Source organism: Jaculus jaculus, chromosome 1 (genome assembly GCF_020740685.1).
Source record: "Jaculus jaculus isolate mJacJac1 chromosome 1, mJacJac1.mat.Y.cur, whole genome shotgun sequence".
Lineage (NCBI taxonomy): Eukaryota > Metazoa > Chordata > Mammalia > Rodentia > Dipodidae > Jaculus > Jaculus jaculus.
The window spans coordinates 215,050,577-215,194,755 of NC_059102.1; the positions used below are offsets into that span (position 1 = coordinate 215,050,577).

A 144,179-nucleotide genomic window follows, 5' to 3' on the forward strand; every position below is an offset into this window, starting at 1 on the left:
TGGGGGGCATCAGGGATCTCTCTTGCCAACAACTCACTGGAAAGTATCCCATCCTTGGCACTGAAAATTTTCTAGCAACAATCTACAGCTCCTGGGTGTTCCATTTTCCAAAAAAGTAGGATTACATATGTTTTACTCATATCCTCTTAGATATTGATTAGCTCTCCCTCCACCTTTCCTCTACTCAATCTCTTCCCCAGACCTCAATTTAGGCCTTTTCACCCCCATTAATCTATTCTTCTACATCATATATATATACATATATATATATATGAACAATACCATCCTATTAAGTGTCCCCCTCCCTTCCTTTCTCTTCCCTTTCTATCTATTTTCTAGCTTATTGGACTCTGCTATTGAGTTTTTCCATTCTCACACAGAAGCCCAGTCATTTGTAGCTAGGATCCCGTTATGAGAGAGAACATGTGATGCTTGGCTTTCTGGGCCTGGGTTACCTCATTTAGTATAATCCTTTCCAGATGCATCCATTTTTCTGAAAAGTTTATAACTTAATTTTTCTTTACTGCTGAGTAGAACTCCATTGTATAAATGTGCCATATCTTCATTATCCATTTATCACTTCAGGGACATCTAGGCTGGTTCCACTTCCCAGCTATTGTGAATTGAGCAGCAATAAACATGGTAGAGCATGTACTTCTAAGGAAATGAGATGAGTCCTTAGGATATATGCCTAGGAGTGCTATAGCTGGGTCATATCGTAGATCAATTTTTAGCTGTCTTAGGAACCACCACACTGATTTCCACAATGGCTGGGCCAGATTACATTCCCACCAACAGTGTAGAAGAGTTCCTCTTTTTCCACATCCTCACCAGCATTTATGGTCATTTGTTTTCATGATGGTAGCCAATCTGATAGGAGTGAGATGGAATCTTAATGTAGTTTTAATCTGCATTTCCCTGATGACTAGGGATGCAGAACATTTTTTAGATGCTTATATGACATTTGTATTTCTTCTTTTGAGAACTCTCTATTTAGTTCCATAGCCCATTTTTAATTGGCTTGCTTGATTTCTTATTATTTAATTTTTTAAGTTCTTTGTATATCCTAGATGTTAATCCTCTATCAGATGTATAGCTGGCAAAGATTTTTTTCCCATTCTATAGGTTGCCTCTTTGCTTTATTCACAGTGTCCTTTGCTGTACAAAATCTTTCTAATTTCATGAGGTTCCAGCAGTCAATCTGTGGCTCTATTGCCTGAGCAATTGGGGTCGTATTCAGAAAGTCTTTGCCAAGACCAATATGTTGAAGGGTTTCCTCTACTTTTTCCTCTAGCAGTTTCAGAGTTTCAGGCCTGATGTTAAGGTCTTTAATCCATTTGGACTTAATTCTTATGCATGGAGAGAGAGAAGAATCTACTTTAATCTTTCTACAGATAAATATCCAGTTTTCCCAGGACCATTTGCTAAAGAGTTTGTCTTTTCTCCAATAAGTATTTTTGGCATTTTTTATAGAATATCAGTTGGCTGTAGCTAGTTGGACTTGCATCTGGGTCCTCTATTCTATTCCATTGATCTACGTGTCTGCTTTTGTGCCAATACCATGCTGTTTTTATTAGTATGGCTCTGTAGTATAGGTTAAAATCAGATATAGTGGTACCACCAGCCTCAGTTTTATTGCTCAGTATTATTTTAAATATTCGAAGTTTTTTGTGATTCCAAATGAATATTTGTATTTTTTTTTCTACTTCCTTGAAGAATGCCTTTGGAATTTTGATGGGAATTGCATTAAATGTGTAGATTGCTTTTGGTAAAGTTGCCATTTTCACAATATTGATTCTTCCAATCCAGCAACAAGGGATGTTTTTCCTCTTCCTAGTGTCTTCTGCAATTTCTCGCTTGAGTGTTTTACAGTTTTCATTATAGAGATCCTTTACTTCCTTGGTTAGGTTTACTCCAAGCTACTTTATATTCTTTGATGCAATTGTGAATGGAAGTGATTCTTTGATTTCATCCTCTGTATGTTTGTTGTTAGCATATTTGAAGGCTACTGATTTCTGTGTATTTATTTTGTATCCTGCTACATGGCTATAGGTAATTATCAGCTATGACAGTTTGCTGGCAGAGTCTTTAGGGTAATTTATATAGAGAGTCATGTCACCTGAAAATAATGGTAACTTGATCTCTTCCTTTCTAATTTGTACCCCTTTTATGTGCTTCTCTTGCCTTATTACTATGTCTAAGACCTCCAGTACTATATTAAATAAAAGTAGGGACAGTGGACACACTTGTCTTGTTCCAGATTTTAATGGAAAAGATTCCAATTTTTCCAAACTTAGTAATATGTTGGCTGTAGGCTTGTCATAAATAGCCTTTATTATATTGAGATATGATCCTTCCATTCCTAGTCTCTGTAGGACTTTTATCATGAAGGGATGTTGGACATTGTCAAATGCTTTTTCTGTGTCTAAGGAGATGATCATATGATTTTTGTCCTTCACTCCATTGATATAATGTATTACATTGATTGATTTGCATATGTTGAGCCATCCCTTCATCTCTGGTATAAAGCCTACTTGGTCAGGGTGAATGATCTTTCTGATATATTCTTGTATTCTGTTTGCCAATATGTTGTTGAGAAATTTTACATCTATGTTTATGAGGAAGATTGGTCTGTAAGTTTCTTTTTTTGTTCTATCTTTGCCTGGTTTTGGTATCAGGGTGATGCTGGCTTTGTAGAAGGAGTTTGGTAGAATTCCTTCTTTTTCTATTTAATAGAAAAGATTAAGAAGCAATGGTGTTAGTTCTTCCCTGATGGTCTGGAAAATTCAGCAGTGAATCCATCTGGGTCTGGATTTTTATTTATTTAGGAGGTTTTTGATAACTGCATGGATCTCAATAATTGTTATAGGTCTATTTAAGTTATTAATCTCATCTTTATTTAATATAGGTAGGTCATATAAATCAAGGAAATCATCCATTTCTTTCAGATTTTCATACTTAGTGAACTATAGGTTTTTATAGTATGCCCCGATGATTTTTTTAATTTCTGTCGTCTGTTGTGATGTTACCTTTTCATCTCTAATTTTATTAATTTGTGTCTCTTCTCTCTTTCTTTTGATCAGATTTGCTCAGGGTTTATCAATCTTGTTTATCCTTTCAAAGAACCAATTCTTTGTTTCATTGATTCTTTGAATTTTTTTTGTTTCTATTTCATTAATTTCTGCCCTAATCTTTATTATTTCTTCCCTCCTACTGATTTTTGGTTTGCCTTATTCTTCTTTTTCCGAGGCTTTAAGGTGAGGCATTAGATAATTTACTTGCGACCTTCCTAATTTCTTAATATAGGCACTTAGAACTACCTACATTGTGTCCCAGAGATTTTGGTATGTTGTGTTCTCATTATCATTTGACTATGAATTTTTTGATTTCCTTCTTGATTTCTTCATTGACTCATTCTTCATTTAGTAATGCACTGTTTAGTTTCCATGATTTTATGTATGCTCTATAGCTTTTCTTGCTATTGATTTGTAGTTTGATTCCATTGTGGTCAGATAGAATTCAAGGAATTATTTCAGGTTTCCTGTATTTGTTAAGATTTGCTTTGTGTCCTAATATATGGTCTATTTTAGAGAATGGTCCATGTGCTGCTGAAAAGAATGTATATTCTGCAGCATTTAGATGAAATGTACTGTATGTATCAGTTGGGTCCATTCCTTCTATGATTTCATTTAGTCCAGATGCCTCTCTGTTTATTTTTTCTCAGTATGACCTGTCAATTGATGAAAGTGTGGTGTTGAACTCCCCCACTACCACTGTGTTTGGTGTTATCTGTGACCTTAGTTCTAATAGTGTTTGTTAAATGAATTTGGGAGCCCCCATGTTAGGTGCATATATGTTTAAGATTGTAATGTCCTCCTGTTGGAGTGTGCCCTTAATCAATATAAAGTGACCTTCCTTATCTTTCTTGACTAACATTGGACTGAAGTCTACCTTGTCAGATATTAGGATAGCAACCCTTGCTTGTTTTCTTGGCCCATTTGCTTGAAACACCATTTTCCAACCTTTCACCTTAAAATAATGTCCATCCTTTGTAGGAAGGTGAGTTTCTTGGAGACAATAAATTGTAGGATTCTGCTTTTTAACCCAGTCTGCAAACTTATGTCTTTTGGTTGGGGCACTGAGGTCATTGATATTAAGAGATATTATTGAAAGGTGTTTATTTATGTTTGCCTTTTTGTTATTTGCTCTCTTGTGTTAACTAGTATTTGAGTATTGTTTGCTTTTTTTCCAGGGTCCTTATATGTGTTTTTTCTTCTCTTTAACATGGGGGAGTCTTTCAAGTATTTTCTGTAGAACTGGTTTTGTCTTCAAATACTCCTTTAGCCTGCTTTTGTCATTGAATGTCCTTATTTCTCCATATATTTGAATGGATAGCTTTTCAGGATAAAGTAACCTTGGTTGACAGTTGTTATCTTTCAGAACTTGGAATACATCACTCCAAGCCCTTCTGGCTTTTAAAGTTTGTGTTGAGTAATCTGCTGTAATCCTGATGGGCTTGCCTTTGTAAGTAATTTGATTTTTCTCTCTAACTGCTTTCAATATTTTTTCTTTGGATTGTGTGTTTGGTAGATTGATTATAATATGGCGAGAAGAATTTCTTTCCAGGTTTTGTCTGGCTGGGGTTCTAAAGGCTTCCTGTATCTGCATTAGCACCTCTTTCCCAATTTGGAGAAAGTTTTCTTCTATGATTTTGTTCAAGATGCCTACTATGGCTTTGGAGTGAAATTCTTCTCCTTCTACTATGCCCTGAATTCTTATGTTTGATTTTTTCATTGTGCTCTGAATATCTTGAATTTCCCATTCATACTTTTCTATCAGTTTGTCTTTCTTTTTGTTGGACTGTATTAGATCTGCCACCTGGTCTTCTAGCTTAGATATTCTGTCCTCTCCTTCATCCATTCTACTGGTGAGATTTTCTACACAGCTTTTTATTTCATTAACTGTGTTCTTCATTGCTAGTAATTCTGACTGGTTTTTCTTTATTATTTCTATTTCCTTATTTATGTCTTGTATTGACTTCTTTACTTCATTAAATTGGTGTCCTGTGTATTCATTGATTCCTTTGATTTCTTCTTTGAGTTCTTTGAACATATTTACAATCATTCTTTTGAAATCTTTCTCAGGCATTTCCTTAAGTCGTTCTCACTGGAGGTCATTTCTGATGCATTAATACTTTTTGGTGGATTTATATTGTCTTGGTTTTTAGTGTTTCTTGTGTTAAAATGTGTATGTTTTTGCATCTTGTATTAAGTTAATGCTTGGATTTTCTAGCTAGCTGGGTATTCTTAGCTGTATTAATTGATCTGATGTCATATATCTTCAGAGTAGGAGCTTAAGGTGTTATGTGTGGTTCTTAAGACTCTCAGATTATCTACAAGGGTGTTCCTAGGGGTTGGGTTTGCCTGCTATGAGAGTATTCATGTAGGCTGAGTGGAACAAAATACAGATAGATTCTAAAATATAACTAAATAATGTACACTTTCAATGAAAAACAGCAGCGAGTATTTGTGCAAGAATAGGTATTATAACAACAAGATCTTCTATCAACAAAAAGCTTAAGATTTCCAAGTCAGCTTGTGAGCAAGTGAGACCCTTCCCTGGTTCAATCCCAGTTACCTTTTTGGATGATTTTGGTCTCAGTTATGCTTCTCTCTTTGGTGCATTGTGGGTTCAAGTAGGCTGGCTGGACTGCTGTTCTGTTTTCTGGAGCTGGGCACTGGCTTTTTCTGTGGGGCAAGCCAAGCTTGGCAGCTGTGGCCCCACAGACCTGGCACTGCCACACTGGAGCTACCACTGCTGGATCTGCCGCTGCTGGATCTGCTGCTGCCAGAGCCGCTGCTTCTGCTAACAGAGCTGCCACTTCCACTGCTGCTGCCAGAGCAGCCACTGCCAGAGCCAAAGCCACCACTGTCAGGGCTGCTTAGGACTGCATATGTGGGCTCTGGTTGCCCTGGATCTCTCCTACTTCTCTGCTGCCATTTTCATTTCTTATATACCTCACTTTTTAGTAAAAGTGTGTATTTTTCTGGGTATCCTTTAGTTTTTTGTCCCCTAGGCTGCTTTGGTGTGGTTCCTAAGCCACCAACTTAACTGAAAGTCTCAAACATTTTTTTTTAAACTAACACCACTTGTGAGACAGCTGAGCTTGTAAAGAAATCAACATTGTTCAATTGACTGTGGTAGTAAATAGTGTACCAATGCAACAATCTACTATCTGGAGAGATTTCTAAAGCTAAGTCATTGGAGTCTAATGACATGAGTGGTGTTTGCTGATTCTCAGATAGCCCTGGGAAAGCTCACTCCTTGCTAGTAGCAGAGAAACATGATCTGGTGTCTCTTCTTGGTTAATGTATTTTTCAGTGAGGGACTTCATGACCAGTATGCTTTATGGGCTGCTACTAGATCTTCTGTATACTGTGTGGTCATTTCCACATCATTGAACCATTCTCACCTGGAGGAAGGTAGGTGGCTCCTGAGCCTTAGGAAGTAAATAAGCCACAAGTCCCAGCAATATCCTGGAATTAACAAGATTTATAAACATCTTCCCAGGTTATATATTGATGGAGAGGAGGCACAGTGACCATTAGAGCTTCCTGTGGGACAGCTGTCCTGAGTCATTACCTCAGCTGATGTGCACTTTCTGCTGATGGAGCTGCCTTTGAGACATCTGAGTTCCTGTAAGTGACCCCTCACCAATGCTCTGTAAGTGACCCCATTGGCTCACCACAATGGACACGGGTGTAATATTGCTTTATTCTGTCATTCTGTGACCAATTTGGGGTGAATAGACATTTTTTGCATCTCCTCTGAAAAAGTAAACACACCTGTCACTGATAATTTCAATTTGTAATTGTTTGTTCTTTTATTACACATTATGAATCATTGGCTCCTGGGTCAGTCTTTAAATTTTATCTGTATTTCAAGCAGAAATAAATTATTGGAATAAAGTTAACACTTACATCTAAACTTATTTGATTTCCTGAGATATCTCTATAACAGTATGATAAATAATGGAGACATTGAAAGATATTGATAATTTCTTATTTAGTAATCAGGATCTGTCATTTCAAAAAGGCAATTATAACTTATTGTCTTAATTCTAACTCTAATGCAGTTTAAATGAATTATAAATTAAAATGTAAGTAGCAAATTATCCTAAAACAAACTAAACACCTTGGGTCAAAAAAATTAAAAATGAGGGGGGGCTGGAGAAATGGCTTAGTGATTAAGGCATTTACCTGCAAATTCAAAGGATCTGGTTTGATTCTCCATGTCCCACATAAGCCAGATGCACATGGTGGTACAGGTATCTGGAGTTTTTTGCAGTGGCTACAAGCCCTGGTGTGCCCATTCTCTCTCTCCCCACCCCCTCTCTGTCTCTAATAAATAAATAAAAATTTAAAAAATCTTTTTAAAAAATTAAGAAATGGTCCATTTAAGCTTAGCTATATATGTAGTTTCACTAATGATTTAAAAAGAGAAGTGTTGGGGCTGGGGAGATTGCTCAGCAGTTGAAGCCACTCAATTGCAAAGCCTGCTGGTCTGAGTTCAATTCTGCAGTATCCATGTAAAGCCAGATGCAATGTGGTGCATGCATATGGAGTTGATTTGCAGAGGCAATAGTCTCTAGTGCAACTCATTCTTTCTCTCTCTCTCTTTCACTCTCTCTTGCACACACACACACAATAATTAATTAATTAATATTTAAAAAGACATGGATTAAATGTGTGGCAAAAATTGAGACAAAACGGATTTCCATAAGTGCAACTTTAATTAACTACCCCAAAATTATATTTGTAATGATATTTTCTACTTATTTTCTAGATAAGAAGGTTGGCCATTTGGGGGAAATCTTTCCCTAGTGTATATCTACCTCCTTTATTTCTCTTTTGTATTTTTATCTTGTCAGTTTAGGAGTTGGGACTCTTCTGAGAGTTAGGCAGATCTATTTGGCAATAATGCCCTAAATGCTCTAGACTCAACTATAGTTTTTTTATAATGTCTTCCTTTGATACTTATGACGACATAGTTTACTTTCATTCACGGCTTCTAGGCCATGGAAAATTGAAAACAAATCAAACAACCAATCTTGTTAAGACTATTTATTAAAAGCAGTTTCTAAAACTCACTGAACCAGGAAATATGCATCAAATTATTTATTATGCATCAAATTAAAATCCATAGACTATGTATCAATTACCAGCTCAATTGGTATCCTCACCAGGCTGAATTAAGTAGATTTTTTAACCATAAGCCAAACGTTATATCACTAAATATAGATGAACAACTTTCCCCCAATAAGTGTAGAATTCTTAGAATTTCTAAGAAAAATTCTTGTACCAGAAGCAGAAGTCTTGAGTTGGAATCCATGCAGTCATAGTCCTGAGTTCTATACAGCCAACGCATATTGTAGGAGAAAGTACATCAGAACTGGAGTAGAATAGTTTTTCATATAGACCTCTATCTATTCCTAGCCTTTCCCTAACTATTAATAGGATTTAGGACAGAAATATACTTTCTCCTTGTTTCCATTTCCCTGATTCTAATAGAAGAGTGCATAAGTAGTTAAGTTGTAAGGCTACAAAAATTCCAAAAGCCATCAATTAGGAGGCACTGGAAGCAGTTGCGATTACCAAGAGAAATCTCTTGCAGTAACGTATAATGTACAAAGGCAACTGTGACTCTATGGAGAATGAAAAGAAGATTCTAAGTGCATAGTCAAAAAGGGCTATGGAATAGAACTTGTGTTAAACATGTAAATGATCCACTTTTGTGATACAATCTGAATCATGATATTATAATTATTCTTCTAATAATTGATGCCATTGATGATGCTTTTTAAACCACAGGTCCCTTGCATCAAAAAGCTTATCATTTTCACATATATATATCTCAGAATCAAAAACAATACTTTTGAAAAATCCCAAGATTTTAACTAATTATAACCTTTGAGTCTATTAAATGGAATTGAATAGACCTGTAGGTCCTGGTGTTGAGAACCTTGTTATTCTAATGCAGCTACAGGTACCTTTGAAACCAAAAGCAGGCATCATCACATCATGCCTACGATGATAATGAACATACAAAAACATCACATCACAGACTGGATCCCAACCACAGTGGGGAAAAGACAAACATTAAGTTTGAGGGTTCAGAACATCAAATTCATGATCTACAAACTCTAAACCCCACAAGCTGATAGAACAACTATTTTGCTGCTCAGGCCCAGCCTGAGAGTACAGTCAGGATTCTTTCATGTGTCTCCTCTTCACCTTTATCCAGATGCCCTTATTTGGCCGAAGAATCAAATCTCCTGACAGGCCAAGGTCTTCCCTTTTCTGGGTGCATTCTACCCAAAACTGCCTCAGGACACAGGCAAGAATGACCTTTTCTTCCATGATAGCGAACTTCTGACCTTCAAATAAATGTGAATTCTGTTACTATAAGTATGCATGCAACTCAAATGTGCAAAGTAAGAAGCTATACTGCAAAAGGAAGCTATTTCATATTCTCACATAGGCCCCAGGGGAATCAGAATCACACAGAATACTTGCTGACATTGAAGAATTTTCAATGCTTTTTCTGCTCTCACAAGTGAATGTGGAGGGCCTAGGCATTGTCTATGATAGTACCACATTGGGCACTCTGGAACTACAGGTTCCATGTGAATGGATTGCAAGCATTTTTTAAAAATTACAACTGTACTGAACACGTACAGACTTTTTTCTAGTCATTATTCACTAGGCAATACGGTACAACTGCTGTCATAATATCTGCATTGTTATTAGTTATTATAATGACCAGAGGTGATTTTAGTACACTGGAGCATATGTGTATGCTACATGCAAATGCTATATCATTTTATAAAGTGAGCTTGCACGGCTGCAGATCTTGTTGACTGTGAGAGATCCTATCACCAATTCAAGGGTAGGAATGGTTATCAGAGGCCACCAACAGATAACTGGCTCCCAGATAAGTTCGGGGCTCCTTTAAGCTGGAGATCAGTACACTTGATTGCTTTTTATTTATGAGCTCTTTAACTTAACTTATTGTAATGTCACCAAATAAGCTGCAGATTGCCATATTTAAATATGGTCTCATTTTTCCAATGTTTCCATTTGTATGAGTGATAAAATACCAGTGATACCAAAGCCTATTATAATACACAATAAGTGCACTCATTTTACTCCAGCACTTAACTAGTGGTAGAGCAAATGTCCTTTGTTTTGGTTTTGCGAAATTCAATTCTTAAAACAATAAGTACAAAAATTAACTAGGTCTTACCTTGATTTTTATCTACTATAATAGTAATACACAATTTATAATATTTTAAAACTCTACTATGAAACAGAATACTTCATATTATGGGCAGAATTATTTCTCAGTAAAAATTGACATGTGGAAGTCCTGACTCCCAATATTCCATTTTATGAATATACTTAGAGATAATGCCCTTAAATAAAGAATTAAACAGTGTACGGCTAAACTTATTTAAACTAAGTGAGATTATTAAGGTAGGCTCCAACACAACCCTTGTGAAGACAACAGATAGGCACACACAGGGTAAAGACCTAGAAAATGGAACCCCACTGATACTTCAGCCTGCAAAACTGTGAAAAATATTAAGTGACTTTATCCACAGAAATTTGTTATGGTAATCAAACGATCACAGTTTTTGTCAGTAATATTTGAAAACAAGAAGCTGGAAGAAAAAGGCTACTTTTATTTTTATTTTTGTTTTTCAAAGCTGTTGCCTATGAGTAACAGCACATGACATATCAAATAAATCCTTGTGAGAAATCTACAATCATATAGTCATGAAAGGCTGAACCTATCTGCACAAACCTATGCAGTTTCTGGGTCCTGCAGAGAAGGGCACATAGGAGTATGGATGGCGTCCTTGAGCATTTTCTGGAAAGAACCTCTCTGGTTGGAATTCCTCAGGATCTGGGAAATGTTTGGGGTCTCTGTGCAAAGCATATGGAATGATGACCACTTCAGTGTCCTTTGAAATTCTGTATCCCGCTGTCAAGAAATGAAAGCTATATTATATGTCTGAGGGAAGACAGATAGGAGAAATAAAATTCTGGGACTGGAGGAATGGCTTAGCATTAAGGTACTTGCCGGTGAAGCCTAAGGAATCTAGTTCTATTCCCTAGAACACACGTAAGCCAGATGCACATGGTGGTGCATGTGTCTGGAGTTCATTTGCAGTGGCTACAGGCCCTGGCACACTCTCCCTTTCTCTCTATCTCTCCCATAAATAAATAAAAATATTTTTAATTCCCTCTCTGTAATATTCTTATTACAGAGTACTCACCCACTTCACAGTCCTCATTAAGATTCCTGGCAAATAAAGGAACAGAGGGGAAAAGGCGAAGCGTCTCCTTAATGACACATTCCAGATATTTCAATTTCTTTAGGTCTTCCAAGGTAGGGAGGAGGTTGGATTTTCCTGATTAAAGTAAAAGTACACAGTAAAAATGAAAGAAATACCACAGGTGGGCATGCTGGTGCATACCTTTAATCCAAGATCTTGGGAGGAAGAGGTAGGAGGATCTCTCCGAGTTTGAGACCAGCCTGAGATTACATAGTGAATTCCAGGTAAGTCTGGGCTAGAGCAAGACCCTACTACAAAGAGAAAGAAAGAAAGAAAGAAAGAAAGAAAGAAAGAAAGAAAGAAAGAAGGAAGGAAGGAAGGAAGGAAGGAAGGAAGGAAGGAAGGAAGGAAGGAAGGAAGGAAGGAAGGAAGGAAGGAAGGAAGGAAGGAAGGAAGGAAAGAAAGAGGGAGGGAGGAAGGAAGGAAGGGAGGAAGGGAAAGAGAGGAAGGAAAAAAGAAAGAGAGGAAGGAAAAAAGAAAAGAAGAAAATATTAGTGAGGAAAGCATGATAAAAACAAGCAATGTTAAATATCCACAATGGCAGGACATTTTCTGATACTATAGACAATCAGAATAAAATGAGACAATATGCTAAGAAAAAGAAACCAGAAGCAAAAGAGTGCATAGCCTTTGATTCTATTTATAGAAACAGTAAGGAAAATGGTGGTCACCAGAGGTAATAGGAAGAAATGAGCAACTGCTTAATAGTAGTGTTTGAGGGCACTGAAGATATTTTGGAAAGATAGATATGATAATTGTACAATATTTATGAGTGAACTAAAGGACAATGAATTGTACATTTTTAAATGTATGATTTTATGTTATGTGATGTTTGCCATTGCAAGTATTGTCATATCGAATCTATTCTCCCCACCCCAACACACCACAAACAGAGGAGGCAATGTGAAGAGAGAGAGGGGTTTGAGTGATATGCTCCACAACCAAGAAATGCTGGCAGCTATTAGATGTTTAAGAGACAAAGGGTGGAATTTTCCAATAATGTAGCCCAGCTACCATGTTGACTTAGACTCCGATACTGATTTGGGCTTTTAGTTTCCAGAACTGTGAAAGAATACATTCCTGTTGCTAACCACCTAGTTTGTGGAAGTTTTGAGAGCTGCCACAGGAAATACACACAATCTTCAAACCCTCATCTCCCCTTTCCTCTTGCCTTGAACATCAGTCTGATGAGACAAGCCCCAAGTTGGTAATGATAAAAAAGAAAGAAGAGTGAGTCTCAGGTTTACTCATATCAGCTTAGAACCAGACCTTATGGAGCACTATGGGTGCACTATGGGTGCTTCCTGTAATCCCCATCCATATTCCACTTGTTTTCTCTCATCTCTGGTCAGATGTGGTATATGTAAGCTTTCCTTATATCCCACCTGCTCCTCTGTGCTCGCACCTAGCATTTTATGTCCCTCAGTGGCACAGCCTCCACTTAAAGCTTAAGGTAGATGTTTCTGTTTTACCTACTAAGCATTTGGACCCTTGAAGACAACCACATTAACCTGTGTATCCTCAGAATCTGTTCCAGAGTAGCCACATGTCAGGAGACTGGCACATGCCGATAAGAGAATGCATGAGTCATGACACGGAGACTGGCACAGGAAGGGGTTTTATTCGGGGGGCTTCCTGCTTTTGACAGTGGCTTTATATCAGATCCTTCTGTATATCTCTAATTAGAAAAACGACATGTGTTTGGTTGGGTCTTTGGATTCCATTAGAGAGTTTCAGCTCAACAAGAGACTGCCCTGGTTTTGTTTGAGGGATGAAACATACATACCGAACACTTCATCTAACTCATTGTGCACTTTTTTCTGGACTTCTGGATAAGAACCCAGTAGATATAACGACCAGTTTATGGCAGCTGCAGTAGTGTCATGACCCTATAATACAAGAAAAGAGGTGTTCGAGACAGCATAGAGTTAAAGTGCTTGCCTGCAAAGCCTAGTGACCTATGTTCGACTCTCCAGGTCCTGTGTAAGCCAGATGCCCAGGGTGACACAAGTGCAAGGGGGCACACGCATCTGGAGTTTGATTGCAGTGGCTGGAGGCCCTGGCACGCCAATTCCCTCCCTCTCTCTCTCATGCTCTCTGTCATAAAAAATTACAAAAAAATAAATAAAGAGGGCTGGAGGGATGGCTTAGCGGTTCAGGCACCTGCCTGCAAAGCCTAGGCGCCCAAGTTTGATTCCCCAGGACCATGTGAGCCAGATACACAAGGTAGCGCATATTTCTTGAATTTGTGGCAGTGGCTGAAGGCCCTGGAACGCCCTCTCTCTCCCTTTCCCTCTTTGACTCCCTCAAATAAACAAAATTTTAAAAAATTTAAAAAGAAAAGTAAAAGCTAACAGGCAGATTTCCATTGAGAAGACAGTGCTCTGTTGAATAATCTCTGCATTCCAGAGCTCCAGTCTGACTGTAGAACAGAAATTACTTCTGTCCAGTAGCTCAACTTGATGAGAAACAAACATATTTGGCAATCCTTTAGCTGGATGTGATGGCACACTCTTATATTCCCAGAACTCAGGAGGCTGAGGCAGAAGGATTTGTGTAAATTTGATGCCAGTTGGGCCTCATAATGAAACCATTTCATAAAACAAAAATAAAACAAGCAATGTTACCTCACAATCCTTTAAAAGTAGAGGTCATATTTACAGGTGACATTTCAATGCATCATAGTGTTGTTGCACACCTTGGGGCAAGTTTCCATGCTATAGTTACAACAGGGCAGTCCCGTGGTGAGCTGAACCTCTCCAATGAGAACAACTGCCTCACTTTCCAATCCAGCTAGGTCAGAACAGTGTTTCTCTGCCCCCCTCTCTTGTAAGGCATGTTTTGCTATGCTAAACATCTGTCAGTCTCCTTGTCTCAAGCTTGGTAAATAGACTAACACTTGGTGAGAGTTAGGCAAAATACAAAGTATTTTGCAGAAACTAATCTTCCCATCTTCAGGAAATACTTCTCAGTACTGTTTTTATATGTTTGTTATTGTTATTGTTGTGTTCACAAAAAAATTGACTTCCTCAAAGAGGTAAAACTCAGAAATGACCTGCAGATGACCCAGATGACAACCCACATGGTTCCCCTTGAACACAGTGGGGCTAGAGTAAGGAGACTCCACCTGTCAAGTAAACATCTACCGAGCGCCGTTCTCCACCCTCTCAATGTCTTTGGTATTGCTGTTTGTCTCCTACTTTCATATCACTCTGACGTTTTCATACACAAAAATGTTGAGTGCTTCAGGAAAAAGAAATTATGGAGAAATAAGTAATGACAATTTATCTAGAGCAAGAAGATGTTCTATGAAAGAATTCATTTTTCCATGTTTCCTTCTCAACATAAATGCTCATTGTAATATTTCATTCTCTGGGCAAGAATCCTTAAAGTACTAGTTTTATAAAATCCTGGATAAAATGAGTTTTTAAATATTTTATTTTTATTTATTTATTTGAAAGAGACATAATGGGAGGGCCAGGGCCTCCAGCTGCTGCAAATGAACTCCAGATGTTTGCACCACCTTCTGCATCTGGCTTACATGGGTCCTGGGGAATCATGGGTCCATGGGTCATTTGGTTTTGCAGGCATCTCCTTGCATGTTCTCACATGCAGTTCCTTTACAGAAACTACTCACAACTGCCGACAAGAGCCAGGCCATTTTCTCTGATGTCTTCTATGTCATGTGCAGAAGTATTCTTGGTAAATAACTGTTAGTAGCTTTTCTTGAGTTTATGAATAGAGCATGTAGAGCTTCCCATGACAGAGGGAATGAAACCAGACATAAAGCACAGCATTTGTGGAAGCACACTGGTAAAGAGGGGACGAGACCTTGATTCTAGTGTCTGCAGCCTGGGCATGAAGGTATGGAGTTAACAGCCTATATCTAGCAAATGCAGAAACCACAATATTATAGTTTCACATGGTAGGGCTTCCTTATAGATACAAAGAAAAGCAGCATTAAAAGTACAAAGAATATTACAACTACAAGGAAGGAATTAGCCTGGTTTTTTTCATGAGGGGAAAAAAATGGTTATTGGTGGGGATGTGCATGTATATATCAGTGAGTTTATGCATTGGGGTGCAAGTGTGTATGTGTGTGGCTGTGTAAGAACATAGGAAAAATAGAGATTAAATATCTATCTACTTTAACTTAATATCATAATATCCCATATCTGATGCATGCCTCTTATATGCCTAGCATGATTTTATATGACTTTCTTTTTTGAGGCAGGTTCTTATATAGTACAGGCTGGTTTCCAACTTGCCATGTAGGTGAGGATGGCCTTAAACTGTTGATCCTCTTGCCTCCAACTCTCAAGTGCTGCAATGACAAGTGTGTCCCACCACAACCAATTTATATGGGTCTGGGATCAAACCCAGAGATTTGTGCATATTAGGCAAGTACTCTCCCAACTGAATAACAATCTTAACCCTTGATAAACTTCTTAAAAATCTGATCATCACAGCTACTTCATGAGGCCCATGATAGTAAAATAAGAATGCAGGGCTGGGTGTTTCTCAGTGCGGACCACTCATCTAGCATGAATAAAGCCATGGGTTCAATCCATAACACTGAGATGGGAAAAGAAAGGCAAGGCCACTGAGACCCAAAGGCTGAGAAAGGCTAGGTAAAGTACTTGGTCCCACACTTCCTCTATACACTAGAGCTATGATATGCCCCCAGAACCCACATACTTAACATATCTCTACTTTTTTTTAGTCAAATTTATTCATTCAATCTATGACTACTAAACATATAACAACTGTGACATGAGAATAAATAACATATTCTTGATGCTAAAAAGGTTCTTCTGCTGAACAAATTCCAAGAGTCATTTCTACCCATCTTTCCTTCTGGTTTGAGGCTGATGGATTTAGCTGACTACCCCAGGGTACTAAAGGAGATTTCAGAATTACAGCTCCTAATGTGACTATTGCTTAACCATACATAACGTTCATAATTTATTTTGCTTTTTTTGGATGTACTTTTTTCTTTTTTTATTAATTAGTTTTGTACATCTCTCTACTTTTCCACTTACTCTAATGTCCAGTTTTTGTTTAGTATTTCTTCTCAAAAGTGGTCTCTTTGAAAGGACATTTACTTGTTTTGCTGGGGATTGAACCAGAGGTTCACACACTCAGCCCCAGGCCCCAAAAGGTAGTTGGAAACCACTGATTTAGTACATGCCTTTTTTAGCATAAAGAGAAATTGGTTGAGAGCAGGAATGACAGGAGCCAGTTAAATATTCTGTTTATTTCAATATAAATTTCTAGTGTACTTTAAAATAAAGTAATGTGTCACCTACCACTTTGTTCTTTCATTTTTACTTAAGATTGTTTGGTCCTTACAATGCCTTCTATTTAGGGTTTTAGGATTGTTTTATCTACTCTCTGAAAACATGTTATTAGAATTTTGATGAGAATTATGCTGACTCTTTAGATGCACAACCATCAGTAAGTGATTAGATTTTTAAAATGTGGTATACACACAATGGAAAATTATCTACCTTTATAAAACTAGGAAATTCTATTGTGAGAACATGGATGATTCTCAATGATATTATTAGATGTGTAATTATTCAAGACAGAAGGAAAAATACTGCATGATGTCACCAATACGTGGAACCTGAAAAGCTGAGACCCTAGATGTAGAGAGTAGGAAGCAGCTGAGGAGCTAAACTTGAGTGGTGCAGTGGTTAGCAGAGGTGGGAGGTGGTGAGAACACAAAGTACTGGTTAGACAGAGTGGTTCAGAAGAAGCTAGTTCTAGATCTACAGCACAGATTCGCGACTCTGGCTAATTATAATATATAGTTCAAAATTGCTAAAACTGGACTTTGAATGTTCTCGCCACCAAAAATTTCATTTAGTATGTCAAAGTGCTAGGTAAATTAGTTTACCTGATTTTTTCATTCCACATGTGTATATGTATCAAGCATCACATTGTACACCATAACTATAAAAAATGAGTATTTACCAATTAAAAATTTATAGATATGGGGAGCTGGAGTGATGGCTTAGCAGTTAAGCAATGACCTGTGAAGCCTAAGGACCCCCGTTCAAGGCTTGATTCCCCAGGACCCATGTAGGCCAGATGCACAAGGTGACCCATGCATCATCTGGAGTTTGTTTGCAGTTGCTAGAGGCCCTGGAGTGCCCATTCTCTCCCTCACTCCCTCTCTCTCTCTCTCTCTTTCCCTCTCTGCCTGTCACTCTTGGATAAATAAATAAAAATAAACAAAAAATAAATTAACAAATATGAAAGGAATGCATGCACACTGGCCTCAAATCAGCAGCATGCAGTGAGTGAGCCACTGGAAACCTGCATGGAGGATGTTGTTACAATGGGATTTTTAAAACCATCTCTTTATTTTGAAATCTATATATAAAGTGCTTCACACCTTGTAATATTTAATATAGTAACTAAACTATTATAGTAAACTCTGTTTGTAAGAAGCACTTTCAAAGCATTTGAAGATCTGAAATCACATTCAAATCACAAATAGATGTCTATTATACTCTTTGACTAAGGATTTATTTGCTAGATTTTACAAGGAGAGTATGAAATGTACTGTTGGCTATAGTAGGAGCTAAGAGAAACATGAACAATAGAGGGAACAGAAAGCCATTTCTGGCTGCATGTCTTCTTGGAAAGAGTTTGGTAAAGCTTTGGTTTTCTTGAGAAAACCAGTGTTTACTATTGTCTCTGCCATGAGTCACAATCTGTTCCTGAGGGAAGTAGTCTAGTCATCAGCTTCTTAATTTTGCAATTGTTGATACTATAAGATTTTTTTTTTTGTTATACTAGACTACTTTGGCATTAATTCTTTTACATTTATAATACAAATTATAAAATAACAGGAATTTGGGTAGAGGTTGTTTTACTTGATTGCTTTTGTATTTCTGGGGATGGAGCCCTGTTCATCATAAATGCTGCAAAGGTGCTCTACCACTGAGCTATTTCTGAGCCATAGAATTTTAAAGTGATACCCGAAAACACCTGGTAACAAAATACCTCAAACATGAAGGTGTCAACTTCTTCTCGAATATCTTCATGACTTAGTTTGTTCCCTTCCTCATCTGTCACACTTAAAAGCAAGTCAAGAAAAGCTTTGCGTTTGTTTGTGGTGGGGACATGGCCCTTGTGAGTATAGGTGCATTCTTCATTTGCCTTAATTTCATTGGCCCGTTTAGCAATGACCTGAAGGGTATAAATGATAGTCACTTGGATAAGGCGTAATGACACATTTTACTGTGAGACTATGCTAGTTTTTTAACTCTTCCCCCAAATCTTTCCTGCTCAACAATAACTTAAGTCCTTATGAAAATAAATTAATGTCTTGTGTTAAAATCAAAGGCATCATTTAGTAAAAGGCGAAAGATTTATGCGGTCTGAAGAGAAACCAGAGTATTAAAGGCATCATTTAGGATCATTATTTAAAAAAATTAATTCCAGACAGATTTAATTTTCAAGTATTATTTTTTAATCTTCCTAAAATGGGAATAGAGTTCTAGTCTACCAAAATAGTATCCTAGAGATTTCAATGAACTAATGAAGAAAAGCTTAAGTGGTAGAGAGAATGCAATCATTACATAATAGCTTAATTATAGATCACTCTCAATAATCATATCTTGTTTTGGCCTAGAATCTCTGTCTGTGGATGTTTGCATAACTGGTTCTCTTCTTTCATCCTCTACTGACCTTCATGCTTTTAGAGAGATCTGACCTGCTCCCTCCCCCATCTTCACAACACTCACTATGTTGTTAACCTTCTTTCATTTCCCTCCATTTCACTTACCACCGGATACCATCTTATATTTACAATTCAATGTCTTTCTCCTGTAACTCAAAAGTTACCCTCCACATGGCAATCAATTTGTTTATGTGTGTTGATACATTCCCACAATAAAAAACAAAGTAATCATTTAAAAAATCCCCACTAAATATTTGTTGAATGAACAAAATTATAACAATCTATAAACTTGATTTGGATACACATGTTTTCTTTTGTATATCAGGCAATTGATCAAACCTTCTACTAAGGGATTTGACTTACTACAGACTAAAATCTTATTTTTTGTGGAAGTCTTAGTGATTCTGTCTCAGTGTGTAATTTACAATATTTATAAAATGAATAACATTGTCTATCCAGTCTGAAATTAATGATTGATATTAATGCATGATTTTTAAGGACAAATATAAATATAAAACCAACTGTAGTAGCCTGAATGTATGTCCCCCATTGACTAATATATTAAAATTATTGAGAGTGGATCTTAATTCTAGCCCAAAGATATGCAGAGAAGTCTGAGCTGAGTCCCTGCTGTTTGCTGCTGATTTGTGCTTGCTGCTTTTGGTGTTTGCTGGCTGTTTGGTGTGTCTCCCTGCCTGGATGGATGGAAGCAGGTTCTTTCACCATTCATAGAATTTCCCCCTGGATCTGTAAGCTTGAAATACACCCCTTCCTCATATAAACTGTGTCTGGTTTAAATGTATATCCCAGCAACATGAAGCTATCTACCTCACCAACTTCTGATTTTCTTGCTGTCAAGTGATTATACCATGACCAATTCAAACCAACTTTTCATTCAACATATACAAACCTATTAATCATGTGGTATGTTGTTTGCAGTTTTCCTTAACTTGGGGAAGCAATCCCAATATATTTTAACCAAAAAATTCACAAATAAATAATATATTTAAGTTAGCATGTTTCTAGCATAGTTTATAATTTGATGTATATATTTAATTTACTTTTTTCCTTTTCATAAACATGTCTTTAACCCAAAGATTAGTATTCTAAATGCCTTTGAACCAAAGATTATCATTCTGAGTTCAACAGTATTCCCTATGTCCTATTTATTTTTTAGCTAGAAAATAAAACAGTAGTATTTGGTTAATTTTCTCAAAATTAAGGTAGGTACTGCTTTAGATGCTCTTTTTTCTATTTTTTGAAAATTACTCCTGAATCCAAACATCTTCCAGAGCACTCTTATACCAAGATCTTGTCTTTTCCTTTTGCTTATAAGTGCTCAAAGCCCATTTAACATGTTATAGATTACTGCCCCTAGACTTCTCCCTGTTGGGAGTACAGAACATTGTCTTATTCATTATTTCCAACATTGAACATAGTGCTTGGCACATAGCAAGGGCCTGCTTAATTAATACTAGTTATATACATAATTTATATGTAATATTTAGTTTTTCCATTATCCAATTGAACTTTTATGAGACACAGATTTTATTTTGGGTGTTAAGCATAAAAATTATGGACTTATAAAACTCTCCAAGTGGATAGTATTAATGGCTACAAAAGATTATGAATGCACTTAATGGTACTAAATTCTGTTTGTATATTTTACCTCAATAAGAAAGACTTACACCATTAGTAAAAGTATGTAAGATTGTGAGTCCTCTTCTGTGTTCCCTTCCTTCTTTAAACATAAGGTACCAAAGATCAAGCCAAAGCCAGGGCATCTTCATTCTTCGATGTATCATGTCACTCATCCTAGAAATAGGATAAAGTCATCATCTGCTACATCAACAATGCTGGTTTTTATGGAAACTACTCAGTGCCTGGCCTGGGTGAAGGTAATGCATTGGAATGATGCTGATGATTCCTCAGTGTCACTGGAGCACCATGCCTCATGCTAAGTGATGTAGGAGGGCTACTGCACACATTCTATGGAGCTTCAATAAATACTCGATCCATCAAAGAAAATGGAAAAGAGGACTGGAGAGATGGCTTAGCAGTTAAGGCACTTGCCTGTGAAGCCAAAGTACTCAGGTTCTATACCCTAGGACCCATGTGAGCCATGCACAAGGTGGTGCATGCATCTGGAGTTCATTTGCAGCAGCTGGAGGCTCTGGCAAATCCATTCTCTTTCACTTTTTCTATCTGGATCTTTCTCTCTTCCTTTCCTTCTTCCTTTCTTTCTCTCTCTCAGATAAACAAATAAATAATATTTTTAAAAGAGAAAATGGAAAAGAGAATATACAACATATATATGGCTTCTGGTCAGTGCTTTTGTTTCTCCAGGGTGTGTTCTCAACCTTCCAAGGCTTTCTGAGGCATTTGTATCAAAACTTAAGGTAAAATCTGCCTGTTTTTAAGGTCCACACATTTACTTGATAATTCCTTTGGAAACATAAAAAAAATAGCAACTGGAAATTTTCTTCAGCAAGATAGTTAACATCAAATAACTGTTTGCCACAGTGCTATTTTCAGCACCTCCTTCTTGCGCTGGCAAGACAGCTGATGGACCTCGGCTCCTGCTCTATGAGAACAGCTGAATATCGTCAGTTCTTCAAATAGGTCATTTCTGGCCATTCAATCTGTAGTACATATGTTCTTGTCTTCCAGACTCATAGCAACTTGAATTTTCCTAGCTGTTATAATTCTGAAATTTATATTTGTTTGGATCGATGCCTATCTCCCATGGACCAACTCAAAACTACTTAGAACTTATGGACTGCCTAGAAGGCCACAGATGTTTGATAACTATTCATCAAAATGAAATTAAATGAATAGTGGACATAAATATAGAATATATTAAAACAAATATTGGCCCTGACTCATAATAACTGAATAAGTACAAGCAATTTAAAGTAACAAAGATTGCTTTACTATAAAAGCAGTAACCACACAGTGCAGAAAATTTAGGAAGGGAAAACAAATAATAGCAATCACAAAATTCAGAAGAAAAGAGATGCACATGTCCAGAAGAGTGATAAGCATCAGGAAAACTTTTCTTTCTTAATGTGTGTGTGTGTGTGTGTGTGTGTGTGTGTGTGTGTGCATAAGAATGCTTGTACATGTGCATGCCAGGGTTTCTTTCTGCTGCAAATGGACACTAGATGCTTATGCCACTTTTTATTCCCCTGGCTTTACATAGGTGCTGGGAAATTGAACCTGGGCTGGCAGACTTTGCATGAAAGCACCTTTAACCACTGAACCATTTCTTACCACTGATTTTTTTTCTTATGCTTAGCCTGTATGTGGTAGTGGCATCATAATACATAATTGATCATATCTTTGTTATTAGCATCATAATGAAATTTCAAACTACTATAAAATAATCATTTAAAATAGAATATACTTGCATAACCAACCATCCATCTATTGCTAAAATATATGCCTATGCTATGAGGTTAAATTTTAGGCTAATGTTTCATTTTAAACAATTAAATGATACTAAATATAAGTGATAAGTGCTAATTTTAAATGATCAAAACAATATCAATTTTAAGAATAATGAAATGACCTCTACTTACCTATAAACTGCACGAACATACTCAGAATCACCATTGCTTTGAGCACCAATATTCTCCCCCATGGCTGTTTCTATAAAATATAGGAAAGAAGAGGCCATCCAGTTTCATCCTCATCCTATGCTCACTGCACAGTGGCAGACACTCAGAAGCTATCAGTCCAGTTCTGCTCCCTTTATTTGCTCTTTGTTTGCCTCATGCTTCTACTTCCTGCCCTGTTCTTCCTTACCTTTGACCTGCCTGAGATTGCTCTGCTCCTTCCGTTAGGAGTGCTTCCTCTGCTCAGGGATCTAATTTATGAGTAGCATTACCCTGAAGATTTCCTGTGTCCATTATGATTTCCCCATTTGTCTTCTCAATGGTATATTTTCTAGTTAGGCTGCTTTATTTTTACAGCATAACTTTAGATAAAAACCAATCAGACTTACCACATATTATATCTAAGGCACAAAGAGTGATGTAAAAAAAGCAGTTAAATGCTTCTTGGTCAACATGTTTTTCAAGCTTATTAACCAATATATTTGCTTGCTCATTCATGACATCTAAGAAGTCTTCCAGAATTGTAAAATGGAAAGCAGGTGTTAGCATTTTTCTCCTGGAGCGCCACTTGTTTCCTGTACTAGAAGTACAAAACATGGTACAAAGAAAAGAGGAGTAAAATCCAAAACGAATCAACCATGAGTACAGCTCAGTCATAAAGCTCTGAGCAGCTTCATCTACAGACTCTCAACATTTTGACTAGAGTTTCAAAGGAAAGACATACATAAGCATACATACTCCAAAAATATAGATATTCTTGATAGTAATACTTAAGGTAGCATTTATAAAATAGAAAAAGTTAAGAATGTTTGTCCATTTCTAAGGTGAGTTTCTAAACATCAGAATTTGCCCCAACATACACCAGTAACTTAATCTTCAGATGCCCACAGGCTCCCTGACTCTAACTTCTACTGTCTAAATTCTTCAAGGTCCCTTACAGAGGTCCTGCCTTTTGCTGGCTGTGCTTCCCTCTGAGGATGCAGGGCTGAGTCTGGGCGCAAGGGCTAAATTGAGGTTCAGTGTGCTTATCTGGAACTGACTGAATTTTCCACTGACTTTCAAAAGTTTTCCAAATACAACATTGCTTTATTGCACTGGTACTTGAGGGTCTCCTTTTTCTTTGTTTATTTCTTTTTTTTTTTTTAACACTGGAGATGTTCACTGTTGAACTGTATTATTTTTATATTTTTATTATTGTATTATTGGCTGGCTATTACTGTATTGCTCTAGATTACTCTAGAATCATTCAAACAAAGGTAATTGTTAGCTGGAACTTTCTGTTCAAATTCTCCTCCATCCTGAGAACAGCTTTGTGATTAAAAATAAAAGGCTGCCTTTTATCAATTTCTGAGACAACAATTTGTGCTTAGAAGTAAGCTTTACAAATTGACACTCTACCTTGTAAGAAGACCTAGTCCAAGCCATGGCTCTAAAAACTTGTACATTGATGATTTATCAATTTGTTTTGAACTTGTTAAAATTACCTTAAGGAGAGGAAAAAAAAAAACATTTTGAGAGATACAGTATGAAAATGACTTCAATTAAAGAAGCATTTGACTAAGACATGCCTTCTTCACAAGACATTTCATAACATGTATTTTCTGAGTGATTCATTTCATACCTGTGCCTCCAATAAACCCAAATAGAGTTTTGAACATATAGTTGTCACACAAGCTTAGAGACTAAATGAAGTTGAGCAAAGTAAAAAGATTACCCCTTGATTCTTTCCATGAACTAACAACGAAATGGAGATGCTTAGTGAGCATAAGGAATGAGGAAAACAACAACAACAACAAAAAAAACATAAAATGGATCAAGAGGATGACCACATCATGATGAATTCTTATCCAGATGCTATTATCTGAAATCAGGCATGAAGCTCACGATAAAGGTGTAAGTTACAGATACATGTGTCTCTAACATACAGCTAACATTGGGCTCCATGAGTGTATATGGATTAGCTAGAGGATGAATTTCAATAGCACGGGGCAATAACATCTATTCTATACATGTCAAATTCACCAAACCAAAAGAGACATGGCTATTCAGCTCAGTGCTAGAGAGTACTTGTCTAGCATGTATTGGGCCCTAGGTTTAATTCTCAATCCAAAAATTTCTCAGCCTGAAGACTTTCTTACAAAGGAAAATAAATATACTGAGACCCAAGAACAAATATACATGGATACACAGGAATCTCTCCCAGGAATACAGCTATATTCAGAAAGCATTAAATGCCACCTATATAGCCTAACATAGTGAATGAAATGCTCTTTGGACTGAGTTAAATGAAATTCAAGAATGCATTTATTACATTTGACCTCATATAATCCTCACACTATAACATAGTGAATTATCTATTGTATTATTGGCACACCCACCTCCACATTTTCTGCATTATAAACAGTCACCATGGGCACTGGTCCAATCCATAGCTTTAGAAGTGGCAGGTGTCTGAATTCTTCCGTGTACTGAATTAACTGCTGAAAAAAATCTGGTGATGGAAAAAATTAATTTTAAATTTAACCAAGACAGAAATGTGTAAATTAGGTTGTACAAATGTTGATTAACTCATTTGAACAAATACACAAGGTAAGTGATATGTTATCATTAAAAGAAGCTGGTGAAAGAGGGCATGAGATTCTCTGAATTTCTCAACATTCCCATAGTTCTAAAATTACTGCAAAATAACATTTGTCACATCACATAACTACAACACAATGATGATAGCTATGACAGGATAGCTATAGGCCAAAATGTGCATTTTTAACAAATCATTGTCCAATGCCACAAAGCTAAGAAGGCTTTGTATTGAGACAGCAGACCACAACATCTTAAGTATTATATGACACTTGGAAAAGAGATATCAGTTGTCTCTTGGACACAGTGGTTATCAGAAGTGAAGCAAAAGCATTGTGTCAAACCAGCAGTGTGAAAATATGCTACTTCATGTTAGCATTCTGCCTGCCATGGTCTAGTGTGACAGAACAAGGGAAAGAGAAGTGCGACTTTTTGGTTGGAGGAAGGGCAGTCCCAAAACTGAGTCCCACAGAGGAAGTCAGGCATTGAGATAAGAGACTTAAAAGTGCAAGCACAAGCGTATAGAAGCCAAGCGGAAGGCAAAGGTTGTGCTCATGGTGAGATCCTTGAGATGTGAGCACAGAGATCAGCCACAGAATGAGACATGGCCAGTGCAACTTGGGACAGATAGTATATTCTTTTTTTTCTTTTGCTTTATCTCTCAGTTTTCTCCAATTACTTTCTCTTATTTCTCTTCTCCATATATCTCATAATACTCTTGTATCCCCAACTTGGCTGAGTTCATTTCAGGATACAAAGCTGGACCTCAGGAAACACTTCATGGGTAATTAAAGGTCTTTCTGAAAAAAAAAAAAAAGTTCTAGATGGTTTTCTACAAATCTGGTCTGGATTAAATCTAATCCTTAAAAAAACTAATACAGTTACTTTTGCATGTGGAAAGAACAAAAAACAAAATCCTATTTTGGAGAATTTTAAATAAACTTCTCAAATAAGTCAGTTATGTAGCTGAAAATCAAGCGACCATTTTCTTATCTCATACTTGCTGATAAAATTGTCTCTTTGACAATGCAGTATTTGTCATTCTCCTCACTTTAAGGATTAAAGAGTCCAATCAGTTTAATTTTTTTCTAAACTGGTCTTATTCATCACAGATTTTAATTCTTAGAATCTTACAAAAGATATCATGAGACTTTCTAAGGGTAAAGACTTTCTAGGGTCATGATACCAAACTTTATAATTCCAGGTGGGAAATTCTGAAAGACCAAAATATCTAAAATCTAAACTCCTAAACAACTATGATCCTGAAAAGATAATTGGGGAAAGTGTTTTTTTTTTTTTTTTTAATTCCTGAAAAGACATTTTCCTACATTTTTAAAAGGAGAATTATTTGAGATGCTATGCAAACATGTTAGAGCACTACAGACGCCACTTTACACAATAAAATAATGACATATTTTTGCAGTCATTAAGCCATGTATATTTAAGATAAATATAAGTAGACAAGCTGCTCATAAAGAAATGGGTCAACAGAAGAGTGTTCAGCACTGATACATCTCTATCACACCTTTCAAGGCTCAGGGTACATTGTGGAATAGGTGGCAGAAAGAATGTAACAGCCAAAGGAAAGATAGGACTCCTTACAATGCATTCTTCCAGACACAAAATGGTCTGGATATCCAAGACCTCATAGTGCCAGGCACTACCTACCCAAGTTCTTTGTAATAGGAGGAAAAGACGATGACATCAAAATAAAAGAGAGTGATTGACATGGGGAGGGGAAATGATGGAGAGTAGAGTTGTGAAGGGAAAAGTGAGGGGAAGGAAGTATCATGGTTCATGTTCTATAATTATGGAAGTTGTCAATAATAATTTTTATTTAAAAAATGAACCAAAATAGCAAAATATATAAACACATCATGATTTATATGATGTAAAAGCATAATCATTATCATCATAATTGCTTCCTACTGGCTGGCATCTGAAGTACCGTGACAGATAGATAAAGTTTCATGATGAGATGGAGCAAATCTACAATGGTAGTAAGTTACCACTACATGCCCAAAGAGCTGAGATCTCAAGAGACTTTGCTTTCATGGAGGTATAGTTCTCTTCATTCATTGAAGATACTTCAGTGTTTGCATATACATGCACAATGCTTATACAATGAATCAGCATTATGTAAATGTGCTTCTGCAAAAGTACATAAAACAAATTAGAACTCCTGCAGAATCTTCATGTAGCTTATCCCTCCATTATCAGAAATGAGGCAACAATGAAATGCATAACAATAAATTGGAAAGGTAGCAGCCGGTCTAAGTCCTAAAACCCAAAGACAACCAAGCCTGCAGTTCTGATGCCCAAGGCAACTGGAGAAAATTCTGCCCCAACTTCTCAGAAAGACTGAGTTACCTCTGTGTTGTTCCTTCTGAGCCCAGGATAATTGAATGGATGGGCAAAATCAGGCCATATTGAATCAGTGTTCCCCACCTAGCCTACTCATAATCACATGTAACCTCCACTGGAAAACCTTTCACAAACACATCCAAAACAATGCTTTACTGGGCATGTAGATATTCATTCTAACATGATGTGATTTTCCTGTAGATAACAAAAAGACACACTAATCCTCTCCTACGAATCTGGCTTTCCTTATACCTCTCAATATGAGCCATTTTTTTTTTTCTTTCATTGGGATGTTTAGGTTTTGGATTTGGTCTGTCACAGTTTTAACACCAGAATTTTAATCTTCCAGCATTGCAATTTTAAGGACTTAAATTTTAGAGATATGATTTCTTTTTTTGAATTCTAACATTTGGGATCATGGTGACCTGTGTCTTTCAACACTGTCAATAGCGTAAAGTAATCTACACTTCTACACATTTTTTTCTGAGGAAAAAAATATTGGAATGTCTTAGGGTGGAACGGGAGGTTATCACTGGTTTGAGTATTAAACAAAATAATTTTTACTGACATGATTTTCACATATTTAAATGTGTTGCTTGATATTACAGATATTTGCCTGATAAAAGGTTTGCTTGGATTCCTTTTGCTTGGAGATGAATATCTTGATAAATACCTCCCCATGAGGCCTCATCTTATTCCTGGGAAGTTGAAATGGCAATATAATTTTTGTTTGGGAAAACAAGAGAAAATGAAAGACCGTACACAGTTTGAAATTAATGCTGAGCTTGTAAAGCAATTTTAATAATGAATGTGAAAAGGAACTGGGTTCTTGTTCAGATTCTTTAAAAGTATGAGAGTTGGCTTAGCAGTTAAAGCTCTTGCCTGTGAAGCCTAAGGACCCATGCTCAGCTCTCCAGATCCCACATAAGTCAGATGCACAAAGGTGAGGCCAGTGCAAAGTCACATATGTCCACTAGTTGGGCAAGCTCCTGGAGTTCAATTTCAGTAGCTGAGGCCCTCGTGAGCCAATTCTCTCTGTCTCTGTCTTTCTCTCTCTATAATAATAATAAAAAAATAGTCATTCATTCTTCTCAGCTCTTGGTACCCCAACTGACAGAAGTGGAAATAAAGTGCTAAATCTCTGTAACAGGGAACTGCAAATGCAGCCACATTTGAGTTTTCAAACTTAAAGGAATTAATTCCTCCCTTCCCTCATCAACAGAACATAGGTTTTGCATGAAGCATCTTTTTAAAAGATGATTTCAATTTTAAAATAATTTCTTAATAAATAAGACTTTTAAAAACTATCATGTAAATTTGCTCAAAGCCGGGACAAGCGTTTACTAAACACTCTTGTGCAACTTCCTTGGAAGAGCTAAAATATAAAGGTAAAAAGAGAATTAGTGCACATGGTGGTCAAGTCATGTGGTATCCAGGGAGTGGCTGGAGGGCCTCAGGAGAACCTCTGGTCTCTGATTTTTCAAAGTAGGAGTGAAAGAGCTTAGCTGTTTCACAGAGGGAAAAGAAAAACAACAACAAAAACAAACAAACAAATAAACAAAAAGCCTTTTACGATCTGAGCAGTTACCAGTGGGAAAGGGGAAAAAAGAGAAGACAAAACTAGAGGAGTCTAGATCTGTGGTCATCATATATGGTCTCGAAAGTTCATTGTGGAGTAAGGGAAGGAAGCACAGAACGATTTGTCAGGTGCCAGGGTGGACAGTGAACAAACCCAGTATCTTCAGTTCTCCGAAGGAGTGGCAGAGGTCCATTTTCCTAGCAGCCAGTGCCTTAGTGCTCGGTTACAGGGCAAGGAGAAAGTGTGTCTATAGGATGTGTGGACCTCAGCTTGTGGCTCAGGGGAGAAATTCTCCTGTAATGCCGCCAGCCCTTCCCTTGCAGGACCCCTTACCGGCGCTATTCGGCTTCATCAACAGCGCGTGTCCCACCAAGGGGTAGGCAGGGCCGAAGGACGGGATGGGCCTCATCTGCTGCCACTTCCGCGCGTAGCTCGCCACCATCTGCGTGACGGTGAGGAGTAGGGCGGCGCCGGCCAGGGACAGGGCGCTCGCCGTCCCCCAGAGCAGCAGCTTCTGTCCGAGGAGCCACAGCCACAGCGCGATCATCTCTGCAGTGGTCCTCTGGGCCCGGGGCTGGCGATGGGGCTGACAGATCGGGGGCGGGGACAGCGTCGGTGGGGAGGTCGGCTGTCTGTTGGAGGGCGTGGGTCGCGGGAGGAGTTTCGGGACTGGGGATGCCGGCGCACCCCGGACTGCGCCGAGGGCTCCGGAGCAGGCTCGGGTCTCGGGCCCTGGCTCTGGGGACAAAGTTTCCAGCCCGCCAAGGGTGGTCGTAGTGAGCAGCGGAAACCTACGTCACGCACTCCCGCCTCTTTGGTGCAGGGTGAAAGCGAAAGTCCGGAACAGTTTCTCGGAGCGCTGAGCCAGCTGGCCCTGGCGGCCGAATGTGGTCAACAGAGGTCATTTGCAGGCCCACTTGGGGATGGAGAAGAAGCTAGAGCCTGTATCACCAGCCTAGGGCGCACTGAAGTCATCCAGAGTGGGCCGTTTAGCATTACGGAAGCAACCGCTAATTTTTGTTCAAGGGAGCCATCTGGTATAAAACTGAATTTAAACGGCAGCTTGGTTGGAACTCGGCCTTCTGAGATGGAAATGTACTCTTCCTTGCGCAACCTGTAGCATTGCTGTGCTTCTTAGGGACTGGCTGACCAGGGAGGTGGGGCGCACCCTGGCTTCTGCCTGCTTCATGGTCATGCCCCAAAGCTACCTTTTTGACCTGGAGGAGCAGGAGGGAAGCAGCCTTTGGAAAGCAGGCCTCAGCGTGTGTCAGCTGACCAGTTGAGACACTGGGGAGATAAAGGGGGAAGCGATCCAGACATTTCCCCCCAAATGTCTGCTGGCCAAGGGAAGGCAGAACCCAAGAGAACAAGAGTTCTGGGGATGGGAGGAAAGGGTTCCAGAGTTAAAAGGGAGCTGGGAGGGCATTCATGGGGTGGAGAAGTTGCTAAGGAAATAGCAGCAGCAACAGAGGGCAGTCAAAAAGTAAGAGCAACTGGTAAGCCTGCAGAATGAAAAGGGCTGCCCAGGGCCTACGCCCCCTACTACCCACAGAGGTGCCAGCCTGAGCCTTCTTTACAACTGAGACTTTGGTTGAACTAGTAGTGGCCGTTCGCTAGTGAAAAGTTTCCACACACTCGGTGGAGTGCCAAGGTACAGGAAAGCTGGAAAATGCCATGGATTCCAACTAGCCTTAGTTGTGTTTGTTTTCTAGAAGCTACTGCCTAGGGTGCCTGCAGCCACATGCAGGACCTCTCTGATGTGAAGATACCATGTCTGGAGATTTTCTCTAGTTCCATTTTTTATAGATCATCTGTATGCACTGGCGTGAAAAGAGGTTCGTGAGATAATAAAAGACTGAAACAGATGTGTTAGAAATGAGTCTAGCTATAACCTGGGCATGGTGGTGTGTGACTTGAACCCCAGCACTATGGAGGTAGTTGTAGGAGGATCACTGTGAGTTCGAATCAGCCTGAGAAGTGAATTCCAGGTCACCCTGGGCTGGAGTGAAACCCTACCTCAAAAAACAAAAGGAGGAGAGGGAAAGGGGAGGAAAGGAGAAGGAGGAAGGAGAAAAACAAAGAAGGAGAAATAATGAATCTAGAGACTGAGAAGGACCAGACAATCCTAATATTGGCAAGGCAGTATTTACATCTGCAGGAGTATAGCGTAAAGAGTTTAAGGGGAGGGGTCTGCTGGTGTCATAACACAGGCAGGGATCTGGATGTTATTCTAAGTCAGAGTTTGACTTCACAAACTCACAAGATTGGATGAAATATAAAAATGACAGTCTTGAGGTAAAACTAAAGGAATATTTAGGGACCCATTACCAGATGCAGAAATATAAGCTTTGCTTTCAAAGATGGCTGACTTTTGGTCTCAGAGACTTTTAAATCCCCCATCTCAGGGTCTACTGATTCTTTTTGTCTCACTGATGTCTGACTCAAGAAGGAAGGCTTCTCACAGAATGATATCCTTCTGGAATTGTTTCTCTATCTTTTGACCCTTTGACAGAAAGGACAACATGTCTTTCTGTTTCTCACAAGTGGCAAAGTATATGATAATATATATGATTACACCACCCTTATATATTATATGAATACATATGATTAGGACTGTGTTGAATAGTACATGTATTGATGTATAACATTAATATTATTGCATCACTTATAAGTATGTGGATGTTTTCTGTGTTATGAATAACTACATATGCTCACTCTTTTAGAAGTCTTTTGGTAAAATTAAGTACGTATTTCTATTGAGAATATTTCTAGAAATTGCTAAGTGAAATGATATAATATTTAGCTTTATTGTTAACTACCTGTTTCTAAAGTACTACCAATTTACTGTGTTTATTACATAATATGCATACACCAATGTTTACTTTTACATTAATGTAAAAATATAATGGGAGAAAAAATCACTATAGCTAGATTAATGACTAATAAGAAAAATACTGGAGTGGCATTGGAGATGGGGAAATTACACATTTCATCTTACTGTCTTCTACATTGTTGAATTACTTTATGGCTTCTTTTAAAAACATCTATGTAGTTTTGTGAAATATGTTTCTGGCCTTTAATTTCTTTGTCTCTAAAGGATTGAAGATGTATTACAAAGTCAATGTATATCCATAAATGGTAGCAGAACTTTTCCATCAAAGTTTGGATCACAAAGTCTTTGAAGAAACAAAGTATATAACACTCCCATATACAGTCTTAATAAAGTGTACAATACTCAGGCATACAGTTTTTTAAAATATTTACTTATTGAGAGAGAACAAGAATGGTGAACCATCCCTGCATCTCTGGGATAAACCCTACTTGATCTTTCTGATATATTCTTTTATTCTGTTTTATTCTTTTATTCTTTTATTCTGTTTGCCAATATTTTGTTGAGAATTTTTGCATCTATGTTCACAAGGGAGACTGGTCTGTAATTTTCTTTTTTGTTCTATCTTTGCCTGGTTTTGGTATCAGGGTGATGCTGGCTTCATAGAAGGAGTTTGGTAGGATTCCTTCTTTCTCTATTTTATAGAAAAGTTTGAGAAGTAGTGGTATTAGTTCTTCTATGAAGGTCTGATAAAATTCACCAGTGAATCCATCTGGGTCTGGACTTTTTTTAGATGGGAGATTTTTGATAACTGCTTGGATCTCAATAATTGTTATAGGTCTATTTAAATGGTTAATCTCATCTTGATTTAATTTAGGTAAGTTATATAAATCAAGGAAATCATCCATTTCTTTCAGATTTTCTACCTTAGTGGGGGACATGTTCTTATAGTATATCCCTATGTTTGTTTGTTTTTTTTTTAAATTTCTCTGGTATCTGTTCTGATGGTAACTTTTCATCTCTAATTTTTTTTAATTGTGTCCCTACTCTCTTTCTTTTGGTCAGATTTGCTAAGGGTTTATCAATATTGTTTATCCTTTCAAAGAATCAACTCTGTTTCATTGATTCTTTGGATTTTATTTTATTTTTTGATGGGGTTTCTATTTCATTAATTTCTGCTTTAATCTTTATTATTTCTTCCCATCTACTGATTTTCAGTTTGTCTTGTTCTTCTTTTCCCAAGGATTTAAGGTGAAGCATCATGTTGTTTACTTGTGACCTTTCTAATTTCTTAATATAGGCACTTAAGATTATAAATTTCCCTCTTAGGACTGCCCTCATTGTGTCCCAAAGGTTTTGGTATGTTGTGCTCTCATTATCATTTGACTCTATGAATTTTTAACTTTTCTTCTTGATATCTTCATTGACCCATTCATCATTGAGTAGTGTATTGTTTAGTTTCCATGATTTTGTGTATGCTCTATAGCTTTTCTTGCTATTTATTTGCAGTTTGATCCAATTGGGATCAGATAGAGTGCAAGGAATTATTTCAATTTTCATGTATTTGTTACAATTTGTTTTGTGTCCTAATATATGGTCTATTTTAGAGACTGTTCCATGTGCTGCTGAAAAGAATATATATTCTGCAGTATTTGGATGAAATGTCCTGTATATATCTGTTAGGTCCATTATTTCTATGACCTCATTTAGTCCAGATGCCTCTCTGCTTATTTTTTCCAGAGATGACCTGTCAATTAATGAGAGTGGGGTGTTGACATCACCCACTACAACTGTGTTTGGTGTTATCTGTGACCTTAGTTCTAATAGCCTTTGTTTGATTGTGTTGAGAGCACCCATGTTAGGTGCATATGTTTAGGACTGTAATGTCCTCCTGTTGGAGTATGTCCTTAATAAAGTGACCATCCTTATCTTTCCTAACTAATGCTGGACTGAAGTCTACCTTGTCAAATATTAGGATAGTAACCCATGCTTGTTTCCTAGGCCCATTTGCTTGAAACGCCGTTTTCCAACCTTTCACCCCAAGCTTGTAAGCCTACTCTAGATACATGTACCATTATGTGCATCTGGCTTTATATGGGTACTGGGAAATTGAGCCCAGGTCATCCAGCTTTGTACGTAAGTGTCTTTAACCACTGAGTCATTTCTCTAGCACTCAGATGTACAATTTAATGGATAATAATCATCCCTTCCATGTAACCATACAATCAATCATATACTTTATTATTTTTTATCTGGCTTCTTCTTCTATTTTTATTTTTTGAGATAGACTTTCACTCTAGCCCAGGCTGGCTGGGAATTCACTTTGTAGTTTCAGGGTTGCCTTGAACTCCTCCTACATCTGCCTCCTGAGTGCTGGGATTAAAGGCATGTGCCTCCACATCTGGCTATAACTGGCTTTGTAAGCTCAATATTATGTTTATAAAATTAATATATACTATGGATTATAGTATTTTATTTTATTTTCCCAGCTGCATGCCATTCATTTTGAAATATAGCAATATTAGTTATTCATTTTATTGATAATGGACATTTCAAGTATTTGCAACTATCCTATGCCATGAATAATTATGTGTGCTCACTCTTTTAAATAGCTTTGGATGTAATGATGTACATATTGCTTTTTAGTGGATGCCCAGGGGTATAATTTCTGGGTGCTGGTGGTGGTTTGATTCAGGTGTTCCCCATAAATTTAGGTGTTCTGAATACTAGGTCCCCAGTTGATAGAGATTTGGGAATGAACGCCCCCTGGAGGTAGTGTATTTTTGTGTGCAGGCTTATGGGTTTACAGCCAGTTTCCCCTTAGACACACTCTCCTGTTCCTGTTGTCCACCTGATGTTGGCCAAGAGGTGATGACCACAGAGTTAGCCAAAATAATAGTTTTTTAACCTCAAGCTGCTCTTGATCCAGTGGTTTTTTTTTTGTTTGTTTGTTTGTTTTTTTGCCAACAATGTGAACCTGACTACAACAGTACTATAATATGTATGCATTTAGTCTTTAATAACAACTTCCTGTTTTCCAATGTTGTATAAGATTGTATCAGTGATCTATGATAGTTCAAGTTGTTCCATGTCCTTGCCTACTTAGAAATCTTTGTTTATCGAAAGGAAAAAAAAAGCACATGTTAATTTGTAGAAGTATTATAACTACACCTTTTGTACTTATATCCAGTAACTTCATATAGCAGATTTGTGTGTCCAGATGTTTGGTCAAATACTAGTCTAAATGTTGATGTAAAAGGTGCATTTCAGAGGAGATTAATATTTTAGTAAGTAGATCTCAACATTAGTTATTTTTGAAAAATTAATATCCAGTTTTCGATGTACTTTAGTTAAAAGATTATCCTTTCATCAATAGCATGACAGTGATACCTTTTTTCAATCAATTGACTATAAGCATGTATAGCATCCATATTGCTTATTGTAATTTATTGCTACAATATTGTTCATTCATGTGTTAATAACACTTTTAATAATACCTTTTTATTTTTATTTGCTTGAGAGCGACAGACAGAGAAGGAAGCAGAGAGAGGGAGAGAGATTATGGGCTCACCAGAGCCTCCATCCACTGCAAACAAACTCCAGATGTATGTGCCACCTTGTGTATCTGCCTTATGTGGGTCCTGGGGAATTGGGATCCTTAGGCTTCACAGGCAAGCACTTAACCACTAAGCCATCTCTCCAGCCCAATAACACTTTTAATTTTATAACTTTATGTTTTTATATTTCTTAGTATGTTTCCTAACTTGCTTCTTTTAACTTTATTTTGGTTCTTCTATATGCCTATACAAGTATTAATATGCGTACTTATATATACAACACATATCCTCACAAAATTTCTTGGTGATATTTTGATGGTAATTGAATGAAAATGAATAAATTAATTTTGACATGATTGAATTTATTTGAGACTTATTTAAAAATATTTATTATTATTGAGCCAGGCATGGTAGCTCATGCCTTTAATCCCAGCACTCGGGAGGCAGAGGTAGGAGGATCACTGTGAGTTCAAGGACACCCTGACACTACATAGTGAATTCCAGGTCAGCCTAGACTAGAGTGAGACCCTACCTCGAAAATACAATATATATATATATATATATATATATATATATATAAAATTTATTTGTGTGTGTGGCAGGGGTTGGGAAGTACAGACACAGATATGCCATGATGCATGTGGAGGTCAGATAACTACTTTCAGGTTGGTCTTTGCCTGTCTACCTCATTTGAAACAGGGTTTCTCAAAGTGGATTCCAGTTCTGCTGTTATATTCTGGAATTTCCTTTATCTTCTGAGCAAGTTCTCCTGTCTCTGCCTCCCACCCCACCATCAGTGTCAGTGTGCTAAGATTACAGAACTCTTCTATGACATTTGGCTTCTCACATGATATCTGGGGATTGAACTCCTGTACTCCTGCTTGAGTGGCTAACACTTTACCTAATGAACCATCTCTCTAATCCTTGTTTGATATTTCATTTCCTCTCAGAATTGTTTTGTTATTTTCAGTGAGGAGGTCTTGCTCATTGTCATGGCCTACTTATATGTCAGCTTGGTTATTGGTGTCCAGATATTTGATCAAATGCTAGTCTAGCTGTTGTCAATGTATATTTTAAAAAAATTGTTCATTTTTATTTATTTATTTAGAGCGACAGACAGAGAAAAAAAGAGGCAGACAGAGAGATAGAGAGAGAGAGGGTACACCAGGGCCTCCAGCCACTGCAAACGAGCTCCAGGTGCATCTACTCCCTTGTGCATCTGGCTAAGGTGGGTCCTCAAACCGGGGTCCTTAGGCTTCACAGGCAAGTGCTTAACCACTAAGCCATTTCTACAGCCCATCAATGTATATTTTAGAGGAGATTAATATTTTAGAAGGTAGGCTTTGAGTGCAAAATATGGTCCTATGTAGTGTGGATCATTCTTACACTGAAAGCCTCAAGAACAAAGAATGTAGCTTATAGAGGAAGATGTGGCCTCCGGACTGCAGCACAGAAATTCTGCCACTGTTTCCCACCTTACTCAACCTGTCCTGTGGACTTCATGCTCAGTGTTACAATCTCTACACTTACTTGAATCCCCAAGTTACCACCTTGCTGTCCAGATTCCAAACTTGACAGCTTGCTTTGCCAAAGTTGTTTTGTAGCTCTCTATATTTATGTATATAAATCACATTGTGTTTTTCCTAGAAATCTCTAATGTAATCATTGTTAGGTATTTGATTTTTAGAAAACCATGATATAGCTTTCTGATTTTCATATTGTTTTATTATTTCTAAAGTGTGCAATTATGACTATACTCCACAACAGAGTTTTGGTCAATGACACTGCATTTACAACAGAGGTCCCATAGGATGGTACAACCTAGTACTGTGGTTTGAATGTGAGTGACTTTTGAGGTTTTATACGTTGATATTTAATCCCCACTGTGAGATGTTAAGGAGGTGGAGACTCAATCCAACTGTGATGCTTAAGAGATGGGACCTTCAGATAATTACTAGGATTAGGCAGCTCATTAGAGTGGAGGGACCATGAGTACATTCAGATTCTGGTTTCAGAAGAGAGAGAACATAGATATACACATAGACCCACATGCACCTATCTCTTGTCAGGTGATGCTCTCCTGCATTCTAGGACTTTGCCTTACTGGCCAGGAGGTATACCTTAGGTATAAACTTAGACCTCTAGAACCACAAGCTGAAAGAACTCTGTTTTCTTTATAATGTACCAAGTCTAGAATTGTTATTAGCAGCAGACCATGAATGAATATGCTTAATAGTAGCCATCCTAGTCTGTATAAATATCCTAGGGTGTTCCCATGAATACAAAACTCCCCTCAGGATACACATTTCACTTAATGATGCCTGGTTTTCATTTTTATCCATTTTGTATTCTTGATCTGCTATTCTGTCTGCTTTGAGTTTGTGAAAATTCTGCTTCCTATTCTTTATTTCTCTTGTGTGGCATCAGACTCACTTCTCTAGGTACCTAATGTCAGTGGAATTATTTGCCTACTTGGAGAAATAATCCCTATTATATGCCAGTAGTAAAATCACATTTTTGTTTGTTTTCTTTTAAAGGTAGGGTCTTACTCTGACCCAGGCTGACTTGGAATTCACTATGTAGTCTCAGACTGGCCTTGGACCCACAGTGATCCTCCAACCTCAGCCTTCCAGATGCTGGGATTAAAGGCATGTGCCACCATGTCCAGCTCCAACTTCCTTTCATTTAGGATTTGAATGTATATTTTTTCTCTATCCATTCTCTATCCTTTTGTACTCAGCCTTTCTTATACTTATGTTCAACATGTGTCTCATAGCCAAATTTTTTAAATTCTGAATAATTTGTTCCTTTATCAGATTATTTGTTCCATTTCAATCACATATTTTATACCATTTTTTATTTGTTTTCACCTTTACCAATCATTATTTCCTTTTAGATCAAATAAATTATGTTATATTTTTGTTTGTTTCAACTATTAAGTAATTAAGTAATTACTTATTAAGTAATCATTTTGTTACTATTCTAATGATTAACTGAGTGGTTATACCACATGTGTTTCTTTATAAAACATGCCTTAAAATACTACTCATGGATAACTTAATGGCTTTGTAATACTTTAACAGCAGTCAAATTCTTCTGAGCCAAGTGTGGTGGTCCATGCTTGAAAATAGCACTTGGAAGTTGAAGCAGTAGGATCAAGAGCCAAAGGTCACTTTCAGCTTCACAGGAATTCAAGGCTAGCCATAGCTAAATGAGACTCTGCTTCTGACAAATCCCTACATGAATTCTTGCTTTTCTTAGTGGATTTTAATCCCACGTGTATATCAAACATCGTGACTTTATCATTTTATACAATAAATTTCATCTTCCACTTCTCATATATTTATCCATTCTGATGTTTATTATTTCTACCTGCATCATCATGCTTTCTTCTTGGATAAATTTCCTTCTCTGTAGCATTTCATTTAGTGCATATTTGTGGGTGATTAAATTCTTAGTTTTGGTTTATCTGATGCCTCTTCACTGTGTGTGTATTAGGGAAGTATACCCAGGGCTGTCAGCATGCTAGGCTAGCATTCTACCACTGAGCTAGAGCCACACATTGAATTTATTAATTAATACTATGTATCAACTTCTGACCTGTCAATATTTCAGCACTTTAAAGATGGCTTTCTATTAGCTTCTCAACTTCTTAATTTCCATTGAAAATTTAGATGTCAGTCTTATCTTCTTTGAAGGGCATAAGGCTTATCTTTTTCTCAGTTTGTCTCAGAATTTTTTTATTTGAGATTATCAGTTTTATTGTGATGTAACAAAGTATGATATTATTCATTTTTATCATGTTTCTTATGGCTTTTTAAATCAGATTAATCTCTTTCAATTTTATAAAATCTTTGATACTATACCTTCAACTATTGTTTTATTCTGCATTTTATTTCTCTTTTCATATGAGTACAATTAAATGTATGTTAGATTTTTCTAGATGGTTTCACAATGTCTTCTATGATAGGGTTTGTTCTGTATTTCAGACTGATTATGGTCTCTTGACTTACTTTTAGCTTTCAGTCACACCAACTTTTGTCTGGCATCAAATCTACTATTAAATATAATTGTTGAATTTTAAATTTAGTCATTTCTTATTCTATTCTAACCTTTCAAATTGCTTATTTTTCAGATTCCAGCTCTTTATTAACATTATTTTATTAATTTGTTTGACCGTAAGAAACAAACTGTTTGATAGTTTGCCCTGATAATGATAACTCTAAAATTTTAACTAGCATGTATCAATTAAACATACTGATGGGGTTTAGTGTGTGTGATGATTTGATTCAGGTGTCCCCCATAAACAGGTGTTCTGAAGGCTAGGTCCCCAACTGATGGCAGTTTGGGAATTATATCCTCCTGGGGGGGGGGGCATGTATTGTTGGGGGCAGGCTTATGGGTGTTATAGCCAGCTTCCTCTTGCAAGTTTTTGGCACACTCTCCTATTGCTATTGTCCAGCTGATGTTGGCCAGGAGGTGATGTTCACCCTCTTCTCATACCATTGTTTCCTCCTGCCATTATGGAGCCTCCCCTCGAGCCTGTAAGCCAAAATAAGCCCTTTTTCCCACAAGCCACTCTTGGTCGGGTATTTTCTGCTAGCAATGTGAACCTGACTGCAACAGTGTAATATTTCAATACAGCATGTGCTACTGGAAGTCAGTCTTTCTTCATCTACTCCACACTCTACTTTCCATCCTCTAATAATCACTATTCCATGTTCAGCCAGACATTTTCTTTAAACTTAAACTTGAGAGAGAGAGAAAGAATACTTGTTCTGTGTCTGGCTACTTTTTCATTTAATATGTCCCATTCCTGATAACGTTTAATCATCTGTGGTTTTATTCTAATTCTATTTAATCTTCTGAAATTATCTATTGGGCTCCACTTTCTGGACTATGAATTTTGGATTAAACACTGTACATTGTATATAAAATCAGAATTTTCTGGAAGGCAGATATAATGCAGGCATATACAAGTTGTGTGGCTGCTTTGGTGATTCAAAGACTTTCTTGTGCTGAATTTGTCCTCACATACAGAGTATAGTGCTTCAAGATTGTCAGTTCAAAGCCTGAGGCATTCCTAAACTTTGAAAGACCATTGAGTGAGCAACAAATTTGGGGATGCCATGTTTTCTCTTGATATTTATGCTCCATCCTGTTAAATTGAGATGGCTTTATATGGGGAAACAGTGTCAAATATGAAATTCACCTCAATATCTTCTTTCAATATAACACATTGCTTTTTTAAATTGTCCTTATGGAGCTGGAGAGATAGCTTAGCAGTTAAGGTGCTTACCTGAAAAGCCTAAGAATTCATGTTCAAATCTCTAGGTCCCATGTAGACAGTTGCACAGTGATGCAAGCATGTAATGTCTCACATTCACACAAGGGCAAATATGCATCTTGAGTTTGTTCACAGGGGCTGAAGGTCCTGGCACGCTCATTCTCTCTCTCCCTCTCCCTCTCCCTCTCCCTCTCCCTCTCCCTCTCCCTCTACCTCTCCCTCTCTCTCTCTCTCTCTCTTTCTCTCTCCCTCCCTCTTTCCATCTCTCTCAAGGTAAATTTTAAAAAAGAGATTTAAATTCTCCTTATGTTTGGATTCTAATAGCTGCTCCCTCTTCACTGACAGCTCATATAGTTCTCAGAGGAAGGATCAGTTTTCTTGAAAGACATGGCTTCTACAGTTAGCTCTCTCTTATTTTCTCCTGCACACACTGACATCAGGATTCTGCCTTGTCTGGTTCATTGCCTTAAGTCCATATGGGTAATTTAAAAAGTGTAGAGGCTTATGCCATTCATGGTTTTGGACGCTAAGGAGTCCAAGACTGAAAGGGCTGACTTTCAAAAATATTGCCTACAGACTCCTGAAGAGGCACAGGGCTCCACATGGCAAAACAATGCACATATACTAACTTAACTCTCTCTTCTTATAAGGCCACTAATTGCCTCATAGGGGCTCAGACATTGTGACTTAATTTTAATTACCTTTCTAAAATTCTAGATTCAAATTCCATTAATATTTGACTCTAGGGACTAAGCTTCCAAGGTGAAAATTTGTGGAGCACATTCAAACCAGTCCCTCCCATGCGTCCTGACCATTAGGTCCATTCTCAGTCTCCTAAGTAGACTTATTGACACATATCTTTGTCCCTCGTCTCTTGAAATGATTTTTCTGCTATTTCACTTTTAGTCTTCCACATTATCTTGATTTCTAGTCTCTCTTATCAGCTACTCTTTCTCAGTGTGCTTTGAAGATTTTCCTTCAGATCCCAGATTTAAACAAGGTCAAAACTGTCAGGCATGGAGGTGCACTCCTTCAACGCCAGCACACAGGAGGCAGCGGTAGAAGAGTCACTGTGAGTTTGAGGCGCTCCACTGCCCTATGCTCATCCTCTCAGTTGTGCATCCATTTCACATTTTAATACACCTCCACACAGCCCCTGCCTTATCTTGTTAAAGTTTTCATTTACTTATTTATTTACTGGAGAGAGAGGTTGAAAGAGTCAGAGAGAAAGAGAGAGAGAGAGGGAGAAAGAGAGAATGGGCACGCCAGAGCCTCCAGCCACTATAAACAAACTCCTGACACATGAGTCCCCTTGTGTATCTGGCTTACATTGGGTCCTGGGGAATCGAACTGGGGTCCTGTGGCTTTGCAAGCAAAGGCCTTAACCACTAAGCCATCTCTCCAGGCCAGTCCCTGCCTTATGACAGCTCATATTACGATTTTTCAAGTTTACAATGATGGTAAAACAAAATAAATGTGGCCAAAATTTAACTTGGGGTTTTATATTTTGGTCTTTTCCTGGGCCAGTGATACACTATGTGACATTCTTGTGATACTGGACAGACCACAGGTTCTATAGCAACCACGAGTTGCTACATCCAGTCAGTCATGTGATTGTGATACTAAACAGTATCTATAGTGTACTGTATTGCCAGCCTTTTATGAATACAGATACTTAATGTATGTGAGGCTCAATACCATATTATAAAATAAGATTTGCTTTAGATGATTTTGTCCATCTATAAGCTAATGTAAGTGTTCTAAGAATACTAAGGGTAGGCTACACTAGCAAGGTTATGATATAAAATGTGATAATATATTTAACTTGGTATACACACACACACACACACACACATATTTAACTTACCAAGTTAAATATATTATCACATTTTTTAGTTATAATACTGCAGATTTATAGTGGGTTGGTCAGAATGTAAGCTTACAGTAAGTCTAGAAACAGTTGTACGTGCTGACAACTTCTGCATTTATGCCTCCCATGTACTTCTCTCCAAACTTCAGTGGCTGATGCCCAGACACTTTGACACTTCCTTAACTGTTTAATAGGTATTAGTGGGCTCCAACATGCTCCCAAGTGTGTTCCTCTTGTACTCTTCAATTTCAGCAACTATCTATACCATGCTTCCCAGTGACAAGCCAAGTGGGTTAGGATCATTCTTAATTTTTTTTTTTTTTTTTTTTGTGGTCACACTTCACATCAAATCTCATAGGCTCAAATTTAAAAAAATGTATCTAAAATTTTGCAACTTTACATCAATTAATTAGAAACACAATCATTTCTTGCCAGGTAATAGCCCTGCTGTCCCAAGTTCTGTGGCTTCATATTTCAGCATAATGACCAGAAAGGGTCTTACTTTCTCAGTCCCTGCAGCACACACGATGCCTGATGGTAACACTGACCCCGTGCTTCTTTGTCCTTCCTCACACACTTAAGTACTGATCCTGTTTGAGCCATGTATGTTTTTTCCTCACGACAGAATTCTCTTTTCTAGATATTTGCCTGGTTTCTTCTCTCATCTTTGAGTCTTTTACACATTATTACCTCTGCTATTGGTGTAGAGTCTTACCCGAATGTAAGTGCCCAAACTTACGTTCTGTCACCTTGTCTTGTAAATATCTTCACAGCATTTTTTGCTAACTGACTTTACATTATGCTTTACTTATTATTCCATGCTTTTCTCTTTCACTAGAACCTAACATTTTTTTTTTTTTTGTTTTGTTTTTGTTTTGAGGTAGGTCTCATTCTAGCCCAGGCTGACCTGGAATTCACTATGTAGTCTTAGGGTGGCCTTGAATTCATAGCAATCCTCCTACCTATGCCTCCCAAGTGCTGGGATTATAGGCGTGTGGCACCATGCCTGGCAAACCTGACATTTTTGAAGCAACAACTTTGTCTTATTCAGTCCAAAGCTCAGAACATTTCACACAAAGTGCTTAATATTTGAGGAAATAATTAATGCATGATGATTAAAACATAGAAGGGTCAGGCTGGAGAGATGGCTTAGTGGTTAAGGCACTTTCCTGTGAAGCCTAAGGAATCATGTTTGACTCTCTGAATCCCACATTAGCCAGACACACAAAGGTAAGGCAAACACAAAGTCACACATGCCCCACTAGATGGCAAAAGCATCTCGAGTTTGATTTCAGTGGCTCAGTCCCTGGTGTGCCAATTCTCTCATTCTCTCTCTCTCTCTCTCTCTCTCTCTCTCTCTCTCTCTCTCTCTCTCTCTCTCTCATGCTCTCTCTAAAATAAAAACATAACACAGGAGTGACACCTTCTGAAACAAAGGTTACATTGGGGAATTCATAGATGGAGTAAACCATCACCAAAAATATATCTGTATGTATATGTCACTGGGGAAAGAATTGAATAAACCAGTGTAAAGGGCACATGCTTATAATCCTAGCATTGTAAGGAGGAGACAGGAAGTCCAGGAGTTCAAAGGATCTGGCTATATGGCAAGTTGGAGGTCAGCCTGTGATACATGAGACTCTGTCTCAAAAAAGTAAAACCCAATGAAAGTATTAAATAAATTCCTATATATTAGGAACTACAAAGTAAGAAGTAGTTGTACAAATCATACAAAAATTTATAATGTAAAGATGCTTTTATAAATTGCAATTCTGAAAAAATCAATACTTTCATGTTTTATTTGAAATTAAATAATTAAAATCTTAAACAACCATCCATAGTTATAAAACAATTACAATAAAAGTATACTGAAATGATTTATGATATTATGAAATGAATCTTTCAGTTAGTAAACAATGTTCATTGTAGTTCAGAATAAAATGACATGCATACTCCCTTTCTATTAAAGTTATAAATACAGCAGTTTTCCATCATATTTTATATTTTATTGGGCTTTTAAAATTTTCCTCATGTCTTCAATTTGGATAAATATATTCTACTTTATGTATAATCACTACATGCCTTTCAAAACTGATCCCCGAGTTAATTAAATTTGCCTGTTTAATTTTTTTTTACCAGAGAAATTCTAACTTATTTATGAAAGTAGAATATTGTAAAAATATTTCCCTATTTTTTTCCATTTCAGCTTAAAAAGCACAATCCCTATATAAGCATTATTTATTGACTAAAAATAAAGATTTTTAACACAGGTATAAAAATAAGTGCCTAGAAAGTCACTTTTACAATCAATAAGACCTCCAACCCCTTACATAATCTTATGCAGTAATATTTTGTCCAATAAAATGCCTAGAAGACAAAAATTCAAAATCATCATACCTGGCTCTACTTTTGAAGTATTATTTTACTGATATAAATGAAAGGTTCCCTGCGACAAGCCTCAGAAGCCAAACCTGTTGATGCTACTGCTGAATAGATGAAGTGGTGTTCTAGGAAAATAGCATTTACCTGGGACATACAATCTTAATGTTGACCTAGATGGACAACCAGCCATCTCCGTTTTCTGAAATTTGGGCTGAACAAAGAATCAGTCAGCAGTCAGTCACCACATAGAAGGTGCCATTGACATGAAGTGGGCAGAATGACCGTTGTAAGAGTGTGGAGTGCAGAAGACAACTTTCAGGTTGATCCTTGCCTGTCCATCTCTGAGTGAACAGTTTTCACTCAATTCTCATTTTGTTGTTTGCAGTACTTTTTATGAGCTTCTGTGGAAATTCTAATGAGTATGCCTCCAGTCTCATCATCAGCATCAACATGCTGGGATTACAGAAGCCTCCAAGACTTCAAGCTTTTCACATGGGGTCTGAGGATCAAACTTGGGTGTTCTAGTTTTAATGGCGAGCATTTTATCCACTGAAACATCTCCCCTGCCTGGATACTATTTTGGAAAGAAGGAAGTATTACCTCTCAGTGACTAGAGTGTTCTTTGCATGTTTGCATGTGTATATACACACACTGGTATGCATGTGGTATGTGTCCAAGTATGTCCATGTGTGTAGAGACAACAGGTTGACTGTGGGTGTCTTACTTCATTGTTCTCCTTATAATTGAGAAGGGTTTCCCACTAAATATAGATCTCACTGCTAGGCTAGACTAGTTATGAGCTGCAGGGATCCTGTCTGTCTCCCCAGTGCTAGAACTATAGGCATCTGCCACTACAACTAACCTTTGAAGTGTGTTCTAGAGATCCAAACTCAGGTCATGCTTGCTTGACAAATGCAAAATGTTCAAATCAAGTTTGTTTTCATTTTCCTCAAGTAGTCTAACATCTCAGGAAGTCAGAGAAATAAAAATATATAGGGTAATACTAGTCCTTCAACTTTTCAAGTGCTAGTATACAGAGTCTTAATGTGCCAAATCTTCAAATTCTCCAGGAGGTCCTTAATTCTGGTGCAGTAATGTCAAGATGCCACTTGGAACCTCTTTTTTGAAGTTAAAGTTGTCCTTTGAAAAGATTTAGGCAGACATTGTGAACCTAAAACATGAACCAAGTACAAATTTGCATTAAAATATGAAAACTTCAACATCAGAAAAGAATTGTTCTGTATATCCCATGCAGATGACATTTTGGAAGTAAAAGGTACTTTATTTAATGACACATTTACACAAACTAGGAAGTAGTCATATGCAAATTAAGCTATATATAAAAGGATGCCCCCCACCCTTGTCAAGGTTGGGCTCTGGAACGCATTCTCCCTCAGTGGTGGGTGTACCAGAGCCTTCTCTGCAGAGGTGTATCTGCAGACAATGATTGAGGGGGGGAAGTAGTGCTACACAGACCAGCTACTGGAGAATTTAGAGAACAAGCTGAAAGCCCCTGGTACTTCTTGATCTGGATGCAGAGTTAACCAGGAAGCCACATATGTACTTGTCAGAGAAAAAGAAAACAAACCCTTTGAAACAAAGGAATATGACCCTTAGGTGGCTCCTATCACATTTATACAAAATGAAAAAGATTTCTGACCATCAAAGATAATAATTATCTCAAAGTGATTGACAAAAGAATCTGCTAGGGCTGGAGAGATGGCTTAGCAGTTAAGAGCTTGCCTGTGAAGCCTAAGGACCCCAGTCTGAGGCTCGATTCCTCAGGACCCATGTTAGCCAGATACACAAGGGGGCGCATCCAGACCTTAATCTCAGAGATTGAGCACATCTTTGGTACCTTGTTTATGATTAATAAAAGAACATCAGGACCTACTTTCTCCATCTACAATTATCTTAAAAGCAGTAACTGATAGTGCACTTATACATAAAGTACTTTCTCATTAGAAATGGCAGCTACTCACTAGGGAACATTAAAAGCAACAAAAGTCAGTATAGCCTAGAGCTATTAACACAGGCAAAAATATTTAAGGGTCTCAAGAATCTCTGAGCAGTGTGGTGGTACACACTTATAGTCTAGCAGTAGACAGGATGTCTGGGCCACATAAGGAGACTTTCTTAAAACACAAGTACTGGAGATATAAACCAACATTGGACCTACTTTTCCAGCATGTATGACGTCTTGGATTTGTTCCTCCCACCCCACAGAAACAGAAAATAATCTATGATGTCACCTAGGTAAAGAAGAGCTGAGGGCTTGAGAGATGGCTTAGCAGTTAAGCGATTGCCTGTGAAGCCTAAGGACCCCAGTTTGAGGCTTGATTCCTCAGGACCCATGTTAGCCAGATGCACAAGGGGGCACATGCATCTGGAATTCATTTGCAGTGGCTGGAGGCCCTGGCTTGCCCATTCGCTCTCTCTCTTTCTCTCTCTGTCTGTCGTTTTCAAATAAATAAAAATAAACAAAAAAAATTTTAAAGAAGAGCTGATACAATCTGTAATAACTGTATGCCACACACTGTTCCCCTAATTTTATTTTAGAATTATATTAAAACTTTCCCTTAATATATTATCCTTGATATTCCAGAAGACTGTTAAAATATAGTAAGGCATGTAACTATTCCCTTTACAAACATTTTCCAATAATGATTTCATTCATGTGGTTTGAAGTAAGAATCTGAACTTTGCAGAGGCCAGCACATTTGTACAGTTGCACAGTTCATAGGAGGTAGAATCAAAATGGACTCCAACACTTCCACATCAACATGCTGCAGGATGATGTCCTTTTATCTTCACGGAAAAAAAAAAAAATCACCATGACAGTTCAAATATCAAAACCTCAGGGGCTGGAGAGATTGCTTAGTAATTAAGGTGCTAGCCTGTGAAGCCTAAGGACCCAGGTTCAATTCTCCAGGTCCCATGTAAGCCAGATGCACAAGGTGGCACATGTGTCTAGAGTTTGTTTGCAATGGCTAGAGGCCCTGGTGCGCCCATTCTCTGTCTCTGCCTCTAATAAATAAATAAAAATAAATCTTTATAAAAAAATCAAACCCTCATTGGCCTCTACACAAACTACAGCCACATTCTTCCACTGGCATACTGGACCAAGAAGTACTTGTATGTAGAACTCTATATTTAGATATACTTAGCAATAAGCAATGTATTTAGAAGAAAGCCATGGAAACTCTATAGGGAGAGTCACTTCTCCTAAGGCAGCTTTCCCTTGTTTGATGAGAAGGAGGCTCCTGGTTAAATAAGAGCATTTGAACATTCCCCCTTTAGAACAAGTAAGTACTTGTTCATAGGTTGTTCTTGATAGTGTCTGAAGCCAGGCCATAGGCCACAGAGACCTTGCTTTTTTCTCCATTGTGGTCAAAATAAATGTACTGAGGTAGATAATCTTCAATCTCATCTTCTATCTTTTTCTTTGTTTCTTTTTCAGATAGGCTCTCACTTTATAGTCAAGACTGGCCTCAAATTGTGATCTTCCTAATCTGCCTCCAGAGTGCTATGATCACAGAAATATGTCACTACCCCCAGCTCAACTAACTGTAATTCATGAGAAACAAACTGACCTGTCGAAATACTTTGACCTGTCCATGTGTGAGCAGAAAATTCAATCGGTGTCAATGAACTTCTCTGAGGCATATCCAACGGTTAAATCCAAAGAGTGATAAGCTTTATTCTCTTGAAATATTTTTTTAATCAAAGGTATAGATAACAAATAACCTGCCTGGAATGTATGAATCGTGCTGGGACTTGAAAGCTGTTCCAGAGTAATGGTTGTTTCTTGAAGAGATGATCGTTCCATGCTGTGGGGCACTGCACTCAAGACAGGGTTCTGCAGGTGTCTTCCTCTGTACTGCATGCAGGACAATATGTTCTTGTTTAACATAAATGCAATACTTAGAAAGGAAAACCTACATATGCTTCCATTATTCCCTCATCGATTCATTCACTCACTCATTGCAAATTTTTATTTACATATAGCTAAGTACAAGGTCCACTATGAAAATATCTAAATATGTATTATATAATTCTACCACTTAATTCAACAAAATTGTAAGGCAATAGTAGGTAAACATGGTTTCAAATCTTTTATTACATAAAATTCTTCATATTAAAACATACTAGAAATGTAATTCTGCATTTCTTTTTTATTTTTTACAGAGAGAGAGAGAATTGGTGTGCAGGTGCCTCCGCCACTGCAATCAAACTCCAGGTGTTTATGACACCTAGTGGGCATGTGTGACCTTGTACTTGCCTCACCTTTGTGCATCTGGCTAAAGAGGTATCTGGAGAGTCAAACATGGGTCCTTAGTCATCACAGGCAAAAGCGCCTTAACTGCTAAGCCACCTCTTCAGCACTAATTCTGCATTTCTAAGCACCAGGCTTGTTTATTTGAGATTTATCTTCCTCTACTGCTTCATTCTAAGGTGAAGCTTTCAAGTTTTGCAGCTCTTGCTTTCTGGGAATAGGTTCTACTTACAGCTGAAAGAATGCAGAAGAAACCTTCAGCTGTTTCTTTCTTTGCTTTCTTTCATAAAAAAACACAAGTTACTTGTATAAGAGTAAAGGGAAAGGGTCATTGTAAGTCAGGGATAGGCCTAGTTATACACATTATACCCTATGCAGCAGCATACTTTCCCTAGACCTATCACAACCACACAGAGGAACTGAGCTTGGGTGAAAACATTGCCTCTGCATTGCACAGCATGGTAAATGTCAGCTATCATAATGGGAGTAGATAAGAAGGATGAGGGCCATAATATACTGAGCTCTTAAATTATGCTAGGCATTTAAAATATATGAATGCATCCAATTCTTGTAACAATTTCTTGATATAGAAATCCTTAACCTTTCATAGCAGAGTACTATAGATTGAGGAATAATAAAGTAACATACAAAGTCATACAGTCTATGTGGCAGGATTGAAAAACAGCTGTGCTTGCCTCTTGTCTGAACTCCTCTCTTCACTATGCCAGCTGAACCTAGGACATTTCTTTGTCATTTGGACTTTCTGATTTAGTTCAAGTCAAGACTTTATTTCATCAACTGGTGAATTAGTTTTCACATCTCTTATAAATATTCATAAACCACTCACTTAGAAAGAGGTTATGATGACATTTTTTTTAATCCTGCAAACCAGATGGTTCTCCAGTTTGACTCACTTCTCTTGGAAATGCCAAGATTGTGTTTGCTTTTATAACAGAGATTATCTAAGTAATCATAATGATAGCTATCTTACAGAAACAGGGTATGATCCAGAAACTGTTGTGTGCTGCTCCCCAGCCTCTGAACGTATTGGAGGTAACCTGCTTCGGGCAGTTTGAAGGACTGGGGAAGAAACATGGTCGATGCCAGTTTGCCTGTAAACACAACAGCATACAACTTAACACCCAAGTACAGAGAGAAAACAGGACAATTTGAGCTACTGATCACAACTGTTTCCAAAACATCTATCATGCACAGCAAGCAAAAATTTCTAAAAATAAATAGGTAGTCAGGACTCTCAGCTCCACTCACATTGACCTTGTCTAGCAATGACTTCAATCAGCATTTACTGAGTGAGCAGCCACTCTATGGAATAGGTAGAACACAGAAGAAATTAAAGACATGGTACCTGGGAAGTTATTCAAAACAAATGTTTAGATAGCAATGCCCTACAGTATATAATAAATGCTTTGGTATAGGATCTTAAATATAAATAATACAAATATTTAGGAAATGGATGAATCAATGAAGGATACAACTTAAATAAAAATAAAACATAAAACACAAAAGATAAAAGTACAGAACCTAAATAAGGAAAATGACAAAACTTTATGTAAGTTCACAAAAATGTGATGTGGAATTAGAAGCCAGAAAACAGTCTTTGATGAGAAGCTACCAGTATCATGAAGATTTCCTGTATATATATTTTTTTCTTCTTTCTCTCTACATATATATTATATGCATATATTATATATGTAGAGAGAGAGAGAAGAAAAAATATATATTTACAGAGTGCAGGAAATATATATATATATGTTTGTTTGTTTGTTTGTTTGTTTTGTTTGTTTTTTAGGTAGGGTCTCATTCTAGCCCAGGCTGACCTTGAGCTCACTTTGTGGTCCTAGGCTGGCCTCAAACTCAGAGCAAGCTGATTACCTCTGCTACTTGAGTGCTGGGACTAAAGACATGCACCAGCATGCCTGGATATTTCTTGCATTTTTTAAAAAAGAATTTAATGCCATGATGGGCAATGTAATACTTTTTAAGTTTGACATTGACACACTGATTGTGAAGTTTATGTGTCGTGGAAGGGGGTAAAAGAAAATCATAAGTAAAGAGTAATAATGGCAGGAGAGTGTTTTTTCTGACAATAATATTCAAAAATAAAAATTTCTGGGTTTTGCATAATAATATATATCATAGAAATATTTTGATTTCATTTATTTATTAGTAGTAAAGTTATGAAATTTTGAACAAATTCAATTTTTGACCTATAAACCTGTCAGTTTTTAAAACAGTATGTATAGTACTCAAAGTTGGAGGCTACAGGGGAAGAAATAGTTTCCTGTTCTGGTAGTGGGGGTATAAATTGTCACAGCCATCCTGGGAAGCACTATGGCAAAATATTTCAAGAATCTTAAAAATATTTATATCCTTTGGTTTGGTAGTTTTCTTTCAAGTTAAATACAACTAAGAAACAATTTATAGACATCCTTAAGATTAATTCAAAACAAGGTTCATAGTTCATCTCAAAGTGAAAATACAAAAAAGTGAAAAGGTTCACTAATAGGAAGTAATTAATAAATTATTTTAACCACACCCTTTTGCTGATTATTAAAACCATGCTTTCAAAATTAAAATATCTAAGCCGGGCATGGTGGTGCACACCTTTAATCCCAGCATTCGGGAGGCAGAGGTAGGAGGATTGCCATGAGTTCTAGGCCACCCTGAGACTCCATAGTGAATTCCAGGTCAGCCTGGGCTTGAGTGAGACCATACCTCGAAAAAACAAACAAACAAAAATATGATAATTTTGAAATACACTTATTATAATGTTAAATGAAAAAGTATTCCATTATACAGTGGAAAAATAATTGTAGTGTTAGGGAAAAACACAATAGGATGAAAACAAAAATTTAATCCAATAAAATTAATACAAATTTCACCAATGGTTGTGATTTAAGTGATGCTTGATTTCTACTTTTTAATTTTTTTCTATTTTTCAAAATATTGCATTTATTTATTTTGAAGAAGAGAGACAGAGAAGACAGAGACAAAGAGAAAGAGAAAGGGTGCACCAGGACCTCTAGCCATTCCCAATCAACTCCACATGCTTGCACCACTTTGTGCATCTGGCCTTATGCGGATACTAGTAAACAGAACCTGGGTCATTAGGCACTGGAGGCAAGTACCTTAACTACTGATCCTTCTTCTCCAGCCCCTTGATTTCCGTTTTTGATGTCACATTCTATAATCAACTTTTATTGTTGTGACAATTAGGAGAGAAATGTTAGCTCAGTAGTAAGGCTTTTTACCAATGTTTTGCATGTTTCCTAGTATGGCTGCACACTCAGTAAATGCAGACTGACAGTCACCTTTAAACGAAGTTCCTGTGGGTGGAGCCTGTAGTTCTGGCTTCATATTTGTTCTCTCTAATGGAATGGAGATCTGGATTCAATATTCAGTACCACAAAAAGGTGGGGGAAGGGGAGGAAAAGGAAGGAGAGGGGAGAATGGAGAGGAGTGATGAATGGCCAGAGAGGAAAGAGAAATGGGGAGAGCAAAGGGCATGGGAGAGAAAAGGAAAGCAGAAGCTAGTCATAAAATATGGGAAGAAAGAGGATGAAGAGTCTGCAGAAAGGTAAGGTTGCTTAGAATCACGGGAAGGGAAAAGTGAGTAGTTCTATATTCTCAAAGGATGAGATTGCCCCCAGAGGGATCAAAACTGATTCTTATGCATAAGGCAGTGCTAGCAATACTAATATATAGCTTCTCTGTGGTGTTAAAATTTCATAGGAGCACAATTAGTGAAAAAATTGTCCAAATGTTGGGCCCTGAGGGGCCCAAGCATGAGGCCTAGTGGAACTTCCTGAGCCTAGCTAAAGTTTGGCGACCTGTCGCTGGCCAGCTAGGACTCAGCAAGATGCCTAATGGCTTCTGGCCTGCTACTTCCGCATAGCAATTGTAATTATCATTTCAATAGTTACAGTTTACTATTGGCCCTTACCTCTCCCCATCCCCATTCTAAAATCCCCACCTTTGTCCCCAACATGATACAGACAATGGCTCATAGCAATAAAGCGAGTTTTTTCTGTGAGTTCCTGCATTGAAAAGACTCCCGACTCAGCGTGGTTTTTCGCCGGTGGCCAGGAGAGGTCTGAGTCCTCCAACGCTCATCATTCCCTCAACCCCTAGGGAGGAACCAGCAGGCCTGGTCCTTCCCTCAGCACTACCTGCCTGGGGAGGAGCCTGGCAATCTGATGCCCAACGTGGGGCTCTGGGAACCCAGCAGACTAGTGCCCCGTGAGAGGCAGTCGATGAGGAGGTAATCGGTGTATGTGTGCAGGTGAGCGTACCCTCATGAATTATGAGACAGTCTTCATATTTAGTGCACTGAACTTTGCTTCTATAACCTGTACTTACTTGTCGCCATCTCTTCATTCCCTTTCTCTTTCCTTTCACCTTGGGTTCATTGGCAGCTTTTGTATTTCTGAATGGGGCCTAGCAAGCTGCATCTGCGGCTTTTGTATTTCTAAAGGCTTCTCCCTCTCTCTCTCTCTCTCTCTCTCTCTCTGTACTTGGGCCTGTGAAGGTAGGCCAGTTTTTCTGCCAATATAGAACTTCCCCTGGATCTGTAAGCTTCAGTAAATATTCCTTCCTTCCTCCATAACTGTACCTGGTATGGAAGTTTATCTCAGCAAACCTAAAGCTGTCTAATGAGCTGAGATGAACCTGACCATGTAGATGTTCATCTTTTAGAACCTTTGTTTTAAAAAATTAGGCATGGACTTGGTGCCTACAACTGAAGGTGTCTTCTGGAGTGGTAAGCCAAATTTTATGGACTATTCAGATAAAAGGTTAAAAATTGTAAGTACAGACAACATTAAACTGGCTTATAAGCTTTCTAAGAGAAAAAAAAAAAAAAAAACTACAGGGAACTTCATTGGAATTGGGCTACTGGCATAAGGGCTGGCTGCGTCCTGCTGCCCAGGCCCAGAGAGTTTAATCAAGGTTAAATTTGTAATAGACTGATATGCTTAGCTAGAGATATTGGATTAAGCGATTTAAAATTTGTTTTTTTGTTTTGGTTTCTCAAGGTAGGGTTTAACTCTGGCCCAGGCTGACCTGGAATTCCCTATGGAGCCTCAAGGTAGCCTAAAACTCATGGTAATCCTTCCTCCTACCTCCACCTCCAGAGTGCTGGGATTAAAGGCATACACCACCACGCCCAGCTGAGACTAAGATTTTAAGCTATAAAACCTCAAGCACGTTAAAATTACAGGCACAAAGACTAATTTTAGGTTATGTTGGTTCAGTTTACATTGTTTTAGTCTCTCCTTGCTATGCCTTATACCAGTTAAAAATGTTTACTGTGTGCCTTGATGTTAAAAGTGTTTAACTTGTTTAATTTTACAAATCTTAATATCTTAAATTGGTCAAGACTGTGGGGACCTTTAAAATTAAACTGAGTACAATTTATAATATATGATAGTTATAAATCTATTGGGAGCTAGGGATGGAATTTGGTAATTTAAATAGATGGCCCCCCTCCTGGAAGCTTGTGCCCAACCCTCCCCTACTGGAAAATGGCAGGCAATCCTCTTTGGACTGATCCAGGTGAGGACAGGGAAGAAGTCCACCCTCTCGAGGTGACTGGGCTCACTGACCTTTTCCCGTGCCTATTGGGCATTGGCACATGCCGGGAAAAATCTAAACATGCCATTAGTCATATGCTCCAATGTTTCACCACTCTCAAGCTGCCTGATCAAATTAAAACAGATAATGGCCTTTACTTCATAAACAAGGCCTTTATAGATTTTCTCCAGACCTGAAAAATCTCACATTCATAGGCATCCCATACAACCCCTGGGGCCAGGCTATCGTTAAAAAATATAATCAAACTCTCAAATCTCAATTACAAAAACAAAAGGGAGAATCCTTACCCCCACATGACCAACTAAAAATGCCATTATTTACCCTAAATATTTTATGTATGATAGTTATAAATCTATTAGACTCCAGGGGTGAAATGTGGTAATTTAAGTAAATGACCCCCAATATATTCAATTGTTTATCTTAAGGTGTAATGGTGGGTTTCAGATTTCAATCTAAAAATATACAAACTGTGCCTAACAGGAGATCCTAAAGTGTGCTGTGACATTTGGCTTTAAGCTTGTACTTTTAATGTCTAACTATTTTTTATACTCACAGCTTTAAAGTAGCTCCTGAGAAAGTTCAGACTGTACCTCTTTTTGAGATCTTGGGCTTGATCCTTACCCTAGATACAGTTTCACCTGTTAGACACTCTATATACTAGGGTTAAAAGTTAAAACTCATTTGGAGTGTCATGTAGATTTTCAATGGATTTATATTACTTCTAAACAATACATTCAGAAATTTTATCTATACAAAATAATCATCTTACTTTTAATGCAGCTAAAGCTGCTGATGACTTAATATCTGCTTTTAAGTCTGCCTTGCCTAGATAGAATTCTCTCACTTCTTAGATAGGAAGCTTTGCTGCTACAGGTGTTTGTCTTTTACTCATTCTGTGTCTGCTGCTGCCCATACTTGTTAAATGTCTTTTAAGATCCTTTATGGATATCTGTACAGAAGTACATAGAATACAGCTACAGACCAACCCCAGCTTCCTGAGACATTATCTTCAAGCCCCTGCAGAGGCTGGTAGTCAAAGACAGGTAAGATTCTCTCGAGTTAGGTCAACCTAAGACAGGGCATGAATGATGTAATTCATGTAACGATGACAGGTAAGGCCTAAATATCGTAGAGAACAACCTAAGACAGGCATAGTCTTTCTACACTGAGGCCCGGAGGGGCCTGGTTCATAAAAAAATAATAATAATAAATAGAAAAGGGGAAATTGTCTAAAACCATTTGGCTGGCCTTGTATCCATAGCTCTTGGTCATTTGACAGCAAGACTTTAACACCTACATGTAAACAAGATTATACACATTCAGTGTTACTGATAAGAACAGGCCATTCCTTAATATTTATATTTATATTACTAAGATCTAAGGGTTTGTTTGTTTCCCAACCTTAGGGTAATCTTTTATACTGAGAAGTAATTAAAGTACAAAAACTCTGTAACAGAAAGGAGTTTTTTGATAGAAACTTATGTAAAGCTCATGTAATTTTTGTCCATGGAAAAACTTTATAAAAAGAAAAAAACCCCATATGGGTATCAGTGAGAGACCTAAAATATTTGTCCCAACAAGGGGACACTGACAATCACTTCTCTAGGGAGTGTCCCACCCATGAGGACTGTTCCTAAAATGGTCCTTAACCCTGCTAAACTAAATAACTCCCTCCCTTGAGGAGGATTGCTGGCTTTGCCTCTGATCTGGGCGTCTCCGGCTGTCTGCAGTACAATTGCCCATATGACCTTAAAAAATTGCTCAGCCACCTTCCCCATCCCCGTCCATCTTTTCCCAATGTTTCCTCTGAAACTTGCATTTGGGTTCCGCCTTCCCCTAATAATTCCAATATAGATGTGGGATACATTCATCCTTCCTTCTGTACTTGTAACACAACTGAGCCCAATGCTCAACGCTGCCCACCTTCTGGAATGGTTTATGTTTGTGGAGGCAGGATGGCCTATAACTTTCTGCCCACCAATTGGATGGGCCTTTGTGCCCCAGCCACCTTAATCCCAGATGTAGGTATCATTCCCGGAAGCTAGATTCCCTGGCTGAGGTAGTCCTACAAAACAGGAGGGGACTAGACCTACTAACGGACGAAAAGGGAGGCATATGTTTGTTTTTGCAGGAAAAATGCCACTCTTATGCCAATAAATCGGGAATCATCCAGGACAAGATTAAGAAGCTCCAGGAAGACTTGGAGAGAAGGCAGTGGGACCTCCAGGACAACCTGTTGTGGACGGGCTTACATAACTTCTTGCCCTACCTCCTCCCTCTACCTGGACCCCTCCTTCTCCTTCTCCTTCTCCTCACTGTTGGGCCTTGTGTAATTAACAAAATTACACAATTTATTCACCAGCGGCTAGAGGCAATAAAACTTCATCAGGTCGAGATATCACAGGCTGGCAACCCAGGAATTAAGTTCCTCAGATGACCCACTACCACCTCCCCTGCCCTCCATGTGACCAATGACGGGTAAGATCCCCAGAGGGGGACAACCTAAGACAGGGGTCATGGGAACTAATGCTCTTACAAAAACAAAAGGGGGAGATTTGGGGCCCTGAAAGGCCCAGGCATGAGGCCTAGTGGAACTTCCTGAGCCTAGCTAAAGTTTGGTGACCTGTCTCTGGCCAGCTAGGACTCAGCAAGATGCATAATGGCTTCTGGCCTGCTACTTCGGCTCAGGAGTTGAAATTACCATTTCAATAGTTACAGTTTACTATTGGCCCTTACCTCTACCCACCGCCTTCCTAAAATCCCCACCTTTGTCCCCAACATGATATAGGCAACAGCTCATAGTAATAAAGCGAGTTTTTTTCTGTGAGTTCCTGCTTCGAAAAGACTCCCGACTCAGTGTGGTTTTTCTCCGGTGGCCAGGAGAGGTCTGGTTCGTCTGACACTCATCATCCCCTCAACCGCTAGGGAGAAACCAGCAGGCCTGGTCCTTTCCTCAGTTACATACTAATAATGAGAAAAATGGCACTAGTCCCCAGAGAGAGGGGTTAAAACATTGAGGGAACAGAATATTGGAGAAAGTCTGTATTTATTTCAGTAGGAAATAAAAATGGTTTTTGGTGCCAGGCTGTTTGTGTATCTCAGTTAGGCTGTTAAAAGGGGAACTGATAGTATCCTATTAACATAAGTATGATACAAAGAAAGCATAAAAGAGGCCACATTGAGAATGGGTGAGCCAAAGATATCTTCCATGAATTACAGAGTAGATCAAACTATAGCTATAAATATCAGTCCCAATTGTTAAAGAGACACTGACCTATAAAAGCTGAAAGTGATGCTATGAATGCATGCTAGAAGTCTAGTTACTAAGTTAGTGCCGGGTAGCTCTCACCCATTGGGGCCCTGGAAGGACCTAATCAGAGCCTTCTAAAGCTTCTCCTCCCTGTCTGTGGAGCCTGTGGCACCTGGGCCAGAAAGTGGATTCCAAAGCCTGGGGTATTCCCAGCTATGCATCCTGGTGCCAGGATCACTGCAAGTATTTCAATCTCTTTCAGTTTATTTCCTCATCTTAGATTTGGGAATTATATAAAAATAAATGTAATTCATTTACTTAGTGCTGATAACAAAGAAAGCAATCAATAAACATAGCTGCAGTTACTAAGATAAGAGCTGCTGACAAGTGAGGGAGTCAGCAGGAAAGCTCCTTTGGGGTTCAGTGATAAAGGAAAAGAACAACAGTTTTCTAGTTAGGTAATGATTTTCATGTTAATTCCCAAGGTTGTGTTTTTGAAACTTCTACAGAGGGTAAAATACTTTTTTTTAGGACAATAAAAACTGATAATTTTCTATGGCTAGGTTTTTACTACTCTGTTTGAATTTACTGATATAGGGGCCTCCTTATGTTGCCTAGGCTGATCTCAAATTCCTGGAATCAAGCAATCCTCTTGCCTCAGCCTTCTGTAGCTGGGACTCGGCATATGCCACATTCCTCAGCCTTATATGCTTTACTGTTTTTAAAGCATTTATATGCATCCCTCATATGTTTTAATGATGGGGATACTTTCTGAGAAATATGTCCCTAGCCAATTCTGTCATAGTGCAAACATCACAGAGTATACCTACACTGTTATGACATGGGAGCCAAAGCAATCTTAGGTTAGCATTGTCATATATTTGGTCTGTACGGGACTGAAACTGAAACACTGTTACACAGGGCATGACTGAGCATTATTTTCCTTAAACTTTCCCATACAAAGTATTTGTGATCTAAAACATTACAGTGAGATTAATCCACAGTCAGCCTACCATCAGTATAATTCCACCTAGCTGCCTGGGCTGCAGATACACTGTCTGAATTTTCATTTTAGTAAACAGCTACATATACTGCAGGAACAAAATTTGTATGAAATACTCAGAAAAATGAACTCATTAGAAGAACACCTATAGAAAAATGCTGAGAGGGGGTTCATTGTCCAACATAAACTCTAATTGGCAAGTGTCCGTGTCCTTTGAGACCTTTAGTTTACCATGAAAGAAACAAGACTTACAGTTTTGTTCCCTTCAGGATTTCGTCACTGCATATGTTAGGGTTTTTTAGTCTCTGGGAATCTGAAGCAAGAGAAGGCAGCCTCCGATGCACAGGTGTTTTCTTGGCAGAAGTCTGCTGTCCCCGGGAATCTGAGATGCGTCCCAGGCGGTGCGGAGCTGAAGAAAATGTACTGGCTCCTACACCAGGTAGTTTGTCATCATGTTCATTCCTGGGGAGGGAAAGCCACTAAGTTACTCAGATCTACATCCACAAGAACAGAAAACAGAATCTTCTGTTTTATGTGCACTGCCTACAGCAGTGCCCAGCACACAGAATACACTCTTCACAGCATTTGCTCAATGTCATTGAAGAATCACCTACTGGGAAAAAAATGACGTAACTTTCTTTAGAATTTAACAGTAAAACCAGAGATTACATTTGTCAGCTACCTTTGCCCTGTTCTCATCTCTTAATCTCATATGCAACAGTGATGACTTTGTGGTACGCACTGGGAGAATCTGTTTCTATTTTGATGTGCTGTCTGTATTCCCTCTGGGACATACTTGGGCACATCTGGTGCATGGGGCTTACCAGTATTTTCACTTTTGCTGCGCTGAAGTGTTTCCAGCAACATTGAAGTGTGTGGGTAATTGTTTCTAAGTACTTACTGGGTTTTGTCTGTAAAATAGATGGGCCTCTGTTGAAGTGGTTTGGCTTGAATTGTCATCACACCATTCAAGTCAGTATAGAAATTGTTGGAGAAGCGATGGACCTGAAAAACAAAAAGCAAATAAAAAACTGTCATTGGCAGTATCTAGTAAGTTACATTTATTGATGCCTGTCAGGAATCTGAAGGAAACAAATAGCTAGTTAAAGGAAAATTTAATAAAGATAGTATCTTAGAAATAAACATAAAATATATGTCATTTTTATAAAACTCTTCTTCATATAAAACAATGTGAAAATCATACGGTGCAGATCAGAGCTCAAAAATACAATACAAAAGTAGCACTTCACACCTTTCAAACAGGAAGAGCGGAGAGGATTTACTATGAAGCTTTGTGCTGGAGAGTACGGCAACGATTAGACCTGCTTCGCGTTGCGCACTGCTCCCTGAACCACAGCCCCACCCATGCCCATCTTGTGAACACTTTCTATTTACCTGCCCTTATGCTAGGTGCATATTCTGCCTCTTTTCTTCATTTTATGTTTAACTAAATTTACCATCAGTCAGGCTTAATATATGCTTACACTACTTTATAAGAGGCATTTCATTTTTCCTGAGTTACACAAAACTTAGGATATAAAGCAACTTAGTAACAAAATATATGGATATATATGAATAGTACCTGATTATAATAAATGCTAATACTTATGAAGTGCCTACTTCATGTTACATAATATACTAAACATCTTAAATCTTTTACTTCTCACAGCTATCAACTATACAGATGATAAAGACAATGACACTGAGATTTTTGTGAAAAAGACTGTTTTGAGTTCATTGACCAAGTGGTATTGACAGCCTCCAAATGTGTATTTGAGCCACTTAGTTATGCTATCAACTGTATGCTTCTCCTTGCATGAGGTTTTTGTCCTTCAACCCGTTTTTATAATGTATTACATTTATAGATTTGCATACATTGAACCATCCCTGCATCTCTGGGATAAAGACTACTTGGTCAGGGTGAATGATCTTTTTGATATACTCTTGTATTCTGTTGGCCAATATTTTGTTGAGAATTTTTGCATCTATGTTCATGAGGGAGATTGGTCTGTAATTTTCTTTTTTTGTTCTATCTTTGCCTGGTTTTGGTATCAGGGTGATGCTGGCCTCATAGAAGGAGTTTGGTAGAATTCCTTCTTTTTCTATTTCCTGGAAAAGCTTAAGAAGCAATGGTGTTAGCTGTTCCTTAAAGGTCTGTTAAAATTCAGCAGTGAATTCACCTGGGCCTGGGCTTTTTATAGTTGGGAGATTATTGATAACTGTTTGGATCTCCATGTTTGTTATAGGTCTATTTAAGTGATTAATCTCAATTTGGTTTAATTTAGGTAGGTCATATAAATCAAGGAAATCATCCATTTCTTCCAGATTTTCATACTTTGTGGAGTATATGCTTTTATAGTATGTCCCTATGATTTTTTGAATTTCTCTGGAATCTATTGTGATGTAACATTTTTCATCTCTGATTTTATTAATTTGTGTCTCTTCTCTCTTTGTTTTGGTCAGATTTGCTAAGGGTTTATCAATCTTGTTTATCCTTTCAAAGAACCAACTCTTTGTTTCATTAATTCTTTGGATTGTTTTGGTTTTTTTTTGTTGTTGTTGTTTGTTTCTATTTCATTAATTTCTACTCTAATCTTTATTATTTCTTCCCGTCTACTGATTTTTGGTTTGCCTTGTTCTTCTTTTTCCAAGGCTTTAAAGTGGAGCATTAGGTCGTTTACTTGCGACCTTTCTAATTTCTTAATATAGGCACTTAAGGCTATAAATTTACCTCTTAGAACTGCCTTCATTGTGTCCCAGAGATTTCGGTATGTTGTGTTCTCATTATCGTTTGACTTTATAATTTTTTTGATTTACTTCTTGATTTCTTCATTGACCCATTCATCATTTAGTAAGAGTATTGTCTAGTTTCCATGATTTTGTGTATACTCTATAGCCTTTCCTGCTACTGATCTGTAGTTTAATTCCATTGTGGTCAGGTAGAATGCAAGGAATTATTTCAATTTTCCTGAATTTGTTAAGATTTGCTTTGTGTCCTAATATATGGTCTATTTTAGAGAATGTTCCATGTGCTGCTGAAAAGAATGTATATTCTGCAGCCTTTGGATGAAATGTCCTGTATATATCTGTTAGGTCCATTCCTTCTATGACCTCATTTAGTCCAGATACCTCTCTGTTTATTTTTTCCCAGGATGACCAGTCAATTGATGAGAGTGGGGTGTTGAAGTCACCCACCACCACTGTGTTTGGTGTTATCTGTGACCTTAGTTCTAATAGTGTTTGTTTGATGAATTTGGGAGCCCCCATGTTAGGTGCATATATGTTTAGGATTGTAATGTCCTCCTGTTGGAGTGTGCCCTTAATCAATATAAAGTGACCTTCCTTATCTTTCTTGACTAACGTTGGACTGAAGTCTACCTTGTCAGATATTAGGATAGCAACCCCTGCTTGTTTTCTAAGCCCATTTGCTTGAAACACCGTCTTCTGACCTTTCACCCTAAGATAATGTCTATCCTTTGTAGAAAGGTGAGTTTCTTGGAGACAACAAATTGTAGGATCCTACTTTTTAACCCAGTCTGCAAACCTATGTCTTTTCATTGGGGCATTGAGGCCGTTGATATTAGGAGATATTATTGAAAGGTGAGTATTTATGTTTGCCTTTTTTTTTTTTTTTTTGTGGTTCCGGTTGTACCTGTGCTCTCTTGTGTTAACTAGTATTTGAGTATTGCTTGTTTTTTCTAGGTTCCTTATATGTGTGCTTTTCCTTTTCTTCAGCATGGAGGATTCTATCAAGTATTTTCTGTAGAGCTGGTTTTGTCTTCAAATACTCCTTTAACCTTCTTTTGTCATGGAATGTCCTTATTTCTCCATCTATTTGAATGGATAGCTTTGCAGGATAAAGTAACCTTGGTTGTCAGTTGTTATCTTTCAGAACTTGGAATATATCACCCCAAGCCCTTCTGGCTTTTAAAGTTTGTGTTGAGTAATCTGCTGTAATCCTATGGGCTTGCTTGTGTAGGTAACTTGATTTTTCTCTCTAACTGCTTTCAATATATTTTCTTTGGTTTGTGTGTTTGGAAGTTTGATTATAGTATGGCAAGGAGAGGTTCTTTCCAGGTTTTGTCTGGCTGGGGTTCTAAAGGCTTCCTGTATCTGTATTGGCACCTCTTTCCCAATTTGGGGGAAGTTTTCTTCTATGATTTTGTGGAAGACACCTACTGTGCCTTGGAGTGGAATTCTTCTCCTTCTACTATGCCCTGAATTCTTATATTTGATCTTTTCATAGTGTCCCGAATATCTTGAAATTCACACTCATACTTTTCTATAAGTTTGTCTTTCTCTTTGTTGGACTGTATTAGATCTGCCACCTGGACTTTCTTCTAGCTTAGATATTTTGTCCTCTCCTTCACCCATTCTACTGGTGAGATTTTCTACAGAGTTTTTTTATTTCATTAACTGTGTTCTTCGTTGCTAGTAATTCTGACTGGTTTTTCTTTATTATTTCTATTTCCTTATATGTCTTGTATTGCCTTCTTTATTTCATGAAATTGGTGTCCTGCGTCTTCTTTGATTCCTTTGATTTCCTCTTTGAGTTCCTCTTTGACTCCTTTAATTTTTTCTCTGACTTCTTTGAACATATTTACAATCATTCTTTTGAAATCTTTCTCAGGCATTTCCTCTAACTCGTTCTCACTGGAGGTCATTTCTGATGCATTAATACTTTTAGATGGACTTATATCATCTTGTTTTTTAGTGTTTCTTGTGTTATAATGTATATATTTTTGCATCTTGTATTAAGTTAATGCTTGGATTTTCTAGCTAGCTGGGTATTCTTAGCTGTATCAATTGATTTGATGTTTTATATTTTCAGGGTAGGAGCTTAAGGTGTTAGGTGTGGCTCTTAAGACTCTGAAAGTATCTACAAATGTGCTCCTAGGGGTTGAGTTTTCCTGCAATGGGAGTATTCAAGTAGGCTGAGTGGAATAAAATACAGGGAGATTCTAAAAGTTAACTAAACACTGTACACATTCAATCAAAAACAGCCCCACGTAGGTATGCAAGAGTAGTTATTATAACAACCAGATCCTCTATCAACAAAGAGGTTATGATTTCTGGTCTGTTGGGGGATCCAAGTCAGCTTGTGACCCAGTGAGACCTTCCCTGGTGCAATCCCAGTTACCTTGGATGATTTTGGTCTCAGTCAAGTTGCTGTTTGGGTCATCAGGCTGCTGTTCTGATTTCTCCAGCTGGGCACTGGCTTTTCATGAGGGGCAAACCGAGCCTGGCAACTGTGGCCCTGCTGATTAACCCCCCCCCGCTGCTGGAACTGCTGCTGCTAAAGCTGCCTTTTCTGGGTCTGTTGCTGCTGCTGAAGCTGATGCTGCTGGGCCCACTGCTGCTGTTGCCTCGGCTGCTGCTGTTGTAGTTGCCACTGTTGGAGCCACTGCTGCTGCTGAAGCTGCTGCTGTTGGGTCCACTGCCACTGCTGCCACTGAAGCTGCTGCTGCAGGGTCTGCCGCTGCTGCCGCTACTGGGTCTGCTGTTGCTGGGGCCACTATTACCTGTGCCAGAGCCGCTGATGTTGCTGCCGGACTCTGCTCCTGCTTGGGTCCCACTGTCAGCTCTAGTTGGTGTGCCCAGTCCCAGGACCGCTGCTCTGTTTGCTGGAGCTGGGCACAGGCGGTGGGGGAAGGGGAGGGAGCTGTAGCTGCTCTAGTTCTCTCACTGCTCCACGTGTTCTTCTACCTCGCGGTCTGCTCCTCTATTGCTCACTGCCACTGTCCCTTTACATTTCTTGAGTTGCGGAGACCTCTGGTGTGAGTGGAAGCTCCCGCACCTGGCTTTTCCTGTGGCTGGAGCCGAGTCTGGCAGCTTTCTAGTGCGCCCCCACCACCGCAGTTGGCGGAGCTGCTGGAGTCGCTTTTGCCAGCCTGTGCGGGCTCTGGATGCTCTGGATCTCTTCTACTTCTCCGCTGCTGCTTCAATTTCTTATACACCTCACTTTTTAGTAAAAGTGTGTATTTTGCTGAGGTTTTTTGGTCTTTTTCCCCCCTAGGCTGCTTTGGAGTGGTACTTACGCCACCATCTTAACTGGAAGTCCCCGCATGTGTATGTTTGATATGGCCTGGTTCCAACTAAATTGGGGCTTTGAATTTGGTGTCCCCCATAAACTCATGTTCTGAATGCTTGGTCCCCAGCTGATGGCATATTATGAAGATAGAACCTGGCTGCAGGAAGTATGTTGTTGAGGGCTGGCTTAAGGGTATTATGGCCAGCTCCCCTTGTCAGAAATTGGCTCACTCTCCTGCTATTGTTTTCTACTTGTTGTGGCAGAGGTGATATCCAGTCTCTGCTCATGCCATGCTTTCCCTGCCATCATGAAGCTTCCCCTCATGACTATATGTCAAAATAAAAGCTTTCCTCCCATCAGCTGCTTTTGGTCAAGTAAAGAGTGCTTCATCCCAGCAATGAGAAGTAAGTACAGCAAGGTGGATAGCTCTCATGCAAGAATCCCATCTGATTGTTTTTTATCTGCTTCCTCCACAAGATAGGCTGTGGGAAATAATAATGTCTAGACTTCTTGCTACCCTGAAGACTTCCAGTGAACAATTCCATTCTTTCTAGCCTCATCTTCTATTAAATCATTGAATAAGAACTGAAGTCTAGAAAACTGTATTGAGTACTTCCTATAGGCCAGATTCTATATTAAGAATTTTGACATATTTCTGGGAGTTGATCCTTAGAATAACCTTAGACATAATTATCCTTATCACATATGGAGACTATGGTACAGAAAAGTAAACATATCCAAAATAATATTACACATTAACCTCATGGCTCCAAACCCCCTGCTTTTGCCAGCATGGCCTACTGTTCCCAGAATTCCATCCTTTAAGCCTTTAATCTAAACACTGAGCTCCAAATATATCTATTGCTCAGTGCCACACCTTTGTCTGGCACAACCAGAACTGTCACCCACAGAAGCCCTGTTCGTTTCTTCACGTTTCTGCTCAGATTTCACCACCAAAGCAAAAGATGATCCTTACCATCTACTCAGAGCAAATCCAGCTCTCCTTGATTCTTCAGTGCTTTTATTATTTATTTATTTGTTTGTTCATTTGTTTGTTTGAACATCCCTCTCAAAACATATTGTATCTGACTTTATGTTATAATTGTTTCGGTAGTTCAGGGACTATGTTTTATTCATTTATATCTCCTCAAACCATCTGACCTGATATATTTAATATAAGCAGTAAATGTTCAGCAAACATCAGGTTTACTGCTTGATGCTGCTGTCACTTTAGTTGAAGGAAAAGGGGCCATCTGTAATTTTCAATGTGGCCAGAAATTTAAGCAAAATTTTTTTTTTGTCCCAAAATATAGAAAACAGTTTCACATTTAAGGAAGGATTTGGATGTCCCTTAGAGAATGTGGTGATTCTATTAAACTGCATGAAACAATCATTTCATTTGATAGACACCAAAATATCTGAATAACAGAATCAAACAAAACAGCTTGCTTGAATGGAAGCAAGAAGCAGAAAAACAAAAAGTAACAGGAGAGACAGAGTGCCAGTACACATACCTGTGGAGGGTTAAGGTGAGAAGCCAGGGACACACTATGAGCTTCAGAACTTCTGGATGGGGGTACACTGGAAATAGCAGTGCTGAGACGGGAAACAAGTACATGTGGAGATCTAGTCTCAGCTAGTTTTAATTTTTCTTTCTGTTTTTTTCCTTCCGTGTCAACATAAAAATCAATAAGAAACATCATATTACCCTATATAAATACTTAAAATTCACTCATCAAAGAGAATGTGTGTTATAAGTTATCATGGTTCCATTATAGACATTAATTAGACATTACAGGACAGCAGTAAGCCCCAAGGACAGCTGGCTAGTATGATAACCATTTCAGTGGTTTGTACCAATACAGACTGTAGCAGGTGATGAATATTCTCAGTATTTTACAAAAGCCCACACTTAGTTGGAAAAAGGATAGTATTTAAGGTTAACATGATTATTGCCTTATTGTATCAATAGATTATATTAAACTAGTTACTAATGATGACTATCAACATTTCAGGATTTCTTCCTGCTCAATGCTATAAAAAGTAAGGAAAATTTAGATGTTATAATAAAGGTAAATTAAGTAATTATCAAATTAGCTATGGTGACATTTTGCCTTATTAGAAATATCATGCATAATTGAAAACAAACATCATATTAGTAGAGTTAGTTTTTTTGCAACAATAGAAAATGACTTTTTTCTTATATAGTTGATTTTGAGAATGCATATGCTTTATTTATTTATTTGAAAGAGAAAGAGGCAGAGAGAGAGACAGAATGGGCATGCCAGAGCCTCTAGCCAACTCAAACTCCAGACACATGTACTACCTTGTGCATCTGGCTTTACATGGATACTGGGGAATTGAACCTGGATCCTTTGGCTTTACTGCCAAGCACCTTAGCTGCTAAGCCATCTCTCCAGCCCCTGTATCATTTTTATAGTTCACCCAAGAATAACATCCATTTTATGTGATTAAAGGTTGTCTGCAAATAGGGCTGGAAGGATGGCTTAACAGTTAAGGCACTTGCCTACAAAACCAAAGGATCCAGGTTTGATTCCCCAGGACCCATATTAGCCAGATGCACAAGGGCTACACACATCTGGAGTTCCTTTGCAGGGGCTGGAGGCCATGATGTGCCTATATTCATTCATCCCCCCCCCCTCCTCTCTCTCTCTCTCTCTCAAATAAATAAAATAAAAATTTTTAAAAAGATTGTTTGGCAATAAAGGCAGACTATCTCTTTGTCAGAGGATCAGGTTCTGGGACTAGCCTAGCTATAATAAAAGCAAGCCCTAAGTCACAGTGATCTTTGTTATTCATTTCAAGTTGTCAAATTCTATAGTTCAGTACCTGTGAGTGCAGATCTCCAGGTTTTCCTGGTGAGTTCATCCAGGGCTTCTATCACAATGGTCCAGACATGGTCAAACACTTCTGCTGCCACAGCATCTCTGATACAGTCATGAGGGGAAATGGGAGGAAGTCCATATTTATGCCACCTCTTGCCATGGTGGGTTGGGTTTTGTTCAAGATGGTCATCACCACTAAGGATAAAAACCTCTTGTTATCACTAAAATATCCCTGGTGAAGGCTGAATTTTTTTTTATTGTTGAGGTATGGTTTCACTCTAGGCCAGGATGACTTGGAATTCCTTGTATAGTCTCAGAGTGGCCTTGAACTCATGGTTGATCCTCCTACCTCTGCCTCTCAAGTGTTGGGATTAAAGGCATGTGCCACCACACCCAGCTGAAATAATTTTCTATCTATATGCCAATCAATGCATTATTTGTACATCATGCAAGCATGCACATACTTATATATGTATTTATAAACACAAGGTTCTTTTTAATCAGTTGTATTTTCAACTATATACAAATGTTACTTGCTAATTATACTTGAACATAGCTGGGACAAGCAAAAGCAACTCAGCTTCATTGATCTGCCTTTAGTTTAGTCCTTATTTCTTCTCTACTCTCTGCTATTTTCTTCTATTTTTCATGTTTACCATTAGTTTACTGAAGGTCTTTATTTTTAATTGCAGGCACTCATTGCTGTGAATGACTCTTTTAGAACAACTTATTGTAGTTCATAAGTGTTGCTATGCTCAGCACCCATTTTCATTTGTCTTGAAGCAAATCTATTATTCATGACTATGTTGCTTACTTTCTATTTATTGAAGAGTTTTCTAGTTTTTTTCCTGTTACCCAATATTGTTGTAAGAAAAAAATGCCTAATGTGATACAATCTTCTTACATTTGTTAAGACTTGTTTTAGCACCTGGTTACTTATATATATATGTGTATATATTATATATATATGTATGTATATATTGAGGTAGGGTCTTACTCCAGCCAAGGCTGATCTGGAGCTCACTCTGTAATGCAAGGCTGGCCTTGAACTCACATCTTTGGCTCATAAATGCTGGGATTAAAGGCATGCACCACCATGCCTGGCAACATAAAGAGAATTTTTGTGGCACAATATTTGTAGTTGTTCAAAAACAAAATATGCATTTAGCACAGAGACTAGAACTTCCTCTGCCCTTCAGGCAACTAAGTGTAGGGAACATGAAGTTCCTGGCTCTGCGGCCCTTCTCTGTTGCAACAAGCCAGCTGGGTGAAGCTCTTGCTTTCTCTCTGTGCCATTTTGTCAGGAAGAAAGGGAAGCCCTGCTCTACATTTACACTTCCTTTTTTAAGAATCTAAAACCATTAGAGTATATATTTCTTTCAAAAGAATTGGAATTACTTTCCTAAGTAAAAAACATACAAGGGCTGGAGAGATGGCTTAGCAGTTAAGCGCTTGCCTGTGAAGCCTAAGGACCCCGGTTCAAGGCTCGGTTCCCCAGGTCCCACGTTAGCCAGATGCACAAGGGGGCGCACGCATCTGGAGTTCGTTTGCAGAGGCTGGAAGCCCTGGCATGCCCATTCTCTCTCTCTCCCTCTATCTGTCTTTCTCTCTGTGTCTGTTGCTCTCAAATAAATAAATAAATAAATAATTTTAAAAAACCATACAAAATACTAAATGAAAATATAATAAAAGAACTGCCATAATGTTCCAACTTGTGGCTCTAGCAATCTTTCTGCCCCCTCACAGAGACACTGCCTCGTCCCCATAACTGATGGCTACCTCCACAGTGCACAAACCACAATGCACAACAAGGAGGGTCCCTTCAGAGGAGGGAGGACAGGGAGGAGGCTAATGATGGCTAAACAACATGGCTGTTTACACACTGAGTATGTTCACAACTAATAAAGAAAAAGAAAAATAAATAAGTAAAAGAACTGCCAGATGAATTACTATTAAGCTATAAGATCAATGTCAAATAAAATTCAGTTTACTCCTCCTTTCTGTCAAAAGCAAAATATTCTTCAACGTTTCCATCCACATGGTACACCTCTTCTTCTAGGGACAAACATGTGCTGTCAGCCATCCCTATGCCAAACGGGCCTGGCAAGATAGAAGCTGATCGTGCTTCGGGGACTATATGAGAGCCAGAGATGTACAACCTGTGGGAAAGAAACAGATTGTACATGGAAATTTGCAGAACATCAAAAAGCAATGGTTCTATGATGAGGATGGACCTCTAAATTATTTACAAAGTATAGATAGAATCTTAAGTAAAAATATTTTCAAATATTACATTCAGCAAAACATTTTAACTCAGGCGTCATTAAGATTTTAAGGACTTCTTAAACCCCTAAACTATTCTATGTAACTAAATAGTCTTCACTGCAATAAGAGGGAAGATTTATCAAGATGTGTTCATGATAAAAGGAAAAGAGCAGAGCTTCATTTCTCCTTCTGGTCATGCTTGAGGCTGAGCATCCATCACACTAGGCAGTATTTCATTTTGCATCACAGTGTCTTTGGAAGAAAAGCTGAAGTTAGCTCCCATGTGCATATGTGTGCATTCCATCATTTTAAATACATGAACATCAAATATGCTTATGCACAAGTCATTCATCTAGGAGCCGAAGCATCTTGTGGAAAACACTTACGTGTCCTTCTCTGAACTCTTGGTAAGCATGTACATCAACTGGAGCCAAAGCTCATGGGAAGGATAACTACAATACAGTTAACAAATATTTTGGGATATAGTGTCTTGAGAAAAGTCTCATGAACTCCAGGCTAGCCTCAAACTCACTAAAAGTAGCTAAAGATTACCCTACACTCCTGATCTCCTGCCTCTAGCCTCTCAAGCATGAGAATGATAGGAGTATACTACCAAACTCAACTATGAATATATAAGTAAGTAAAATATACAAACTTACTCTCTGGTACTGGTGTTAGGGCCAGGAACAGGAGGTAGGGAATTGTGGTGAGCAGAACTAGGCACAGTCCCTTGGAAGTGTTGGATACCTTCATCAGTTGGTGGGATGAGCTGTCTTCCTACTACCCTGCAAGGGGAATGAGGAAGTTAAGAACAATTTTTTATCAGACAAGTTAAAAATGCTTTATAATTTTAAAAATAGGAGGCAATAAAGAGTTTGCAGGACACCATGATGTGCTGTGTTGTATATTGACACATGAGTCACCATGGTGTCAAGAGGAAGAAGCCAGGTTTTGAGAGGCAGGGTGTTTCTGTTTGCAGCAGTATGAGAATATTTCTCCAGCCCCCTCCGCCACTGATTTTGTATGCTTGCTCATTTTACAGAGACAAAACCAATGAATGGCTTAAGAGAGAATGTCAAATGTGGGTTTCTAAGTCAATGCAGGACTTAGAAATAAAAATTCTCTTTCTCTCTGTCCATAATATGTCTGTATACATATATATGTGTATATGTGTGTATATGCATATGTATGCCTAATGAATGAAAATACATAAGTAGATAGACTTGGCTTATATACCTTGCAATCTTCTTTTTCTACCTTCCCAGGAAAAGTCATACCTACAATGGTGATATTCTTCAAGACAGAGGCTTATGGTGGGTTCAAAAATGACTACTTAGTCAAGATGTCATTGCTGCTTTTTAGGGGCAAGGTCTCACTGTGTTACCCAATCTGGCCTTGAACTCACAATCTTCCTGTTTTATGCTCCTGAGTACAAGGATTACAAGAATACACCATCACATCTTGCTAAGATCATTAAAAATATGATCTAGTCAAGCTAACCAGAAAATCCATGCACATTTATAGTAGTATTATAATTCATTCTCCTCAGATTCAGTAGAGAAGGACTTGAGAAAACAGAAATGGACTTTCACCCAAGTAAGAAGGCTTAGCAAAGAAAGCAAAGCTTCCCTTGTATAAAAATCTTGGCTATAATAAATTACAAAATGCCCTCCATGTATATGAAATGGTGGTACAATATATTATAGGTTCTTCTAACCAGTCATTTAGTGCATAATTGCTCTACCCACTGGAGTCCCCACATTTTCTCACCAATGGTAGAAGTTCTGTCACTCACATACAGTGAATATGAAGGTAGAATATCACTTCTTGGATTCTTGCATTGTTGTGTGTATGATATGTTATGTGGATATGATGACTCAGAAGAATAATCTAGATTTGCTTTGGATCAATTAAAAGGCACGTGAGCACTGGCAGGTGTCAGAGTTTTCTCAGGCGCTGTAACAAAGGCTTTGGCTTGCAATGAAGGGCAGTGCCAGTCTGAGTACATCATGTGACTAGCAGTGCTTTGATCTACAATGAATTTGATTCATAAACCAAAATCAAGAGTGCACAGGTCAAAAACTCATTGCAGAGAATTTCCATAAATCACACTATACCTTAGATGGAGGGATCTTGTTGCCCACTCACTGCACTCAGCCAATAGGTTCTGGGTCTGATGGCTCACTTTCCCTTCAAATAGCAGTTCCTCAACTTCCCAAAATAATTGTTGTACCTTCTGGGAATTTGCTTTGTCAAATTCCTGAAACAGAGATGCACATTTAGACACTCCATTAAAAGTTACAGAACTATGGACTTCACAATGATATCTACAAATAAAAAGAAAACTATTACATGTAGGGGAATAAAATAGGCAAAAAAGGAATGTGGGATTTATCATCAGACATACCAGTATGCCAATTTTTATTTTTCTGAGCAGTGGCACCTTATGGTAGATAGAGATAAATTGTACACCATGAGTTATGAAACTTATTTTCAGTATCACATAGATATATTGCATGTATGGATATAGACATCCTCTGGATGCACAGACTTACACAAACAAGTATGCATAACATGCTCTTCACAAAGTTGAACCTGATGCACCTAAGCACACCTGCAAGGCGCCCTCTCTCTCTCTCTCTCTCTCTCTCTCTCTCTCTCTCTCTATCTCTCTCTCTCTTCTCTTTCTCTGTTTCTCCCCCTTCTCTCTGCTTCTCCCCACCCCCCATGATACCAGGCAAAAAGAAATGACTTTGGGCCTGGAGAGGTGACTTAGTTGTTAGGATGCTTGCCTATGAAGCCTGGTGACCCAGGTTCAATTACCCAATACCCACATAAGCTAGATGCACATGGCGATGCATGCATCTGGAGTTCATTTTCAGTGACTAGAGACCCTGTGTACCTTTTCTCTCTCTCTATCATAAATAAATAAATTAATTAAACCTTCATAAGAAATGGCTTTTGTATAAAAGGCTATTGACCTTCTTTTAATCAATGAATTAGAAAAATACATTTTCTTAGTTATTCTAAAAGGTGTGGCTATTAGAGTAAGGCAAGGAAGTTAATTGTTATTTTCTATAGGGTATTAATATTTTTCTAACTTTATAGCAGATTTTGAACTGTATCTGCAGTGAACGGCTGGGGTATGGATGAATAAAAAAACTTAGAAAATAAATAAAAAATTAAGGTACAATATAATTTAAATTCTGCAAATGGAAGTAATAAGAATCTCCCCAGCTAATTTTAGGAAGTTTAAACAGAAAGAATCCCAAAATTTGTAGATGAACCCCTAGCTCTCAGCCTTCTTCCTAGAGACATGCCCATGAGAAAAACTGGAGTGTGTGGAGGGGTATGGAAGTGAACTGCAAAAGGGCGGGAGCAGGAAATTATTGATCATAAGATAGAAGTCTCATTTTGCTTCAAAAGTCTGAGGGAGACTGAGCTGACGGCTAAGCAGACCTGACTTCACCACTCTACCTACCACCTCTTATGAGAAAAATTGCTCTAAAAGAAGAAGGTTGGGATGCGCTGTAGGCAGTGCAAAGAACAGATCATACAAAAAGAACTAAAAACAGAATATCCAAAGAATATAGACCAGACACTTCCTTAACCTTTTGGACTTTAGAAAAGCTTCAACCCAGGAGGCTGGGAACACATTGGTGAGAAGGAAGGAGCCTGGGGACACTGAGGGGTGAGAGGAAGGAGTCTGGGGACACTGAGGGGTGAGAGGAAGGAGTCTGGGGACACTGAGGGTTGAGAGGAAGGAGTCTGGGGACACTGAGGGTGAGAGGAAGGAGTCTGGGGACACTGAGGGGTGAGAGGAAGGAGACTGGGGACACTGAGGGTGAGAGGAAGGAGTCTGGGGACACTGAGGGTGAGAGGAAGGAGTCTGGGGACACTGAGGGGTGAGAGGAAGGAATCTGGGGACACTGAGGGGTGAGAGGAAGGAGCCTGGGGACACTGAGGGGTGAGAGGAAGGAGTCTGGGGACACTGAGGGGAGAGAGGAAGGAGTCTGGGGACACTGAGGGTGAGAGGAAGGAGTCTGGGGACACTGAGGGTGAGAGGAAGGAGTCTGGGGACACTGAGGGTGAGAGGAAGGAGTCTGGGGACACTGAGGGTGAGAGGAAGGAGTCTGGGGACACTGAGGGGTGAGAGGAAGGAGTCTGGGGACACTGAGGGGAGAGAGGAAGGAGCCTGGGGACACTGAGGGGTGAGAGGAAGGAGTCTGGGGACACTGAGGGGTGAGAGGAAGGAGCCTGGGGACACTGAGGGTGAGAGGAAGGAGTCTGGGGACACTGAGGGGTGAGAGGAAGGAGTCTGGGGACACTGAGGGGTGAGAGGAAGGAGCCTGGGGACACTGAGGGTGAGAGGAGGGAGTCTGGGGACACTGAGGGGTGAGAGGAAGGAGTCTGGGGACACTGAGGGTGAGAGGAAGGAGTCTGGGGACACTGAGGGGTGAGAGGAAGGAGTCTGGGGACACTGAGGGGTGAGAGGAAGGAGTCTGGGGACACTGAGGGTGAGAGGAAGGAGTCTGGGGACACTGAGGGGTGAGAGGAAGGAGCCTGGGGACACTGAGGGTGAGAGGAAGGAGTCTGGGGACACTGAGGGTGAGAAGAAGGAGTCTGAGGACACTGAGGGGAGAGAGGACGGAGCCTGGGGACACTGAGGGTGAGAGGAAGGAGTCTGGGGACACTGAGGGTGAGGGGAAGGAGTCTGGGGAAACTGAGGGGTGAGAAGAAGGAACCTGGGGACACTGAGGGGTGAGAGGAAGAAGTCTGGGGAAACTGAGGGGTGAGAAGAAGGAACCTGGGGACACTGAGGGGTGAGAGGAAGGAGTCTGGGGACACTGAGGGTGAGAGGGAGGAGTCTGGGGACACTGAGGGGTGAGAGGAAGGAGTCTGGGGACACTGAGGGTGAGAGGAAGGAGTCTGGGGACACTGAGGGGTGAGAGGAAGGAGCCTGGGGACACTGAGGGGAGAGAGGAAGGAGTCTGGGGACACTGAGGGTGAGAGGAAGGAGTCTGGGGACACTGAGGGGTGAGAGGAAGGAGTCTGGGGACACTGAGGGGTGAGAGGAAGGAGTCTGGGGACACTGAAGGGTGAGAGGAAGGAGTCTGGGGACACTGAGGGGTGAGAGGAAGGAGTCTGGGGACACTGAGGGTGAGAGGAAGGAACCTGGGGACACTGAGGGGAGAGAGGAAGGAGTCTGGGGACACTGAGGGGTGAGAGGAAGGAGTCTGGGGACACTGAGGGTGAGAGGAAGGAGTCTGGGGACACTGAGGGGTGAGAGGAAGGAGTCTGGGGACACTGAGGGGTGAGAGGAAGGAGTCTGGGGACACTGAGGGGTGAGAGGAAGGAGTCTGGGGACACTGAGGGGTGAGAGGAAGGAGTCTGGGGACACTGAGGGTGAGAGGAAGGAGTCTGGGGACACTGAGGGGTGAGAGGAAGGAGTCTGGGGACACTGAGGGGTGAGAGGAAGGAGTCTGGGGACACTGAGGGTGAGAGGAAGGAACCTGGGGACACTGAGGGGAGAGAGGAAGGAGTCTGGGGACACTGAGGGGTGAGAGGAAGGAGTCTGGGGACACTGAGGGTGAGAGGAAGGAGTCTGGGGACACTGAGGGGTGAGAGGAAGGAGTCTGGGGACACTGAGGGGTGAGAGGAAGGAGTCTGGGGACACTGAGGGGTGAGAGGAAGGAGTGTGGGGACACTGAGGGGTGAGAGGAAGGAGTCTGGGGACACTGAGGGGTGAGAGGAAGGAGTCTGGGGACACTGAGGGGTGAGAGGAAGGAGTCTGGGGACACTGAGGGGTGAGAGGAAGGAGTCTGGGGACACTGAGGGTGAGAGGAAGGAGTCTGGGGACACTGAGGGGTGAGAGGAAGGAGCCTGGGGACACTGAGGGGAGAGAGGAAGGAGCCTGGGGACACTGAGGGTGAGAGGAAGGAGTCTGGGGACACTGAGGGGTGAGAGGAAGGAGTCTGGGGAAACTGAGGGGTGAGAGGAAGGAGCCTGGGGACACTGAGGGGAGAGAGGAAGGAGCCTGGGGACACTGAGGGGTGAGAGGAAGGAGTCTGGGGACACTGAGGGGAGAGAGGAAGGAGTCTGGGGACACTGAGGGTGAGAGGAAGGAGTCTGGGGACACTCAGGGGTGAGAGGAAGGAACCTGGGGACACTGAGGGGTGAGAGGAAGGAGCCTGGGGACACTGAGGGGAGACAGGAAGAAGCCTGGGGACACTGAGGGGTGAGAGGAAGGAGTCTGGGGACACTGAGGGGTGAGAGGAAGGAGCCTGGGGACACTGAGGGGTGAGAGGAAGGAGTCTGGGGACACTGAGGGGTGAGAGGAAGGAGCCTGGGGACACTGAGGGGAGAGAGGAAGGAGCCTGGGGACACTGAGGGTGAGAGGAAGGAGTCTGGGGACACTCATGGGTGAGAGGAAGGAACCTGGGGACACTGAGGGGTGAGAGGAAGGAGCCTGGGGACACTGAGGGGAGACAGGAAGAAGCCTGGGGACACTGAGGGGTGAGAGGAAGGAGTCTGGGGACACTGAGGGGTGAGAGGAAGGAGCCTGGGGACACTGAGGGGTGAGAGGAAGGAGTCTGGGGACACTGAGGGGTGAGAGGAAGGAGCCTGGGGACACTGAGGGGAGACAGGAAGAAGCCTGGGGACACTGAGGGGTGAGAGGAAGGAGTCTGGGGACACTGAGGGGTGAGAGGAAGGAGTCTGGGGACACTGAGGGGAGAGAGGAAGGAGTCTGGGGACACTGAGGGGTGAGAGGAAGGAGTCTGGGGACACTGAGGAGAGAGAGGAAGGAGTCTGGGGACACTGAGGGGTGAGAGGAAGGAGTCTGGGGACACTGAGGGGTGAGAGGAGGAGTCTGGGGACACTGAGGGTGAGAGGAAGGAGTCTGGGGACACTGAGGGGTGAGAGGAAGGTGTCTGGGGACACTGAGGGGTGAGAGGAAGGAGTCTGGGGACACTGAGGGGTGAGAGGAAGGAGTCTGGGGACACTGAGGGGTGAGAGGAAGGAGTCTGGGGACACTGAGGGGTGAGAGGAAGGAGCCTGGGGACACTGAGGGTGAGAGGAAGGAGTCTGGGGACACTGAGGGTGAGAGGAAGGAGTCTGGGGACACTGAGGGGTGAGAAGAAGGAGTCTGGGGACACTGAGGGGTGAGAGGAAGGAGTCTGGGGACACTGAGGGTGAGAGGAAGGAGTCTGAGGACACTGAGGGGAGAGAGGAAGGAGTCTGGGGACACTGAGGGTGAGAGGAAGGAGTCTGGGGACACTGAGGGTGAGAGGAAGGAGTCTGAGGACACTGAGGGGAGAGAGGAAGGAGTCTGGGGACACTGAGGGGTGAGAGGAAGGAGCCTGGGGACACTGAGGGTGAGAGGAAGGAGTCTGGGGACACTGAGGGGTGAGAGGAAGGAGTCTGGGGACACTGAGGGTGAGAGGAAGGAGCCCGGGGACACTGAGGGGTGAGAGGAAGGAGTCTGGGGACACTGAGGGGTGAGAGGAAGGAGTCTGGGGACACTGAGGGTGAGAGGAAGGAGTCTGGGGACACTGAGGGGTGAGAAGAAGGAGTCTGAGGACACTGAGGGGAGAGAGGAAGGAGCCCGGGGACACTGAGGGGTGAGAGGAAGGAGTCTGGGGACACTGAGGGGTGAGAGGAAGGAGTCTGGGGACACTGAGGGGTGAGAGGAAGGAGTCTGGGGACACTGAGGGGTGAGAGGAAGGAGCCTGGGGACACTGAGGGGAGAGAGGAAGGAGTCTGGGGACACTGAGGGGTGAGGGGAAGGAGTCTGGGGACACTGAGGGTGAGAGGAAGGAGTCTGGGGACACTGAGGGGTGAGAGGAAGGAGTTTGGGGACACTGAGGGGAGAGAGGAAGGAGCCTGGGGACACTGAGGGTGAGAGGAAGGAGTCTGGGGACACTGAGGGGTGAGAGGGAGGAGTCTGGGGACACTGAGGGTGAGAGGAAGGAGTCTGGGGACACTGAGGGGTGAGAGGAAGGAGTCTGGGGACACTGAGGGGAGAGAGGGAGGAGTCTGGGGACACTGAGGGGTGAGAGGGAGGAGTCTGGGGACACTGAGGGGTGAGAGGGAGGAGTCTGGGGACACTGAGGGTGAGAGGAAGGAGTCTGGGGACACTGAGGGGTGAGAGGAAGGAGTCTGGGGACACTGAGGGGAGAGAGGAAGGAGCCTGGGGACACTGAGGGGTGAGAGGAAGGAGTCTGGGGACACTGAGGGGAGAGAGGGAGGAGTCTGGGGACACTGAGGGGTGAGAGGGAGGAGTCTGGGGACACTGAGGGGTGAGAGGGAGGAGTCTGGGGACACTGAGGGGTGAGAGGGAGGAGTCTGGGGACACTGAGGGGTGAGAGGAAGGAGTCTGGGGACACTGAGGGGTGAGAGGAAGGAGTCTGGGGACACTGAGGGGAGAGAGGAAGGAGCCTGGGGACAGTGAGGGGTGAGAGGAAGGAGTCTGGGGACACTGAGGGTGAGAGGAAGGAGTCTGGGGACACTGAGGGGTGAGAGGAAGGAGTCTGGGGACACTGAGGGGTGAGAGGAAGGAGTCTGGGGACACTGAGGGGTGAGAGGAAGGAGTCTGGGGACACTGAGGGTGAGAGGAAGGAGTCTGGGGACACTGAGGGGTGAGAGGAAGGAGCCTGGGGACACTGAGGGGTGAGAGGAAGGAGCCTGGTGACACTGAGGGGTGAGAGGAAGGAGTCTGGGGACACTGAGGGGAGAGAGGAAGGAGCCTGGGGACAGTGAGGGGTGAGAGGAAGGAGTCTGGGGACACTGAGGGTGAGAGGAAGGAGTCTGGGGACACTGAGGGGTGAGAGGAAGGAGTCTGGGGACACTGAGGGGTGAGAGGAAGGAGTCTGGGGACACTGAGGGGTGAGAGGAAGGAGTCTGGGGACACTGTGGGTGAGAGGAAGGAGTCTGGGGACACTGAGGGTGAGAGGAAGGAGTCTGGGGACACTGAGGGGTGAGAGGAAGGAGTCTGGGGACACTGAGGGGTGAGAGGAAGGAGTCTGGGGACACTGAGGGGTGAGAGGAAGGAGTCTGGGGACACTGAGGGTGAGAGGAAGGAGTCTGGGGACACTGAGGGGTGAGAGGAAGGAGTCTGGGGACACTGAGGGGTGAGAGGAAGGAGTCTGGGGACACTGAGGGGAGAGAGGAAGGAGTCTGGGGACACTGAGGGTGAGAGGAAGGAGCCTGGGGACACTGAGGGGTGAGAGGAAGGAGCCTGGGGACACTGAGGGTGAGAGGAAGGAGTCTGGGGACACTGAGGGTGAGAGGAAGGAGCCTGGGGACACTGAGGGGAGAGAGGAAGGAGCCTGGGGACACTGAGGGGTGAGAGGAAGGAGTCTGGGGACACTGAGGGGAGAGAGGAAGGAGTCTGGAGACACTGAGGGGAGAGAGGAAGGAGTCTGGGGACACTGAGGGTGAGAGGAAGGAGTCTGGGGACACTGAGGGGTGAGAGGAAGGAGTCTGGGGACACTGAGGGGTGAGAGGAAGGAGTCTGGGGACACTGAGGGGTGAGAGGAAGGAGTCTGGGGACACTGAGGGTGAGAGGAAGGAGTCTGGGGACACTGAGGGGTGAGAGGAAGGAGTCTGGGGACACTGAGGGGTGAGAGGAAGGAGTCTGGGGACACTGAGGGGTGAGAGGAAGGAGCCTGGGGACACTGAGGGGTGAGAGGAAGGAGTCTGGGGACACTGAGGGGAGAGAGGAAGGAGTCTGGGGACACTGAGGGTGAGAGGAAGGAGTCTGGGGACACTGAGGGTGAGAGGAAGGAGTCTGGGGACACTGAGGGGTGAGAGGAAGGAGCCTGGGGACACTGAGGGAGAGAGGAAGGAGTCAGGGGACACTGAGGGGTGAGAGGAAGGAGTCTGGGGACACTGAGGGTGAGAGGAAGGAGTCTGGGGACACTGAGGGTGAGAGGAAGGAGTCTGGGGACACTGAGGGTGAGAGGAAGGAGTCTGGGGACACTGAGGGGTGAGAGGAAGGAGTCTGGGGACACTGAGGGTGAGAGGAAGGAGTCTGGGGACACTGAGGGTGAGAGGAAGGAGTCTGGGGACACTGAGGGGTGAGAGGAAGGAGTCTGGGGACACTGAGGGAGAGAGGAAGGAGTCAGGGGACACTGAGGGGTGAGAGGAAGGAGTCTGGGGACACTGAGGGTGAGAGGAAGGAGTCTGGGGACACTGAGGGTGAGAGGAAGGAGTCTGGGGACACTGAGGGTGAGAGGAAGGAGTCAGGGGACACTGAGGGGTGAGAGGAAGGAGTCTGGGGACACTGAGGGTGAGAGGAAGGAGTCTGGGGACACTGAGGGTGAGAGGAAGGAGTCTGGGGACACTGAGGGTGAGAGGAAGGAGTCTGGGGACACTGAGGGGTGAGAGGAAGGAGTCTGGGGACACTGAGGGGTGAGACGAAGGAGTCTGGGGACACTGAGGGGTGAGAGGAAGGAGTCTGGGGACACTGAGGGTGAGAGGAAGGAGTCTGGAGACAGTGAGGGGTGAGAGACAGGAGACTGGGGACACTCAGGGGTGAGAGGAACAGCCTGAGGACACTGATGGATGAGAATGCGGGAGGGCTAGGAGATAAAAGCAAAAGTTTGTATAGAACTTTGGGGAAAATTCCCTAAACAAATTCTTCAATTTTTATTTTCAAAATTATTCTGTTATTTGAATTATTTGACAAGTTTTTATCATGAATCTCCAGGTATAGTTTACCATAAGAAAGGTACATGTAACATGAAGATAGGTAGGGTTGCAGGTGGAAAAACAAACAATACCTAAGACTCAGGGCCATGAAATTATGAGTGATTTTAGTCTTTCTCTATGTTTTAGAATTGTTATATTCTAATATAACCACACATACATATATATATCGATGGACTAACTACATATATGTATATATACATATATATGCTTATTATATATGCTTAGATAATGATAAATTTTTTGAACATAGGAAAGCAGTCTATGATTATAAACAATAAACATAAGGCAATTGAAGCAATTCTGAAACATACATCATCTCTCCAAGAAGAAATTGAGCTCCTTTCTGTAGAAAAGTCAGGGGTAGTACTCTGTGTGGAAGGCCACGAGTTGTGGGCATTGATGGGATTGGGGCTCCCACTGGATGACAAAGATGATGAGGATTCGCTGCAGGAAGAGCACAAGCCACAAAAGAACTTTTACTGGGAAGAGACCTACTATAAGTCAAACAGTGGCAATGGTATAACTTCTCCAGACCTACCTCCTCTTTCTTTTCTTATTTGTTATTTTTGTATGTAGGGCCCTGCTCTAGCACAGGCTACCAGTCTCAGGGTGGCCTCAAACTTAGAGATCTTCCTACCTCTGCCTCCCAAGTGCTGGGACTAAAGGCATGGGCCACCATGCCAGGCCTACCTCCTCTTTCTTTATTTTCTTTTTCTTTTGTATTAATTAGCTTTGTATTCAGCAAATACAGTCAGTTTGGTACCATTATTAGTCTCATCCGTTACTTACCCCCTCCCTTTGGCCCCTTCTTGTAGAGTTATATGGGTCATGCATTGTGGAGTTAGCACTCAGTTATGGGTAGGATAAATGTCTCTGCTTTAATCTTACTTGTTCACTTCACAGTGCACTGATTTTAAAATACTTTTGCAATGCATCATTTTTACTAAATAAGTAATAAAGCTACATGCTACTTTTGGACATTTGTGGTAGTGATCACTGATTTTGTTTCTTGTATGCATTGTACATTCTTACCAGGCATATGTATCAATGGCTTTCTGTACATTTCTTGTAAAGTTTGTAGGTAGAGGATCTTTGCTTTTCACAGGAAAACTATGCTTTCTCGATCCTTCTGACAGTCCTCTTCTGAAAAATAAAGTGAAACGAGAAGTCTCCCTAATGTGATAAGATTTTATTCATTGAAATTATTAACTTCTTTTTCATAGACTTGCTTCTCATCTCCTAAGTATGCATGTACACAGACACTCCACGTTCCCAAGAAACTAAAGCCTAAGACCTTGCCATTTTAATTTGTCTTAAACTTTACCAGTAGCCTACATGAATATTCATTTGAACTAGAAAAAGTATTAACAATTGCATATATTCAGCCAGGGAATGAAAATTGCTCAAAATAGATGGTAGTATTTCAGACAGAGCCTTACTCCAAAACACAGGGGTGACATGAACTTCATGTTGTCCCTTAGCCAGGCTTTTGTACTCACAGAACCCCATGAACATGCAAATGAAGGACCACTAATCCCATGCCAATTCTGAAAAACATTATTTTCTTTCAAATCCATGGAGCCAAACATCTCACTTTACTATTGTTGTCTCCTATGTGTTGTGGGCTTTCAAAGGTTGTGAGACATTAAATTTTAATTGAGAATTAGAATAAGTACCTAAACTTTAAGTAAACAGCTAAACCTGCGTGACACACTTGAGGTTAATCATTAAATGTCCTCAATGAATCTCTAGAAACATTTACTTCCTTCCCTGCAAAATATCTTCCCAGCACTTAATAACTAACTACTTTGATTTTCTGTTTGTTGGAAATCATGATTCCTCATACAAATAAAGTAATGAAATAAAGTAAAATAAAATCTGACAATATTCCTAACACCTTTTACAATTACACTCTGTTTTTGCTTTTAATTAAAATGGTACCTAGGGCTGGAGACATGGCTTAGTGGTTAAGTGCTTGCCTGTGAAGCCTAAGGACCCCAGTTTGAAGCTTGATTCCCCAGGACCCATGTTAGCCAGATGCACAAGGGGGTGCATGCGTCTGGAGTTCATTTGCAGTGGCTGCAAGCCCTGGTGCACCCGTTCTTTCTTTCTCTGTCTCTATCTTCCTTTTTCTTTCTCTCTCTGTCACTCTCAAATAAATAAATAAAAATGAACAAAGAAAATTTTTAAATGGTGCCTAATTCTCAACATTTCTATCCTTTATTTATGCATGTATATTACTCTGTAGCAAAGGAAATAATAATAAATAGTGAATAAATGTCATGTACAATGGAAAATAACCAAATTGTGATTTTTTCCCTGACTTTACTACCTGTATATTGTTCATGACACACCTGCATATATGCATGTTAAAATGTGTGTGGATGTACGTGTATGTGTGGGCCATTATTTCCCATTTACATTATGATTAAAGTTTCAGATACATACAAAAGTCTTTATAAACTAGTTAACCAAAAGTCAAGCCCACCTGTTTGAACATCAAGATGTATAAAGTTAGATATGAGCTGACGTATTGCTGAGAAATAATTGTGATGTTTTAGGCCAGGACTGGTTCCAGAAATGGAGTCACCAAGGACCTCAGGATGGGAACAGACATAAGGAAGTTGGATTATCCACATTCCTCAAGAAACCACCTAGCCATCCTTGCCTAACAATGCCCCAAGTGTAAGTCACCTGGTCACTGATCTGGTGCCACACCCTAGCTATCTTAGATCTCCCTTAAAGGAGACTGTCTTATTCAGAGGTAGGGTCTTGCTCAGGCTGACCTGGAATTCACTATGTGGTCTCAGAGTGTCCTTGAACTCATGGCGATCCTCCCACCTCTGCCTCCCAAGTGCTGGGATTAAAGGCATGCAGAATGAGCTGGACATGGTGGCGCACACCTTTAATCCCAGCAGAGGTAGAAGGATCAGTTTCAGTTCAAGGCAGTTTGAGACTACATAGTGAATTCCACGTCAGTCTGAGCTACAGAGTAACCCTACCTTAAAAAAAAAAAAAAAAAAAAAGCAGCATAGTAGGCTTTGTGGCAGTTTGCTATGCGCAGTGAACTGAGTCCAGGGCTCATGAGTACCAGGCAAGCCCACTACTATGGAACTTATCCCCAGCAAGGATGGGGTTTTGGATTGTGTGGCAAATACAGTAGAGGCCCTTCAAGGGCAGCCAGGGGAAAGCAGTTCTTCCATTACCAAGACTTCGACCTTCGGACCTCGATTAACTTGAAGCCCAAGAAGCAACCAAACTCTTTAAAGATTGGTGAAAACATCTCTGTGTTGTTTTGATTCAGGAGTTCCTATAAACGTAAGTGTCCTGAATGATAGTCTCTCCAGCTGATGGCAATTGGAAATTAATGCCTCCTGGAGGCAGTGTATTGTTGGAGGCTTATGGGTGTGATGGCCAGTGTCCCCTTGCCAGTGTTTGGCACACTCTCCTGTTCCTATTGTCCACCTGATGTTGGCCAGGGGTGATGTCCACCCTCTGCTCATGCCATCGTTTTGCCCCGTCATCATGGAGCTTCCCCTCGAGTCTGTTAAGCCAAAATAAACCTGTTTTATTTCCCCCCCCCCAAAAGCTGTTCTTGGTCAGACGATTTCTGACAGCAATGCGAACCTGACTGCAACAATCACCTTATTAGGGATAAGACAAAAGCTTTTCACAGTAAGAAACCTTGTCACTTGTGAAGGCCAAATAATCCAGAGCGCCACAATTTCATGAATGAATATAGGAAATCCAGATCAGATGGATTCCGCCTTTGCAGTCAGGAAAAACAAAACATACAAAAATAGGGCAGGACAGAGAGCTGGGTCCAACCCCTCCTGTACGGGGCGAACTTACCCAATCACAATCAGCCCCAGGGTCTGGCTGGCTTCAGGGTGGCCAGGCCCTGCGCCCCGATGCCTGGGCGCCCGCTGTTTCCCTGCGGGGGCCGCTAGCGGGCCAGGGGCGGCGGTGGCTCCCCGCGTGCCCAGTGCGCCCCGAGCTGCGCTCGTCCAGCCCGTGCAGCGGGGCGGCGCCGGGGAACCGCGGAGTTGCAGCGGCGCGGCCAGGGGCGCTACCCGCCCTATCTGCGCGGCCCACGGGCGCGGCGGCCGCTCCTTCCCTCCCCGCCGAGGCCGGGCTCCAAGGAGGCTGGCGACGCCCCCTGGCCGTCTGACCCCTCCTTCCTTCCCCCGCAGCCTGGCACTCCGCCTGGGCCTGCCAGCGCCGCTTCCGCCTAACCTAGCGCCCTCCGCCCCTTCCCGCAGCTCCAGCCCGGACCTCCGGGAAAGCTTAGTCACCCCATCTCCCGGGCCAGATTTCTCTAACCAGTGACAGCAGCTTTGGCCCCCGGCTGCTTAGCCTCCTGGGGGCCACCCTAAGTTCCCTTCTGGAATCTGATTTTCCCAACCTTGGTGTTTCCAGTCTGATGTCTTCCAAGTAGCATTTCAGTTTACCAGAGAAAGGCAGAAAAGTATAGGATTTCACCTCCCCACACACCCATCAAAGGGGATGCAGGGGGTCGGGGGGGCAACCAGACTCCAGAGCTGATGAAAGCAAGATCCGTTATTCAGTAACAGGAGCTTCAGGTCCAAGGATAGAACGTCTTGGTTTTCAGTCTGCAAATAGATGCTTACTGCCATTCTCTAGAAGTTTTCTGTTTTGTTTTTTGTAGTTGTTTTGTTTTTTCCCTAAACCAGACCATGTCATTGTTGTCTAGGTCAATGGGTCATTCCCATGTTTTTGTTTGGTTGTTGTCATCTTTGAGACACAATTTCTCCCTGTAGTCCAGTCTGCCCTGAAACTCATCATGTAGCCCAGGTTAACCTCAAACTAGCAGCAATACAATTGCTTCAGTCTTCCAATAGCTGGTATTACAGGCATGAACCACCACGCTTGGCTTAATATGTGCTTGTTTCAGTTTGGTGTCACACAGCTACACCAGGATCAGAGTCACTAGACTCTACAGTGTGTCACATAAATTACCAAGTCATTGATGTCATAAACTAAAAGAAACAGGATGTGGTCCCTGAAGTGAAGTACATTCCCCAAGGTGAGTTTTCCAGGGCAGGCACTGCTCAGGGCATTGGTTTTCAATAATTACAGTTAACAAAGTGGCTGGTGGTAAATTCCCTAGTCTTGTCCTACCCAGCCCATCATTCTCCTTTGAGATGTAAGCATCTGTTTGAACAAGTATAGAGAACCCACCAATTCCCCCTCTCAGCACCTTTCTGCTACACAGGTGTACCATGTATGTCTGAGAAATACACCTTATTCATTTTGAAAGGACATTATCATGAGACACCTAAAAAATAAAAACAAATATTCCATTCCTGGAACTGATGATCCTCACCTCTACAAATAATGTTTCAAAAGTGGTAAGTGATTATATGTTCTAAACTTTAGTGAGATTTTAAATCCTGATGTGTGTGTGTTGTGTGTGTGCGTTTGTATACATACATACATACATACATACATAAATAAATAAATGTGAATAGTATAAAATGTCAGAAAAGCTGATGTTTCAGAAAGTAAGCACAAATTTCTTAAAGCTATAATGTAAGAGAGGGGCATGGACATGCCAGGGAAACAAGAAAGGTAAAATGAACATGACATTCTAAGCATAGGTTAGCTTCCTTACTTATATTACCTTTGTGTACATTACTTTACACGTACTATTTAACACCTATGGTACTTGGAATAATAGCATCCACCCCAGTTTTACTCATGAAAATACTGATGGCAGAAACTTTAAGTCATATGTTCACGATCATACAACCAGGATGTAGTGTGTGTACATGCATGCCAGGTATTTATTATTGCCTTGCACTTAATGTGTAGCTCCTCACTGGTAAAGTGCTTGCCTCGTGTACACAAGTCCTGATCAGACCTCCAGCAATGCAAAACAAAACAAAATGCCCCTAAATCATTTTATTTATGCTCACAATCCACAGAATTGAGGAATGCTGGCACAACTTGATTGAATGGCCCTTCTGTTCCAGTTTACTCAGGTGTCTCTGGCAGCTGGTCTGGTCTAGAGGGTCCAAACTGGCTTCAATCAGGTGTCTCTATCAATGGGGTAAAGGAATTCTTGGAAGCTTGGGCTCATGTTAAAGATTGCTATCTCCAAGTAGCCCCCCTACACCCCAGGAAGGAAGTCACCATTCAACATAGCAGTGGAGGGCTCCAAGAAACCTGAGTAGACACTGTCAGCTCTGTCAAAGACAGGTCTGAAATTATAAAGTGGCATGTCTACTTCACTCCATGCTAAAAGCAGTCATGTCTCAAAGCCTGGAAAATCAGATCTATTGTATCATTGGTAAGGATGTCAAAGAATCTGTAGGTCGGGCTGGAGGTTAAGCGCTTGCCTGTGAAGCCTAAGGACCCCGGTTCGAGGCTCGATTCCCCAGGACCCACGTTAGCCAGATGCACAAGGGGGCGCACGCATCTGGAATTCGTCTGCAGTGGCTGGAAGCCCTGGCGCGCCCATTCTCTCTCTCTCTACCTCTTTCTCTGTCTGTTGCTTTCAAATAAACAAATAAAAATAAACCAAAAAAAAATTAAAAAAAAAGAATCTATAGGTATATATAACCCACAACCACTCTCCTAATCACACATTAATTGACCACTCCTACATAAACAATCCTCTCCGCCCTCTCAAAATGATGAAACCTGACCCTCTGCCTTCATTTTGAGTCTGTTTCTTTACTTTGTCTGAAGGCATGGAGAAACACCTGCAGTCACCTTGGATTCCACAAAAGACCAAACTTCACAGGACTCCTTCCTCTGCCATGAAAGAATTATCCCTCAAGGCAAGGTCACAGTCTAGAGCAGAAGTAATTATCAGTAGGGATGTCTTTGGCCCATTCCACTATGACTGAAGGACCTGAGCTCAGACACCCATCTTCAAACCCTACTTAAGCCAGGGCTGCTTAATTCTGCATACCTGTCCCCAGTTCTTCCTCCATGTAAGCTTAAAATTCAAATAAGGACCTTGAAAACTGGCTTGGGATGATTAGACCCTTTATTTCTTTTTCCAATGGGTAAGTCACCTTTGTCTGATTTTTACCATCACCTGTCTCTTTAAAATTCCTTTTTGTTCTAATTTATTTTCTTTGGTGTGTATGTGGGGGGAGGGGAGTGCCAAAGTGTCTAGCTACTGCTGGTCTGGTTTTACCTGGGTGGCTGAGGAAGTGAACTTGGGCCAGCATGCTTTACAAGCAAGCACCTTTAACCATTGTACCATCTCTGTAGCCCACTAATACCTTTATTGGCATATTAGGGTGGATGTCAGAACCTGTTGGCTCCTGGAGCTACAGCTTTTTCCCTGAAAGTTCCTTGATGGCTTATAAGAGGAACAAGCAGCCTTTCACACATCTAGCAAACAATGGAGAGACAGGATAACCACATTGCTCAACAGACACAGCTATGGAAGCAACAGCTGTCACTAGTTGCCAGTGGCCAGTCCCTGATGAAGACCCACTTCTGCTCTCTGCCACCCCCTTAGCCCTGAGCCCTGCTCTCTGTTTTTACCTCTGTCCTCATGGGTAAGAAATAACATAGCTTTGCAGCCACCTAGCACCCTCACAGTTTGCTTCCTCTGAGAAGGCTGGAGAGGGATTTCTGAAAGCCTGTGTCCCTTTTACTCTAAGCTGATGGTGTTTCTGCCCTCTACCAGTGTAATTTTCCCACACACCTTTGGTTTTTCTTTAAATTTGATCAGAGTTCACTAAGTCTCACACTGATATTGTGAGACAGGTGCTTGTGGCACCTTGAGGATGCATGATGGATAATATTAGGTCTCCAAAAGACCTATGGTTCAAGAAAAGACCTTCTGAAAAGTTTTTTCACAGACAACTTACAATAACCAGAGCCAATGGACTATCCACAGAATGAGAGAAAAATTTTGCTGGCTATACATCTGACATAGGCCTAATTTCTAGAATCTACAAAGAACTCAAAAACCTAAACAATCAAAAAATCAAACAACCCACTCACAAAAATGGGTCAGAGACCTAAATAGCGAGTTCTCAGAGGAAGAAATACAAATGGCAAACACACATTTAAGAAAGTGCTCAACATCCCTAACCATCAGGGAAACTATGTGATTCCACCTTACCCAGTAAGGATAGCAAACATTAAAAAATTAAATGAAAACAAATGTTGGTGAGGATGTGGAGAAATAGGAACACTCATTCGCTATTGATGGGAATGTAAGATGGTACAACCAGTATAGAAAGCAATGTAGAGGCTCCTAAAAAGGTTGACTATAGAGTTACCAACAGACCCAAATATTCCCTTACTGGGCATTTACCCTAAAAGCTCAAAGCCTCAGTTCACAGATATTTGTTCAACCATGTTTATAGCTGCTCAATTCATAATAGCTAAGAGCTAGAATCAACCCAGATATCCTTCATTAGGCAAATAGATAACCAAGATATGGTATATCTATATAACAGAATTCTACACAGCAGTAAGAAAAAATGACAAAGAAATTTGTAGAAAAATGGTCAAACTTGGAACAGGTCATTCTCAGCAAACTCACCCAATCACAGAAAGACAATAAGCGCATGGTCTCACTCATCTCATCTGTGATTCCTAACCTGGATCAGCCTGAGATGCTGACATACTTCATAGGCATCTCAAGGTTTGAACAATAAGGAGGGTGGGGCTGGAGTGGAGGGTAAGGGTGGTGGTGGGATGGGGGACACAAAACTGGACCCAAATGGAACTGGAACCATAAAATCCTATATCCTTAGATATAGACTAAAAGATTGAACCTTCATCAGGTCCTGAGAAGGAATTCCTGAATCAAAGGGCCCCAGAGAGAGTAACCTTAATTTTCTCCTGTTTCTCTCTCTCTCTCTTTTCTCTTCCTCTTTTATATTACCTTTCCCTTCCTTCCTTTCCTTTGGTGCTGCCCTTTAACTCCTAGTAAAAGGATGCGGTTAACATCCACAATGAGCTGTTGATCAGGGACACAAATAGGTTTCCCAAAAGAAAACAGATTTCTGTCAGAACATTTGATTACCCACCAAAGGTTAATGGGAATACCCTACTGCTGAAGACACCATATGCTGTTGGTATGGAACATGGAGAGACCTGGATGAAATCTGGAAGATAGGCAGTGCCCAGACAGTTAGCTCTTCTAGTGCTAGAAGGTACTACATAAGCTACTGGTGGAAAATGGCCAACATCTGTCAAAGTAACTTGAGGCCTAAGCTACTCAGGAGCAAACAACCTGACATGATGCTCACCCAAGTGCAATAGAGGCACAGAGCCATCATGGGTAACCAACTGCTCTTGGATTGGCTAAAAGATCACTCAGTGGAATGGAACCCATAGCTGGAACTGGGAAACAAGTCAGAATCATATGCAAATAAAGAGTTCACTCTCCAATATCAAGCTCCCACCAATCTTGAGCTACAAGAGGGCCTATAGATATTAAATTCCTTCTCAATTAATAATGATTATCCAGAGACTTCTGGCCAAGATGATGACCACCTAACTGTGCCGCACATTCCCAGGAAAGAAAAGCAAGACATTAAGGGCTCACTGGGTCTTTTAAGGGTTCACTGGGTTTTTTAGGGGAGGGCAATCTCCAATAGATTGCCAGTGGGAGGACACAGAAGGGAAAAAAACAGGGAATAGCTGATTCCCTTGTGGGCATGTGGGTAGCCCACCTCTCCCCCACAAGCAGGTGCCATACCACAGTCCCAGCTTCAGGAAACTCCCACACTTACTGTAGGAAAAGGGTCCCAGGCCAACATACTTCCACTTGCCTCACTGCACAGGGGCGATTGCCCTGCTAAACCTGCCCATGGGTGACCTTGGCCAGGCTACGCCTGCTGGCCCACTGGACTTCAGGCTCCCTTGATCAATTTAAATGGCACCTGCCACCATTCCAATCCCACTTGTGGAAGTTTAGTCTACTCTGCACACTTTCCCACCTACTGTTCCGGCTACCATACATTCACTCCCGCAAGCCCAGGCCAATTTCAAACAGCACATGTGAGCTCAGACTGTGTCTGTAATTTATGCTAGCTCAGGTGCCATCCCCTACCTGTCTCCCACACTGGCTGAAGGCCAGGGTCCTGTTGTGGGGGAGCACAGACTGCTTCCGGGTCCCAGGGTTCCACCACACCAGAGTTTGGGCTGCTTCAGTGCTTATGAGACACAATGAAGGTGGTCCTTAGCACTCAATGCCTTCATTAAAAAGATAGGGAGATCCCAAATCAATAACCTAACCATCCACCTAAAAGCACTGGAAAAGCAAGAAAATCCAACCCAAAGAGCTCCAAAAGGAAAGAGATAATTAAAATCAGAGCAGAAATTAATGAATTGGAAACTAAGAAAATAATTAAGGCAACTGACAAAAAGATAAAGAGCTTGTTCTTTGAAAACATAAACAAGATTGAGAAATTCCTAGCCAATTTGATCAAACAGAAAAAAAAAATGCTTCAAATTAACAAAATTCAAAATCTTTTTATTAGATTGATCTAGAGCACCACTTCCCAGTAGAACACATGTGAACACACATAATTTAATTTTTAATTTTTTCTAGTGTATACATTGATGAAAATAAATTTAATCTAACATAACAAAATATTACCACATAAACATATAGCCAATATAAAATATTAATTTTCAAATTCCATTGGTAATCTTTGAAATCTGATTTGTGTTTGAACTAGGTACATTTATAGTGTTTGTAACAGTGTTACTAAGTATAATTATATTTATTATGTAATTATATATAATTACTATATTCTATACACCTTTAATTTTATTTTTACCAGATATATCATACATATATATATGTGTGTGTGTGTGTGTGTGTGTGTGTGTGTGTATGATGTAAATATGTTTCATGTTGCTCATAAAAACAGTTGCTATACAGGTAAATGCTAAACTGATTATTAGGTTCAAACTATTGTTTCTGCCAGCCTATCTTGAAAAATACACTGACTTTTTTTTTTTTTAATTAGTTTTGTATTCAGCAAATACAGGCAGTTTGGTACCATTATTAGAGTATACGTGACCTACTTCCTCCCTATTGGCCCCTCCTTGTTGAGATATATGGGTCGTGCATTGTGGAGTTAGCCCACAGTTATTGGTATGCATATTATGATCCAACATGTGGCTCTGACATCCTTTCCTCCCCCTCTTCTGCAAAATTTCCCTAAGCCATGTTGAGTTCATTTTTGGTCTGCTTTAGTGATGAGGTGTTGGGGGCCTCTGCAGCTCTGGCTCTCTGATTTGGTAGGAGTTGATTTTTCTCTGTGTTGGTCTCTTTCCCCCTTGTAATGGTATCTGGTTCATCAGGAAATCAGCACCCTTGCTTATTTTGCAAGTTTTCTTAGTTTCAGCCAGGGCCCTTTTGAGGTTATGATGGGGTGGCTCTCTCCTTAGGATCTACATCTATCTGAAAAAGAGAAGCAGATTCTCCAATGGAGAGTAAGTTAGTACCAGGACAAGTGAGATAACCCTTACTTTTTTTTTATAGAGAGTTTAATAGGTATAGGCCCTCTTGTAGCCCATGATTGATGGTAGCTTGATATTGGAGAGTGAGCTTATGTTTGGATATGGTTCTGACTTTTTTCCCAGCTCCAGCTATGGGTTCCGTACCACTGAGGGGATCAGTTAGCCAAATCAAGAGCAGTTTATTTCCCATCATGTCTGTGTGCCACTATTACACTTGTGTGGGCATCACAACAGGTTATTTCCTGCTAAATAGGTTAGACCATGAGTTGCTTGGAAAGATATTGGTCATTTCCCCCAGTCACCCATGTAGCACCTTCTGGCACTAAACACACTGACTGTCTGGGGACTGATTCCCTCCTAGCTTCCAGCCATGCTGTTCCATTTTCCGTGTCAACTGCATATGGTGTCTTCAGCAGTAGGGTCTTACCACTAACCTTTGGTGGGTCATCAAGTAATCTGACAGAAATCTGTCATTCTTTTAGGGAACCTTGTAGGAGTCTCTGATCAAAAGGTCATTGTGGATGATAGCCCCATGCTGGTACTGGGAGTCACAGGTCAGTGCCCACTAAGAAAATGAGGAAGAATATAACTAATATACAGGAGTTAGGGAGGAGAGAGAGACAGAGAGGGAGAAGGAGAGGGAGAGGGAGGGAAGGAAGATGTAGAAGGTTTAGGTTAGACTTGATCTGATCCTTTCCAGTGTCTTGTGGTTAGGTGTTTCCTGTAAGGGCCTGGTGAAGGTTCAGCCATTTGGTCTACCTTTTAGGAAGTAGAATTTTATGGTACCATTGACAATTGGGTCTAGATTAGTGTTTTCCACCCCTTCGATAACCTCCCCTCCTTCCACATCCATCCTAGTGTCTAGTCCATGAGATGCTTGCTGGGTATGTAAAGGTATCTTGGGTAGATTCAGGTTAGATGCTGTAAATGAGTGAGACTATGTAGCGATTTTTTTTTTTTTTTTCTGTGATTGGGTACGTTTACTGAGAGTGATCTGTTCCAGGCTTAACCATTTTTCCTCAAATTTCACTGTGCCATTTTTTCTTACTGCTGTATAGAATTCCATTGTGTAGATATACCACATCTTTGTTATCCATTCTTCTAGAGATGGACACCTGGTTTGATTCCAGCTCTTAGCTATTAATTAATTGAGCCACTACAAACATGGTTGAGCAAATCTCTCTGGCCTGTGGTTTGAAGTTTTAGGGTAGATGCCCAGTAAGGGAATAACTGGGTCTGTTGGTATATCTATAGTCAGCTTTTCCAGGAGTCTCCATATTGCTTTCCAGCATGGTTTTACCATCCTGCATTCCCACCAACAGTGGAAGAGTGTTCCTACTTCTACACATCCTCACCAGCATTTATTTTTATTTGATTGTTTGATGTTTGCTATCTTTATTGGGGTAAGGTGGAATCTCATAGTTGTTTTAATTTGCATTTCTCTGATGATTAGGGATGATGAACATTTTAAGTGTGTGTTTGCCATTTGTATTTCTTCCTCTGTGAACTGCCTGTTCAGCTCCTTGCGCCATTTTGTGAGTGGGGTGTTTGACTTCTTACTGTTTAGATTTTTGAGTTCTTTGTAGCTTCTAGAGATTAGTCCTCTATCAGTTAGATAACCTGCAAATATTTTCTCCCATTCTGTGGGTAATCTATTGGCTTTGCTTATTGTATGCTTGTCTGTAAAGAAACTCTTCAGCTTCATGTGGTTCCATTGGATGAGTGACTGTTTAAGATTGTGAGCTACCGGGGTTTTGTTCAAGAAGTCTTTTTCCATTCCTATATCATGGAAAGTACTTCCTAAGTTTTCTTACATTAGTATTCGAGTTTCTGTTCCTATATTTAGGTCTCTGATTCATTTAGATTTGAGTATAGTGCATGGTGAAATGTGTGGATCAAGTTTCACTTTCTTGCATGTGGTTATCCAGTTTGTCCAGCACAATTTGTTGAAAATGCTATCTTTTTTCCAGCCTATATTGTTAGGGCCTTTGTCAAATATCAAGTAGCTATAGTTGCTTGACCCAAAGTCTGGGTCCTCAAGTCTACTCCATTGGTCTATACTGCTGCTTTTATGCAAGTACCATGCTGCTTTTATTACTATGGCTTTGTAATATAGTGTTAGACCAGGTATGGTGATGCCTCCAGAGGTATTTCTGTTGCTGAGGATTTGTTTGGATATGCGAGGCCTTCTGCCTTTCCATATGAAATTTGAGATCATTTTTTCTATCTCTGTGAAGAACACTGTCGGGATTTTAATTGGAATTGTATATTGCCTCTGGTAGGATTGTCATCTTCACAATGTTAATTCTGCCTCTCTAGGAGCATGGGAGGTCTTTTCATTTTCTCAAGTCTTCCTCAATTTCTTTTTTGAGTGATTGTATGTTTTTGTTGTATAGATCTTTCACTTCCTTGGTTAACGTTATTTCATGGTATTTTTGTTGTTGTTGTTGCTATTGAAAAGGGGATTATGTCCCTTATTTCTTTCTCTGTATCTTTTTCCTTTGCATATAGAAAGGCTACTAATTTTTGTGCATTGATTTTGTATCCTGCTACTTTGCTATAGGAGTTAATCACCTTCAGGAGTTTTGGGATGGAGTTTCTTGGGTCTCTTACATATACAATCATGTCATCAGTGAATAGAGCTAACTTAACTTCTTCCTTTCCAAATTGTATCCCTTTTATTTCCTTTTCCTGTCTTATTACTTGAACTAGGACCTCCAGTACTATATTGAAAAGCAGAGGTGAGAGAGGACAACCCTGTCTTGTTCCTGATCTTAATTGGAATTCCTGCAATCTCTGTCCATTAAATATTATTTAGACCTTAGGAGCTTTGTGTATTGCCTTGATTATGTTAAGATATGAACCAACCATGCCTATTCTCTCCAATGTTTTGATCGTGAAGTGATGTTGTATTTTGTCAAAGGCCTTTTCTGCATCTATTGAAATGATCATGTAGATTTCATGTTTAACCTTGTTTTTTGTGGTGTATTACATTGACAGATTTCCATATGCTGAACCACCCCTGTGTTCCTGGGATGAATCCCACTTGGTCAAGGTGGATAATGCTTTTGATGTGTTGTTTGGGTTCGGTTTGCGAGGATTTTTTTCAGGATCTTTGCATCTAATTTCAATAGGGAAATAGGCCGGTAGTTTTCTTTTCTTGTGACATCTCTGCCTGGTTTTGGAATTAGGGTGATACTAGCTTCATAAAGGAGTTGGGTAGCTTTCCCTGTTCTTCAATTGTGTGGCACAGTTTGAGGAAGATTGGTTTGAGTTCTTCCATGAAGGTTTGATAGAATTCACCTGAGAAGCCATCTGGTCCTGGACTCTTCTTTTTGGAGAGTTTTTTTTTTATTACTTTTTCAATCTCCATGAGTGTGATGGGTTCATTGAGGTGATTAATCTGCTCTGAGTTTAGCTTTGATAGATGGTATGCATCCAGGAATTTATCCATCTCCTCCACATTATCCAGTTTTGTGGAGTAGAGGTTTTTGAAATAAGTCCTGATGATTTTCCCAATTTCACTTATGTCTCTTGTGATCTCTCTTTTTTTCATTTTGAATTTTGTTAATTTGAAGCTTCTCCTTTTTTTGATTGATCAAATTGGCCATGGGGGTTGTCAATCTTGTTTATTTTTTCAAAGAACCAGCTCTTTGTTTTGTCAATTGTCTTAATTGTTTCCATGGTTTCCAATTCATTAATTTCTGCTATGATTTGAATTATTTCTTTCCTCTGGAGCTCCTTGGGTTGGATTTTTCTTGCTTTTCCAGTGCCTTTAGGTGGATGGTGAGGTTATTGACTTGGGATCTCTCTGTCTTTTTTATGAAGGCATTGACTGCTATGAATTTTCCCCTGAGGACCACCTTCATTGTGTCCCATAAGTTTTGGTATGATGTGTTCTCATTATCATTCATTTCTAGAAATTTTGCAATATCATTTTTTATTTCATCCACTTCCACTATCCATTTATTGTTTAAAAGTGTGCTGTTCAGTTTCCAGGTGCCATTGGGATTCTTGGTGGGTCTTTTGTTGTTCCTTGCTAGCAATATAGGATGGTGATCTCATATCATGCAGGTAATTTTGTCAATCTTCCTAAATATGTGGAGGCAGGCTTTGTGACCCAGTATGTGGTCTATTTTAGAGAATGTTCTATGGGCTAGTGAGAAGAATGTGTAGTCTGTGGATTTGGGATGGAAGGTTCTGTAGATATCTGTTAGGTCTAAGTGATCTATGGTTTTGTTGAGCTTTCTTACTTCCCTGCTGAGTTTGGATGATCTATTACTGATAATGGTGTATTGAAGTCCCCACCTACTATGGTGTTGGTGCTTATTTCTGTTTTATTGTTAAGTAGGTTTTGTTTTATGAACTGTGGTGCCCCTGTGTTTGGTGCATACAGATTTATGATTGTAATATCCTCCTGATGTATCGTTCCCTTGATAAGTAGGAAGTGGCCTTCTTTGTCTTTTTTGATTATTTTTGGTTTGAAGTCTATTTTATCCAATATTAATATAGCTATGCCTGCTTGTTTCTTATTCCCATTTGCTTGGAATACTGTTTTCCACCCTTTCACCCTGAGAAGGTGTCTGTCTTTAATGGTGAGGTGGGTTTCTTGAAGACAACAGATTGAGGGGTCTAATTTTTTGATCCATCCTGTTAGCTTGTGCTTCTTGATGGGTGAATTAAGTCCATTAATATTTAGGGTAATGACTGTGATATTTGACTTGATCCCTGCCATATTGTGATGGTATATGTGGTTTGGTATTTTCCTGGACTTTGAAATTTTTTGTGCCTACTCTGAGTTTGGTTATTGTGATGTGCTTCTTGTAGGCATTTGAGTTTATTTGTTTCTTCTCTGTGGAAAATTTCCTGAAACACTCTCTGTACTTTTGGTTTTGTGTTAATATAATTGTAAAGCTGAGTTTTGTCATGGAAAGTTTTTCTTTCACCATCTATTATGAGGGATACTTTTGTTGGGTAGAGTAGTTTGGGTTAGAAGTCATAGGTTCTTAAACTTTGCAGTGTTTCATTTGAGGCCCTTCTAGCTTTCAGGGTTTCCATTGAGAAATCTGGAGTAATTCTGATGGGGTTACCTTTAAAAGTAGTGTGCTGTTTTTCCCTAGCTGCTTTTATGATTTGCTTGTTGGTGTCAATGTTTAGAGTCTTAATGACAATATGTCTTTGAGAGTTCCCCTTTGGTCCAGTCTGTTTGGAGTTCTGTTAGTTTCTCATATCTTGATGGATGGGCCTTTCTTTTCAGAGACTGGGGAAGTTTTCTTCAATAATTTTGTTAAATCAGTTCTCCATGCCTTTTGTCTTAATTTCTTCTCCTTCTGGTATTCCAATGATTTTGATATTAGGATGTTTAAGTGTATCCCACAATTCCCTCATGTTCTGTTCACAGGAACTTTTGAACTTACTTTAATTTTTGAATTCTCAAACTGTTTCTTCCATCCTATCTTCCAGATCAGAATTTCTATCCTCCACTTTGCTGACTCTATTCTTGAGAGCCTCTAGAGAGTTTTGGACTTGTTCAATTAAGTTTGCATTTTTTACTACTTTTCTATGTATAATTTCCATCCCTTTGTCAAGCTCCCTTTTCACATCATTTTTGGTTTTCTTGATGATTCTTGGAATTCATTCTTACATTTCTTTATGTCTTCATTTAGCATGGACAGCTGATTTTGAAGGCATTCTTTCTTTATCACTCTCCCTCATATATCCTAACTGTCTTTGAACTCCTTCCAGTTTCTTATCTATTAATTCTAGTTTAGTGATGGCAGCATCCACACAATTATCAGTCCTTTTTTGCTTTCCTGCAAGTTCTACCAGTAGATTGGTTAGGGTTGCATTACTCATAGCTTCAATTTGATGTTCTGATCCTAATGACTCTTCTATGTTTTGGTTACATGTATTTATTGTAGGACTGGGTCATCTAACTGGATTTTCTTTCATTTTATTTTTCATGTTATTTCTTTTGTGCTGTGGTCTGCCCATGACAGTGTATGGGCATGTAGGTGGGTGGATCAGCCTGGGATCTAGCACAATGGGAATCTGAGGCAGCCTGGGGCAGTTGCCAAGCAGCCTGGGCTTTGTCTCTCACTTGCCAAATGTCACCTATCTACTGCCTGGCAGAGGTGCCAAAGTTGCCTCAATTCTCAAGCAGTAATGTGCCAAAGCTGCCTGCATTCAAGCTGGGAGGGGGACTGAGGTACCAAGCACTGAAGGAGCCCAAACTCTGGCTGGGAACACTGGGACCCAGAAACAGTCTGTGCTCCCCCACCACAGGACAATGGTGGATAGCCAATGCGGCAGACAGGTAAGGGATGGCACCTGAGCTGGTGCAAGCGAGAGACACAGTCTGGGATTGTGTGGCAGTTGCTGTGGGACTAGGCTTGCTGAACATGCAGCGGCAGAAGCAGTAATTGAGCAAGTGGTTGGAGCAATGTAAACTTCCACATGCAGGGATCGATCTGTGTGCAGTTGTGCTGTGGATACAGGGTGGGGTGGGCTGCCAGCTCCTGAGGGACTCGGGGATTCCCTATTATTAGGAGTCGCTGATTGTGTGGTGGCCGGAGCAGTGGGTTTGTGTGCAGAGCAGTCTAAGCTTTCACATGCGATAGGCGCGGGATTGGCACAGGATCGGCACAGGATTGTCACGCGATTGGCGGGCAGTGGCAGTGGCGGTGGCAGCAGCAGCTATTTGGTGGGAGGAGTGGGCTACCTACCTGCGAGGGAATCTGTGATTCCCTGTTTTCCCCCTCTCTGTGCCCTCCCACTGACAAAAAGACCCAGTATACGCTTAATGTCTTGCCTTTCTTTCTCCAGGATTTGCAGCGCAGCTAGGCAGTCGCCATCTTGGCCAGAAGTCCCACAGTGACACTTTGTTATTTATGCATTGAAATAACAAGTCAATGTTTTTTTTTTGTTTTTATTTTTAATTTTATTTTCTGGTTTTTCAAGGTAGAGTATCACTCTGGTCCAGGCTGACCTGGAATTAACTATGTAGTCTCAAGGTGGCCTCAAACTCATGGTGATCCTCCTACCTCTACCTCCAGAGTGCTGGGATTAAAGGCATGTGCCACCATGCCTGGCTGATAATCAATTGTTGAAGCCTAAGCCTATGAGAAAAAAATAAAATTCTGTCTCTGGCCTGTAACTCCCAGTACCAGAGATTGGTTACTACCCACATTGAGCAGTTGATCCGAGAGACTTAAGAGGTCCCCAAATCAAAAGAGCTTTCTGTCAAAGCACTTGATTACCTGCCTGAGAGAAAAGCTAAGACCCTATTGCTGAGGATACCATATGCTGCTGACACACAGAGACCTGGCTGGAATTCAGAAGAAAGCTAGTTCCAAGACAGTTAGCCTGTCTAGTGCTGGAAAGTGCTATATGAACTACTGGGAGAAAATAGCCAACAGTGTTCTGAACTACCAGAGGTCTAAGCTACTCAGAAGCAAACACCCTGACAGGATGTACACAACAGTTCAATAGTGGCACACAGACTGGATGGGTAACCAATAGCTTTCTGATTGGCTAAGAGATCCATTCAGTGCAAAGGAACCCCTGTCTGGAATTGGGAACCAGCTCAGAATCCTATGGAGACAAAGATTACGCTTTCCAGTGTCAAGCTTTCACTAGTCTTTGTCTAAAAAGGGGGTTACATACATCAAATTCTCCCTAAATTAATAATGCTTAACCCATTTAAACTATGCTGACTTCACTCTCCATTGGAGAATATGTTCTTTTTCAGAATGTACTGAGACTGAGGAGATAAACTACCCCTCGCACTTCAGCCAAGCCACAACTGAATCTACACAAGAATGGGGAGACAAGCATGAGTGCTGCTTCCGTGGTGAACCTGATAATCAGTGCCAGGGTGTAGGAGCAGATGCTGAGGATTCTCAACACCCATCAAAGCATAGATCCAGAGGCTCCTAAGAGCTCATCACTGAAGTAGACTTAAAACTTACCCAATATGGCTCAGGGAATTGTGCAGAGGATGTTTAGAAAGATTGTAAGAGCCACAGGTTGAGATATCATGTCCAGAGGCATTCCCTCTTCCCCAAAATAACTGACTGCTGCTCCCACAACACATAAACTACACCACCATGGGAAATACCTGCCACCCCACTGAGGAGTGTCCCCAGCAGAATTAGGGCAGGGGCAAGGGAAAAAAGGGTACCAACACATGATATATCCATACAAAATATGTTGTTAATAATAAATAATAATAATAAACATTAAAAAATAACCAATTGTTCTATACTTTAACATGGTTTAGAAAAGTATTTTTTTCTTTAAAATGTTTTTGTTTATTTTTTCAAGCAGAAGAACAGAGACAGAGAGAATGGGTGCACCAGGGCCTCTACCCACTGCAAATTAACTCCAGATACATGCACCACTTTATGCATCTGTCTTTACATGGGAACTGGGGAATCCAATTCAGATCCTTGGACTTTGCAGACAAGTGCCTTAGCTGCTAAGCCATCTTTTCAGCCCTGAAAACTATTTCTTGATGTTTGTAATAGTTCAGTTTATAGATCTATTTAGGTCAATGAAAGCTCAGATATTTGGTCAAAATTTCTCAGTTTTTGTGAAAGTGCTTTGGGATGTGTTTAACATTTAAATTATTTCAATCAATAGAATGAAAAGCATATGACTACTTTCATATTAGTATTTGAATGTTTTGTATACTATTGGGAAAGACCCTGGAATCTGTAAGTATAGTAATGAAATGGGAGCCCTGTATCCCTGAAACCTACAAACAAGACCTGCCTTTGCTGACTGTGGAGAATTCAGAACAAAATAAAATGGCATTTGTGTTGGTAACTTTCAGTTCAATGAACTTGGAATAAAGCAGGCGATTCTTTGTGATGTGGACTTTGTTTAGTCAGTTGAAACCTTTCACGAGCAAAAACTGACTTCCTCAGAACAAGAATGTATTCTGCCAACAGATGTCTTTGGTCTTGAAATCCAACTACTCCCTATTTCTCTAGCCTTCCAAGTCTGTTCTGAAGACCATAGACTTAATCAAACTTCCACGTTGACAAAAGCACACTCACCAGAATCTGCTCCTCTATATATAAGCTGTCCAAGTTAGTACTTTCAAAGAATAATAACAAAGATATGTTATGTTTTATTATTTTCATAGAAACAGTATAAAATTTTAGATAGTTTAGGTAAGCAATGAAGTTCACAATTAAATAAAATTATAGAAACAGTATAAAATTTTAGATAGTTCTAGGTAAGCAATGAAGTGCACAATTAAATAAAATTATAGAAAATGTATAAATACAATATAAAATTATTTATCTAGGTTATACAATTTTAAAAACAATTATTTTTAAGTGTTTCTATGAAGTTTCAAGTTATATCTGCTATTACTCTATCACATGACTTTGTTTTTGAAACATTTGAAGTAATAAACTACATGCTATACCCACTGAGGGATGGAAATGTTTTCATGCCATACTCAATCATGGACACGAGATGGCGCTACATCCACTTTTGTTACTTAAAAACCTTGTCCAGATAGAATATATTACCATGTGCGTGGTGGCAGTGGTGGTGGTGATGTTATTGTTTTGTTTGTTTTGCACGATTTAGGATTCACTTATTTTTAAATACCGAATGGATGGAAAATCTTGTTTACATCAGAATCACTATTCCAGTGGGTTATATCTGACACACATAAAGTGAAGGCAAGTGGCCTGTTTTTAATTTGTCTGGCAAATCAGGGTAGTGACTTCACCAGTTATTTCTAAGCCCCAAACTTATCTTAAGCAGGGCCTACTGTGTTACACATAAGGGACAAACAAGGTCAGAAAATTTGCCAGGACAAGCAATTTTATCCAGATAGCTTCTGTCTGACTTCAAACACTTATGCTATTAATGTTTGCCTATAACCCAATTAACTGAATTCCATAAAAGTTCTTTTCATTACATGATTAACATATTTTTTATCCAGTACAACACATATGTTTTATATAACATTTCTCTCTTTAATATTTTTTAATTTTTGTCTTTTTCCCATTCTCTCTTCTACCCTCCTCCCCGGATTTCACCAAACTCTCCTGCCACCTGTATTATCCCTCCTATTTATGTATCATTCTACCTTCCTCCCCTGGTTCACCCAGGCTCCCCTGCCATCTGCACTGTCCCTCCCATTTACATATCATATGCATCCTTTGTCCATCCCTACCTCTCTTCTCACTCCTCTTGTTATACTTACTGTTCTTGTTTATAGGTCTTAGCCACATTTTCCATTATATGTACATACTTATAGATGTTACAAGCAAAGAATTCAACAATCGAGAGAGCATGTGGTTTTCGTCTTTCTGAGTTTGAGTCACATCCCTTAATAAGACTCTTTCCAGACCATCCATTTTCCTGCAAGTTTCATGATTTCATTTTCGCATTCTGATGAATAGAATTCCATCATTTCTTGAAGATGTTCCACATGCCAGGCTCAGTTTTTATAACTGGTATAGATTTATACATTCAAGTGTCATGCATTCAGTAAAAGGACGTTGCTGTTAGTGCCACCCTGCAGATTATAAAACCAAGGCACAGAGAAGCTGACAACTAGCAAAGCCAATCAAAATTTGGGCTGTTAGTAACATGGTGCTTAATATAATCTTCAATTTGCAGTTCAAACCATCAAAGACTTCTCCAAGTGGTATGGTCATTATATAGATTACTATGTTTAGCAAAAGATAAAAAGGAGCTTATAAATTGATAGTCCCCAGAGAGATCACAGATGAAAAATCACAAACAAAAGTTTATGAAGAGTATAACATTGTACAGAGTGCTAAGTAAAGTTCGAGACTTACTATCTTGTCAAAATGCATCGTGTATTGCCCAAAATAAAAACCTAGCCAAGGGCTGGAGAGATGGCTTAGCAGTTAAGGTCCATGCCTGCAAAGCCAAAGGACCCTGGTTCAATTCTCCAGGTCCCAGATGCACAAGGAGGCACATGTGTCTGGAGTTTGTTTGCAATGGCTAGAGGCCCTGGTGTGCCCATTCTCTCTCTCTCTCTCTCTCTCTGTCTCAAATAAATAAATAAAAATAAAATCTTTTAAAACAATTAAAAACCTAGCCCAGATTTTAAAATAAGTGAAAGAAGAAACAACAACATAAATTAGTTTACAAAAATAAAATGTAAGGGCCGGGCATAGTGGCGTATACCTTTAATTCCAGCACTTGGGAGGCAGAGGTAGAAGGATCACCATGAGTCCAAGGCCACCCTGAGGCTACATAGTGAATTCCAGGTCAGTCTGGACTAGAGTGAAACCCTACATCAGAAAAAAAAGAAAGAAAAGCAATGTAAGCATTCAACTTCTCAAAATATAGTACTAATGCAGTCAGATTTTCCTAATGTGTGAATTCCATTATTTTATTTTATTTCATCATGTAATACTATAGCTTTAAACATACATGTTAAACCTGGAGGGATTGCTCAGCAGTTAAGGTATTTGCCTCCAAACCCTAATAACCTGGGTTCAATTCCCTGGTACCCATGTAAAGCTATATGTGCAAAGTGGCACCAGTATATGAAGTTGGTTTGTAATGGTGGAGGGCCTGGCATGCCCATTGTCTGCCTGGCTCTTTATTTTTCTCTCTAGACTTTCTTCTCTGTGCATGCAAATAAATAAATAAAATATTAGAAGGCATAGACTTTTAATAATTGCTAAATCACCACAGCAATTGCCTTTCAAGTGAGGGCTGGAGAGATGGCTTAGTGATTAAGCACTTGCCTGTGAAGCCCAAGGACCCCAGTTCAAGGCTCGATTCCCCAGGACCCACGTTAGCCAGATGCACAAGGGGGTGCAAGCATCTGGAGTTCATTTGCAGTGTCTCGAAGCCCTGGCATGCCAATTCTCTATCTCTCTATCTGCCTCTTTCTCTCTGTTGCTCTCAAATAAATAAGTAAAAATAAACCAATTTTTTAAAAAAAATATTATATAAGTGAAATATTAAAACATAGCTGATCCTAATTATTCTCTCACTATTTCTGAAGAACATTCTTGTTAAAATTTGTCACCCTACCCCCAATCAATATTCAAGGGCTTTTGTGCTCATTGACAGACATGCAGAATGGTGATCATGTCACTTGAGGCACATCTGAGGTTAAACAAGATGACTGCATCCTTTCCCAGCTCTGATGTTGTAAAGAAGCGCATGCTCTTAGAAGTTTTTTTCTGACTTTTTGTTTTTCTTCATTAGTGAATTACTGCATGGAATACTCCCCAAATCTCCAGTAGAAGACTGTGTTGTGCCTTGTGAAGAACATATATGTCTCAGCTAAGTTTCATTTAGGCCTAAGTTGAACTGCTACTGGATATGAATTCAATGCTAATGAATTGTTTATATGCAGATAGCCCAGGCTGACCTCAAGCTCATGAGCTTCCTGCCTCTACTTTCTAAGTGGTGGAATTACAGGTATGTCCCACAATGCCTGACACCAGAATTCACCATTTTGTAGCAACTTTATAGAGGTTAACTACTGGCATAATGAAAATTAGATTATGTTTATCTTTTTCCATGTTTATAAAACACTACTATATAATGTATTTATAGTTTTATTTTATAGCTTCAAAACTCTAAAACAAACATACAAGTACTTCCAGGAACCTAGATTTGGGAGAGGTATAAGTAGATGGTATACACTAAGACCAATTTAAAGAATCCAGGCTCAGAGGCAAACCAGTAACACCTTCTTCCGTTCACACTGGTGTGTTCATCAGATCACAGCTGGATGTTGTAATTCTCAAGTTGTCACAGTCACCTGGATCCTCTGACTGTTTATTAAAACATGTTACCGGACCTCACAGTTTCAATTTCATCAATTCAGGGATACAAATTTGGTTTTCTAACAAATCCCAAGGGTTTTCTGCTGCTCTGTGGCCAAGGTGGCACCCTGAGAAGGACTGCTGTTAAGTCACTCGTTTTTCAGTTCCATTCTGTCCCATCCCTACCCACATTCTGATGCCCAACACATTTTAGTCTTGTACTACAACCTTGGTTCAAACTAGTCCTTCATTTCAGAGAAGAGAATGAGGTCTGTAGTGACTCAGCACAAACCAGGCACAAGAAGCTCAGGTCCCTAAACCTCTAGCACATGAAACTGAATAGGGCTTTTTCTTAAAGTGTTACCCTGAGGAAAGCTAGCTCCCTCTTTGTAGGGAACACTAACCAAGGGACATCTTTTCCTCACACAGAACAAGACTGTCAGATTCTGCAGCAAGCCAGGAAAACCAGGAAACTGAGGGCTGAGGAGAAGACACTTGAAACACAAGACAAGTTCCTCTTCTTGCTCCAGGGTGCTTCACTGAGCAAAGCTGAAAGGAGAACTCAGACGGCAAACGTCCTTCACTGAGCAAAGCTGAAAGGAGAACTCAGACTGAAAATGCTCTTGATGTTGATCTCCAGACCCGTAAAGAGCAGGAGTCTTCTCTTCCTCTACTGCTCACAGCACTGAAGTCAAAGCCAGACATGAAAACACTTCACAGGCAATTTTATTTCTCCTTTACAACCAGGAAGATACCAGTCAAAGCTGGGCATGAAAACACTTCACACACAATTTTTTTCTTCTTTACAGCCAAAAAATGTTTTGAACATAAAACAAAGCCAATGATTGTAATTTATCATGTTAGAGGTAGAGGAGTGTCAATAATCAATAACTTCTGAGAATAGCAAGCAGCTGGCAGCAATTATGGAGTACTTGTCATGAAATGTAAAAAAAAAAAAACAAAAACTCAGCTTCTCACTACTACACACCCATCACATTAAACTATTATGAATTTTTTGTTTGTCTTTATTTATTTGAGAGCAATAGACAGAAAGAGAAAGAGGCAGATATATACAGACAGAGAACGGGCGCGCCAGGGCCTCCAGCCACTGCAAAGGAGCTCCAGACACTGCACCCGCTTGTGCATCTGGCTAATGTGGGTCCTAGGAATTCAGCCTCGAACTAGGGTCCTTGGGCTCCATAAGCAAGCGCTTAACTGCTAAGTCATCTCTCCAGCCCAACTATTATAAAATTTTGTTTAAAAAAAGGGAAAACAGAGACAGGCATGGTGGTACATGCCTTTAATACCATTGGGAGGTAGTGATAGGAGGCTCGCAGTGAGTCTGAGGCTACCCTGAGAGTACATAGTGAATTCCAGGTCAACCTAGGCTAGAGTGAAACCCTATCTTGAATAACCAAAAACAAATAAATAAATAAAAAAGGGAAAATAGGAGTTAGCATGATTGAAAAATTGAATTCTTTCCTCACCCGCTCACTCTCTCTCTCTCTGTGTTTACAAATAAATAATAAAAATATTTTGAAAAAGACTTGAGGCAGATGGAATCATTCACACTTCTTAACTGACATCCAGTATAGCCTGGTGCACCCACAGTGTGAAGTCAGTCTAAGGACAGAATGCCAATGGTTGTTCCTTAATAGTTTCCTATTGAAATGTCATTTTATCTATGTTTTACCATCACATAAATATTGTATAGAAAAAAGTAGCCTCAAACGCTGCCTATTGACAACTTTAGCAATTTATTTAAGTGTATGTTTACTTCTATATAAGCATCAGAAATCCCAGCACTTGGGAGGCAGAGGTAGGGGGATTGCTGTAAGTTCAAAGCCACCCTGAGACTACATAGTGAATTCCAGGTTAGCCTGGGCTAGAGCAAAACCCTACCTCGAATAAACAACAGCAACAAAAGTCTGTATAAGCATCATAAAGATTCAAGAAATTACAAAGCTGAATTCAATCTATAAGATTTATTACAATTCAGAAAAATAGGATGCTAAATAAAATTTATGCAATATTTGGCACTTGTTTTTTACACAGTGGAATATAAAATAAGAATGCATTTCACAGACAATAGCATCTTATAATCACTGAAATCTAGTATTTCCAGATTATTCTCTCCTTTGCCTTTTTGAAACAGGGTCTCACTATGTAGCCAAAGTGAGCATCAAAATCACTGTATAGTTAAGACTGGCCTCAAAGCAGGGATTCACTTGCTCAGTCTCCCAAGTACTGGTATTATATACATACATCACCATGCTTGGCTAAATCTTGATTTTGAAAAAAGATTGCTTTTCCCCAACACTAATGGCTTAATTTTCAAAAACAGGTAATGTAATTTTAAAACTTTCCTTTTTAAAAAAAGTAGTATAGCCAGGCATGGTGGCACACGCCTTTAATCCCAGCACTCAGGAGGCAGAGGTAGGAGGATCTCCATGAGTTTGAGGCCACCCTGAGACTCCGTAGTGAATTCCAGGCCAGCCTGGGCTAGAATGAAACCCTACCTTGAAAAACAAAACACAAAACAAAACAAAACAAAAAGTAGTATAAATTGGGATGGAGGAATTGTTTAGTGGTTACAGTGTGTTTGTCTGCAAAGCCAAAGGACCCAGGTTCAATTTCCCAGGACCCACGTAAGCCACATGCATAAGGTGGCACATGCACCTGGAGTTCATTTGCAGTGGCTGGAGGCTCTGGCACACCACTTCTCTCTCTTTCTCTCTGTCAAATAAAAATTTAAATAAAATTTATATTTAGAAGTAGTATAAGATGGAATATTGTGCCAAGATAATTTGTCAAAAGTTTGATTTTAATAAGGCTTTGTTGTAGAAATAATACATTTATCTCTGTCTCTAACCCTTTAGCTGGAACAATTTTGGGTTTTTAATTTTTTCATTATTTTTATTTATTTATTTGAGAGACAGAAAGAGGCAGAGAGAGGAAGAGAGTGGGTGCACCAGGGCATCCAGCCACTGTATTCGAACTCCAAACACATGTGCCACTTTGTGCATCTGGCTTATGTGGGTCCTGGGGAATAGAACCTGAGTCCTTTGGCTTTGCAAACAAGTGCCTTAACTACTAAGACATCTCCCTAACCTGAATTTGGGGTTTTGTCTTTCAGTGTTTTACAGAGATAAAGCCATAGCAAACAGTAATTCATCTCATCAACAAATTCTAGGAAATAACTATTAATTACAATTACAGAGCCAGCTAGCTTTACAAAACTTGTTTTAGATAACTAGAAACCTTCCTATAACATTAACATTCTTCAAGATAGTGTAATTTATATATCTTTCATTTTCTGGCTACTATTTTGTATCTTAAGGAATGATGGTTTCTAAATTTTCTTCTAGACTCCTCATTATTTGATCTTTCATATTTAGATTTACAATGGATTTGCAATTTATTTGTTTGTGTTTATGTGTGTATGTTGTGATCAAGTTTCCCTAAATCTTAAAGCAATGCTCAACTGATTCTGCATCATTTACTGAAAAGACAACCATTTGTTACTAGATAATTAAAAGTTGGTATATATAAATTATGGACTTATAAAGACGAATGAAATTATGACATTTGTAGGAAAATATGTGGAACTAGAGATCATCTTGTTAAGCAAAATAAGCTAGACTTGGAAAAGCATTGTGTGTTTCCTTTCATATGTGTAATCTACATGTTTAAAAAAAATATGTGGAAGTACATAGGGACTGTTTGAAAAGATGAAGGGACCAGCAGGAAGAAAGTGATGAGACAGGAGATGGCAATGGGCTAGTGAAAATAGTCAAAGTACATTCTATTCCTGTATGAAAGGGTAATAATAATGCCCATTATTTTGCACAATTAATAATATGCTAAAATAATTTGGGGAGAGGATTAGGAGAAGACTGTTGTCTTATTAGATAAACATGAAAAATAGTGCCTGGAAAGGATTACCATTGTCAATATTTAATCAAAATATTGAGGTGAAAACTCTAATTACTAAATTCTAATGTAGCAGCATAACTTTTATCCAACCTGTGTCATATGTAATTCTTCTCCATTTTACTACTCAAACAATTCTTGTTCATTATTTATTTCAGTATATATTGAAATTATAGAATAATACTAACTACAATTATAAAAGTTAATTATAAGGCCTAATAACAAACATTAATAATAAATATACAATAAACTAGAAGCAAGTTGATAAACATTTTTATTGTTATGACTTTATGAAAATAAACATTTTAATGAGTATTTCCAAATGAACAAAACTAAGCACTAAATATAGTGTTCTTATTAGTACTAATAGAAATATTTTGGGAAAGATACTTTTAAGTACCTTATTAACATCACTTTTTACTTTTCAGGTTGTGTGAGTGTGTGTGCATGTGTGTGTGATTTATCTATATATGTGGTGGATGTGTGTAGGCATAGCATATGTGTGACACAGCATGCATACGGAGGCCTTTACCTTCCATTTTGTCTGAGTCTGACTCTTGTTCAGTGTTGTGTATGTCATGCTAGTGGGCCTGAAAGTTTCTAGGAAATCTTTCATCCCCACATCCCATCTCACCATAGGCACACTGGGATTACAGGTAAGCATAGTATGACATCCAGCTTCCAATAGGTTCTGGAGATCCAAACTTAAGTGGACATGTCTATGCATCAAGTACATTAACCTACTGAACCATTTTCCCACTTTGTAAGGTAGGGTCTCAGTCTGGCCCAGGCTGACCTGGAATTCACTATGTAGTCTCAGGCTGGCCTTGAACTGATGACGATCTTCCTATCTCTGTCTCCCAAGTGCTGGGATTAAAGGTGTGTGCCACCACGCCTGGCTCACACATTTCTTTTTCTTTAGAAATGGATCTTAATCCTCATTACCACCCTAAAAAATTAAGTGAAAACACCAGGCTAAACATATATGTGAATGAAGCAGATTGTGTGCCCGGAATGGGATCTTGCATGGAATTGGACAGCTTCCTTTTTTTTTTTTTTTTCTAAGTTTTATCTGTAAAGTGGACCTAAATCCATGCCTTGTATATTGGTTTGGGGAATCATCAAGACATCTATAAAACCCTTATTTAACCTATGGCAGGTTGCTAGTGGACAATGATGTGACAGCTGCTGTTTCAAATGTGAGGCAAGTATGTGTTTGAGCAATACTCATATCTATAGGTAAGCATGTTTACACAAGTTTTAAACTAGTAAGAATAAAAAGATTAACAGACTTTAATCTTTTCTTGGAAATACATCACCTGCTTGTTTAGAACACATTTCATATACTAAAATTATAGCTCTCTACAACTTATTTTCATGCATTAATATAACAATGAAACTTCTGTGTGTCAGTTGTAAGTGCATATTTGACTCAATGCCACACTTACTTCAAATGCATCAAGAAGAGAAACACAAAGATAATTTCTAAAATTTTACTCTTCCATATTAGGATTTGAACTGAGTGCTTTATTTTAACATAAATCCTTTCTCAACCTTTTATATAGTGAGTGACATTATCTGTAGTAATCATTAATATCAAATGTCAGATGTAAATTATGAATTTACAGAATGGAGTTTTTCTTTGTCTTAGTTATTTATACTATGTTAAAGTGCTATATTACTTGACAATAATTTGAAATGCTATGCTTATAGTTAAAGAGATAATGATTCTAGGAAGGACATATACACACGTATTCACATGAAAAAAAAACATTTTATTTAGCCCATTAACCTCAATAATCTGTTTATTAAATATTTTCAGGAATTGACTTTGTGTCATTTCTTGTCATTGCTGAAAACCATCAACTTCTTTCCCAAGTTCAACTATATATACTCATTTTTTCAAAGGTTTTATTTAGCTTCTGTGATTTATAAAGCAGGAATAAAAGTGTAATTTTCTACCTTTTCCTTATATAACTAGTGAAGTGCTTATTCATTTTTCATAAATAGTATGTAGTATTTAATAAATCATATACTCTGTGCAATACTGATGGTGAGGCCATAAAAATCTTGAGGAAATTCTGGAAACTTGTTGCCTATGCATATCCAAATCTGTGTCTGTGGTCTGGCTGCTGTTAAATGAAATGAATGGCTGCACTGGACCCAGGAGGTAAGAAAGAATATCCTCTTTATGTCAGAAGTACATGGTTGAGGGACTCTTTGTACTTCAGGAGTATATGGTCTAGTATTTTTTCAATTTTTTCAACTGATACATTTTACTAATATGCTCATTTCTTTTTTCTCTTCCCACATTTTGAGAAACACAGAAGCAGTTGTGAATGTGAGCATGTGTTGCTGTTGTTGTCTTGCATTGCTTCATAGATAGAAAAAGCAGAAAGCGACCTCCAAGACTCCCAAGAGTAGCACAGAAATAAGGGAGAGGGCCCCTCATATGAAGGGCTTTACAGGGATGTACAGAATACCTTCATCCTAAAGAAGAGGGTCAGAAGGGACCATGGCTATCTCCACGGGTCCACTGATGCCTGAGTAAATCAAAGATCTAGGGGCTTCCTCCCCCCACTAAATGTCCTGGTCCCATGTAAACCCATTCAAACAAGGCTCAAGCTGAACCTAATGACAGAAGAGACTCCAGATTCCTAGGGTTAGTTTATACCCTTTGAGCAGCATCTGAGTTTCAAAAAGAAATTAAATATAAACTGAGGAAATCCTCTCATGAGGAACAAGGACACTGACTTCTTCATGATATGATTGCTTCCTAGGGGTGTCAAAGGAATGATGATTACTATCTTCCATCAGTTTTAAGCAAGACTCTTCCCAAAGACAGACTATACATTTGTAACATCATGCACTGATTTCCGGAATCGGTTCTGATCAAAGCATTAAGCACCAGAAACTCCTTTCTGTTCTTGGACAGTGGCTGTGTCCTCCTTGCCACAGCTCTCAATACCACTGTGAACTGAGCATGTCTACAACTCTAGATCATCTGAAGAATTTATTAGGATTTATCTTTAATCTGAGAATACTCTTTGGATATTATTTAGGCTATATTATAAGGAGAATGTGTTTGTTGTCTTATTGATAATGCTTTTCTCTTCTCAGACACTTGGAAGCATCTTCAGGTCTTGTTCAGCTTCCTTCAGCTTGCCCAATATGTTATAAACCAAATATCTTTAATTTTGATTCCTAGACCCCATCCCTGTCACAGTTTTTGTTTTTTATTCGAGGTAGGGTCTCACTCTAGCCCAGGCTGACCTGGAATTCACTATGTCGTCTCAGCGTGTCCTTGAACTCACGGTGATCCTCCTACCTCTGCCTCCCAAGTGCTGGGATTAAAGGCATGTGCCACCATGTCTGGCCCTGTCACAGTTTTTTGAAAGATCTTTCCTATAATCTCCCTGAGCATTAACTTAAAGCTGGGGTCCTGCTCATGCCACCTTTCTGCCTGAACACATTCAGCAGTTTTTCCAGCAGTAACTAAATATGGCTTAGCAGCTTTCCTACCTACCCTTTGTAGAAATGCTGGCTGCAAACAAGCTGAATTCCTCATGTGGTATGTCATTTTGCACCACCATGCTTTTGTTCATACCTTTAATTGCCTAGATTGTCATCTCAAAAATAAATATGTGTTCCAATTTTTAGAGCTCAAGCCTTTCACACCTTCTCATTTCTGTAGCTTAGTCTGTGAGCATTTCTTTCTGTCTAAAATTGAAATTCATCTTAAATCTTTCCTGAATCATTCAGCTTTTTTTGTACTCTGATAAACTCTAGCTTTTGCTCTACTCAAAAAGACAAGTTCATTTGGATGTCAGAAAGAATAGATATTTATTAAATGAGGTTGACAATTCATGGTTTGAAAATAATAGACAATTGCTTAATGAAGGTCATAGAAAAAAAAGCCTTACTTTGTAGAAAGCATGTTTGTTGAGAGTGATAAGTAATACATTTATTATAATAAACACTATAAAATAATAGCAATAGTTATTGAGTACTTCTATTCTGACCACCATATAGAGAATACACACATACATACATATGTGTGTGTATGTATGTATATTTATATCCAGAGAATATACATGTGTGTATAATATAATATACTGAGTGATTCTGTCAACACAGAGAGAATATTTATTTGTACATATATATAACCTTGAAATTTGATCATTAAATACTAAAAGATTTATCTACATAATAATTATGTTAGTTATTATCTTTCATTCTTTTCTTCACCCGGAATGTTTCATTTAAACAATATGCTCACAATTTCCATTTTGGGGCCAAGAACTAGACAGTAATCAAAGATAACTTAAAAGAATTTTCAATTTGTAATTCAATTAATTGTTGGAACACCCTTTTGCAGAGAGTCATATCACCTTCATTTTATAATTGAAGTAAACCATAGTTTGGAAAAAAAAGAAGGAATAGCTTGCCCAGAATTACTAGCTAGCAAGTGGTTTTTGATTGAAGTCCAACTGGTCTGATTTCTGGGACCATAGACTTCACCCTAGTGTTAAGTTGCTTCAATAACAGACAAATTGATATATAAAACCTTACAATCATTTTATTGCCAACCAAAGTGGCAAGCCATTTCTCTAGCTACTGGAGTATCTACAAGCTAATATGCCTTTAATAAAGAGACATAATCACTCAGAAAAAGAAGCGGTGCATTGTGCTAGGACAGAATACTCTCCCAGCCTATACCAAGCCCCAGATTAAATTTCTAGAACCATAAAAAAGTAAATTAGTAGATGCAAATAGCTATCAATGATTTACCATATGTAGATGTATGTATACATATGTGTATATATAAGTATATATGTGTCATGAATATGAAAGGTTATCTTTACCAATTGTGCAGCAATTATTTACCTACCATGTAACTATCAGATTAAGTGCATGGAATTCTTAATTTGCAGACAAATGGTAAGGCCATTATAAGGAGCCAGAAGTATAAAGTGAGGCAATGAGGAGGGATCCTGGAAAATGGGACAGAGTATAGTGTAGAAACAGGAGTGGAGGTAAAGATCAAAAGTTTGAAACATACTTCAGATGCAAGACAATGAGATACAGAAATAACATCCTCCACCCTGACTCCAATGCAGCCACCAGCATGTGCAAGTGAAATAGGCAAGTGTCTGCTTCCCAGGCCCATCTTTCCTACAATTCATGTGTCAATGATCCTAATTCCCACTACTGATACCTTAGTAGGAGAAACAGCCCCTGACTTATAAGAAAATGGCACATTTTGCTACTTCAATTACTTTTGATAATTTTAGTTCTAGTAAAAGCTAAGTATAGAATCCAGTTAAATGTAAAACATATAGTTATCTATCTAATTGAACTATGATTTCAGATTTTTCTTTATTACTTCTGTAAATAATGCCAAGTACATTGTTGTCTTATAAATATATCTGTGTTTCTAGGGCATGTTTCCATTTGTTTTATACATATTCACAATCTCTTTACTAACTCTATCTGCATTGCCTCCATTTCCACACTCACCATGTCTCTCTTCCATGACCCCAAGTTTTGAAAATGAAATGCTCAATTTTCATGTTACCCAAGCAAGGCAAAAATAGTGACCACCTGCAGATGGACAGATATATTGGCAGAAACAAATTAAATTTGCTTCTTATAGTGTTTATTTATTCAATATAATAAGTATCCACCACAGAAATCCTGGAGGGGAAAATATTCAAAGTGTAAGAGGTTTGTAATATACAAAATAATTAGCTCAATCTATTTTAATCTGATTCATTTTGTTTCTTTATATATTTTATTGATTAAAAAATGAGATATGAAGAGAAAGAAACTGTGTATTTAAAAAGAAACTTATGTTTATCAAAAGCTTATCTGTTACCAGCTTCTGTCCATGCCTCTTTACTGTACTGAGGGACAGTATAATCAGGAAGATTCATGAAAGTGCCTCTGTGCATTTATGTCTTTGAGCAATCTCTTCACTTTCAGTAAAATTGGACAGAGTTGCTAGGGAAGACTCAACTCTTCTTTTTTAAAAAAAAGGCCCAGAAAACTGTTCAAAAAGTATCAATTACAGTTTTTGGACAACACAAGCAGAAGCTAATGTACTCAAGAATCTAAGTGAATGTCACTTCTTTCCTGACAATGCTTCTTATTCCCCTGGGCTCAATGCATGGCTACAAATCTTAGCTAGAGTTATTGTGGGAAACATAAAAAATTATTTCAATTACATGAAAGTATTAATATTCAAAAAATATTAGCTTTCAGAATGCCTAGTAATTTCCTAAGAGGTTAAGACAAAACACAAATGGTTGTTCATGTCTCATAAATGTCCCAAATGAAAAGACTTTGGCAAGTTGTTCATACCCCAGTATTTAATGATATTATTATTATCTATATCTTGTTAGTATTATCTTTAAGACCACATCTTTCTCTATGATAACAAATTGATCTATAATCTTCACTTAAAAGCTGTAGAGTAACCATCAGAAAAAATATTAACCAATGTTTAAATGGTTTCTAACATTTTATTATACAAGAATAGTCAAATTCCACTTTTAACATATATCTTTACACATTTTACACACCTGACTACTATCTTACCAGCTTGCAAAAGTGGAATTTTTATGTCAAAAAGACATATCTTTAAAATTTTTATTTGCAGTGCCAACTGGCCTTCAAGACAAATTATTAGTGGATTTTTCTACTGAACATTTAGAATACAACATGACCCAATTTTCCAATCTTTACTGAAAATAACCACCAATCACTTAAATATTTGCCACTCAGTGAGGTAAAAATCGATTTGAGCATTTGGGTAGGTTGTTCCTTCAAAAGACAGGGAGGGGAGGAAGCAGAAACAAAGTCAGATTGTGGTCTCAGATAGAGATGAGCTCCAACTTGACCCACCTGAAAGAAGAGGAGAGGAGAGGAGAGGAGAAGAGAGGAGAGGAGATATCATTAAGCCAGATGAGGGAAATCCTACTAGAGTAAGGTAAACCCTAAAGCCAGTATGTGGAAAATGTAGCTCAGTGGCAGGGTGTTAGGCCAGCAATGTGAAGCTGTAGGTTTAATCCCAGGTGGGGAGGAGAAACTCTGAGGTTACACACACACACACACACACACACACACACACACACACACACGTATATGTATATGATGTATATGTATATGTGTATATATTTACCCCAGTAAGGGTTCTTAGATTTTAGTATCCTTGTTGAAAATCCTTTGAAGATAGATGATTTTTCTCTCTCAATTCTAGTCCACTTATATGTCTGCATTTATTCTAGTCCTATACTGTTTTGATTGCTGTTGCTTTTTAGTGTTTTAAAAATCATAATGTTAAGCTGGGCGTGGTGGTGTCTTTAATCCTAGCGCTTGGGAGGCAGAGGCAGGTGGATCTCCGTGAGTTCAAGACCACCCTGAGATTACATAGTGAATACCAGGTAGGCCTGGGCTAGAGTGAGACCCTACCTCAAAAAACCAAAAAAAGAAAAAAAAATCATAATGTTAGTAGTATTCCTTCTTTATTCATTCTTGAAATTGTTTGTCTTCTGGATCCCTTACAGAACCAGATTTGTGGACATTTACAAGGAAGTCAGCTGAGGGACTGTAGATATGGAAGATCTGTTTGCTCATAAAATATTAATTGCAAAGACACTAAGGAACAGTTGCTAATAACAAAGGTCTAATTCCTCAGGCAATTAGAGAAGCTTTCCAAATTTAATTAATTTTCCTTAGAGAAAAATGTCAGTTGATAAACCCATATCATAAAAAACTGTTGAAAGTGAAAGGCTTTAATTTAGCTTAATATAATTTAGCTAGCTGTTTAACCACTGAATCATAAATAAATATGTGAAAATAGGGCTGGAGAGATGGCTTAGTGGTTAAGCGCTTGCCTGTGAAGCCTAAGGACCCCGTTTGGAGGCTCAGTTCCCCAGGACCCATGTTAGCCAGATGTACAAGGGGGCGCACGCGTCTGGAGTTCTTTTGCAAGGGTTGGAGGCCCTGGCGCCCCCGTTCTCTCTCTTTCTATGCCTCTTTCTCTCTCGGTCTATAGCTCTCAAATAAATAAATAAAAATAATTTTTAAAAATGTGAAAATAACTATTTAAATTGTGAATGAATTAGCAGTAGTCTTTGAAGTCTTTAGAGTCCTTCAATCAGGACTTTCTTTGGAGGTAAAGCGAAGAACATTTGTGCTAGTAAGCCCTTCTGTTACAACCATGTACTAATCTTCATCTGTAAATGGGCTTCTTGGATGATATGCTCTCCTTATTAAAAGTTAGACTTGAGTCATTCTAAAGTATTATTTTGTACATTAATAAAATGTTTATTATGCCTTTGGCATCAAAATGTGTGTGTGTGTGTGTGTGTGTGTGTGTGTGTGTGTGTGTGTGTGTGTGTGTTGAGGGAAACAAGTGGTGTCTAATTCCTAAGGACATCCCCAGGGACATGGTTCCCATGAAGTCAGTCCTCATTTCTGTGGTAACACAGGCCTCCACAGCAAGAACGCAAGACCTCTTGGGGATGTCACCTAGGTGTACTGAGCAGCAGGTCCCACTTGTGTCAGATGACGAGATACATATGTAAATGAACTACATGTCACAAAAAGGAAACCTGGTCTGGAGAGATGGCTTAGCGGTTAAGTGTTTGCCAGTGAAGCTTAATACCCCTCTACAAGGCTCAATTCCCCAGGACCCACGTTAGCCAGATGCACGGGTGGGGGGGGGGGGCGCACACGTTATGAGTTTGTTTGCTGTGGCTGGAGGCCCTGGCGCACTCGCTCTGGCTCTCAAATAAATAAATAAAAATAAACAACAACAAAAAAAGGAAACCCACCCCACTTGAGATAGGAAAGACAAGCAGATCCTTAGGAAGTAAGGACACAGTCTCAAGACTTCTTAAAATCAAGTCGCTGCTGCCAGAGTGTGGATTGGGTTACTGCACATTTGTTACATTCTGTGGCAAAGAAAGGACTTAACCCTACTTTGCAAGCCCTTGTGAAAGCTGCACTAACCATCTGGGTTTCCATGCTTCAGGTAGAAGAGAAGGAAGACGCAATTCTACCCCACAAGCTTCCCTCCCTCTCCTTAGGTAAACTGCGGAGGATTCATTGTGAGAAAGTTAACTATTCACAGCCTGTGTTGGAAAAGACCAGAAAAACAAAGGAGGGGACCTGAGAAAAGTGCAAGGAGGGCTCCCCAGGAGCTATTACAACCAAGAACAGGGCAAGGAGGGTTCCCCAGGAGTTATATTGCATACCGCGCATTTTCTGCAGTATTCCTGGGGAGGGGGATGAGACAGGCTAAAGGGTAGCAGGTCCACAGTCCAGAGGCACACCGCTGGACCTCGCTATTACTCACCCTTTCCTGCTGTCCGAGGTCCCCTCTTCACCAATGTCGGGCAAGATGAAGAACGGGGTTTTGGAGACAGGCCCGGGGACTGTCCACGTTCCAGGCACTCTCTCTTTAGGACCCGGCGGCGGGCGAGAATTCCGTGGACTCACGGTCACCCTGCTGTCTCCGCTGCCCGCGGGGCCGACCACTGACCGCAGCGTCGCCCAGACCCCGCCAGGGCCTGTGGACGGCCGCGCCAGCGCCACCAGCGTGGCCTGAGAGCCGCCACTGGAATGGGGCAGCAGCTGGGCTTTGGTGGCTTTGGGACTCCCGGATAATAAGAGGGACCCTACAGCCTTGGCCGCGCGGCTGGAGACCTTGGGGTGTAGTGGGGTGGGCGGCCCTCGAGAGGCGTCGGATGCCAAGGATGGGAAGAGGGTCGCGGCCATGCTAAGAGAGCTGCCCGCCGACCCCGAGGCCGCTGCGCCACCCGGGGGAGGGTTGCTGGGGACCGTGGGGGACGAGGCTGAGGTCTTGAAGATTTTGGCAAAGAGAGACCCCAGGTCCAACATAGCCACCTTCATGCCTTAGCCTTGGTGTCGCTGCTGCCTCCCAGACCTGAAGAAGAGCAGGCGCGGGGCTGCAGGGCTCCATCCACCGCAAGCTTCCCTGTGTGCTGGGAGTGATGAGGGTCCTGGGGTCCCTGCACACCCCGCCGCCCGCAGCCCGCAGCTCTAGGGACGCTGAGCAGCGCAGGGCTCACTCAGACCTTCCGGAGCAGCTCTTCGGCCCTCAGATCTCTCCTCTATGGATGCCGCAGAGGAACTTGGGTGCAGCTCTGCTGTGTCCCAGTGCTAGGAGACCACCGAGGGCCCAACCAGGTTTTCCGAGCCCAGAGCCAAGGAAAGGACTGCGCTGCCGCTGCGGTGCCACCTCACTCACGCGAAGAGTGCGCCGGTGAGGCCTGGGCCTGCCGGCTAGAGCTACTCCATTGACCCCTGGGGAAGGCGCTGGTGGTTGCTAAGCTAAACAAATCCCTACTTAGTTCTCGGCTAATTGCGCCCAGCTGTACTTGAGCTGGCTCCCCTCCTTTTCCCTGCCTTAAAGGCACAGTCTCAAATTTCTCCAAACCCCTTAGAGCTTCACGTGATTATAGAGAGTGAAGAAGTTGAGCATATCCCTTGGGGAACTCAATCATGGTTCCAAAACGCCCTGGAACTCATCCAGAGTGGCAAGGCTCGGTGTCATACAAATATGGTCAAGGTCAGTGTTCTAAAGACAGCCACCACGCTGGGTTCAAAGATTTACTTAGAGGACTATGCTTGAGACGGTCCCTCCTCACCCCAAGTTATGTTCTAAGGATGTCTTTGACACATAGGAGCTCCTCTGAGGAAGCTGAAACTAAAATTGGTCCCTGGGATGGAAGTAGAGAAATCCGCAGAGGATGTATACATTCCAAAACCGGTGCTGCAGCCAAGAAGGTGATGCTGAAGTGGCTGAAAACTTAAACCCATCAATTTGGCTGGATACAGTATACAAAGCCTAAAACAGAGAGGCAAGGGAAGAGAACCTCAGTAGAAGGAACCATATTCTACTCGATGGAATGTGTAGGAAAGAGAATGTATCTGTGTGACTACCTGCTCCCAGGGCAGAGCCAGTATTGAGCAAGGTTCTTGTAAAAGACATGAACTGATTTGCAGTTTCCCCATTGATGTCGGATACACTCAGTCAGTTTTGACCTCAAGACATATACTTTCCATTTGAGAGAAGGAACAAAATAAGTATGCATGGTAATGGACATGTAAATTGGCAGACATGACTATATCCTTCAGTCTTGAGCAAGTTCTCAAATGGAAGTCTGAGCCATGGTCTGTTTTCATGTATGTTAGTCAGCTTTGTTTTCGTTTGCTTGTTTCTGTTTGTATTACATCAAATACTCTGAAGAAAGACTCTAAAGGGAGAAATATTATTTGGGCTCACAGTTACAAAGCTTTCAATTCAGGGTAGCTTGGTCCAATAGCTTTGGGCATGAGGGAGTCTGAACATCACAGAGAGAATATTTGCAGAGCAGAGCTGTATCATGGTAGCAGAAAACATAGTCAGCCAGACAGGGGTCCTAGTTAGATATAGCCCTTAAGAACACTCTCTTCCCTCAGTAACCTACTTCCTACAGATAGGCCTCACCTTCCAAAGTTTTCCCTGCCTCTCAGAATAGTAGCACTAGCTGAAGATCAAGCCTTCAGCACATGAGCCTATAGGGACAACCCATATTTAAATCACAGCACCATGACACTGCCTGGCTTCATGTTTTCTTCTTAAAGAAAGTTAGTATTTATATAATATTAATAAAATATATAATATAATAATATATATAATTATAATTAACAACTAGCTGCGACCCTTTCCCTTACACATCCTACTAACACCAAACGTGAAAGAGGCATTTTTCTAGAATTTCAACATTGCATGAAGCATGGAGTCAAGAAGCAGATGTGCTGTTGCCGGAGGATGGAAACATCAGGCTAGTGCCCCAGGAAGCAAATGCTGTTGCTGGCAGCCATCATCACAGGCAGCATTAGCCTGGAGCAAGTAGAGAATCTGTATCCAAGGAGAAGCAGTCAGAAGACAGGGTCTTAACTAAGATGTGGACAATAGCAAGAGTATGTAGTTGTCAGCTTGTACATCTCAAAGGAAAGAACTGAGATGAGGGAAAAGAGTCAATGGCAGACACATCCAAGAGCACCAATGGAAATACAGGTAGAGGTGTCAAGGACAAACCAGGAAAGCTGTGTAAACTCTGTGGCAATTAAAGGCCACCAGAAAAATCAGGCTTTGGTTGACCCACTGCCATTTCCCATGTCCTCATCATCCCTTCTCTGCAGCAGCCACCAGGCATCCCCCATCATGTGGAAGGCCCATCAGAGCACCCAGCCATTTTTCAGATAGCAAAGTAGGTTCTGAATTATCTGTTGTTCATTTCATACACATTTGATTCTGATTCATAGTAACGTTAGATACTTAACTTAGTATGTCACTACTAATGATAGTAACAATAATTGCTGGAGTATTAATTTTCAGTGTTTAAGCTGCTTATCACCTGATTCATACTGAGTATTTATAATGCAACTTGATGTGACAGACAGTGAGGGAGGCTATTGCTGAGTTAAGTCTGTTTCAATTCATTCAGTTTCTCTTGAAAGCAGTTCATGATTACAGGCATATCTTAGAATTCCTGACTTTCAAATTCAATAATGTAACTGGATTAGCAATCTGCAACTGAACAGCCATTCAGGACGGAGCCCTGACTCAAAAAAACACTGATGTATACTGTTAATTCTTCTGTTATTTCCCTATAACAGGACTTTTGTAAAGAAAATAAATTTGAGTAATTTTTAAAAGTATTTTGTTTTTATTTATTTATTTGACAGAGAAAGCGAGAGAGAGAGAGGGAAAGAATAGGCACTCCAGGGTCTCCAGCCACTGCAAACGAGCTCCAGACACATGTGCCCCCTTGTGCATCTGGCTAATGTGGGTCCTGGGAAATTGAACCTGGGTCCTTTGGCTTTGCAGGCAAATGCCTTAACGGCTAACCTATCAATTCAGTAGTTCTGTAATTTTTGAGGTAACAATGGAAATCAAAAACGTAGGTGGCAGGGGAGGAAGTACCATTGTCAGACAAGGCAGTGGTCATGATCTTCCTGAAATGTCAGCCTCATAAAAAATCAATGAATGAATGATTGGTCCTGGAGGTCTGCATGTGTCCTCTATTGTGGGGTGAATTACGTACTCCAGAAAACAATGGTGAAGTAGTAAAGTGGGTGTGATGGTACATGGCTAGAATCCTGGCACTTGGAGGGCCAAGGCAAGAATGTCTCTACTTCAAGTCAGTGTGAGAGTTACAAAGTGACACACTGTCTCAAAGGAAAAAACAAATTTTAAACCGGGTGTGGTGGCACATGCCTTTAAACCTTTAATCCCAGCACTCTGAGTCTACATAGTGAATTCCAAGTCAGCCTGCTAGAGTGAGACCCTACCTTGAAAAAATAAAATAAAAAAATAAAAACATAAAGAGGAAATTGTATATGCATACACACAGAGACTTCTAATTCCCAATTCATATGAGTATAACAAAATTTGATACCAGATAACTGAATCCATGAGAAGCAAAACTGAGTGGGGTGCCTAATGTGATCAAGTTCAAATGAAGTCATTTTATGGGTCCTAATCCCAAAGGAGAAGTTGAACACAGTCACTTACAGAGCCCACTGTAGTGACCAAGGCACAGACTTGGGTGACACTACTGTAAACTCAGGGCACACAAACTGACACCACTGTTCACAGACAGAAATGGGGGACAGAAGAATCTTGACTTACATATTTCCATTTGATCATAGTACTGTAGACACCCAACTCAGGATTTATAACTTGCAGATCTGTGGGATTATAAACATTTGCTTTAAGCTGCCCAATTTGTGGAGACATTCCTGGAAAACCATTGAGGTATTACTTAATTGGGAGGATACTTCATGATCACAGTATCTTCTAGTGCTTCTAGGAAAGTCCGTCTTCAGTAGATATATTTTCTCTAAATAGCTGGGTACAAATTAAAATAATAATAGTTTTCTCAAATCTATAGGAAAATTGACAGATAATAAAAATGCAGGGGGCAAGGGAGGAAGTACCACTGTCACTTAAAGTAGAGAATATGTCTTTCTGAAAAGCTAGCCTCACAAAACAGGGACAATGACTGAATGACTGATGCTTTTGTTGGAAAAGTCTCTCTTGATAATGGCCTGTAATTGCAAGCACAATAAACTATTCTTAGATGGATGTTGGGTCTTTTATACTCACTGTTCTTCCATCAGCAGCCTTTCAGATAGGGTGAGATGCTACCAGGCTTTTCCATTAATTACCAGAAGCTTGCAGTCCTTGTGACAAGAGCCTTGGGTGATGTCCCATAATGGTCTGGCTCAAGTCATTATTTCCAGAATAATGCAATGGAAGTAAATAAAGTAAACCATTGTTATCTCCTGAGGCTATGTTAATTTTTTAAGACAGCTATTAGGAATTTCAAAAGAAGTGTTTTTTTGTGATAAAGATGTTGTTATTTGGTTAACTAAGGATTTGATTCCTTGTTCTTCTAATGCATTTAGTATTGCTAGCTCATTAAGAAAGCATTAGGAAATCATAACTATATTTCTGTGAAGAAATGTTACAGAAACTTGACCTGAGTAACAAATTCATTTAGGAAGTGCCTGCCTATCTCAAACAGAAGTATCTTGTAAGAGTTAATTCCTTAATAAATGTGCAGTTACTAGGACATTGTGGCATAAAGTAAGTCCTCACTTCAGTGTTTACTTAGTTTTTATTGCATATGGTACCAGGTTACTTTGAATAACTACAGAAAAAGATCTGGAAGGAAAGATACCTACCTTTTCTTCTAAGCTTATTTATTTTTTGTATAACTTGAGTACTCTTGATCAATATAGTTATTTGTTTTCTATGATGAAAACACAATAGTTATAACCCTTTATAAGGCAAATGTTTCTTGATAATTTGATAATGACAATGGATTCTTCAAAGGGAAGAATATTAAAACAACAATGTGAATAAATTTAATATCATCAGCAAGCACCTTGGGCTATGAAGAGTATTAAAAAATCATGATGTTATACTCTGGGAGCCACAGCAGATCCAGTGTAGAAGAGAGAGCAGAGGTCCAGACCAACAAACAGTCAAAGTACATTTGGCTCATGTAACATAGAAAGTTCATTCTACTGTAGCCTGGAGCAGCAGGATGCATAAGGAGTTCACAAAGCAGGAAGCCCATCCTTTGTGGGTTCTGGGTTAGTGCAAAAAATAATTACCAATGTCACCAGACTCCAGAACGTCTTCTCTTTTTTACTTACATGTTTTTAGGATGTTAAGCCACCAACTATCTTTTGTTAAAAACTATATTCAAGTAGAAAATATTTCATTTTCTTTTATTATTTATTTATTTATTTATTTAAGAGAGAAAGGGACAGATAAAGTGAGTCAAAGTGGGCACCCCAAGACCTCCAGTCACTGCAAACGAACATTAGACACTTGTGCTACATTGTGCAGATGCTTTACCTGGGTTCTGGGGAATGGAACCTGGGTCCTTTGGCTTTGCAGGCAAGCACCTTAACTACTAAGTAATCTCTTCAGACTTTTTTTTTTTTTTCTGTTTAAGGAACAAAATGCTTTCCAGAAACAATTTAAGCTAACATCCAGTTTTGTCTTATGGTCAGAACTAGATCAAAGTTCTTCCCTGTACTAAATATCACAAAAATATTAAACAATATCATGCTTCATAAGCACATTGCATCCACTAGTGTCCAGAAGGGCTCCACCTCTTTTCACATTGCCACTTGAACAAGAGAGCTACAAAAAAATCAATAAAGAGTGAGAGAAAAAGATGTTTTTTGGGTGGGAAATAGCAAAGTCTGCTATAGCAGAGAGCAATAATGATTAGCTTAACTTTCTGTCATCAGATTTAAAGGATACACACCAATTTATAGTTCATATTATGCTCTGTGCATAAAATCCATACATAAAGCATTTGTCCATCATTCCAAATGCTGTTATTAAAGAAATATTGGATCATCTCAAACTCAACTATCTGGATGATACTGGCCATGACACATGTACAATTATAGTAGGAGGCTCATGAAACAAAAGAATAACTATGATATACACATAGACTTACATGTATATTCTAAGTTTTCTTTTCTACCAGGGTCTATATTTTTATCAACACATACATAAGTGAACTGTGGTAAACAAATTTATGAGAAAGAGATTTATTTAGCCCACATGTTTGAAGATGGAGAGTCACAATGTTACAAGGTCTGCCCCCATGGAAGTGATGGATGGTGGAGCATCTATAGAGGAGAATCACCTCTCAAGCTAAGAAGCAGCCAGCACAAAGGGTCAGACTTGACTTATAAATGCCCTCTCTGAATCACTTACTAAGGGGTTACAGAAGAACTACTGTAACCATTTTGAAGGCACATGTTCCCAAACACAAGGGTTTCCAAAAGTTTTATAGCATCTCTTAATAGTACCACTCTGCGGACAAGCCTTCTGAACACATGGACCCTTAAGGGACACATAAAATGTATCTAAGGTGTAGTATCTTGCCTCTATACTGGCAAGCATCCAGGAGAACAAAGGAGGAAAGAAAGGAGATTAGAAATAAATGAAAAAGTAATTATGAGAGATAGAAGGATGATAAAAGACAGTATCATTATGTCCTTCAAGGTTGGAATTTGCCCTGTGTTATCTTCTTGAAAGTATACAAAAATGTGATGCTCAAATGACACTATGCCAATATCAATAGTAACAATTTCCTAGCCACAGTCCTGGAGCATCCTTTAAATACTATCTCTCCCTCTGTATATCCACTGTTGTGATATAAGTGAAAATGTGCTTGCCCCACTCTTCTAGACTGAAATATGACAGAGGAGCACAAAGTTTCAGGGTGCACACTGTCACAGGAGCTACTAGAGATGGATAATATTAGGGGAGGCTATAGACTCACTAAGGGGCTAGGTTATCAGGGGAATCTAAAGGGGCCTTGTTTCCTATGACTGTTTAGGTAACACAATTTCTCAAGGACGAATAATTTTGTCTGACTCACTGTTTATCCCACTTGAGATCACATTCCAGTAAAACAGTCTGAGCAGACCAACAATGTAAACCCCTTGCACAAAAAAATTATTTTCAGTAAAGCAGCTGTGAGAGAACAGAGACTTTTGCCTGGCTGCCTTTGCTACCTGCTGGTGTGTGCAGTTACCCTGTTGCTGCCATCCTCTGCTGACATTGTAACTCGGCGGCTTCAGCCTTCCAGTGTGGACGGGAGACCAGCAGGTCTCCAGGAATCCCCAAGACCTTCAACACCAGATTGGCACTGCTCAGGCACCCAACCTCATGGACAGAGCAGCTACTGGGTTCTCTGACTTCTCAGCACATAGCCTGTAAGCCAATCTGATTAAGTCCCTTTTCTAATAAAAAAAAAAAAATAGGTCAATCTCTAAGAAATGTTTAATTTTAAAAAAAACTAGAAAAATTATTATTCTTAAATTCATTTGAGTTTTCCTAATAGAAACAATTGACTTAATTCCCATCCTAATAGTGTCAACTTGACTCATACATTTAACATAATGTGGATTTATTTCACAGTGTAATAGAATCAATCATGGAGTATCAGAGCTGACCTTAGCAAATAACTGATTTATCCCCCTCATTTTATTATAATCGTTGAGGGAACTGAGGCTTGAAGGAGAGGTAATTTCTTTAAAGCTATATAGCTAATTAGTTGGCAGCACCCTGACAGAAAAATAGTTTAAACACAAAAAACATATTTATCTTCAGTCATTCCTTCTACTATACCCTTTCACCATATATTAAATGATATTTTATAATTGATACAATAGGACAATCCTAAATACATATATCTTCAAATTAAACAGTATTACATTAATATTTGAGTGGTACAATATTATTTTAAAGGCTGAGGTTTTACGTATAGATTTTTGGCATTTACCACATGCTTGTTGTATATCATTAATGTAACATTTAAGATTACTGTGTAAGTATTAATGTATCATTTAAGATTACTATGTAAGTATATTTTATCATTTTGTCCATACTTAGCAACTAATTTGCATTTTTGATTTGGTGTAACAAAGGCTTTAATGTAATTTGTTAGATTTTGCATTTTTCATTAGTTACACTGAACCTGATGAGTGATTGGTTCTTAGTCATTGTGTTAGTGTTGTGAATAATCATGTCATGTTTTGAGAGATACTATATTTGTGAATATAAATTTATAGCTTCTTCTTTTTGTCACTTACTAGAAACCTTTACATCATTATGGAAACTTATGAAAATTGCTTTCTGCTGTATAATCTGGCATTTGTTGTAGATTAAAGCTTATTTTTCTGTGAATTAAATTTATCCAATAAAGCACTATTCTAATGAAAAAAAAATTATTTTCAGCAAAGAAAAGGTGTGATCCCCAGAGCCTCCTCCAAAGTCATACCACCAAGATGAAGTTCTTTCTCCTATGCAGGTAAGAGAAGATGTCACTGAAGAGTATTTGTTCAGGGTTAAGATTTAACTAACCCATCCTAAGGAGTGTGTGCTATTCAGAAGATCTATGGGAAAAGCTAGCATCTGAACTCATTCTTAAAACTGTAAAATTGACCTAAAAGAAGAAAGACATAGGACAGGAGTGAAAACAGAACCACAGTAGACAGGCCTGTGAATGGAAGTTTGGAAGGCCAAGGCTGTGTGTAGAGCAGGATATGTTCTGGGCAGCTGCTTCCAGTCACTTAGGTCTTTAACCTTTGTGCACCAGCAAGCATTTGGTGAGTGCTTACTATGCTTCAGGTACCAGGGGAGAGAATGGGTGGATATGACCCAACGGAAAAAAGAGTAAGATCTTGGAAAAACTTAAAATTTTTGTTGAAGTTTTGACTAAGGACCTACAAGGTTTTGCACCTTTACTCCATGGAGACCTGCTATGATTCCGGAGTATGCTGATTCTCATTGTTGCGTTTTCTCCCAGAAACAGAATTACTGAATGTGAATTTTTTTATAGTAAAAATATATTTCCACAAAATCTAATGTGTCTGTTTCCTTTCTACACCCATAATCAAAAGGTTGATCTGGGACTAGAGAGATAGCTCAGCAGTTAAAGCATTTGCCCACAAAGCCTAAGGACCCAGGTTTGATTCCCCAGTACCCAGGTATAGCCCAATGCACAAGGTGGCATGCACCTGAAGTTGGTTCGCAGGGGCTGCAGGCCTTGACACGCCCATTCTATCAGCCTCTTTCTTTCTCTCACTCTCTCTTTCAAATGAATAAATAAATAAACAAAATATTTTTAAAATTTTTGATCTATCATTTACTTAAAGATTTTCTTCTTTAAGAATTTCCTGTGTTCCAGTCATTCCTCAGTGCATTGAAGTTACCCCTATGAATTTGATGGAGCACCCTAAGGTTTGAGTGCTGAGATCCCAAGAGTCCAGGACAGTGTCATATGTAAATAGTGTCTAAAACACACTGCTGTGTTAGACTGACAGTGTGACTGAAGTCCTAGGGCTGCAAAGTAAAGAGGGTTCTCACAAAAGTTCATTGTTAAGCTCTGCACTGAGTGAAAAGAGCAGGAAGCCATGAGTGTGACAGTGCTAGAGCAGAGGGTGGCACAAAACATGGGAATTTTTTTTAAAAACTCATCCAGTGAGTTAAATTTGATCCAATTGTGAAGGGTCCTGAGTGCCAATCTAGACATTCTGAACTTCATTCTATAGAAGTAGGATCAACTCTAGAACCTCAGCCTTTCACCAGCTAGTTCAATTATCTCATCTTTCCTAACACACAGCCCTGACCATATCTCTTTTATAAATATGCCTTCAATGCTCTTGACCATTTGGGCTTGAGCCCACCCTGCACTGCAGGCTAAGACCTCTGTTACAATTGTTGCTGTATTGATGTTCTCTCCACTATATAGATCATTTGACTTCTTATCAGAAAATTTTCTCAAAATCTTCTGCAGGCAAGTCTCCATCCCAGTCTGCTTTCAGGTGGTGTGAACTAGGGTCTAAGAAGCTAAAGAAGTCAACTCTGGCTGCTTAAAAGTTATTGTACAAAGCTGGAAAAGTGTCACTATGGAAAAGCCTAATGATTCTTGTTCAATGTAAAAAACAATGGGGTGTTAAACATGACAGTCTCCCTTAAATAAGAAAATGAATCAAGGTTAGCTAGTTGCAAAAGCTGAGCTACAAATATAGTACCCAGTGTACTCAGGAACTAAGGATCAGTTATTGTCATGGTTTGTTATTATAGCATAGATACATATATAGCCCCGTGGTATGTAATAATGTAATATAGTCTGAGAAACTTGTCATTAGGTAATTTTATTGCTATGAGGACAGAATAGAGTGTCTTTATACAAACTAAGATGATTTTGATGCCACTAGGTGACATAAACTTATGGGGCCACTGTTATTTACCCAGTTTTTAGAAAAATATCTTTAAGTGGTACATACCACAACACACACACACACACACACACACACACACACACACACACACACACATCTCTTGTGCCTATTTCAGTCATCACTGCAGAATCCTATGCTAAACCCAGACAAGCTCTTACCTACTTTCCTTCTCTGTAGATTTTAGGATACACTTTTGGGTTTGAAATATCTAGACTTTCTAATAGTTGCCATCACTTACTAGTAAAGTCTTTGTTGGGCTGTGGAGAGATGGCTTAGAAGTTAAGATGCTTGCCTGTGAAGCCCAAGGACCCAGGTTCAATTCCCCAGGACCCACATAAGGCAAATGCACAAGGTGACACATGTGTCTGGAGTTCATTTGCAGTAGCTAGAGGCCTTGGTATGCCCACTCTCTGTCTCTCTCTCAAATAAATAAATAATAAAATTAAATAATAAGAAATCCAACAAGCTAAATTCTGTCTGCTGTCCTGTCTGATTTTTCAGGATGATCTAGCTTCAAGAAAAGCAAGCGGTTAGTAGTGCTTAAGAAATTTGATTCAATAACTAATGGGTAGTCAATAACTGTCACAGCACAGCATTTTATATACCATTAAGTGAAACTGCATTACAATCTAAGTTTATTTTGGGAGTGTTTGTTATATAATTGGACTTAATAAAATGTTTAGAAGTGTAGTAGGCATGACTTTAAGTAGATAATGAAAGAAAATGCAAAATGTTTATTGATTCATGATGTGGTTTCATCTTAGCCTGAACAGACCATGCAGTATTTAATAATTAGTACCAGAATATTTACTATTGAAGCTTGAAAAGATGAGAGTTCTTTGTGTGCATTTTTTTTTTTCGAGGTAGGCTGACCTGGAATTAAGTCTGTAGTCTCAGAGTGGCCTTGAACTCACTGCGATCCTCCTACATCTGCCTCCCGAGTGCTGGGATTAAAGGCGTGCACTGCCATGCCCGGCTTTGTGTGCAATTTTTCATTTATGCATGTGAGAGGATTTTGGTTTTGTTTATGTTTTTAAAAATATTTTTACATTGTAGTTCTTGTTTTGCTTGGTGGTGGTGTTTGCTTATTTAATTCATTCTGTCAGGGACAGAAATTACAGGGTTTTTTTTCCTAGGAGTGTGTATTAGGTTTTCCCCTTTATCCCCCTACCCCCTTGGTGGTGATGTTTAAATGAAGTTGCTTTTACAGCACCAAAGACTTAATCATCCATTTTTTATATAAAAGGTAGCTACTTTTTGCATAGATCTCAAGTATATTGTAGTGTAGAGGTGGAATTTAAGGAAAGGTATTAAACCAAGGCTGTGTTTTAGCTTATAGCAAGTAATAAATTATATCATTTATCTTGAATGTATCATAGATAAGATACTATATAACGATTGCCACTTCAGATAGCTGTGAAATTAGGTGATGAACTAGTTGTTATTTAGCCTTCTAATTTCTGTATAAGTGTAATTACATGAAATAGGAGTTTGGGTTTTGATTTTTTTCCTTTGCTTTTGTTTGGAGTATCATTGTAACTACTGTATTGTAAATGATGGAAAATAATTGCATATGTTATTTTGGGGTGTGTTATTTGAATCAGTATTTTATCTCTCTCTGTGCTCATCACTGCATATAAAACTTGGATGTATCAATGTCACTTAATTTTTTATTTTCATACTGGCATTGTAGACACCTGAGAAAGCTATATCTTGCAGGTTTGACTTAACTTTTTTTTTTCCTTAAAAATCTGGAATAGAATCTTATAGCATTTACTGGAATCAGCAGTATAAGGCATTTGAGGGTAAAACTCCACATGTTTTGGCAGTACAGCATTTCTTTAGTAAATGAATTCCATACCAATAGTTCAGCCCTACTAGAGCACTGACAATAAGCTAACCATGGATACATTTTCATTTACTATATTAACACAAGCAGTGTTTTGTTTAACAATCAATGACATACATGTACCTGAAGTTGATTTTAAAAATTACAGAATTAGATCATAAAATCAAAACCAGCAGTACATTTTTAGTCACACTGAAAATGAAGGACTTGATTTTCCCTATAAATTTCAGTGTTTTTAGTAATGAATTCTATGCATTTTATATAAACAGAAATTTATATAATGCACAGATGGCATAGATGAAGATTATTTTAAAGGGTTATTTACAGATGACACATTTATGGAGTCACTATTTAAGTAAATTTGCTGCCCTCCACAGCTTTCTAATTTTGTTTATATGGTCTAGCAGGTTACCAATACCTGCTCACGTCTTGGGAGAGATGCAGTGCTAGCAATGGATTTCTCAGAAACCCCAAGTAGAAAAGACTGGCTGTGTGAACACAGGAGTGACCCCAGCACAAGCTGTGTGAGCGCAGGAGGAGGAAACCCAGTGCAGGTTGCTCTGGTTCAGGTTCGAGGTTCTTACCCCAAAGTGACATGCTGTCTGTGTTGACATTGCATGGCTGGAATAGTCTTGTTCACTGCACAGTAACTGGTGAAGGCCAGCATTTCCATGAGGCATAGTGCTTGGGTAAGTCACATCACACTAGGGAGCACTGCTCTTAATTAGTTCCAATCATGGAGTTCTTAATATGTTTAAAAATTAAAACTTCAAAATCTCTCTAAAGTTCAATTTTTGTATATTGACAAAGGAATCTGGATTTATATCCCATTTAAAACCATTCTATCAGAGTTTTTTGTTTTGTTTTAATGTTCCCTTTGATTTAAAAAAAAATAGGCTATGGAGCTAAATAGAGAGTTCTCAAAAGAGGAAATACAGATGGCATCTTAGCACCTAAAAAATGTTCTACATCCCTAGTCATCATGGAAATGCAGATTAAAACTACATTGAGATTCCATCCCACTCCTATCAGATTGGCTACCATTATGAAAACAAATGACCATAAATGCTGGCTGGATGTGGAAAAAGAGGAACCATTCTAACCTGTTGGTCGGAATGTCATCTGGCCCAGCCATTGTGGAAATCAGTGTGGAGGTTTCTAAGACAGCTAAAAATTGATCTACCATATAACTCAGCTATAGCACTCCTAGGCATATGTCCTAAGGACTTATCTCATTACCTTAGAAACACATGCTCAATCATGTTTATTGCCGCTCAACTCACAATAGCTTGGAAATGGAACCAGCCTAGATGTCCGTCAACTGATGAGTGGATAATGAAAATATGGCACATTTATACAATGGAGTTCTACTCAGCAGTAAAGAAAAATGAAGTTATGAAATTTACAGGAAAATAGATGGATCTGGAAAGGATTATACTAAGTGAGGTAACCCAGGCCCAGAAAGCCAAGTGCCACATGTTCTTCTTCATATGTGGATCCTAGCTACAGATGATTGGGCTTCTGTGTAAGAAGGAAAAAGATCAGTAGCAGAGACCAGTAAGCTACAAAAGAGTTAAAAAGGGAAGAGAAAGGAAGGGAGGGGTATACTTAATAGGGTGGTATTGTATATATGTAAGTAGAAGAATAGATTAATGGGGGTCAAAAGGCCCAAAGTGAGGCCAGGGGAAGAGATTGAGTAAAGGAAAGGTGGAGGAGGGGCTAATCAATATCTAAGAGGATATAAATAAATCATATGGAATCCTACCTTTTTGGACAATGGAGCACTCAGGAGCTGTAAATTGTTGCTAGAAAATTTTCAGTGCCAGTCATGGGATACCTTCCAGTGAGTTGTTGGCCATGGAACTCCCTGATGCCCCCAAAATATTATAGGGTATTGCCATGGTCCTTGGTTTCCCACCAGGAATAGATGGTAAGACCCTATTGCTAAAGACTCCACATACTTGGGCTGCAAGGCCACTGAAAAATCCTGCTGGAACTGAGCTGGTAACCTCCTCCATGTAGACCAGCTGACAGAAAGCTGGAAGAAGCCATTCTATATGCAGTTCGATGGGAGAAAGAGATATCACCAGTGAAGATACTCAACAATGTACACTGCAAGCCTTATAATTGGCCAGCCAGGCTAAATGAGCCAATGGGTGCAATAGTGGCATGTCTATCATGGTGGAAGCCAACTGCCCTCCAATTGCACTGGAGGCCCACTCCATGGGACGGAATACCTCCCTGATACTGAAAACTTAAAACAGGGGTAGTCATGAGCCTTAGGGGTGTAACATCTGCTGCTGTCTAGATAAATGTATATGCTATGCTTATCAACGTGCCCAGTAAGCACTTCTCTTAATATTCATACCCTTATATTAATGCTACTCTCACTTTGCGTAGAGAATCTTCTCTTTTCCGATGGCAGTGACCTTGGGATGACTTAGAAGGTATCATGGTGCTAGAAAGAAGTGATTGGAGTACTGAGTAATACCTTGATCACATCTTCCAAGGCTCAGGGTCTAATGCAGAAGAGGTGGTGGAAAGAATGTAAAGCCAAAGGAAGGGTAGGACTCCTTACAACGTGCTCCCTCCAGACATAAAATGGCCTGGATATCCATGACCTCATAGTGCCTGACACTACCTACACAAGACCATTATAAGAGGAGGAAAAGCTCATGACATCAAAATAAAAGAGAGACTGATTGAGATGGGGAGGGCATATGATGGAAAATGGAATTTCAAAGGTGAAAGTGGGGGGAGGGAAAATATTACAATGGGATATTTTTTACAATCAATGAAGATGTTAATCAAAATTGAGAAAAAAATTTTAAATGTGGTGACCAGGACTGAATTCAGAGCCTGAATTTTAAAATAAAATTAAAGGCATCTGTTACCAGCAGTCTAAGATATAAATTTGAATACTTATACTTTGCTACATACACTGAAAATACCCCTTGTTACTAACAAATTTATTGAATCTAGTTTTATCAATCTTTTATCTAAAACATAAATATGGGAATTTAAAACAATTCCATGTTGATTCAGGTGGGTTTTGTTTTACAAAGTGAAAGGCAGGAAGGAGTTAGAGTGAACAGATTGTATGATGGCACAGAAGAATATTAAACATGCATGGTCACTTGTAGAAAAATTCAATAGGTAAGACAAACATCACTTCCTGCCATCCTTTTGTCTTGAACACAGGAGACAAGCACTTTTGCAGAGAGCAATTATAGAGGACAAGGTGAAGAAAAGCAGAATATTGCTTCCTATGTAAGTTAAAGACAAGTCAGAGTTTATACCACTTATTACTTTCATTTAATTGTTTTATTCTGTGTGCCTTACAAAGCACTCAAATTTTACATCTGAACTAAATTTAAATTGAGGATATCTGACAAATTAACTTATAGGAATACAAACAAGAAAAAAAAAATTATTTATTGCTTTCCATAAGTCAAAAATCAATTTATAGAAACAACTTGGAAATATGTTAATAAAAAGCTAAGTATATTGACAGATTGCATACAAAACATATGAGAAGAAACAAAGAGTAGTTGGAAAAATAAGTAGGATAACAGCTAATAAATAGTATCTAAAATTCTGTAAAAAAAAATATATGTGTAAAGACAGGTGCAATACATAATGTGACAGTGTGGTCGTTTGAATGTAATAATGTAAATGCATGGCCCCATAGGCTCAGATGTCTGATGAAAATTGAATTTGCAATGTCAGCCCCTTGCATGCAGATTTCCTGCTACATAGGGGAGTGTCACTAAGGAAAGGTGTATGGAGAGACCAGTTTTAGCTTTGGTGGCTTGTGCTGCTGGCTGTTGGTGGTGTCTCTCTGGTTGGATCTATGGAAGTAAGAAGTTTCTGCTGCCATTGATAGAGTTTCTCCTGGATTCATAAGCTGAAATAAACCTCTTTGTGGTGATTTGATTAAGGTGTCCCCCATAAACTTAGGTGTTCTGAATGCTAGGTTCCCAGCTGATGGATATTTGGGAATTAATGCCTCCTGGAGGCAGTGTATTGTTGGGGTGGGCTTATGGGCTTTATAGCCAGTTTCCCCATTCCAGTGTTTGGCACACTCTCCTGTTGCTATGGTCCACCTTATGTTGGCCAGGGGGTGATGTCCACCCTCTGCTCATGCAATCGTTTTCCCCTGCCATCGTGGAGCTTTCCCTCAAGCCTGTAAGCCAAAATAAATCTCTTTTTCCCAGAAGCTGCTCTTGGTTGGGTGATTTCTACCAGAAACACAAACCGGACTGCAACAGTAAAGTGGTACCAGGAGTGGGATTGCTGCTAAACACCTAACTTTGTGGCTTCAGCTTTTTTGGAGCTTATTTTCAAGAGGAAGGTGGGAGGAGTTTAAATCTTGGCCTAAGAGGTGCCTTGCAGTGTTGTAGGTACAGCTCGATGGACTATTCTGGTCAGAACTATGAACTGTGAGGTTTGGCTCATGAGGGTGAGAAAGAGCTGTGCTTGGACTGGGATAGCAGTTTGTGTGAAAAGCTTGCTGTTATGCCTGTGTCCTGAGAAGTTGTGCAGAGTTGTTTCGTATATAAATGAACTGGTGTGAGTAGAGGGATATGGCACAGAAAGAAAAATCTTTGGGTGAACTGTTGCCCATTCAGCTGCAACTGAGAGATTACAATCTATGAGACTGGGCTAGCTGACCTGCACTGGGCAACAAGAAGAATGTAGACTCTTTTGAAGGGGCCTGAGTGCTCAAAGAGTGTCTGTTCTTCAAAATCTGCTTTATGCCCCCCTGGATTAACAAATTGGCCCCCTACCTGGTATCGTGGAATATAAGAAATGCTGGAAAGAGGGTCATTGAGTTTGCAACATGGTCTTGTGTTTTGGAAATGGCCATGGGCAGTGTGAAGCAGGTTTGCTGGTTGCCTGCATAGAGACCCCATGGGGCCATGAGGATGAACTGTGGATTGCAGTGGAGACCCAGTGGAGATGCCAGGACCATTAGATGGCTGCCAAGGAGATGCTGGCCCTGATGAAGTTTCCCAGGACTTTGAGTATCCTACCTGGAGGGGCGGAATTGGAATGCCAGAGACTTGTTGCTGGTTAGAATTATTGAAGTTGAAGATTTGTCACTGGTTAGAGTTGCTGGACTTGAAGCTACATAGTTTGATGTTTGCTCTGGTTGTTTTAAATCTTGTATTGGTTGAATGTTTCTTTGCTATGCCCAATGCCATCTTTTGCAGTGTGAATATTTATTCTGTGCCATTATGGGTTTTTTGAGGTTATTTTCTGGTATTACGGCTCAGTTAAAAGATCTTGAACTATGTGGATGTATGAACATCATTGGAATTGATAAAAACTATGGGGACTTTTAAAGTCAGACTGAATGCATTGTAATTTACATTATGTATGGATATCAGTTTATCGGGGCCAGGGGTGGAATGTGGTGGTTTGATTCAGGTGTCCCCCATAAATAGGTGTTCTGAATGCTAGGTTCCCAGCTGATGGAGATTTGGGAATTAATGGCTCCTAGAGGGAGTGTATTGTTGGGGGTGGGCTTATGGGCTTTATAGCCAGTTTCCCCATGCCAGTGTTTGGCATACTCTCCCGTTGCTATGGTCCACCTTATGTTGGCAGGGGGTGATGTCCACCCTCTGCTCATGCCATCGTTTTTCCCTGCCATCGTGGAGCTTTCCCTCAAGCCTGTAAGCCAAAATAAATCTCTTTTTCCCAGAAGCTGCTCTTGGTTGGGTGATTTCTACCAGCAATGCGAACCGGACTGCAACACTCTTCCTCCCATAAACTGTGTCTGGTTGGATGTTTAGCTGACTAAAACACAGGCAGTAGAAGTTCTTTGTCCTGGAGTCACCTTTTTGGGCTACTGCAGATTTTTCAGAACTAGTTGTGTCATTACTGTCAGTGAAGGGCTGAAGTGGTGGTTCCTCAGACAGATGAAGAGGGAAAGAGAGAGAGGGTGTGTGTGTGTGTGTGTGTGTGTGTGTGTGTGTGTGTGTGTGTTCCATGTTTTTGGCACAAAGAAAGAATTTAAGTACTACACAATGAAAGGAGATGGATGATGCAGTGTTATAGTAGTATGCTCAAAATATGAATGCAGGCATTTGCAGAGTGCACCAAACATTGTGGGCTTTGTTGACAGCATATTCGATGTTCAAGATTAAGGAAAGAGGAATATTCATGAATTAATGTAGAAGAAAGACTGGGTATTCTTGGAATGGAATTCATTTCACTTTTCTGGCCCCATTGGGGTTTTGAAATGTATCACTGCATGTGTTGCAGTACAGGAACAGCCAATTCTGCAAAGCTAGTGATATGGAGATGCAATTAGGAGGAGTCTGAGGACAGTGGGTCATCTCATTGGACACTATGGTCTTGTGGTCTCAGTTTCCAGTGTTTGAACAGTCAAATGATATTCTTCAGCAGAGAAACTCTGGCATCTGTTCTTGGTTGACAAGCAGTTGCCTCTTTCCTCCTAGGTCTAGCCTGCCTCAGTTCCATGAGTATTGCTTGTTCCAGGGTTATGAGATCTTAGCCTGGAAAATGCTAAGGTTTTACCTCAAAGTTCCTAAATGGTACACCACAAACCATGCCCTGAATTCAGCAGACAAATGACAATGCTTCAAGTAAAATGATAAATTCAACATTAAAAAGTATACTCTTAGTTGGGCTCAGTGGCCCATGATTTAATCCCGGCACTCACTCAGGAGGCAGAAGTAGGAGGATCGCCTGAGTTCAAGGCCACCCTGAAACTACACAGTGAGTTTCAAGATCAGCCTGAGCTAGAGCAAGACCCTACCTCGAAGAACAAACAGCAACAACAAAAAGTCTACCCTTTCTTATACTCGAATACCAGGACTATAAAAACTTCAAATTATTTATGTATATTTCTAATATCTTGACTCTTTTTTATTATAAAACAAAACCAAGGGCTTTTGTAGTATTAAGAACAAAAAATAGGAGCTAGGAAAATTGCTTAGCTGTTAAGGCACTTGCCTGCAAAGCCTAAAGTTTGCTTCTCCAGTGCCCATGTAAGCTAGATGCACAAGGTGGCACATGTGTCTGGAGTTTGTCTGCAGTGGCTAGAGGCCCTGGTGTACCTCTCTTTCTCTCTCTCCTTTCTCAAGCTCTAATAAAATAAAATACAATAATAAATAAACTATTTGAAAATACAAAAAAATAAGACTTAAAACAATACTTTCTAAATCAAGACTGTTTTACAGCATAGTATCTCATGCTATACTAATGGATAAATTGTACAGTAATTATTGTAATAATTCAAGATTTTGACAATCATTACACTTTTCAAAATCAAGAGTTATAGGATCTCACTGAGAACACAACACCATCACCCAAGTCCGTGAGCAGGGAACAAAATTCTTTGTGTTCCAAAAAGCCAAACTATTGGTCAATGTTGAGGAAGCAGGCCTTTCTACAGTATGGCTCAGAATGACAATTATTTCCATTCTCCTGTAGCACAAACACAGATATTAGGAAAATGCAATTATTTATCAAATATGTACTTCATGATGTAATAAAAGCCAGTAGTGAAGACTGTGCTCCAGATTGGCCAATTTCAGAGCTATCATTACACATTACAAAATCAGCACTGGACCATTAAAACACAAGAACTTACAACTGAAAAATGAAACACTTTCTAAATATTCTACTCTTTACAGTTGAGATAACAATAGTCATTAACTCTCTTTCTTTCTTCTTCTTCTTATTCTTTTTTTTTTTTTTTTTGGTTTTTTGAGCAGGATTTCACTGGAGTCCAGTCTGACCTGTAGTCTCAGGGTGGCCTTGAACTCATCGTGATCCTCCTACCTCTGCCTCCCGAGTACTGGCATGTGCCATCATGCCCACCTTCTCACTCTATTTTTGTGCACCTAATTCTAACTTTTCTTTAAATGAGAAATATTTTTAAGCTCTTTGAAGCTATGATAGGACTCAGCAATCAATTCTGTCTATATTATTAGAGGATGCTCCCAATAAGTGCTCAGATATATATTTGGGGTAGGTGAATCAGTTATTAATAAAAGGCCTGAAATAGACAAGTGCATTTCCAGAAAAGAGGCACAGTTGAGACAGAACATCATCTATAAACATGAACAGTCAGATTGTAACTTTCAAGTGAAACTTAAATATACCACGGGCTTTCTAAATTGCAGAGGGATTCCTTGCTAACCTAACTGCTAAATGATGTTAATGGGCTGCATTCCGGGATCCAAGTGCTACTTGCAATTTATGATAGATGGCATTTATCCGTTCTTTCTGAACTGGCCAGTTCAAGATGCAGTGAGATTTAAACATTCCTCTTCGTAAGCAGAGTGCATGGTTTAATTTATAATCTGGAATATCCTCAAGAAAAATCAATATAATAGAATCCAGATTTTGTTCAATAGCTTGCTGAATGGCATGGTATACCTTGAATCTAAAGTTAAAAAAAATTTTAAAAAGTTAAATAATTGGTTTGCAGTTGTTATAAATCAAAAGCCCAACAATCCAAAATTCTTTGCAGAATTCAGTGGAATGTGTCACTAAAAATTAAACTTTTTTTCCATTAATTTTATGTTTTAAATTCCTTGGGTTGCAAGTATAATTATTTAAAAAAATTCAATTGACAAGTGAATGCTTAAAATTTCACAGTATTAACCTACCTTTTACATAGTGGATCTTTTAATAGGTGCCTTGTTATAACAAAAATAATTTTTCTGCTTCTTTTTATGCTATTGACAATTGCTTCAAGTCCAAGGACACCTGCTTCAAAGTCCCTTTCTTCAAGACAAAATTTGAGAGATGGATCTTTTTCTTCCACAGTGGAGAAATGTTCCCACACCCAATCTCTGTCTTTATGGGCATGAACTATGTATGCTGTATACTCAAAGTGCTCTGGTGATCCTTCTATTTCCTTGAAACCAAGAATTCGATGTACTAAAGCATTCCAATAAAAAGATATCCTCCAACCCTCAAAGTGGATGAGCAGAACCATAAGTATAAAAAGCAGAAGCATACTGGTACTGATTATGAAGAGGAGTTTGAAGGGGGCACTGTCTTTGCAGGATGAAGTGTCAAACAGCATCACTGGTAACCGGTGATAATGAGGTGGGGTGTTGCAGATGTAATGAGTCGATAGCTCAGAGATGTTGGTATGTTCATGATTAATCCAATTCACAAACCAAGCAATACTTTCACATGTGCAATCAAATGGATTAAAACTCATGTCCAAATTATTCAGGTTATTAAAAGCTGGTCCAAAAACATCCTTCTCCACAGATGTTATAAGATTCTTCTGAAGGCTCAATGACCTTAGAGACAGCTGGTCATCAAAGAGAGATGAGGGAAGAATGTTGAAGTTATTCAGTCCTAAGTTGATGTCCTTCAGTTCAAATAAATTCTTGAATATATCAACTGGGATTTCATCAAAGCCATTGGACTCTAAATTAAGGATGTGGAGGTGAGCCAGTCCCTTTAGGAAATTAACAGGACCACCAGGATTTGCATGTTTCCAGAGTCTTGCTAAGTTATTATGTTGAAAATCCAAAATTTCTAGTTTCTGCAAACCTTCCAACAATCCATCATTTATGTTGGCTATGTTGTTGTTGCTTAGATCCAGAATGGTTAAGTTATGAAGAGGGTGGAAAGGTGAGGGGGAGACATCCACATTTTTAAGGGACACTCTGCGGAGCATCAGTCGTTGAAGGCTCGGAACAAGAGCAAAGGAATTGCTACTTAGTCGCAAGCATTTATTATAGGAAAGGTAGATTTCAAAAATATTTCCTAGACCTCTCCATTCTTGACCTGTGAGTTCTTGTTGGATTTCATTAAGACCTAGATCAAGTACCTTGAGCTGGCTCAACCAAGAGAAGGCATCACTCTGTACTTTTGAGATTTGATTTTTGGTTAAGTTGAGTGTGAGCAAAGGTGAATGAGACAGTGATGAAAATGTTTCATTTGTTAAAGTTCTCAAATTCATCAAAGCATTGGAAAGACTTAAGTACTTCAGATTTACCAATCCAGTGAACATATTTCTTTTTATTCCTGGAATATAGTTATCATTCATGTTGAGATACTCCAAACGTGTTAGCCACTGAAAGGAGAAGTCATCAATCTTAAAAACATTTTGTTTAGTAAAAGATCTTTTCAAATGCAGGTGTCTCAGATTGGCAAGCCCATAGAAAGAGCGAGCAGATAAGTGCTTTATGTTATTATACTCCAGGGACAAGTATTTCAGATGTAGAAGCCAAGAGAAGGAATCATTGCCAATGCCATTTAGACTATTGTGGGAAAGGTTAAGCATGGTGAGATTTGTGTGCTTCAGGCCAAAGAAAGTCATATTGCTGGTTCCATTCAGCTGGTTGTTACTGAGAGACAGATTCTGGATACTGGTATCTGATAGTTCCCAGCAAAGCTTCTCTGTGAGGTGGAAGTTGAGTTGGACATTGTTCAAAAGGAGGCCAAATATTTTTCCAATTGCATGAAAACAACCTGGAGAAAACTATTAGTAGATGGGAAAGGTTAACCATGATATAACTTAAGTTGACAATGTTAAATATCCTTCCTTCCTTGGTCACCTTCCCTTTTCACCAAATTACTTTTATGTAAAAGAAGGATAAGTTCATCAAGAAGACCATATTCATAAAACATAAAGAAATATTTCCCATGGAGCTGAGTATCATGTAAAATATTCTGAATTTTAACTGTTGTTTCTCTTGTAACTATTTGGAGAAGAACCAGAGGAAAGTATATCCAAATGCTAATAGTGATGCTTTTGATTGTGGATTTTTAACTGAGTCTTATTATCCTACAGTTTTATTACTACTCATAATGTATTGCATAATATTATGACAATAAATGTACTAATCATGAAAATGTTTTAAAAAGACAAGACTGAGCAGTTGGCACAAACTATTTATAATTATTTCAGGAAAACTTTGTATACACTTTCTTTCTTCCTTCCTTCCTTCCTTTCTTTCTTTCTTTCTTTCTTTTTTCTTTTTTCTTTTTGTTTTTTTGAGGCAGAGTCTCACTCTAGCTCAGGCTGACCTGGAATTTACTATATAATCTCAGGGTGGCCTTGAACTCACAGGGATCATCCTGCCTCTGCATCCTGAGTGCTGGGATTAAAGGCGTGTGCCACCACACCCGGCTCAGAAAATAACTTTTTAAATTTTTTGCTTTTTATTTTTATTTATTTATTTGAAAGAGACAGACATTGAGAGAAAGACAGATAGAGAGATGAAAGAGAGAGAAAGAGAGAGAGAAGGAAGGAGAGAGGGAGAGAATGGGTACCCCAGGGCCTTCAGCTGCTGCAAACGAACTCCAGTTGCATGCACCTTCTTGTGCATCTGACTAACCTGGGTCTTGGGGTATATCTAAACGATGGAATTCTACACAGCAGTAAGAAAAAATGACACAAAGAAACTTGAGAAAAACATAGGTGAACCTGGAACAGATTATCCTCAGTGAATTTACCCAATCACAGAAAAAAAAAAAAAATCACCACATAGTCTCACTCATCTACAGCACCTAACCTGAATCTACACAAGATACCTTACATACCCAGCAAGCATCTCATGGACTAGACACTAGGATGGATGGGGAGGGAGGAGAGAGGGCATAGAAGGGGTGGGAAACACTAATCTAGACCCAAACGGCAATGGTACCATAAAATTCTACTTCCTAAAAGGCAGACCAAATGGTTGAACCCTCACTAGGCCCTTATAGGAAACACCTGAACCACAAGACATTGGAGAGGGTAGGATCAAGTCTAACCTAAACCTTCTACATCTTCTCTCCCTCCTTCTCCCTCTCCCTCTCTGTCTCTCTCTCCTCCCTAACTCTTGTATATTAGTTATATTCTTCCTCATTTTCTTAGTGGGCACTGACCCACTGTGACTCCCAGTACCAGCATGGGGCTATCATCCACAATGACCTTTTGATCAGAGAAACCTGTAAGATTTCTGTCAGAGTACTTGATGACCAAAGGTTAGTGGTAAGACCCTATTGCTGAAGATACCATATGCAGCTGACACTTAAAATGAAACAGCATGGCTGGAAGCCAGGAGAGAGTCAGTCCCCAGTCAGTGTATCTAGTGCCAGAAGGTGCTACATGGGTGACTGGGGGAAATAACCAATATCTCTCCAAGTAACTCATGGTCTAACCTACTTAGCAACAAATAACCTGTTGTGATGCCCACACAAGTGCAATAGTGGCACACAGCCATGGTGGGGAACCAACTGCTCTTGATTTGGCTAACTGATCCCCTCAGTGGTAAGGGACCCATAGCTGGAGCTGGGAAACAAGTCAGAATCATATCCAAACATAAACCCTCTCTCCAATATCAAGCTACCATAAATCATGGGGTACAAGAGGGCCTACACCTATTAAACTCTCTACAAAAAAAAAAAAGGACGGGTTATTTCATTTGTCCTGGAACTAACCTACTCTCCGTTGGAGAATCTGCTTCTCTTTTTCAGATAGATGCAGATCCTAAGGAGAGAGCCACCCCTTCATACTTCAAATGGGCCCCGGCTGAAACTAAGGAAAATTAGCCCAACAAGCAAGGGTGCTGTTTTCCTGATGAGCAGGATACCAGCACAAGAGGAGACC

General features: G+C 39.8%; 3 protein-coding genes across 6 annotated transcripts in view; all 3 read right to left on the minus strand.

The window, feature by feature from the left end:
* Positions 1-8,108: 8,108 nt before the first annotated feature.
* On the minus strand, positions 8,109-30,036 carry LOC101599980 (cytochrome P450 4V2). The gene is made up of 11 exons (XM_004666401.2): positions 29,568-30,036; positions 25,093-25,205; positions 24,113-24,198; positions 23,104-23,294; positions 22,679-22,748; positions 20,786-20,912; positions 18,419-18,604; positions 13,188-13,290; positions 11,342-11,476; positions 10,867-11,046; positions 8,109-9,436 (listed from the first exon to the last, which is right to left on the minus strand). The coding sequence occupies exons 1-11, from the start codon at positions 29,779-29,781 to the stop codon at positions 9,264-9,266; spliced, it is 1,578 nt and encodes a 525-aa protein (XP_004666458.1). The 5' UTR covers positions 29,782-30,036; the 3' UTR covers positions 8,109-9,263.
* Positions 30,037-46,077: 16,041 nt separating this feature from the next.
* Positions 46,078-119,687, minus strand: Fam149a (family with sequence similarity 149 member A). 4 transcript variants are annotated; one of them, XM_045133121.1, is made up of 14 exons: positions 118,724-119,687; positions 82,190-82,300; positions 81,469-81,601; positions 72,562-72,704; positions 71,104-71,229; positions 70,171-70,338; positions 68,184-68,374; positions 66,848-66,999; positions 60,204-60,307; positions 59,555-59,764; positions 50,428-50,548; positions 48,910-49,040; positions 48,754-48,830; positions 46,078-46,331 (listed from the first exon to the last, which is right to left on the minus strand). In XM_045133121.1, the coding sequence occupies exons 1-14, from the start codon at positions 119,278-119,280 to the stop codon at positions 46,258-46,260; spliced, it is 2,298 nt and encodes a 765-aa protein (XP_044989056.1). In that variant the 5' UTR covers positions 119,281-119,687; the 3' UTR covers positions 46,078-46,257. The 4 variants fall into 4 exon arrangements, with proteins under 4 accessions (XP_044989056.1, XP_044989044.1, XP_044989040.1 ...); XM_045133109.1 differs by lacking the exon at positions 48,754-48,830 and having other exon boundaries at positions 48,912-49,040; positions 68,184-68,281; positions 118,724-119,686; XM_045133105.1 differs by lacking the exon at positions 48,754-48,830 and having other exon boundaries at positions 48,912-49,040; positions 118,724-119,685.
* A 19,900-nt stretch (positions 119,688-139,587) lies between these two features.
* Positions 139,588-144,179, minus strand: part of Tlr3 (toll like receptor 3) — a 14,698-nt gene continuing 10,106 nt past the window's right edge. Inside the window, exons 6-7 of the mRNA XM_004666372.2 lie at positions 140,227-142,064; positions 139,588-140,000 (exon numbers count right to left, since the gene is read on the minus strand). Coding sequence (XP_004666429.2) covers positions 139,772-140,000; positions 140,227-142,064 — 2,067 coding nt within the window. The 3' untranslated portion in view covers positions 139,588-139,771. The remainder of the gene's footprint in view (positions 140,001-140,226; positions 142,065-144,179) is intronic.

Excerpts from the sequence above, each read along its gene's own strand:
- LOC101599980 (XM_004666401.2), bottom strand. The coding sequence starts at position 29,781 with ATGATCGCGCTGTGGCTGTGGCTCCTCGGACAGAAGCTGCTGCTCTGG. Across the intron at positions 25,206-29,567 it reads GATGAAGCCGAATAGCGCCG|ATTTTTTTCAGCAGTTAATT; the intron begins GTAAGGGGTCCT and ends TTCCATCACCAG. Across the intron at positions 23,295-24,112 it reads GGACTAGGTCTTCTTACAAG|TACAGGAAACAAGTGGCGCT; the intron begins GTAGAGTGTCAA and ends TTGTACTTCTAG.
- Fam149a (XM_045133121.1), bottom strand. The coding sequence starts at position 119,280 with ATGAAGGTGGCTATGTTGGACCTGGGGTCTCTCTTTGCCAAAATCTTC. Across the intron at positions 68,375-70,170 it reads GCTTTTGACAGAAAGGAGGA|TGGTGATGACCATCTTGAAC; the intron begins GTAAACTGAATT and ends TTTTATCCTTAG. Across the intron at positions 60,308-66,847 it reads CTCACCTTAACCCTCCACAG|GTCCATCGCTTCTCCAACAA; the intron begins GTATGTGTACTG and ends TTTGTTTTTCAG.